Below are 142,677 nucleotides of genomic sequence, written 5' to 3' on the forward strand. Positions count from 1 at the left end.
CAGGGCATCCACAACCTCTCTGGACAGCCTGTTCCAGCACCTCACCACCCTCTTGGTAAAGAACTTCCCCCTGATATCCAACCTAAATCTTTCCTGCTTCAACATAAAACCATTTCCTCTTGTCCTGCTATTATCTACCCTTTCAAAGAGTTGACTTCCCTCCTGTTTGTAGGCTTCCTTTAGGTACTGGAAGGCTGCAATGAGGTCACCCTGCAGCCTTCTTTTCTCCAGGCTGAACAAACCCAGCTCCCTCATCCTGTCTTTGTAGGGGAGGTGTTCCAGACCTCCAATCATCTTTGTGGCTCTCCTCTGGGCACCTTTCAACAGCTCCCTGTCTTCCTTGTATTGGGGGCTCCAGACCTGGACACAGTACTCCAGATGGGGCTTCACAAGAGCAGAGTAGAGAAGAACAATCACCTCCCTGTCTCTACTGGCCACCCCTCTTTGGGTTGGAAAGAGAGCCTATCTATTTTGCACTTAAGTTACAAACCCAAGTTGGAAACAAATACAACTTCAGAAAGTGCTGCATGATATCTGCTTGTCCTTGAGCAGTACTTTCCACAGCTTTGCTTCAATAAACTTCCTTGGCATTCTTTTAGGATATCATTTATTTACCTCAGCTGTGTCTTTGAAGATGAACACATCATTTTGTCACCTATCTTGATGTTTTTACTGTTTTCTGTGTTCAAATCACAAAATGATGGAGTGTTCCCACGCGCACACACAAAAAAACAACTGATATTTGTAAGATAATAGTAATTAAAAGGACATGGCAAGCAAAAGTAGGTTAACATACTGAGATATGTTTATTTTCTATCAGTTATAAAACAGTCTTGTGAATTTTCCTTAATTGATTTTGGTTATGTCAGGGCCTTTAGTTAATTCTCCATCACTTCCAAGAGCCCTGAGGTAACTCACTTCCCAGGGAGAAAATTCTGCCTGACTTTGAAAACGCGCTATTGCTGAGCGCAGAGACTCACTGAGCAGACTGGTAGTTCTTTTCAGCAGCAGGAGAGATCCAGGAGGTGATTAGCTTTGTTCTCATTTACAAAGCACCAGTGAGAATTTCTAAAGGGTTTCACAGGCCCTGGGGATAAGGCCAAGAACAAAACAGGACAGTGAAAAGCAAATAGAAAACTTCATCAATAAACTACTTAGAGATGCCACATCAGTGGCAAATTAGAAAGAAAAGAAGGCACCCTAATACTTTCACATAGCAAATGGGGCTTATATATTGTTTTTATTCCTACTTGACTTTTTTTAAACAACTGCAATGCTATCAAACTAGATACACAGTGGGAACGAAGGTAATAGAAACTCAGCATAAGGGTGACAGTCTGATAAGATTTGAAAGGGAGACACGCACAGCTCTGTATCACTTCCACAATACCAACCTCTGCTAAGGGTTACCATCTTCAGGAACTCAGTCCTGAGAGGGACTGGGAAGAGATCTGTAGAACAGAGAAAAGGCTGCCAGGAGTTGTGTGACCACTTACCAGAGATGCAGATCTGCTGCTGCCTCAACACCCCCTGCCAGCCCGTGTTCAACAACAGGCAGTGGGCACTCCAGTGGTTTTTGTTTTTTTTTTTTTGCAGTCTATTTGCTGCAAAAGAACACTGGCAATTAGTTTATGTTAAAAATCTCGCTTCAAACAGAAAACACTTTGCATTTTAGAAAAGCCTACACAAGCTCAGTTTTCTAGGGTGGAGAAAAAAAAAAGAAAAAAGAAAAGAAAAGGACTAGACAAACTCCTTTGCCTCAATTTATGAGCTTTTTCTTAAGTTAAAAAAAAAAAAAAGCGAAAAATTGCTTTGACAAAGCTGTGTTTTCAAGTATAAACCAGTTTCAAGCCATCCCACATCGAGCTTGCTCAACAGCATCTGAAAGACACTACAGGGAAGAGAGAGGGAGGAAATTTCACAGCAGCTTAATGCTGTCTCAGGCGGGGCTGCAGCAATCCAGCGTCAAAATCCTGCTCTCCCTCACCAGTTTGCAAGTGACTCAAAGTGCTCTGGAGTTGTACCCCAGTGACAGGAGCAAACTGGGAAGCAACAGGAGGAGGTATATCAACTGCCTTACCCTTTGGAGAGCAAATGGGTGATGAGTAACCATTTTACATCCATAGAACATTCAGATTTGTAGAGGATTTATGACGTTTTGAGTTACTGTTTCAAGCATGGAGGTCCCCTGGGAGTCGTATTTATGACGCTGGGTGTTCTCTTTCCTCTACCAACAGACAGCGCTGACTAGCAGGCTTTACTGTAAACCCACCTGTTTGCTAACAGTGTTTTGGCTTCTTGTCTGCCTCACAGAGTCTTCATCAAAACAGCTATGCGTTCAGAAGACACTCGCTCGGTGAGAGGGAAGCATCAGCTGCAGTTCCTCCTGAGTCTTTGTAAATAATTCTAAGAGTTCTTGCTCATCAAATTGCTCCAGAGAACCAAATGTATCACTGCCCCTCCTGCAGAAGGACTTGCTTTTTGATAGGACAGCCTGATCTTGTAGTCGGTAACCCTGTCCATAGCAAGGGTGTTGGAGCTCAATGATCTTTAAAGTCCCTTCCAAATCTAAGCCATTCTATGGTACCATAACAGCAATCTTTGTAAAGCTTCCTGGACAGATGTACTGGTAACTCCTTCCTCCATGTGCACACATCTCCAGCACCCTGCAGAGCCGTATAATTTGGAACTGGTGCATACACAGCTCCAAACCCAGTGGCTTCTGATGGGATTCTGTAGCACAGGAGCAACTACATATCATAGAGTCCTTAGAGTTGGAAGGGACCCTTAAAGGTCATTGAGACCGACTCCCCTGCAATGAACACAGACACCTACAGCTCCATCAGGAGCTCAGAGCCCCGTTCAGCCTGACCTTGAGTGCCTCTAGGGACGGGGCATCCACTTCCCTGGGCAACCTGTGTCAGTGCCTCACCACCCTTAGTGTAAAAAATTTTTTCCTTATATCCAGTCTAAATCTCCTTCGGTTTAGTTTGAAATCATTTCCCTTTGCCTTGTCACCACAGACCTTACTAAAGCGTCTGTCCTCATTCTTACAGTCTCCCCTTAGATACTGAAAGGCTGCTCTCAGGTGTCACTGCAGCCTTCTCATCTCCATGCTGAACAGCCCCAGCTCTCAGCCTGTCCTTATAGGAGAGCTGTTCCATCCCTTGGAGCATTTTTGTGGCCCTCCTCTGCACACACTCCAACAGCCCCACGTCTCTGCTGTACTGAGGACTCCACATCTGGACGCAGTGCTCCAGGTGAGGCGTCACAGCACAGAGCAGAGGGGCAGGATCACCTCCCTCGCCCTGCTGGCCACATTGCTCTGGATGCAGCCCAGGATACAGCTGGTTCTCAGGGCTGTAAGGGCAGCAAGATTTCCTTGCTTTTAGCAAGGACTGTCACATCCGGATGCACAGGGGAGAGGCCAGATGCAACCCCTGCTGCTGGGGAGGTTATGAGGGGGGATCCCCACCAGCTCCGACTCTCCCTCGCCGGGATGAGCACACCCAGCACACAGCACACAGCACACCCAGCGCACCCAGCGCACCCAGCGCACCCGCTGCCCCGTCCCTCACGCCCCGGGGGGACACGACCCCCACCTCCCTCCGCGGCGGCTCTCGGGGCGCTCGGCGACGCCCGCAGCCTCCCTCCCTCATCGACCTCACCTCCGCCGGGCTGCGGGCGGAGGGAGGCGGGCGGGCTGCGGCAAAGGGAGCGGCGGCGCTCGGTGCCGCCCCGCCTCGGCCCGCCCTCCCCGCGCGGCACGCCGGGCCGACATGGCCGCTTCCTGCGCCGCCGGGCGCTGCCCCTCATTCGGCTGACGGCCGCCCGCTCCGGGGCCGCCCCGCCGCCCGGCATGGAGGAGAGCTCCAGCTGCGAGAGCCTCGGCGCCGGGCGGGCGGTGGCAGCGCGGCCGCCCAGCGGCGATTCCCTGTCCAGGTAACGGCCGCCGCCGCGCCATCGCCCCCCGCGGGCAGCTCCCGCTCCCCGGCGCTGGGCCTGAGGGGCTCCCGCTGCACGGAGCCGTCGCGGGGCGGGGGGAGAGCATCCGTGCCGCCGTTCTCCCGCCGTGCTGCTCCGCTGCTGCTGCGCGGGGCTCGGTGCGGCTGAGCCCTGTGCCGTATTACTAACAGGAGCGAACGTCGCTGGGGTTTGTTGAATCCGTGTCGTCTCGTCCATCCACTGGCTGCTTTAGGAGAGCCTGATTTTTTAGTCTTAATGACATTTTAATGCTGCGTGGGTGATTTCCGAGAGGAAATTACCGCTGCGAGGCTTCCTGCGTCTCCCAGGTAATGAGAGAGGTGTGGATGCTGTGACTCAGAAGCACATCTTGCTGAGGCTGTGAGGGTGGGGCACAGGAGGTGGTTCGATGCCCGGCGGCTGGAGGGGTCCTGCCCCGTTCTGGCTGCCCTCTGTGCCCAGGTCGAAGGGCCCTAAGGATCTCTCAGTCCTGCTGGCATGGCTCGGAGGCCAGGTCATACTGGGAACGTGCAATGATAGAGACTGCACATCCTCCATAGGCTGGCCATCCCCTTGATTGTAGTCTCTGGAGGCTGCCTGTGGGTCCTTCCAAAGTATTCCTGCTCCAGGCTGACCAAACCCAGCTCCCCCAGCCCTTCCTTATGGGGATGGTGGTCCAGCCCCTGCCCTCTCCATAGTGTCTCCTGAGCTCCCTCCAATGCCTTTAGCTCTAATGAGTGCTGAGTTGAGGAGGCAATCCTTTCCCTGCATGTCCTGGTGTTTCCCCATTCCTTCAGGCCAGGGTGACATTGACTTCTGCTCTGCTGTGCCACCCAGCAAGACCCCCAGGCAGGCAGTGCCCACGCTGCAGCCGGGGTGCTTCCTTCTCATGTCCTTTGTGACCCCTTGTCTTCATTTCACTGTGCTTCATCAAACTCTTCTGTATCTGTTTCCGTAGTGTAGTTTACCTGCTAGATGCCTAGAGGCCTCTTTTCCCTTTTTCCTCACTTCCCCAGTATACTTCTCTTTCTTACTCTGCATCAGCTTGGGCAGCTTGGACCCATCTGAAGGTCAATCACTGTATGAGAGACTGGGACCTGTGGTCATGGAAACACAGCTTATCTTGAAGATCCTTACTCAGCAGCATGCCCCATACAGATGGAATCACTGGGAGATGGAGATGGTAAATCTGTCTCTGCTGAGCATGCACAAGACTGTCCTCCAAGTCCTGAAAAGGCCTTAACTTGAACAGTTTTCTTGGGGTATTAAGAAGCTTATCCAATAACCTTCAGAATTTCAAGTCTCTGCTCCAGCGTCTCAAACTTACAGAAGAAGTCTGGTCAATTTTTTTTGTGTGTTCCAAACAAATTACCTTTTTCTCTGTCTGATTATTGGAAATTGATGCACCTTTTTCCTATGCAGTTATTAATTTAAAAAATAAAAAGTTCATATTGAATTTGGTACTTTAGTTGAAATGGTTATGGTGAGGGTGAAATTATAAGACAGCAAAATGAGGCTCTTGCAAAGAGAAATGCCTGGTGACCTTCGGAATGTTTTTTACCAGCTTTCCCTGCAAGTCTGATGGTGCCCACACAGAAATAATCAATTTTCCTGTGGATGGGGCTGTAGATCCCTTGCTCAATTACTAAGCTGAGATTTTAGATCTGCAGTGCAGTCTGATTCTGTGTGCCAGAACATTGCTTCTGAAGCAAATACACTGAAACATATTTGTATGGACATATTTATTTTCATCCCTTTCTTACTGTGGTCTGTAAGATAGGACAGCTTTGATCCGTTAACTTATGACTGCAGCTGTGTGAAGTATTTGTGCTTAGTGGGTTCTTTTGATTGTTTTTAAAAGTTTACTTTGGGAGGATATGAGGAGTGCAGAGAACTGAGAGGGTGCTGTCATCAGCTTTTGGAATCTGTTTTATTAAAAAGGAACAACAACAACAAATGAGTAGAATGGCACTCATTCCAGGCTCACAGTGAAGCGTTAGTGAGTTGTGTTTGAATTGCTGTGGGCAAAATTTGTAGTACTTGGAAAGGTGCTGGTGTTACATATATCTAGCAGCACGTTCTTTGGATTCTTTCAGCACCTGCTGAGAAGTTAAGCAAGTTTCATATTTCTAGAGATAAATTTAAGTTCTGACCCCTCAGTAAAGCACACCTGGTAGAGTTTACCATTAGAAAGGTTGCTCATATGAATAAGCGCCTTAAAAAACATGTATTAGGATGTTTGTCATTTGGCTGTGCAGATGGGATGTAGCAATGGTGACATTTGGCAGTGAAAGTTGCTTTGATATTTCAGTAGACCTGAGTAATGCACAGTACTCATGCTCCTGGAGTAAGAGATGGGAATAACCGTACAATGTTACTTGTTTTCTGTTCTACCTGTAAAAATATTCCATAAAGTTTGAGGCTCACAGTACAGCTGTTTGTAGAAAATCCTCAGTTCTGGGTGGAAATACTGAGTTGGTTTTGTGGGAGCAGATCAAAGCAAAGAGCAGAAGTGCCCTTCTCGTTGTGCTGATACAGCCATGCTGCTTCTCCAGTCTGACTTGGCTCAGCTGGCGCTAGCTTTGGGTGGCAGAGCACTGGCTTCTGGTTTCCAAAGGACAATATTTAGGATGGGCTTTCCCCTTGGATCCTGTTCTGTGGAAGGACAGGTGATCATGAGCCAACCACTCATAAAAAGGTGCCGTGGCATTCAACTAGCAGCTTGCGAGGAGCTTGTGTATGTAGAGTCAGACCAGGAGCAACCACAGGGCAGAAAGGAGAAAGGTAACGCGCTGCTTCAAAGGGTGTCTTTGAGCTGCACTGTGGTTATGTCAGAAAGGCACAGAAGTACAAGCTTTCTTCAGCAGTATGGACTTCTTCTATCTGTAAAAATGGTCTGGGGCTTCTGGGGGAGTGATAAATACCTTTCCTCTGTGCTAAGTAATACTTTGGAAAGACTCTCTGTGAAATTAATGTTTTTTAGAGGTTTGGGTTTTTTTGGGTTTTTTTTTGTTTTTTACTTGAAGCTGCATATAGACCTTTGGAATTCCAAGTAACAGCCAGCAAAATTCTGCCATAATCATTCTTTCTGGGAAAGGAAAGTCAGATGTAGCCATGCGTGACTTTAGCAAAGTGCCTGGCTTGTAGAAAAGGTGGTGTTGAACTGTAAGTGTCTAATTTACATTTCATTAAAGGTGAGATAAGGCATTTTGTTTGTGTTCTGATTACGTGTCTTAGTCTCCAAATGAACAAATCTCTGTGTGCTTCTATAAAATGGTCTCTGAAAAAAATATTAAAGCTCAGTCTGAACAACAGACAAGTAGAACTGCTGGGAGTCTTTCTGTTAGGTTCACTGAAGGTAAATTTGTACTGCCTGTGCAGAAGCATGGAGGTGGTTGTACAGGAAGGAAATTGCTGCAGGAGATGTCGGTGATTTTTCAACCTCGGTATAAAATGACAGACAGAGATAAGGCAGTGGGCAGATGTTTCCTGCCAGCGTGACTGCAGCAGTGTTTGATGTTACCACTTTCTGGTTGCTTGTTACCACCTTTCTGCTGGCAGTTATCATCTGCAAAGGTCTGTGGGCGCAGTGAATCCTGTGCACTGCACTTCTGCTGAAGCATATGAAAACAATCATGCTCCTTGTCCTTAGTGTTTGCAGGGATAACTCGGAAAACATAAGCTCTGTGTAAATCAGTGCAGCAAGGTCTGTTGAAGCAATAGCTCCATGAGGTATGAACTCCTCCGTTCATCTCAAATAAGGTCCTGTCAATACCTGCTCTGATTTAAGGCTATGTTGAAGGAATTCTTTCCCCACAGATGAGAGTGATGCTGGAAGGAGTTGGATCTGTAAGCTGTTGGCTGAGGAGGGCTCGCTAGCACCACATTGCTACCAGATGTGTGTGATTTGCTGATGGAGTTGTTTTGTGATGAGTCATTGAAGTTAGAGTTTGAAAAGGAAGGGTTTTGCCAGTTCTGGCATTTAGTAAAATGCGAGTAGCTGTCTTTTTCTTCCTAGACTTTGAGAGCACTTCTTGCTTTTGATTTCTTCTATGTGTGCAACAGGATTTCTCAAGAGTTGTTGCCATTGAAGACAAGTATGTTGCTTGCTGAGTGTTGATAATGAACTGATCTTTTGTATCTGAGAAAATTAACGCTATGCCTAGAAGCAATTAGCAGCTCCAGGCAGGCTCATTACTATTAATTTTAATATGTGAGTGATAATTTATGACACTTACTTGCAACTAAGGTCCATTCTGAGATAGGTTTTTTTTTTTCAAGTACTGTATATTGTGAAGATAAGAAATAGTTTTGCCTACGTGACTTGCAGAATGAGGAGAGTCTGTTGTTAGAGTCAGAGGATTCGGGCAGAAAATTGATAAAATAAAGCTGTGGAGTCTTTTTGGGTGAATGTTATTTTCAATGCACTTGTGAGGAGAAACTCTAACCTTTGAAGAATATGGGAATTGCTTTTAGTAGCAGTCTTTGGCATCCATGTTTCAGTTCCTGCTTCTCTTGGCTTATGAGCCCTTCAGCCATACGAGTTTTCCTTTTGGGCACACACAGATTCCTTTGTCCAGATTCTAAACATTCAATAAAAGTGCACGTTCTTTTTTTTTTTTTAAGGTATGTTTTCTATTTGAGAATACAAAATACAGTTGGCATTCACCTGTTTCTTGTATTCTAATTAACGATAAATTACTGCTTGGAAGCCTTATGAGAATTTGGGGTGCCACAGCTCTAGCTGCTGTATGAATACAGAAAGAAGTGATTTTTGCATTGGAGAGCCAGGGCTGCTCTATTTTTACCAACGCTGGCGGGTCGTTTTACTGAGCTCTTGGACGTGCAGTAGAGTGCTGTGGCTCCTTGCTGAGAGATGGAGCAAAGAGCGAGAAAGTCTAACTAAGAATGAGATGAAAAACTGCTGTGGAGGGATGAGGCCAGATCTGACAGCTGATGAGGAATAGAGCGAGACTGAGAACACAGCCCTCTGGGGTCCTATCAGGCACTGTCTTTTCTGAAGAGAGATGGTGCTATTATGTTGACTAATAGTCTGTTTGCTAGACAGTTTTGAGTCTTACACGTAGTCCCTTAACTACAGGCTATTTACAGCAGGAACGCAATTACAGAGCCTGAATTTTAAGACTTGGGATGACCCAATGATGTCAGTGACACAATTCATATGTATTATCTGATTCTCCTCCTGCTCTGACTTCGTTTATAGGTTAATACTGACCTTCAATCGTTTAGTTATCTAGTTCTTATATTTTAATGGTTGCTTTTCTTCCCTTCTTTCATTGTTCTTGTCCGAAGGTAAGAACTACATTTAGAAAGCTCATACCGCCTCTTCAGTAGCTCATCAGAATCAGTAGCCAGCAGGTTCTTTTTTGTTAACCTGATGTTTTGTTTTCCTGACGGCCTGCTTTAATGTTAATGTTTTTTTCAGTGTTGAAGGTACTGGGTGGTGTAAAAGAGACCTGATCCATACCCCAAAGAGCTTAAGTTACCTGAAAACTTAGTTGGGGGGTGGGGGAGAGCAGCAGCCAGTATACATTAGAAATGCATCAGAAGCTTTCCAGAGGTCGCCATGATCAGGTGTTATATACAAGGTGTAGTTGTATAAGGGGACATGAAAAAATGCAATGCTGTAGTTTGTCCATGGGAAACCCATTCGACCATAAAGAAGAGGGTGATGGGAAGGTAATGAAGTGCTTTGCTTGTAGAGGTGTTAGGGATAATAAACCAGCAAAGGGAAGGTACAAAAAGGATATTGTCACAGTAATTATCCCTAGTCTTCATTTTTAACTGAAAAACATCTGGGTGTTTTATAGCCCCAGTAAGTAGGAGCTAATTGAAGAAAAATTCTGTGAAAGACAACAACAGAAAATCAGTGGAACTTTTCAAGTATTTGTTTTTCCTTTTCCTACCATCTGTAGTTTCCTTTGCCAGACAATGTTCTCACTCAGTAATTTTCCAGCGATTTCAAGGTAGCTCTTTTCCTTGCCTCTGTTGCCTTTCTGCTCCATGAATTCTTTTCCATTGCTTTCTAAGCCCTGATGTATTTAATAAAGAAAAACTGTTAGTAGTTTTCTAGTCCATAACCCCTTCAAAATGATATTCAAGTCATCTTGCTAGCAATGCACAAATGCTCCCACTTGACAGACCTAGCCTTTCTGTAGGCTTCTGGCTGTGGCTCCAGATCCACTAACGTTACATCAGCCAATGGTTCAGATTTGATCTGGATCAGGTGTGGGTATGATCATGTTTCTGCTGTCAGAGAGCACGAACTTAGGGTGTTTTTTTCTTCTTTATTCTGGGAAGATGGGCAACATCTGGTTAGAATAAAACAACAGTTTTATTTGGATTAATTTATTGTGATGTAAAGAGCCTATGTCCTGGTACAAAGTGTTACACTTGAAATCTTGTTCATTGGTGAAAGGGCAACACGTCTTTACATAGCCAAAATTTATTGTTAGTGTAAATGAAATCTTGAAAGTCTAATCATTATCAGTCTGGATGCAATTGTTACAGAAAAAAAAAAAAAAAAAAAAAAAAAAGATCAGTTAAAACTGTCATAGACTCAGAGTTTTAGCTTCAGCCCCTCTTCCTGGTGCTGGGCTTACCCCTTTCCAGCACCTCTGGGTCTCAGGCTGATGGCGTTACTCTGGCTCTGGTGGATCTTAGGCAGTTGTCAGCATCTGGAGTCCTTTGTCAGGAAGAATGAGTTTCATGTTGATGGTTTCTTCTTTCCAAAAATTTAACTGGTGGAATGAATGAATGAATGAATGAATGAATATACAACTTATGTTTCTTGATGTATCTTACGTGTCTTACATGATGTGTTTTTATGGAAGTTGTTTTTGTTTGTGTTTTTGTTTGTTAGTTTCCCTGGCACAAAAGACACTAATATGTGCATCACATAATATTTGAACTCCTAAACCACAGCCTCATTCGTACCTCTTGCTTACCTGAGAATAAGAAATTCTTGTTATATTAAAAAGTCCTATTGATTTTGATTGATACCACTCCTTTTCAAAGAGAAAGATTGCAGAGATGGATATGACCAAACTCATCTGTTATTTCAGCAAAGTCTGCATGTGGATGAGCTGAAGCCAAGGAGTAAGTTAGTTATGTATATAACTATAGGAGCTGTCCCACAGATGCTGGAGATAGTGGGAAGTGACTGAAACCTGTGCTACCAGAGATGTGCTGCCCAAAGATGACTGTCAAAATCAGCGATTGGGATACCTTTAACAAATCAAAGCTGATCAGCATCCCTGGTAAAGAAATATGTGGAATCCTCTGCTTCCATTTTACTCAAGTTGGCTTTTGGAGTAGGCTTCTCTTGAAAATTCAAGCTATGTTCTTTATTTTAGTAATGGACATTCCACTTCACTGAAAATGTTCTGTTGTGTATTCCACCTTCTGCTTTCATTTTTCTTGAAGAAAAATACAGACCTCCTGGATAAACTTTGTCTCATCTTGCTTCAGACCTCTCTGATGTGCATCTGTGCCAGTCTCTGGATTTCTTTTTGTAGATAATGGGAATGAAGTGATTCATCTCAGTTTCTCCCCAGCAACTGCAAGGAGAGCCTACAGCAATTCAAATGTGAACACCTACACAGAGCTCCCTCCCCATCTTGCGTAAGGGTCAAAAAGTGCACTGAATTTGCCTTGTTCTCCACTCCAAAGAAGGAAGGAGCTATTAACTCATGTTCTTCCTCTTTTCCATGTTAGCTAAATCTGTTGACAACTGAAAAGAGAGCAAAGATTTATAGCCTGTTTTTTTCATGTAGCCACATTTCCTCATGTATCAGTATACATCTGTCTACTTTGTTCGCTATTAGTTTCTGTAACCTTTGGACAATTTTAACTGCATTTGTCAGAGGGGTAGAAGTAATAACTTATGTCACATTTTACATTTAAGCAAAGGTGGAGATGGCAAGGGTGTCCGCGTCAGTTTTTCCATTAATGAAAATGCTTTTTCTTTTTCAACATAAGCAAATACCTTGATGAGAAAGATGTCATGAACGTATGGAAACTTCTCTTGAATCAGACTTCCATCGAGTTGGAGAAATATAGAAATATACAACCTTTTGTCTCCCTTTTTTTTTTTTTTTTTTTTTGCATTTCCCTCTTTTCCTGTGCTTTCTCTGGTGCCTGCAGAAAGCTTTGTTCTATTGAAAACAAAGCATATACTAACTTCTCTGCCCTGTGACGCTCATCTTCTGGAAACTAGAATGGAATCTAGTTTGGATTCCTTTATCTCTCCTAATAGGTATAGAAAACCACCCTACTCTTGGCAGGGTCAGTGCACTTCACAAATAACTCAGCTGAGTAAAAATAGATGCCCACTGTTACAGAGCTGAATCATTTTCTAAGCTTCCTTGACTTGATTTCAGCTGAGTAGTTGGGTACACAAATACCCATAGCACGTACCAGAAGGAGCTGAACCTGTCCAGCCTTGATTGTTCCTACTCATCGAGATTTTTGCATGCACTGACTTCTGTAAGTCTTAGGAAGAAGTGGCTGTGGCCAGTGGCTGATCACAAAAGAAAAAAACACATTTCAGATGCACTGGAGCTGATGTACAGAAAAAAATCAGATTAGCATGTAAACTTTTCATGTCTCATATCATTGTAAGATGTATGATCTTTGTTTTCAATGTGTACCTATGTATGGCTAGCCAGGGGGGTGAGCATGCAAAGCACTTTGGCTAATCTGGACTGTAGCAGGAGTTGATAGCTGCTGAGCCCTTAGGAAACCAGGCTTTTTATTTAAAGAATAAATGGGATTGATTCTCAGAAAACTTGGACCCAGGTGTTGGTGTGGAATGTGGGGACTTAGAAGGATCGTAATCTGCAGTGATGCTGGGCTCTCTGAAAATTGTTACAGAATACAGGTGCTCAGCATTTATGAAAACCTCCTGTGTTGTCTTAGTTTGAATTTCTGGAAATAAACCCGCCAAGTTACTGAATACTTGGTAGTATTTTAGCTTTGTGACTACACCAGGGACCAACTTCATGCAGAGGCTGTGTTGCTGACAGAATATTGTTGTTCCAAATCCTTTTTTTGAGCTGACTCTGGCCAAGCATGCTGTTACAAAGTGTCTTTGAAAGTATATCAAGGTGTTATGCCGCCTCATTTTTGCTAGGTGATGCGTGACTCTTCAGATTGCCTGTATTTATATATTCTTTCCTCCTTTTGATTATTTGCTGGGAACAATTCCTGTCATTGATGAGTAAATTGCTGGTATTTTTAATTCCTGTGGGTGTTTGGTTTATTAGGGTGAGAGGGTTGCGTGGCATGTGTTTGAAAGAAAATCAGAATATTTAACAATACATTTTGCTTTCTTACTAAGGTGTTTTTTAAACAGGGAGATAAAAAAGAATCCAAAGAAGAAACAAGACAGCATGTTAACTGTGGGAAGTATACATGTATTGTTTAAACCATAATTAGTTTGTAGATAGAAATGAAGGCACTGCCAGAATACAAGTAGTAAAATAAATCTGTCTTTTTATCTGTATTTCCTTCCTGTCCTAAGGTAGTAATAATACCTTCTCATACAGATATTATTTCTATTTCTTGATCAAGTTAGTATGTTTCTTAAAAACAAAAAAATTATCTAAAACAACAGCGTTTTAAAAAAGCTAAACAAAATATTTGAAGACATATGCTGTTTTCTGTTCTTCTGTTTCTCTTTGCTCTCGGACTCTTATTGTTGTTATTGCAGCTTAGCATGGGACTGTCCGAATTTGTGTCAAGAACTTGGTCATTTTCTACGTGCATGTTTTACTCTGATTTAATATACTTTAAAGGAAGGAGGTGGAAGCTTATATAGTAAATACCATAAATAGCAGGAGTGGTTTTGAATTATGTTTAGGATTTCCATATTGACATTTGTCTGTATTCACATATAGGAGATACAAACACTGTCCAGAGCTCTTCTCTGCACAAAAATATCCTGAGCCCTGGAATTGACTTATTCCACCGATAGTCCTGTAGCACTAGGAAATCACAGAATCATAGAATGGTTTGGGAGGGAAGGGACCTTTAGGATCATCCAGTTCCAACTCCCTGCAATAGGCAGGAATACCTCCCACTAGACCAGGTTGCTCACAGTTCCATCCAGCTTGGCCTTCAATACTTCCAGAGAGGGGGCATCCACAACCTCACTAGGCAGCCTCTTCCAGTGTCTTACCACCCTCACAGTAAATAATTTCTTCTTGATATCTAGTCTAAATCTACCCCCTTCCAGTTTAAAGCCATTTCCCCTCATCCTGTCACTACCTGCCCTTATAAAAAGCCCCTCCCCACCTTTCCTGTAGGCCCCATTCAGGTTCTGGAATGATGCTATAAGGTCCCTCTGGAGGCTTCTCCAGCCTGAACAACCCCAGTTCTTTCAGCCTGTTCCCATAGGAGCAGTGCTCCAGCCCTCTTATCATCTTCATGGCCTCCTTCTGGACCTGCTCCAACAGTTCTATGTCCTTCTTGTGTTGGGGGCTCCAAAGCTGCATGCGGTACTCCAGATGGGCTCTTATAACAGCAGAGTAGAGGGGCAGAGTCACCTCCCTCGACCTTATGGATTTGGATTCCTGAGTTGCCTTTTTGCTAGTGAAGGTCATACTGCATCAGGAGGGCTGTGGTTGTCACACTTTTGACCAGTGCTTGAGCTGGTCAGAAGGAGAGCTGTGAGTTGGGACAAAGGCTGATTCATCATGACCTGAGAGACTGCTGGCTGGATGTCCTGGAGGTGTGAATCCTAGAAGCCTGGAATATCTTGAGTTCGAAGGGACCACTGGGATCACGGAATAATAATGATAGAATGGCCTGCATTGAAAAGGACCACAAAGATTGTCCAGTTTCAACCCCCTGCTATGTGCAGGGTCACCAACCAGCAGACCAGGCTGCCCAGAGCCACATCCAGCCTGGCCTTGAGTGCCTCCAGGGTTGGGGCATCCACAGCCTCCTTGGGCAACCTGTTGCAGTGTCACCACTCTCTGTGTGAAAAACTTCCTCCTAATATCTAACCTAAGAATAGAATAATAGAATAGTCAAATATCCTGTGTTAGAAGGGACCCACGAGCTCCATGCCGTTCCCTCGGGCCCTGTCTCTGTCACACAGAGCAGAGCTCAGTGCTGCCCTCCGCTCCCTGTGAGGAGCTGCAGCCGCCATCAGGCCTCCCCTCAGCCTGCTCTGCTCTGGGCTGAGCACACCATGGACCTCAGCCACTCCTTATCCACCTTGTTGTTTAGGCCCTTCACCATCTTTGTAGGTCTCCTTTGGATGCTCCCTAATAGCTTTATGTTCTTCTGATAATGTGGTGCCCAGATGCATTGCTAATCTCCCTGAAGACCTTCTGTCTGTCACTGTGTGGTGTTTCTTCAAGCCTGAATTACTGGAGCTTCTCTACCTCAACCGTGTTTTCATGACCCAGAAATACTGTTTTCTCAGAGGAGTTCTTGGTGTTCAGTTCTACCCTTCAGAGCATCTTAGATTTTAAAACAAAGGCTCCAGTTCCTTCTGAACGGCCCCAAAAGTAGAGCAGTAGCCTGCTGTGTAGGAAAGTGCGGGGTCTGGAGCACAGATCTTATGAGGAGCGGCTGAAGGAGCTGGGATTGTTCAGTCTGGAGAAGAGGAGGCTCAGGTGAGACCTTACTGCTCTCTATAACTACCTGAAGAGAGCTTGTAGTGAGCTGAGGGTTGGCCTCTTCTCTCGTGTAACCAGTGATAGGACCAGAGAGAATGGCTTCAAGCTGTGCCAGGGGAGATTTAGGCTGGACATTAGGAAATATTACTTTTCTGAAAGAGTGGTCAGGCATTGGAATGGGCTGCCCAGGGAAGTGGTGGAGTCACCGACCCTTGAGGTGTTCAAGGAACGTTTGGATTTTGTGTTGAGGGACATGTTTTAGAGAGAACTATTGGTGATGGGTGGATGGATGGATTGGATGATCTTGAAGATCTTTTCCAACCTCGGTGTTTCTGTGATCCTGTAAAGCAAAGAAACAAATGGGTGGGAGCACTGTTCTTGCAAGCAGTGCTTTGTTGACAGTGAGCAGGTTTGCATTTTCAATGCCTCTTCGCCCTATAGTCATAACTTATTTTAAATGCAAAGGGTCTGTCCTGGAGAGTAGAAATGCAGAAGTTTGTAAGCACAGACCCAGATGTGCACAAGCATCTGCAGAAAGTGCATCACATCTCTCTACCTCAAGGAATAGTGCAGAGACATAGCTGCTGGACTAGCTTCCCATCTTGTCTCACCTGGAGGAGATGGGCCATCTGCCTTGCCCACCCATCACTGCTGTCACTGTTAATGCCACAAGTGAAGTGGTAACTAATTTTGGGCTCTGAAACTGGTGAAACTGAGGTACGATGTCAGTTCCAGCAAAAGTTTAATAACTATTTGAAAAAAAAAAAAAATCCCTTCTGTTTTCTTTCATGTAGCTGAGAACTACTCCATACTGGCCTTCTTAGAAACCCAACGCTCCTTTTGCTCCTGTTGTGCATACAGATAATTCTGTAGTTATCTTCCACATGCTGATCAGGATATATCGGTTCAGGCCTTTGATTGCTGCTGTTCTTCCTGTTTTTACCTTCTGGGGTGTTTGACTCATGAAAGCATGGTACTGTGAGCTGCTTGCTGTTACTAATTATGTGCTGCATGTTGGTTTGTCTTTGGGTGTTGGCTTTCTATTCCTGGAATCTTGCAAATATTTTAGACAATCAGCCTATTGTTTAGCAAGTGCTCTACACACACTGCAGGCCCTTTGTGAATTTCTGTTAAAAAAAAATAATAAAAGAATGACTAATGGAGCATGAACAGTGCTTGTGACACTGTAAATCCATTGTGTAACTTCTGAGAGCAGAATTTGCATTCCTAGAAAAGCTTGTTCACGGTCAAAACATAGGACATTCTCTTTATGGCTCATGGGAAAACATGTACCATATACTCAGCTAAGGATGCTGCTTTAAGGATCAACTTTTTTTTTTTTAAAAAAAAAAAGTCACTTTCTTTCCTTGGAACATGAAGTCAGACTGAGACCTGGGTTTGCTTGGCAACAGAAGTGAATCTTTTCCATTCAGGCAAGTGGCGTGGGGGGCTATTTTAGGTCTGTCACACACATGGGCGATGATTTGTCTATTGGAATGGCTTCTTTTTGTTAAGCTCTGACAGCCAACCCTTTTGAATGGCAAGTGTACATTGTTATATTATGTAACTGTCTGCCTCTCCGGAATGCCAGAGGAAGCCTGGCAGTTGGTTCTCTTCTTTCCTGCGAGAACGTATTTGCTTGTGGCTTTCATCTCTCTCTGAGATAGCTACAGGTCAAGCAGGGTTGAGGTGGGATATTTAAATGTTTAGAAAGATTGTGAGTTTCATGTAGTTCTTAAGTGTAACAACTGTGTGTCCAGGATGCCTGAAAAACGGGTTCTGTGTATTCTGGGAGGGTAGGAGTGTGTCTTGTATATGCTGTAGGTAGTTTTTTTTGTCAGTAAGGTACAGTGAGCCTCTCTCTGTGAAAAATTAAGACTGAGTCCCTGCTTTCTGGAGATGCTGCTCCTTTCTCCAATTGTATTGTGAGCTTGTGCAGTGCTGAGCACAGCAGGATTCTTGTCCTGGGACCGACAGAGCAAAAAGACTCTAAAACTTAATTTACAGCTGCAGAGTTTGTTGTGGCTCTGGCAGAGCAGATGCCAGCACAGAATGCCTGGCTCCTGCTGAGAGGCTCTGGGTCAGTCAGACACCAGCTGTGCTGCCCTTCCCTGGACAAGAGGGAGCAAGGGACACCTGAGTACCTGAGGATCTGTGTACCAGAAAGGACTGTAGGGCTGCTTTGCTTCCCTACAGCCACAGAGAACTGCTGGAAATGGGAGCCCTGATGTGGGTGACAGCTGGATTTCCCAGGCCAGATCAGACAGTACCAGCTAGGACAAAGTGATATTCATGGGAAACAAACATCGCTTTGTCTCCTGTTGCTCTGATATGACCCAAAAGGTTTTTCAGTATTTCTCTGAAAGAAGCACGAGTGTTGGAAGTATTGAAGAGAGAAAATTGGCAGCTTGACTTTGGGAAGTGCGCAGAGAGCGCTCAATAACTCTGCGTAATTATGCTTTATAAAAAGTGTGTCCAAGTACTACAGGTGCTCCTACTTATGGTCTTGCTGTAAATCTGAACCTTTTGGATCCTGTTCTCTTGGCATCCAAAGCTTCCAAATGAAATTGTATTTGCCAGTAGTCAACATTAATTTGCAGTTTCCACTTTGATTAATTTTTAGGAATGTACATAATGAGAAAGTTTTACAAAAACAGGAAGAGAGGAAATGGAAATTTGCACTCTGCAGTGCTTTTCTCATTTATGACCTTTACAGCTCAAACTGTATTGCACAGTGGTGCGTTTTATCACCTGTTTTCCATGTCATTTCAGTGATTATTGAAACAAAATATATGGTTTGATAGAGAAGAAATTGTATGAGCAGCTGATGCCAATTAGCATCTGAGTAATTGGCACACCTTTGCAAGCAAAGAAGCAGCTACTTACAGTGGCAGGGAAGGAATATTCATAAAGAAGGTGGTGGAGAGCTGACTCTATCGTCTGTGACTGCATTTCAGTTGTGTTACTTATAGGAGTGAGTCAGGTTAGTATTTTCAGACACGTGTAAATAATAAATAAAATCAAACAAAAAAAGCCCCCCAAAAGTCCCAAAGCCTATGCGTACAGTATTAAATGAGAATGCCATGTTTTCCAGAGATGAATTTTCCTTCTGTCTCATCAGGTTTTCCGAGAGTTCTGAATGTTGAACTCATACACAGGTTCTCAGTCATAGATTTAGGATAAGAATTTAAGGAACTTGTATTAACTGTGTAAAAAATGAACTGTGGGTAGATTTTTGGAGAGTTGCTACTCAGTCCCTTTTTGCACAGGATTGTTTCTTGTCTTTAGGAAGGTGTATTTATATGGAATTTTGACGTTCTTGCTGAACAAAGAGAGGCAAGCTTCCTAAAATGCTTTCTTGGAAATAGCGGTTCTCAGCAGGTACAGGGAAGGAAGGTTCATCTGAATCATGGTCATACTGTGACCTTTGCTTAGTGTTTTGCCAGAAGTTTTGTGCAGTTCTTGTTTGTAAGTGAAACTGGCTTTCCTGCTTTCCTTCTCAGGTCACACGACCTGGGAGAAGATGCTGTCCTTAAGCTTGGCTTCAGATTTTCACTCTTCGGTTCTGACTGTTCCCTTACATCTCCATGCTTGCCTCCTACCTAACCTGAATTCTCTGGGGCTGCTCTTAGACCCTCATGTGGTCAAATACGTGTTTTTTCTTCTGTGAAAAGTTGTTGCTTATCTGCTCTAGAAAGCAGTAACTGCATATTCACACTTACATAACGGCAAAGAGAACAAGTTTTTGTTTCTTTTCCTTTACTGTTTTATACACCATATTACTTGAATTAAAAGGGTCGGAGGGCAGAAATTGCCTCAGATGGCTCTGGCTGTTTGATGATACTTTTTGAAGTGACCTCAGGCTTTACCACTGCTTTCTCCTGCAATATTTCCCTACACCTTCATAGTGTAACAGGATAAGTTTGCGTGTCTCAGACACTTCTCCTTGTAGTTTCTTTACATCTTTGTTGATGGTTTAAGCAAGGCATGCTGGCATTCCTTCAGTTCTGCTTTGGAGGCTGCAATACCTTTCCATTGCCTGAACAAGAATCACCAGAGGGCATCTGTCTGAATTATGCTTGAAAACCACCTGGCATGTTGTGGGTTGGTCCTAATAATAACAATGAAGGCTTTATCAAGAATTGAGTCATTATGCTTGTTTTCCATTTTAATTCTCATATTAGTTGCATATATGTATTCCATATAGCCAAGGGGTTAATGCTGTGTGCAGACACTGTGTGAGACAATTGTGCTGACAGATCTCGTTTAGACTCATTTATCATTCAGAATCTGGCCGTAAAAGTACATTTAAACAATAATTACTAAGTTGAAAGACATTTATCAGTGCTAATTGCATCCTAACCCTGTTTTCTGCTTCTGCTTGAGGAGTAAAGAAGGAAAAATGAGAATAGCAGCAACAGTGGCAGGATACTTTTCTGTGGAGTTTTTCTGTTGTAAGAGTCTGTTGTGACAATTAGCACAGACATCAGGATGGGTGCTGTGGAGCTGCCTGTGCAGCATGGGAAGAGAACTGCTCTTGGAGATCCCTTTTGTTCACTGGTCAGCTCTGAAGCACCTGTGCTGTCTCTTTCCTGGAGGGAGAATTTAAAGTATTTTGTGAATTTGAATAAATGCTGTTTCCTAGAACCTTAGTGAGGTTCAGAGATGATAATCATTTAGAATGAATCATAGAATGAGTCATAGAAATGCTTGGGTTGGAAGGGACCTCAAAGATCATCCAGTTCGGGACCATGCCAGCCAGTTCTGACCCCTGCCATGGGCTGGTTGCCACCCACCAGCTCTGGCTTCCCAGTCCCCATCCAGCCTGGCCTCGAGCACCTTAGGGATGGGGCACTCATACATCTCTGGATAGCCTGTGCCAGGGCCTCACCACCCTCTCAGTGAAATATTTCCCCGACATCTAACCTAAATCTCCCCACTGTTTGTTTAAAACCGTTCCCCCTTATCCTCATTATCTACTGAGTTGCATTAAACCAGACTTTAAGCTGGCAGTCATGGACACAGCTCCAGTGATTTCTAACCCTTGCTGAAATCAGGCCACACGTACCTGCATTCTCAAATGTTTGTAACCAAACTCAGCAGCAGCATCTGACCATCATTCTTGTGCTGTCACACAGGTTTGCCCTGTACTGCCTTACTTCTGAAAGTCAGCTGTTTGGGGTATTTCTCAGAGGGGTCCTCAGCACCATAGTCTAGCATCAGTACTACCCCATCCTGCTGCCAAAAGGAGATAGCTCTAACTTTGCAATGGAGGAAGCTGGGTTAATATGGAGAAACTGCAGTGGCAGCAAGATTTGCACTGGGTGCAGAAGAGCAGGTGGCAAATATGGAGGGAGCTCTGGTCCTTGTGTAGCAGCCCCAGCACCCTCTCCTTCCCTCACCCCATAGACACATAAAGCTGCATGGCTTGAAGGTCTTTCTTTTTGCTTTGACAGTAGGGAGAGCTCTTTGTTTATTAAACCACTGAAACGAAAAAACTTCTCCTGTGCCTGCAGGGACATCAGGTTAATCACTTGGCTGAGCAGTGGAACTGGAGCTGTGCAAGCTGCCTACGTGTGGCAGGACGGGGTGGTGAGGCAGTGGCAGAAGTTCAGTACCCTACACGTTCCTCTATCACAGCTCCCTGTGAGTGACCAGTGAGCACAGAGGTAGCCAGTCTAACAAGTGGAACCTGTGCATACTGAGTGCTATTGCTCACTTGTGTACAGGCAGCACCTCCAAAAGCTGTCCCCGGTGTCACAGGAACTGATGTTGCTGTTGGTGGCTGCCACAGGAACACAGGGATTGTGGTGCTGGGAACCTCTGAAGATTCCCTTCTAAAATGCAAACGCTTTGCTTCATTGAAACTCACTCAAAGCCAGGCATGATCAACAAACACAAAACACTTAGACAGTTGTCTGTTGTTTGTTGTTTTTTTTTCCCCTGCATAAAGCAGTTGGCTCCTCAGCCTACTGCAGTAAAATAAACTAACAATTTCATAACAAATTTTGGTCTATTATGGTTAGATAATCACTGCTTGTTTATTTGGTAAAGGCTGGGGATGCAGGAGGGCAGGCAAGTTGTGCAAGCAGAACAGATGATGGATTTTGACTCTTTTTGTTAGTGCTTCCCATGTCTGGGAGCAGTGATGAGCAGGTTAGGTGAGCAGGCTGCAGGGATACAGTTTATCCTGGCTTGGGGGCAGAGGGAGAGACTAGCACTACTCATAAAAGGCCTTTACAGCTCCATTTTCTGTGATGAAAGGACATGAAATTCTTGATGCAAATGCTTCAATTACTGTTCTTGTGCTCAATGATTTAGTGCTGGTCAGTAAATACGCTGCTCTGCACAGTGCAAACAAATGCCTTCTCCGTGCAGGCACTTGAGTTTAGATTAGCTGTCAGTACATCCCTTGCTTTGCTGTTTACATTTGTGCTAAATGAATTCTCAATACTGAGCTGTGTCCCTGATCTTAAATGCATTTAAATACACCAAGAGACTTCTGCTGAAGCTTTAGTTGCTTCAGCAGGAGCTGACTTTGTGGGACTGAGGCAGAGCTGCTGGCTCCCAGCTGAAAATTGTTAGTGCCATCCCCATATGGGCTGCTGCACAGTAAGGTGGTGCTGCACTGTGGAATGATTAGATGGGGGAGATTTTAACACAACTTTAAACCTCAGTCAGTTATACAGTTTCAAAGATCAGGGTGAACGCATGGAAGGTAAAGACTGAACGTACAGGGAGCAGACTGAAATGAGTTTTGAGGGAATGCATCCAGGGCTCTGAGCTGGTTTAAGTAAAGCAATGTAACGATGTGGTTTAGGGCTAAGCCTCATTCAGCATGCCTGCAGGCTGCTGCACGCAGAAGTGTTTTCAACTCTCCTCATCATCTCCAGATACAGATTCCCTTCTTCTCCAGCGCACTGCCTCTGTTTTATGTGGCCATGTAATGAATCCAGTCAGCCCTGTGATCCAGCAGAAGACTTTCTTTGTGTTTAGCAATCGTTTGCTGCCCCTGCAGATCAACAAACCAAACCGCACATCCTGATGTTCACAATGGGAATGCATGGCAACAGAGTGCAGCCCCAGTCAAGAAGAGGAGGAAGAGAGTAGGAGCATGACCAGCACTTGGCAGCAGTGTAGTTCTACCAGTTTGATTGTGTTGTGGAACCATTTGCACATCCTGTGTATCTGAGTGGCTTTGCTGAGTTGGTTCTTGTTACTTCAGCATGGGGTTATTTTCTGTCTGTGCCTCTGAAAAGTAACATCGTGGTAAACTCGAAGAGTTAAGTGTGCTGGAAGCAGAACGGTTAGCTGGTGAACTGTGTACAATAAAGGCATTCAGTGGAATCGTGCTATTCAGTTGGCACAATGGTATCATTTATTTAAATGGTTTTTACTGTTCCCAAAACTTCAGTTTCAAAGTTTCTGCATCATAGAATTAAAAAAAGTTGCCAGTGCTCTTCAATCCTTGGACAGAGAGGAGTCAATCCCAGCAAGAGCCCAACTTTACCATAGTACCTCATGTTTTTAACACTGCCTGCCTAACGCTTTGCCAAACCTCAAAGAATAGAAATAAAACTGGAACATTCTGGCCTATCAGTGGCTGTTTAGCAGCAGTTAAGTAGCAAAACAATTTTCAGACAATTAACAGATCTCCAGGCTCTTTGGAAGCTCAGATAAAGCTGTTTGAAGGTTGTCAAATAACTAATTAATACAACTAATAGCATAATGCTCCGGTGGGTTTTCTGCCTTGGTCAGGTAGCTGCTCTTTAAGGGTGTTGTATCACCCAGGTGAAACCTTTCTGGAGTCACTGAGAGTGTGGGAATGAGCTGCTCCAGGTAGCGTTTGCTGTTGTGCCATGGCAGAACATTGCACCACAGAGGTCTTTCTTTGCAGTCCCATGGGGCTTTAAAAGCATTATTATCAAATGCTAATTTCAAGCAATTACGATTCTAGAAAAGCTTGCAGCACGAAAATGTCATAAAATAAGCTTATTTTAATTGCTTACAGCTGTCCTAGAAAAACCGGGTCAAAAAAATGATAGCTGTTTTGCTTTGTTGTAAGCAAATCACACTTTGTATCACCAGAGAGGTATGCTGGGAGGCTCTTCTTCGTTCTCCTGGGGCTGTGCTTACACCTGAAAGCGGAAAGTTCTGTGTGGTGGAAAGAGGTTTTTATTCTGAATTCATTCCACCATTGTAAAGCTGCGGTTGGAGTTGTGCTGGCGTGCATTCAGGATCCTGTCTGTTTTCATCAAGTTGCAGCGCGCTAATTTCTCCCATCTGAAAGCCTGAAATGGAGGCCCTTCATTTCGTTGATTTAGGATTTGGTCAGGTTTGCGTTCGTGACAATGTTGGCTCGGTCTGAGCTGTGATCTGGTAATGAATTGTGTGTGCTTTTGTGATCCGCAGTAAAGGAAGGCAGAAGAGGTTTTCTGAAACCACTGCTGAGGACTAAATAACTGAGAATGGAAAGGGTGGAAACCAGGGAAACTTGCCTGATACAGCTGCAAGTGAGCGGCCTTATTTGTAGGCTTTTGAGCACCATTTTGAGCACCATTGTTGTGTTTCTCTTTTCAGTGCTTCCACTTCTCAGTCGGACCATTCTGCTCATACAAAATCTGCTTCTCTTGTATCATCAGACTCGGTCTCCACCTCAGCAGACAACTTTTCTCCAGACTTAAGGGTATGTATGCCTTGTCTGAACAAAAGAAAAATTCTGTATCTATCCACCTATCTGTATGTGTTGTGGTCTCCATCAGTGACCATTGCTTGCTCTTCTGAGTTTGGATAGAGTAAAATGATTCTAGCTTTCAGGTTAATGCCAAATTTTATGTAGCTAAAGCATGAAAGGTCTCAAAGTCAAACAAGTGAAATAGAAATTGAACTTTAATCTCTACCATATTATTTCCTTCTTTATAGAGTTGTTTAATCTTCAAAAAGCTGACTCTGCAACCCACATTTGGAGATGAATTTTCAAAGGAACTCCTTTTTCTTTTAAGTGCTTTAAGTAAGCGAAGATCCTCAACCAGCCAATTGTATAATCATATTTTTTCCTCTGGTGTGTATTTGAGATGTTCTCTTTTGAAAACTCCTTGTTTGTAAACAGGGAATCCTTGGAAGTATCTTCTTTCAGGGAAAGATTGTTATCTTCAAGCTGCTAAACTAGTCTTCTGTTACAATAAGTGGCTCTCACATAAAAGTCCCAGACAAGGCTCTTTTAAGTCTGTTATTGATTTGTTAATGTCAAATCCAAAGTTTGAGTTTAGCTTAGAAGAGTTTTGAGAACTAAACTATCTGTACGTTCTCCTTATGAAACCAAGGAGTTTGCTGATATCCTTCACCTTTGCAAAAAAGTCTCTGACTGTAAAAGCAGTGGTGTTGGTATGTTCTGGTAATGACTTCTAGCATTTCTCAGCTGTGGTTGAGCAGCTCTGTGGAATCTGAATGCCATAAAATTGCATGAAAACTCTTAACACAAAACTAATTCCTTTCTCTGACATTCATTTTGTCCTGTGAGTAGTTACAATAACAGAAGGTTCACCTGTTCAAAAGTGGCAAGGGCTTTGTTTCCTTTTTAAAGGAGTTTTACTAGCCAGTATGAAGCAGACATTTGTAAAAGAATCAGTAGATTATGTGTAAATGTTAGTTCACAGTTTTTACCTCTGGGTATGAGGGGTAATCCTCAGAAATTGTTGGGGTAAAGTGCTCTGTAGCAGCTCTGAAGCTTTTCCTCTGTGAACCTGAGGTGGTTTTCTCCAACACACAGCAGAGGCTTTAGGCTGAGATGAAGCAATTAATTGGTATAAATAGATACGATTGCGAGCACTGCCACAGCTGTGACTGTATATATAATGTTATACATAAATTTTACATTGCCTTACTTTCTTCCCTCTTTTTATTTTAAGTTAATTTTACATAACGGATTTGTTTTACAGTTCTGATGCCCAGATCAACTGCTGTTTTGCAGGTTCTTTTACACTGGGGGATTACCTTTACAGAGAACCAAGCAGTATTTTTTTCTAGATTCAAGGCTGTCTTTGCTTTGTGGTGGTTTACGTGGCTCAACATGTCCTCCCTGTAACTCCAGATGTGTCGTCTTGTCTCCTTTCCTTTTGTCACCTTGGCTGCATGGAATCCCTATTAGAGAGGGATTCCTGTCAAATTATGCTTGCAGAAGAATGTTCATTTAGCAGCACGACACATTTTTCAGTCAGAAGATGCATATGTATTGTTTGCTGGAGGTCATTAGAAACCCCTCCTTCCTTGCTGTGCCACAATTCTCATAATTTGCAGGATGGTTTCTTCACAGTTTGCCCTTTAAAAAAAAACATTATTAAGCAACCTAGATTTCTGCTGAGGTTGGAAGAAGTACTGTTCCCCTTTCATTTTAGAGTAGTGTTTAAGGAGAGGTGGTGAAAGCAGAGAACCGTTTTTCTAGAATAAAGATGCTTGAAGCCAAATGTGAGCACACGCTTCTGCTGGCAGAATGCTTCCTCCTGTTAACCTGCATCAGCACTGCTGTGCAGCACCAGCATTTCCTCCTGTGCTCCCCCTACAGCTTGCTGCTGCTGAGGTGCTGTGAGTGGCTGCGATGCAGTCGGATGGAAGCACAAAGCTGGATCTTGCATTTACACTCGGTGGCTGCTTGTTGATGCTATGCAGGCCTGCAGAGCATTGATTCCCATGGTCCTGCTTGTAGGGAAGTACAGTGAGAAAAGTGGCATTTCCATTAGTACAAACTGCCTTTCTCCCTCCTACAGGAATTCAAGCAATAACTGTTTGTCTCCTTGTGGTTCGCAGCTGGCGAAGAAGTTTGGATATGTCCCTTCCAGTGGGCAGGCTCTTATTTTGGTATTGTCACAATGGGTGCAGTCCTGTAGCATAAGATCAGTGTCAGTGCTTGTGTGTTTGTGCTGGGCTCATTCCTGGGGCCTGGTGTCTGCTCCTCAGTGAGATGAGCTGGGAATGGGAGATTTATTTTGTGGTGATCAGCTAAAACTAGTTTCTTTCAGCTCTCATGGAGAACAAACACACTCTCTCTGGGTTCATCACTCTTTGTCCAATTTCTTCTGAATTAACATCTCTGTCCTCTGAGAGTTTCACAGTTTTTTGTTTTTTTTTTTAAAGCCAGTGCAGTGAGAAGTTATTCAAGGACCTGATTGCTCTTACACTTTTCTTTCACCCTTTTGATACTGCAGAATGATGCTGTACCATTAACGGATACAGCAACATATTTTGTGCTAGCTCTGTGGTATACGAAACAAGTGCCTGGGCTACACGATGTTCTCACAGGAAGGACTTGCATCAGTTAGCTTTAAGAGGCTGAAAATAAGCATTTCAAGATTTTGAAGTGGATCTGCCAATTGTGGGATTATGCGCTTGATGTGTATTTAAATTTTCCCCTCTAGAATGAATTGCAGCGATCCGTCATCACTCCTACCTCAACTCAGTCCCTGCCTCTGCGTGTGCATCAACTCAAATTTAGGAATTAAATTTCTGTGGTGATGGAAAAACACTTTGTGATAGCTACAATTAGCACTCTCTTCTTCTGTGGGGAATTTTTAGAAGAAAAGTAGGCGTTCATCAGGGGGAGGGAATGAGGGGAAGGACCCATATCATTTCTTGCAGTCTGTGCCTGCAGATTTCTTTTGGAGTGCAATTAACACTCAGTGTGTGTGCGTGCATGTGTGTAATGAGGTAAATGAGACAACCACTGGGGATTCCTACTAAATGCATGTGCAGTATTTTTCCTAAATGTTTCTCCAAAGTATTTCATAATGACTTTTATGAAGTCTTATTGTTCTTTTTTTTTTTTTTTTTTTGAATGTATATTGAGCATTTCAGTAACTGGAGCTAAGATTAAATTGTTTTTCCATTACAATTTCTGCAATTTTCATAAACTATCTCTAAATAAATGTTGGCTGCTTCAGTTGGCTGTACAAAAAGTAAAAACTAAAAGAATGCCACCCTCCACCCACCAAGTGTCCCTAAACACTGTTAGGTTCTACTCCCCTACTGCCCCATCCCTTTCTGATCTCAGGTCTGAAGCTGTTTAGAATTGATTCAGGGAATGCAGTTTTTCAGGGAATTTTTAGCAAATACACCACTGTATGTTTTATATAAGTTATTGATCAGGCAAGAACACAATTGAGTAGTAGTAATTGGAAGTGAAAATGAGCTGGAAATTCATAGATACTCTGTAAATTGGAATGAGATTTTAAAAACACCTTGGAGCCAACATAACCAAAGGTATGTAACTGTGTCTTACAGATCTGCAAACGTGGTGATTATTAAAGTACAATGAATTTCTTGCTCATAAGTCTTATAGATGTTGTTTTCTCCTATGCCTATGGGCAGATCAGCCTGTGCAGTTTATTATGCTTCTCTTAAGCTTTGTTGCTAACACTCTAGCTTTTATCATTTGGGACTTTCATTTTGAGTTGGCTGTTGATTTATAGGATAATGCCTGAAGTTTACCATATTCATACCGTATTCAAAGCTTTGGAATAAACCTCATAAAAGGGTTGGATCCCTTCCATCCCAGATGGAAAGAAATGCATGAGGCCAATGGAGTCTGCTGTCGCACTTCCTTATGAATGATACCTTTGCCTGAAGGTTAAAGGTTGATTGTGCTTAGTTTTGGGTTGTATACAGTAACAACCTGATCCAGAATTTAAAAATCCATAATCTTGGCTTTTTGTTGCTTCTTGTCTGTTCTGTGGACAGAGGAAGATCTGTTAGCAAGCCTCCAGCATGGCAAACAGAAATGTCACCTGCTTAGTTGCACAGCCTTCAGAAAAAGTAGTTCTAATCTTTGTTCTTGCCGTTACTGTTTGGTACCACTAAGCTTTTCTTCTCTTTGAGGGTGACCTTGAGATTCACAATTCCTGATATTCCTCTGCGATCCAGTGAAACGTTGTGTAAGCATGTCCCCTTCTCTGTGATTGTTTGCTCCATCGACAGTAATAATTTTCTCCTTTAGTGTAAGAGGAATCAGTGGTTTTGCAATGGACTTATAGATACGATACAAGAACATTATCGTGGCGTGCCCAAGACTTAAATGTTAGGAAAGGAAAGGAACACACAATTGCTTGCATAACGTTCATTTGTCATCCATTGCGTGCTTTGTTGAAGACATAGGCAAGCTTTTGTGGTTTGTTTTCTAAGATACATAACTGAGCCATGACTGAAGATATATGAAGTAGTTTCTTCCAAGATAGTAAATGGATGCCCTTGCTGTCTTCAATAGGTTTCCAGAGTTAAATTCTTCTGAGCTAGTCAACCACAATTCCTTTGTAGTCAATGGAAAGAAAGACATTGTTTACAATGAGATTTATCTTGGCTTTAAGAAAATGTCCTCGCTAGGTGAGAACATCATGTAGCTAAGCTATAGAAGCTCTTGCTGTAGGATGTTGCAAAGAGAGTTTAGCTTTGCTTCTTTAGGTGTAGTTTTGTCTCATTTGAAAACTGTCTGTGTCTCCTCCAGTTATGAAGACAGTTCAGGATAACTTGCCCAGATGTAAACCTTTAAAATTCAAGTAAATCCTGTCTCTCAGGCTGTGTTGGGCAAGATTAACTAAAATGCCAGTTACTGACTTTGCCACCTTTGTGTTACTTTATTCCAGCTTTAGTGCAAAGTGTCTTAGTCTGGCTTTATGTAGAGCATGCATGTTAGTAGAAAAACATATTGAAGAAAGATGTGATCTTTTTTCCCCCATCCTTTGCTGTAAATCACTAAAACTAGCCTCAGTGAGCTTTTCCATTGCTATCTCCCTGCCAATGCAGGAAGTGTCAGGCTTTGGTTATGTGTAACACATGTTCAATAAGAGCTGGGTTTAGAGAGAGGCATAACTTCTTAAGCTTTAAGCATTCATGTTAGCTGTGTTTTTACTTTTGCTTTTAAGGAACTTTTTGTTTAGTGAATGATGCTAGCTTTGAAGCACTAAATCATGGAAAAGCCTCTACCTAAGCACCTTCAGGGTTGTCCAAGACCCTGCCACTCTGTCCCATCCCTCGCTGAGCAGATGTTTGGGGATAAGCTCTTCTGTTTCAGACTGGCCCTCGGCTCTATGCGTGGGACTGTCCCTATGAAAACTAGCTTATAGGAAATGCAAAGATGTCTCTTGTGATGTGAGCTGTTCTTCCCAGTGCGCTGGACTGTGAGTATATTAAATTACAGACCATGTTGCCTAAGCCACCAGATGGCGAAGATAATTGACTTGTGGTCACAAAAGAGTTGGCTAGGTGCAAACAGCAGTGAAATTAAATAAACAGTATATCTTTTTACTGTCAGTCTGCAAAGACCTGACCATGTGTGTTTCTCACTGTCACCACTTTGGACTCTGTTATAATCTCACTCAGAGCACACCTTGCACTGCTGTGGATGTCCAAGAGTGGAAGCATCACTGGTAGAAAGAAACCTTTCTGTGTGTATGAATGTAGTGTTCCTGCAGCCCCTTTGCATGCATGGCTGAGCTCAGAGCCAAATCCAAAAATGGTTGAAACTTCACACTGTCGAAGGGATCAAGGAGAGGGACTTAAAATATCCAAGAAGTAGGAAAATCTTATGGAGAACAACTTTGTGTTGAAACTCTGATTTTTGGCTATGCTAATTGCGTGTGTGCGTCTGTGGGAAATGAGTTTCCTTTCTTTGCTGGAGCATTAAGCTGTGGATGAACAAAGGCACAAAGGTTCTGGAGCATGAATAACGCTCTTGTCTGTAACCATGGTCATTCCAGGACAGCCCAGTGAGTGGCTGGAATTTAGCCCCTGCCATTAACTTGTTTTTCCAGGACTCCAGTTTCTAGGACTGTAAATACTACATATTTTATGAGAATTACAATTATTTTTCATTTTAAACTGGTAAGTCTTGTCCCTCCCCACCTCTCTGTAGTAAGGCCTTTTCTGCACCTCCCCCTTTCAAGGAAGCAGAAACAGAATAGCCAAGCTTTGGGTTGCAAAATATTGATTTCATGCAAATGAGATGGGGAAGAAAAGCCAGATGCAGTCAGTTTTCTGTCTCCTTTACACAGAAATAATACTCCCTAAGTGCTCTTCTAGTTAAAAGAGAGCAAAGACAGCAATCACTGCTAATTTTTATTTTATAGAGGTACCTGAATATTTGAATATGAAGTAATGTGCACTGAAGGAAATCTCTGGAAGCATTTATTATTGCCTTCTATTAGGAATTGAAAATAAGAAGAAAAAACAAATGGCCTTCAGATGTTACTCAGTAACATTTTCAGCTCTTCCTAACCAACGGCCATATTTCTCCTAGCTACAAAGTGCGAGAGTTCTCCTTTTGCTGATTAAAACTGGGTAAGAGTTATTCACGTTCTTATAGTTTTGTGTACTGAAGCAGGAATCTGACAGGAATGAACAAGCATGGTATTTAAAAGGAGCAGTCGGATACGAGACTTCATGAGGCACTTGCCAAGATTTGATTTTTCTGTGTATGTTTTCGTACTGAACAAAGCGTCATCCTTCTCCTTGGTGTGCTTGTTTATTGACTGTAAATATATAATTATTTATACCTCGATTCGTTATCTGACATAACAATCGTTTCCTAATTGAAATTCTTGGTAACAGAGATGCTTTTGTCTGTAGCTTATTTTGGTTGGCAGAATGTATAACTCCTGGTTGTCAGAGCCTTTTTCTGTTATTTCTTCGGACCGATGCTATGAATTTCACTGAATTAGTTTAAGGCTTTCCTTGAAAAAATGTAATCTGTTTTCCCTTATCAGCTGTTTGCTAAACGAAATAGAGTAAAAACCTAAAAAGGAGGGAGTAAGCCTAATGTGCTTTCCAAAGATATTGAGCAGCCAGTGGAGAACGGAACTGTTGTCTTTCAAGAACCCTTGGCAGTGAGGAAGATTCTGCATTAAAAAATGTTGGACTTGTCTGAATAGATAATATCAGCAACCTTCTGTGCCAGGGACTGTTGCTGTGTTGAGTCAATGATGACTTTCTGCTGGAGCCCAATAAGAGAATTGTCTCGAGGCACCAAGCCATACAAACTTGAAGAGACAAGCCAGCCGTGGTGGAACGAGTGGCCCTCAACAATGTTTTCCTTTGAGCTTCTAAGCTTTGCCTTAGAAGGCAAGGGCCTACGAGACTCGCCAACCCAAAGAGACGACTTCATCACTAGAAGCTTGAGTCTGAGTGGAGAGGTTCATCGTGGAGAAAACAAAGCAGAAAGCCCCAGGAAAATTCTGCAGATTGGCACTTCCTCCTCCAGGGGAGTTCCTCTCTTACCCTGCTGATTGTATTATTATTATTATTTTAAATACACTAGCCTTCATTGTCTGTTTAAAGATCTTTTTAAGGCAGTGGGAAGTAAGCAAGTGGATTTCTCGAGCCTTTTTATGCTTTCTGAAAACATACACGGTAGGTCTGGATCATAATTTGCAATTTGTACTTTTGGATTAGGAACACAGATGAAAATTCAGTTGTAGCATGTGTTATATGTGATTATTGTCTTCTGGAGTAATGTCTTAGTCTGTTGACAGAACATTTTATTGATAACTTAAACTCCTCTTGTGTTGTTTTTTTAAACAAGCTAGGAAGCCTTCTTTACTCATTTGTTCTCTTAGCAGCTGAGTAAGTTTGATGTGGTCTTTAACAGTATGCTTGATTCTCTGTGTTCTATTCTGGAATGCTCTGTGAGCCCGTGGTCTTCCCTTTTTTCCCTTTTTCAACTTCTTCTGTCCCAAAAGGATAAGACACAAAGCATTTCCCTACAGTTAATGTCTTGCTGGTCTGAATGTCTAATTTTCCAGTGCATCTGGTCATAATCCTCAGAAAAGTCCCTGTGCCTCAGTCATCAGAGATACTGTTGTTCTTTCTGCAATGGTATTCTTACTGATTCAAAAATCATCAACAGAGTCCATTTACTTGCTCAATTTATGTTCTATTACATTTCCAGTAGGATGTGTAGTACGTAAATCTTTTCAAAGTGCACTTAAAATAGCCTTAAATGGCAACTGAAAATCTCTCCAAAGTACAATATTTGCAGTCTAGAGGAGGATTTATCATGTAAGCAGTGCTACTGTTTTACTGCTCTCCTAATTGAGCATTAGGAAAACAGAAGACAGAAGCATTTTGGCAGCAAAATGCTAGAAAAAAAAAAAAGTGCCCTCAAAAATTTGCCCCTTCTACATTGTACAAAATGTTTCACTTAGAGTGGAAATCAATGCACCAATGAAAAATTATCCAAGATAAGCATATGAGTCTTGATTTTGTGCATATTTGTGTAAGTTCTGCAGCTTTTGTTAACATCAGCTAGACAGAATTAGGACTCCATGTACTTTCTGAGGTGACTGGAAGGAGTTATTTGTATCTATTTTATTTCAGAGGTTTTCACACTATTGTTAGAGTAATTATATACCCTGATGCGTGTACTATGGTGGCACTGTCCCTTGTTGATTGACATACATGGCAACAACCATGGAAGAAGAAAGGGACGGGGGATGGCAGTTTAGGGGGAGTGGTAGATGAGCATGGTCTGAGACAACCAGAAGACACTTGAAAGGAAAAGGTTTCTATGATTTACTACTTTGTACTGCTTTGATTTACGAAGAAGATTAAAAAAAAAAAAAAAAAAAAAAAAAAAGTATGCAAAAAGAATCCTATGGCTGTGCAGAAAGACTGACTTCCCTTCTGTGGTTCTCTGAGACATGAGAAAGGAGCCAGCCCTAACCCAAAAGCTGTTTCTGGTAACTCAGCTAATAAGTTGTGTTCTATGAGCTTTGGAGTCATGCCTGTTTTACTGACATTCATGCAGTTTTGGATCTGAGTAGGCTCACCTCTTGCTGCCTCTCTGCTCACAGTAAATTTGGACTTCTCTCAAGAAGGTAGTTTGACTGCTCCGTCATACTGGGGTATCCAGGTTGGGCACTTCTACACTTGACACAGTGAGACGCCAGAGTTGGGTTTTCCCTACCAGGTGCAGATGTCTGTGTTAGATTTATTTACCATCATGCTCTGCCATTACTGGAAAGAAGGGCAGTCACCTTGAAGATAACCTCCTAGGTCGTCTTTTTTTCTACTGGCTGTACAGAGTGCTGTAGTGACTGAGACACAGATCTGTGGGTGTAGATGAAATAGATATTTCTGCAGATTGCCGGCCATTTTACCTGCAGAATTGCAAGACCACTGATTCAGAAGGGCATTTACTCATGTGGCAGCCCTAAAAAGAAAAGCGTTTAAAAAACCAACAACAAACTAAAAGGAGGGCTTAGATTTGATGACTATTCTCAGGTAGTCCATTAAAATTTGAAGTATCAGACAAGTATATTCACGTAGGAAATAAAACTTTTCACTTGGCTATTACATTTGTAATTTACGATGCTCACCAATAATTTGAAAATGATTTCTTTTTTAAATCTACTACTTCTATGTGTGTATTCTTTTGCTCAAACATAAATTCCCGTCCCATCTGGTTATATCCTGCCTGTTGCTGCTGACCAGTGCGCAGTCACAACACGAACGTGCCAAACCTGTGAGTTCAAGGGCTGCAGATGCAAAGGCATCTCTTTATGAGTGTGTGTGTAATGTTTGTCTCTATGTACAGGTTATATATGTTTATGTCAAGGGATCAGTTAAGAGAGCCATTTCCTGTTATAGGAAACAGCACAGAATTGTATGTTGTTGGAACAGAAGCAGCTCTGAGCTTGGCTTTTGAATAGGCAGAGCAGACGTGGTTAGGGGAAGGCAGTAATGCAGGAGCAAGGTGGTCACAGTGTCAGCGTGTCTCACACCAGCACTGTGGCTTTGTGCACCACAAATCTGTTCAAAATGTGCAAAATCATTTGGAGTGTGTAGGAGGTTGCCAAGGAGAAATTAACTCAGGGAGAAAAAAAAAAATCACAAAAGACTACATTTTAATTTTGTCTAGAACAGATTATTTCTGTTAATTCTGGTTGTTTCAGAATAGAAGAATCTATGTAGAATTGGGCCAAAACAGCCATTTGGTGACACGAACCTGTAGTCTCCTCTAACAATGCATAAAGCCCAAAACCTCCTTTTGTGTCTGTGTTTGGGTTTCAGGACTCAAGTCCCCAGGAGAAAGTAGAAAGGAATAAATAAATAATGTTTGGGAGAGGCCTCAGCTGCTCTCTTAGCATCTCTTTGTGTCCTGAGACTCGTGGTGTGCTACATGGAAGCTGCAGATGTTAGTGTCCAGGGCTAAAGCTGCTGAATCATAGGATGATTTGGGTTGGAAGGGATCTTGCCTTGCCCAGCCCCGTGCCACAGGCAGGGATGCCTTCTATGAGGTCAGGCTGCTCGAGGCCCTGTCGAGGCCTAGCTGCACTCCCCCACCCTGTCATTAGGCCTTTCTGATTGCTTGTGTAGTCACACCCCAAGCCAGTCCTGTCAAAACAGCCTAAGTTACAGAAAAATATGCATTGAAGAAAGCATTAGTCTAACCCAGACATCTCGACTGAGCTAGATATGAGAGCAGTTACATGAGCCACAGTGCTGGCAGGTTTGCTGGTAGGAGGTGATCCTGGCTCAGCATCAGCCAGAGCAGGATGTCTGTTGTGATCCTGGCTGTGCAGCTCAGCTGGTAGGGAGAAGCCTGCAGGAAGTGCAAGAGGAAAACGTGTCAGTTGTTTTGTTCACAGGCAAGAGAAAACTCTCAATACGGAGTTAGGAACACCCTCTCAAGTATCATGTCTTGGAACAGTGTCCAGCAGTGCTCAGACCTGTGAGACCCTGTGGTTGGATTTCTGGTACAAGATTACCTCGATACCTCCTGGGCTGCTGATTAGCTGCATGCGTGAGTTGTGCAGGAGCATGAATCAGGAAAGGGATTTTTTTGGAGCAGCGTGCTGGCTGCTGTGTTTGGAGGCAGTGCAATCACACGGCTGGGGAGACTTGGCAGAACTGAATCGCAGTACAAAGACATGAGTGATGAGGCAAGGAGCTCATTAGTATGATCTCAAGCTCTTCCCCTGACCCCGTCCATGTCAACAAAAGAGGGGATCACTTTGTTGATGAGATCTGGAGATTGTATTCGCAATTGAGGTTTTTCTTGCTTTGGGCACTGTAAGTGGGAGGGTGTAAAGGAGTTCTGCACCTTCAGCTGTGGGCAAGTGGGATGAGCTAACACAAGATGGATCCTGGAGTTCGAGAAACAGTTGTTAAATGTAGCAGGTGTGGGTTTATTCTGCCAAGTCACTGCTTGAATGGAGAACACAGGTAGGTGGTGACATGAAGTCCTCACACCCTCCCTGAGCTGCGGCAGGAATTGCTTAGGTGCTGAGGTGCGTGCTCGCTATTCTGGAGAGCTGCTGATGGATAGAGTATGCTACTCAGTAGAAGACAAAAATAAAGGTTGTTCTGGTGTGTAATTAAGTTTTTCTTTCTGCCAGAGACAGTTACCGAGCATAACATTTTTGTGGGGAAAAGATACTGAGGAAACTTTTATTTGTTTCTTACAGAATCATAGGGATTGGAAGGGACTTGTGGAGATCATGTAGTCCTGCTAACGCAGCTTCCCTACAGAACCCTGTGACAGACAGACTCAACATGTGGATTCATGACAAAGTGTGCCTATTCTTAAGTAGCACTGATTCTGCTCGGCTCTGCCTGTAATCTCCATTGTAGATCTCAAAGCAATCTTTGTTTTTGTTACCCTTAATGCTTTAAAAATCTGAGTCTCAAAGAAGTGATGCATTTCAATTACAGATATGTCTAAGTGCCTCAGTTGCATTGGTAGCCATCTTGCTTCCCTGGTATCGGATCCTTTGCTCTACTGCAGCTAGGCTGCTGCAGCTGTGTCTCAGGTCTCCTGTCTGCTTCATTGCCTCACTGTGGTCCTTAGTTCTGTTTTGCAAGAATGTGCAGGGGGTTAATTAAAATTTATATTTTCTTTAAGATCCAAAACTCTTATTTTTAGTCTTGAAAATAGGCTTAAGTACATAAAAAGACTTTTCTGACAGTTTGATGAACCATTATTAGGGGTAGGAAATCAAGATGTGGAGGCTTTCACGTCATCTCCTTAATCATATAAAGGGCAGAAGGTTCTTGTAAAAAGCTGGTGTCCTCCTATAGCTGCACACGACCACTTCATTGTCCCCTCCCAGTCTTTCCCCTAGCTGTTTCCAAAACTTCTCTTTCCTTATCCATCCACTTTTCTTCCCTCCTGTAACATGCTGACCTTTAGCACTGCCCCAGATGTCTCCTTCTGTGCCCGCTACATGCATTGTCAGCTGCACACAGATTGCATATCCCCAAATCAATTTTAAGGAGACATTGATGGAGGTGGATTTCAGCAAAATGCCTACTGTTCATTTCTGGGTTTCTGCCAGGATGGGTTTCAAGTGTTCACATTCCATCTAGAAGGCTCATTCAAGGTCTAAAGCCAGGCAGATGCTGTAAGGACCAGCACATCAGAGAAGCATTTGGGCTGGGCTTTCTGACCCTGTTTGTCACAGCCTTTGGGAAGGGTAATGTTATTCATAGGTGATATGTAAGCACTGACTGCAGTCATCAGGAAGACTGCTTGTACTGGGTTACCCAAGTCACATGGCTGAAGTGAGCTAGAGGATGGTTAAAATAATAGTTTAGTCCTTAATTGTACCAAAAAAAAAAAAAAAGGGGGGGGGGGGGGAGGGGAGGTGGGATCAATGGCTTCTGCCTTCTGTTTTTATTTCCTTTAAGTGCTATGCTTGCAGGAGGTCATCTGTTCATCTGTCCACTGCCGTGTGTTGAACTGAACTCAGATTTGGATTGTTAACCCCTGCTTCTGACCCTGGGGACTCCACATTTCAAAGAGTATGAGTGAGCAGCTGGATTTTATTACACTTAGAAGAGCCAGTTTTAAAACCAAAAATGGCTTTCAACTTTCACAGAATGGTGTGGACAGGGAGATCTTAGTCTTGCCTCCTGCTTTCCTCTTCATCCGTCTGTCTCCCACTTTCAGTGCAGTGTTTAAAGCCCACCTGAGCACTGCCCACCTAATGACCACAGCAGCTCTTTGTCCTGCTGAATGCTTTCTGTATACCTTACCTCATATTTATTTTGGCTTAAGATACAACCCAGTTGTCCAAACGTTTACTGCTGGATGTGCTCCCGCCGACATCTGCAGGAGAGCAGTGAGTCCAGCTGCTGGCCCCAGCGATCCAAGAGCAGCTGCTGCCCGTTTGGATACAGACCTTCCAGAAGAAGTTGTGTATCCTGTCCTGAACACAGAGTGTATTTTTCACGTATGTCCTTCCAAGATAAAAGGCAGCAAAAGCGACCACCACTTAAGGACTAATTAGCTAGAAGCCTCCATCTCATTTGGCATAATCCAGATGTTACCCGGCTAATTTCAAGGTTGTTATTCAAGTGCAAAAATTGACACAGAGGAGTTGAGACTGGGTCTACATCACAGGCTTTTGCTGAGGAGGCCGTCAATCAGGGTTTTGATGGGTGTGTGATCTCCGGCCAGCACAGCTGTGCTGACAAGAAGTCCCTAGCATAGATTTCTGCTAGTTATACTGGTGAAGCCTTGCTTTTAGTGGTATTGCTGATGTGGGGGAGATGCTCTCTTGCAAGTTCCTCACTGTCAGTGCTGACCTCCCTTCGTTGACCCCATTCACATCAGTCCCAGCTGCACTGGCTGCTTCCCAGGTAAGAGCTGCCCCAGGTTGGCACGCTCCTTTATTTCCCCATTTGTGAGGTTCCTATTAGGAAGTTAGGACCATACTTGCTTTTTCTTTTTTATTATTGTAAGTTTTAGTCATTTGAATGCATTTTTTGAAATATACATCTTGTTCTCAAGAAGGCTTTGATCTTAGCAATCTTTTCATCTATACATCAATGTGTTGTGTGAAAATGCTGGAACGTGCTTTTATTGTGGCATGGGATTTCTTTAGTTTTTGTTTTCATTTCTCTGTGTAGTTGAGAGAATTTTTCATCCCTGAGGATCTCCCTTTGGCTTGATCCTACATAAATGTTGACCACACATGTGTCAGGCTGTAAGGGCCACGTTAGGCCATATCTTTCAATTTTCTTTGCAGGGATTTCCTGATACTAAATTAAGCCAATTCTTTTTCCTTCCTCACATTAAGATAAAGAAAGCATTTTGGCTAAGTCTGCACATTTTTGTGAGCAGACATAAGCACTCTCTGCCTGTCTCCACTAGGAAGGATGCAGCAGAAAAACCCAGAGTCTTGTGGTTGCTGCAGCATGAGGCAGGGTCTGGACTGACTTACCTGTTCTTCTCTGTGCTATTGGACTGAGCAATCAGGTGCTGCTGATTGTGGTCATTTAGCCAGTTCAGGGTATGGGAATTATGATACAGATCCATCTGCATTTGGCCATGTAGACTTAGCCTTAATCTTAGTTGCTTACACCTGCTCTTCCTGTCTGCTTCCTGCTATAAGAAGGAAGTTTAGGCATCACGTTAAAATCATAGAATCCTAGAATCCTTAGAGTTGGGAGGGACATTTTAAAGTCATCTAGTCCAACTCCCGTGCAAGAACAAGGATATCCACATCTAGATTAGGTGGCCCGGGGCCTGATCTAGCCTTGTCTTGAAAGCCTCAAGGAGTGGGGCATCCATCACCTTTCTGGGCAACATTTTCCAGTACCTCACCTCCCTGTAAAAGACTTTTTCCTTATATGTAACATAAATCTGCCCTCTTGAAGTTTGAAACCATTTCCCCTTGTTCTGTCACAACAGACCTTGCTAAAGAGTCTGCTCCCTGTAGCTTCCCTTTAGATGCTGAAGGGCCACTCTCAGGTCATCTTGGAACCTTCTCTTCTCCAGGCTGAACAGCCCCAGCTCTCAGCCTGTCCTCATAGGAGAGGTGTTCCATCCCTTGGAGCATTTTTGTGGTTCTCCTCTGGATGTGCTCCAACAGCTCCACGTCTCTGCTGTACTGAGGACTCCACATTGGATGCAGTACTCCAGGTGATGCTGCACCAGTGCAGAGTAGAGGGGCAGGATCACCTCCCTTTCCCTGCTGGCTATGTTTGCTTTTGATGAAGCCCAGGGTAGGGTTGGCTTTCTGAACTGCGAGGGCACTGTGCTGGCTCATGTCCAGCTTGCCGTCTACCAGTACCCCCAAGTCTTTTTTGGTAGGGTTGTGCTCAATCCTTTCTTCATCTAGCTTATATTGGTAGTAGATGTTGCTTTCACCCAGGTGCAAGACTTTGCACTTGGAGTTATTGGATTTGTATGCTTCTATAGTTGTAGACGTGCTTTCTGAAAATATCCACCTCCCTGCGCTGTGCTGTTCCAGTGAAAGCCCTTGTGTACATACTGTTATATGCTTGCAAAATAAGTTTCATCCCAAGGGAAGGTGGAGGAGGAGCTGTTCAGCAAACAGCAGAAAAAAACTAACCTATACCTCCTATATATAAAATGTGACATTTTAAGGAGATTGTTACCATTGAGCCAAATGTGCATCTCTGCCATTGTTGGACCCTCATTGAGGATATTGGTGTGGTAAGACATCTTTCATCACTTTCCTTAGTGTAAGCAAGCAATTGCTCTAGTTCATAGTTGATAGCATTGTGGTAGTAGTTGATCATTCTGACCTACCCCTTTGGTTATGTGTAACTGCAGAGAGTTTGGCTTGAAATTATATATAAGTTGAGGAGAAGTTTGGAGTGTGCAAAGGAGCCACCTGGTGAGTGTGCTGCTGGGGCACAGCCTGCTCAAGCTGCTTCTCCATCAGGGGCATCCTCACCTCAACGCTTCTGCATGGCATGCTCAGAGGTTGCAGGACATGTGCTTTGTGTTGACCTTTCAGAGGCTGAGACAGTACCTCAGGATCTTTGAATATTTATTGTTCTTTATGTTGTTGACTTGTTGGAGATAGGGGTAGACTTTTCACTTTCTGAAAATATAATCAATTTATTTTTCTACTGTTTTATGTAGGTCCTACGAGAGACTAATAAATTGGCAGAAATGGAAGAGCCACCTTTGCTGCCAGGAGAAACCATTAAAGACATGGGTAAGCAAAGAGTACATTTCTTACTGTTTGCTTGACCAAATAGAATATCCATAGAGCAAAATACTTTGGTGGTCAATGACCAACAATAGCAAATTGCTGATGTTTTGAGACCATGCATGTTGTTTCAGCAAGATTGTATTTTGAAGGGTTCCTGGGGATCAGCATTAACAGTGTTTTATCTGGTGGCAAATAACCCAGCAGTCACGTGAGTCTGTAAGGCCAGGTGGACGTCAGAGTGCAGAATAAGACTGAGCGTATAAGACTTTCCCTTGGTAGCAGCTCTAGTACAACCTCTTTCATACCTGGTATCCACATTTGCACAAACAATGGAGGAATTTAATGCCTTGAAGGACCCTGTTTATCAGTTATATACTTGTGGAAATCATAGAAACATGTGAGGATTAAGGACAAACAACTGGACATTATATAGATACATGTGTACATGTGCAATGTAAGTAGAATTGACTAAGGCTGCGGGCTGACTTCATTGCAACCTTTCAGTACCTAAAGGGAGCCTACAAACAGGAGGGGAATCAACTCTTTGAAAGGGTAGATAACAGCAGGACAGGGAAAATGGTTTTGAGTTGAAGGAGGGAAGATTTAGGTTGGATGTCGGGGGAAGTTCTTTACCAAGAGAGTGGTGAGGTGCTGGAACAGGCTGCCCAGAGAGGTTGTGGATGCGCTGTCCCTGGAGGTGTTCAAGGCCAGACTGGATGGGGCCCTGGGCAGCCTGGTCTAGTACTAAATGTGGAAGTTGGTGGCCCTGCATGATCCTTGAGGTCTCTTCCAACCCTGGCCATTCTATGATTCTGTAATTCTGTGATTCCTTAGGAAACCAAGCTAATGTAAATGTGAGAGGTGGTGTGGCTTTTAAGTTGGCAAGACTAGTGTTTGAGATTATGCCGAAGATTCCTTGCCTGGAAAACATTTTTCTAGCACCTTTTCCCTTTACTGGGAATTCCTGTTCTTTTTCAGATGTGTGTGAACACTGTACAGGCATTTCACTTTATAGAAATGAATGGTAAGGTTGCTAGCATATATATTTTAAATCAAAAATTATCTGTTCCTTATTTTGCTCCGGACTTGTCATTCCTCTTCCATTTTCCCTGGAACTTTCTAGCTGAGGCTCTGAAGGCAACCAAAGCTGGGTCTGGCTGCTTGCCCACTGTTGATTTTTAAAAATTCCTCTCAGTGTCTGAATCTAGAGAGTCAACAATGACTTTGTAGAAGCAGAGAGACGAGATGAGTGCCGTAGAGTTAGGCAGTGTCCCTCCCTCCTTCCAGACTGAAAGCTATGGGATAAGGGTGGATGAAATTTGGGTCCCTGTGACACTTCAGCAGCCTCCCACTGGTTTGCATGGTGGCTGTCACCTGACTGGGAGGTGAGCTTTCTTACTGCCTTCTTGCAGCTCTTGCAAAATGGATCCCTTAGGGTTTGTAGGCCTAAGGTTATTAAGATGGGCTGGGGGTTGTTTTCTTTTCTAAATTTCATGGATCTGGCAGCTGTAGTCTCCTTCTGAAAGGATGTCTGTGTTTGAGGAATATTGCTACCAGTTGGTAATAGCATCGCCGCAGCACAGCCAGCCCACTGTTCAGTGACAGAAGGTGTGACAGGTCACTGATGGGTGTTGGGGGGGGGGGGGAACAACTTGAATGTTGGCGTTTTTAATTGATATAAAACAGAAGGGCAGTTAGAGGAGGTGTTTGCTGTGGAAAACCAGCAGCACCTCTTTCCTTTTGCCGGCACAAGCGAGAAACGTTTGAGGCCTTTTACGAAGGGGACTGGTTTGAGTCACCGTCACTCAGGTTCAGAAATAATTGAATTGTTGCAGAGTAATTTGATCGCTGGGTTAAGGTTTAACATCACTGGCAATTGGGTGCTATATGGATTTTTGGCTGCTGGAAGTCACTGCAGCTCTGCTGGCTTCAGTCAGGGCCATTAGCAGGGACTGCATGTTGGGTCTGACTCTGTGTGTAAGGGTGTGAAGGAGGACCTAAGCATCCTAAAAGCCATCTGCAGGAGAACTGTCTTCTCTTGGTCTCGATGGCACAAAACAGCTTGCTGGCAATAATTTTCTTTGTGCAGATATTTGTCAGTTTCATTTCATTTATGCAGGAATTGTCTCTTCTCACACACGGTGTTCTCTGGTACTGTTACTAGTGATGAGACAGGAAGAGTAAATAGTTGGCATCGAATACTGACTTTTCAATTGTGTTCTGTGCAAATGTGAGATTCCAGGTGACTGTACTTGCCTTTACTTTGATTTATGCCCAAACTTTTATCTTCTTGACAGAACTGAAACTTGCATGTTAGTTCTAGGCTAGCACACCCGATTAAACTTGTTTTCATTTCATGGTCTGGAGAGAACATCCTGAGTATGTTTGTTATAATAATAATTTTACTTTCATAAATTAACCATGAAATTCACTTTTTCTTTCTTTCTTTCTTTTTTTTTTTTTTTTTAAAGCTAAAGATGTTACTTACATCTGCCCCTTCACTGGAGCCATCAGAGGAACCCTTACTGTTACCAATTATAGACTGTACTTTAAAAGCATGGAACGGGTAAGCCTTTGTAACCATCTGCTTCTGTGGGCTGTTCAGTCTTGAGGACTTAGGCGTATTTTGGTTTGTGGTTTTTAGTGTACTTGTGTGTGAATGATAGTTATATGTTTGGGAATATAGGCATAAGGGAACAGGAGCTGGGATTTTCCCCCCTCCCCTTTTTAAACTCACAAATTTCAACTGTCTACAGGACCCTCCTTTTGTCCTAGATGCATCTTTAGGTGTTATCAACAGAGTGGAGAAAATAGGAGGTGCTTCTAGTCGTGGTGAGAATTCCTATGGGCTGGAGATTGTATGCAAGGTAAACTTTTATGTTTTACAGTGGGAGAAAGGGAAAATATATTTTAAAAGATTTTCTCTATAATATTGTAAGAAGTTCTGGAAAACCTGTCAGTGTTATTTCATGCACTTCAAAAATGTCTGATTTTGAATGTCACTTCCAGGACTCTGTAGCTCCACTCATTAGAGATGAGATCCCAACCTTTTTTAAGGCTTTATGCTAGGTAATCTCTTTTCTCTTCATAGTGGAAACCTAAGTCTGTATCACAGTAGTGCAGTCCTCAAGTCTTTCACATTGTTTACCAGAACATCCCAAGAAGACTCTACTCATTGTGCTGTATGGGATGCCTTCAATGCAATTGCACTTCAAGAGCAAAAAAGGGGTTCATGATTCTCTCAAGGTCATTACCTTGTGTCCATCTGCTGCTGTGCTTTATGGTGACGAACTGGAGAGTAACCTTCAGTTCCCCTTGAGGCTATTCTTGCATTTCTTTCAAGGTAGTAAATTTTTGAAGTGTGCCTCTCAGGAGCTATTGGAGTAATTGAAAATGCAAACTGTAGTGGAAATGATTAGTTCACCTCTTAGTGTTTACTTATTGTAGACCCCAAAGCGGATAAAGGCAACATCCCCTGTCCTAAAATCCATACCTTCTCTGTTCACCAAGGCACAACCCCTTTGCTTTTCTCAGTGGCAACTTGGAGAGAGCTAGATTCTGAACCTCGAAGGTCTTAGGATGCTGCTTTCTGTTTGAGAGCAGATGGATGCATGAAAATGAGTCCCAAGCAGTTCTGGTCACTGCTGTGACTTTGAGGCACCAGGAAGCTAAGCAGACTCTCAAGCTGTGGGCATGCTGAGTCACAAACAGTTGATATAGTCTGTACCAAGTCACCCAGCTTCTTCCTCAGCCTACTGTAGTCATAATCCTCCCTGGCTACCATGGGGGTGCCTGTGCTATCAGGCCAATTTGTTCCTGTTTTGCTCTGGATTCTTTGTCCTCAGCCATGTTACCCATATGCAAACTTGCTTACACAGGGAGGTTTAGAAAGAACTGTATTATTTCCCTGGATGGGAAATTCAGACACAGACTAAAAGATAGATTCCTTGGTACTACATAACATACATATATATTGCAGCCCTCTTGGCCCAGGGGACGCACAGCAGTTTAGTACACATAGAGCTTATGCATAATGAAATTTTGTGTGAGACCTGTCACTTCATCTCAGTCTTGTTAGACGGCCATTTTCCTTCTTCTCTGACTTACTGTACCATCTTCATGTACTTGACCTTGATAGTTCACTTCCCGCTGGTGGCTCTTAAATTGTTTACTACAAATGTTTGAGTTTGTAGGCTTGACTGAAAAATCATGGCACTATAGAGATGCTTTATTTAGTTCCTGAATTTTATTTTGTAGATGAGTATGGAAAAGATGTCCTGGGTTACCCCTCTTTGTGGAAACTGCTGCCATGCAAAGTGGAGGAGTTCTCAGTTTCACTCAGCCTTCCGAGTGCTCTGAGTTGCAGGTTTTAAAGGGAGCTGGCATTTGTTACTTTACAGTGAACTAGCTGGGCTTCAGCTCCCTACGTGCAGTAGCTCTATGGAGATGCTTTGTGAGGTAGTCCCTTCCAGTACTGTTCTAGCACACCTCAGCTTGGGAGCACAGCAGGAGCTGTCTCACAAAGTCCTGCCAATCTGAGATAGTTGTCCCTAGGTCTCTTCCCTAGACTTTTAGCAGGTAGGGAGCTTCATTTGGAGGCAAGGTACTACCCATGCACTCCCTTTACTCCTTTGTGCTTGTGACAGGTTTTGTTGAAGGCTACAGCGGGCCATCAAGCCAAACCCAGAGCTGCTATACGGCATTGATCAATGTGCAGTACTAAATCAGTACTGTAAAGAACATCATGATGTGACTTTGTTTTGAATGCTGACTTTTGGAGTTCTGTTGGATGTTAAAATGGTTTAAAACTTACAGTTTGATTTCCTTTTTTTTTTGTTAGGACATTAGAAACTTAAGATTTGCTCATAAGCCTGAAGGGAGAACTAGACGATCCATATTTGAGAACCTCATGAAATATGCTTTCCCAGTTTCAAATAATCTTGTAAGTATGTTTGGTTTTATTTTGTTTTCTTCCCATGTTGTTACCAAAAGGTGCAGAGTGGCAGTGAACTGTTTTGTTGAGTTTCACCTACCAGGTGGAATAGTCACATGATGTGTTTCATGTTGAACAAGATGAAATGCTGGTTTTAAACCTGTCTGAAGATTAACTCAGTCAGAATTGTATAGAAAACAGGAAAAGTCTACTACCATTGGGCTGGGTTACTTTGTTAATGAAGAATAACTTTCTGATCATCCTCATAGTGGATATAAAATATTCCAAACACAGTGACATTCATAGAGGTTTACAGCTAATGGTGACTGCACTGCTTCCAAACCTGGAATGCAGTTCATCTGTTCAGTCATTTTGTGACTCAGCAATTGTTGCTTCAGATGCTGATTAAGTCATATAATCACCGGATGATTTAGATGGGAAGGGACCACCTCTTGATCCATCTGGTTCAACCTTCCTGTTCAAGCAGGGAAACCCATGTTGCCTAGGATCATGATCATGGAAGGATCTAGTTTTTAATATGTAAGATTGTTCTTGCACAAGTAGTCTTTTCTTTCTCTCTTATAACAGAGTTCTTTTGTCCATGAAATACTAGGTGATAGACAAGAAAGACTGGGGTGCTATGGTGGATACGCTGTTGAAGAAATGACCTCCTACAGCTAGCGTGTTGATCTTTTTAACAAAACCTTAAAAGAAAAGTAATACAGTGGGGAAAAAAAAAAAGGATCCATCAAGAATTCTTATTTTAGATATTAAGCATCCTGGAAATGGACACTGAATGGGCTCTTAATGGCACATTTTCTTTTTTTCAGCCACTTTTCGCATTCGAATACAAAGAAGTTTTTCCAGAAAATGGATGGAAGGTGTATGACCCTATTTGGGAGTATAGAAGACAAGTGAGTACTGTGTCATACCCTTCCTCATCCTCTCTGTTCTTCAGAAGTGAAGCTCTGTGCAGCAATATAACGACAGGTTGTATGAACAGAGAATAATCCTGCTGACAGATGTCTCGCAGACCGGAATAGGACACTGTTCTCCATAGTGCAGTGATTGATGATGGCAATTTTAGGGATAGTAGCATCCACTGATGAGAGATTATTCAGGCAGCAGAAAGATGGTAGAAAAAAAACTATTGCTTTGTCATCAACTTGTGCTGGTGGTAAGGAACTGACGTTGGTATTTTGCACTTGTGGGCATCTCATTGTTGAGTTTCATGCCTCTATTCTTGTTTCTATTAGTTTTAATTATTTTCAGCTTTCTCTAAGATATCTCAAACAAGAACTTGGGAGGAAACAAATCTAAGTGTAGAATGCCTTCATTTTTCTGGGGAGTCAGAGTAGAAAGCAGTCTGGACAACAGACAGTTTTAATGTGTCCAGAATAGACTGGTCAAAGGGTTTTAATGAGCACAAAGTGACAGGCTGTCAACTAGAAATACCAGGCTAAAAAGCTGAGTGCTTCTCCCTTGGAAAAAAAAAATGGGGGATTTTTTTAATTTTGTATTTTTAACAACAAAATAGCTCTTTTCCTGCAAGTGTTTCAATTGAGGAAACAACACGGTTTGGTGATGGTTCTGTTCTGGGTACAGTAAACTTTTGCTTCATCCAGATCTGTCAGGATAAAGTCAATTTTCCTGTGTAAAATGAGGCTGTTTACAAACATATAATTTAAAGCTTTATTTGGATCTTTCCCATAACACAGAATAAGACAAGACCTATGTCCCAGTGTTGTTGTTCATCTGATTCCTGACATCTGAAATCTAAAGAGGGAATCCATTTTACTAGCTTTAGTCTTCTAAAATCTGGGCATGCTTACTAAATTGCTTATCTAGGCCTATCATTAACAGATGGGGAGAGAGAGCTTTACTGTTGAAGGTGATTTGTTCCCTTCTAAAATAGCTACCTCAGATAGATCACTGTCTTCTAGGCTGCTATTTGAAAGTGAGATGTATCATACCCCCACTGTCTTCACTGCAAAATATATGTTTTGCAGTGAGATACTACAATATAAAACTCCAAAAGAAACAAATTCTCATGTGATCAGGTTGACTTTGACTTGTTAGACCAGATATTTGCAATCAAAGTAATCTCAGTCGAAAAGCACAGCATTCATTCAGCGAAGCTGCAGATAAAAAAGATGAGGTACAAAGGACATTTGTACAAAATCTGGATAGAAGGAAAGAATTTCAAGGTAAATTAATCCAGTTTCTCAATCCTGGTGAGCTGTTTTTAGAATGTCAGCTTTCTGTTCATATTACCTTTTATACTGTGACTCTCAGTACCTTAGATTTGCCATGGGCTTGATTAAACAGTGGAAAGATACAGAGATTTACATGTAGGTGATTTTCAGCTTTTTTTGGCCTTTCTGCAGGGCAGATGAGACTCAGGGTCTTGGGGTCTTGAGGTAGCAATATAGTATGTTAGTATGTCGTGACATTGCTGCAACATAAGCTGCTTTTGTAACGACTTGTTTTTTTGCATCATTTTTAGTGGGCGAGAAAAGCTTAGCCTGACTGCTTTTCTGTCAGGAAACCAAACTGATATCCAGATGCTAACACCATCAATAATTTGCTTACATTGATAACTGCGAAAATGAATCCAAATGAGTTTTGTTTGCAGCTATAGCCTATCTGAGCTTTACACATGCTGGACCACCATCATTCCCATTCCAGCTCACACAATCTGTCTGTCCCAACAGCTTATCTCCAAAAGTGACCAACGCCAGCTGCTGAAGAGGCAAACCATGCTGCAGTAGGCGTTTGTGTTGTAATCTGGCCAGGAGGAGACTTTCATCCCTTTCGTTATAATTGATTTAAGTCCTGTAACATGAAGTTTTATGTCCCCTCCAAAACTTTAAGATATTTCAGTCTGTTTATTTAATTTTGGCATTTATAACTATGGATGCTCAATTTATCTGTGTGAATGTCTTAGCCTTCTTTTCTTTGTCCAGCCAGGTTCTGTTAAAGCAATAACTGCTACAACGGTAAATCAGGATTATGTCCTGAACTGGCAGCAGGGATTCGTTAACAGTGAAACAAAACTGGCATCATCTAATCAGATAATGGGATTACCTGTCTCTGAGTGTATGAATTATGATCAGAAATAGAAAAGCAGGACATGTGCACTTTCTGCAGGACCTTTTGGAATTGGTTTAAAAACTAATACAGAAGAGCTGGCCTAGGGCAAAAGCGATCCAGCAAAACAGTCAGGCATTAACTTGGGGCATGTTGGGCAAAGCCACTCATTTCCCTGTGGGAGCAGGAACACAAAGAGAGGGGAGCAGAGCAAAAGCAGAAGCCAACCACAAGGCATCCAGAAAAAAACTTTTTGATGAGGCTCCGTGGTAAGATCTATGTCTGCAGTGGTAGACATGGCAAGATCTGTGTGTGGTATAAAGTTTTTTTCAGAAAAGTGTGTTGATATGATAGAGATTGTAGCAATTAGGGGCTTACTGAATGTCTTTCCTTACTTTGCTGCTAGTGTTCTTGGGAAAGATGGAAATATGTAACTTATTAAAAATCTGTGATTGTGTAAAACTATGGGGAGTAATAAACAACCTGTGGAGAACAAAAGGAACTTAGAGAGGTTTGGGATTTAGTCAGTAAATGGAATCACATGTGGCAAATGAAATTTAAAACTGAAATTGCTCCCTGATTTTTATTACACGCGGGCTGGCAGAGTATAAAACAGAATTGCAAAGTGAATAAGGCTCAGTTGAAACCAAAAGGCCTTGAGATGCCTTTGGAGTAACTTAAAGCTTTCATTTTCCTTAACAAGGTGGAGAGGATTTGGAAAATATTACAAGCGGTTGTGAAGCTGGAAATGTGTGATGTTTCCCTACAGAAGTCTTGCTTGTCTAATTCTATGCTCTGGTCTTAAGTACCACAGAGCCACAGTACAGGGCTGTGGTTGCTGCTTTCTGAAAAAGCATATAGCAATGAATAACTTTGAAGAGAAGCTGAAAGTACCAAGCATTAGTTCAAGCCAGAGTAGGAAAGGTAAAGCATAAGAACGGAGACCTGCAGGGAAACGTTGAGTACATGTAGGAGAGGATAATGAGAATTGAACTGTTAAATGTCCATGGTTTAACTGCAGTCCTGCTTATGTGAGGTATATCTCTGCTGCAAAAAGAATTGTCACTTCCCTTGTTCTAAGGGATGACAGTGTGGGCTGAGCACACAGCTGAAGGGACCAGCTTGACTCTGGCAGCTGTAGCCTGTGTTGGTGCAGGTATGGGCGTGAGCTGAAATGTTCAGCTTCTTGATGTCTCCTGGCCCAAATCCATTTTGGGAGAGAAAAGGCTGGTAGGTAACTCAGGATCCTTCTTGCTGTGGCTGCTGCAGCTGCATGGGCTAAGCTCAGAATCAGTCTGCTAGGTCCAGTAGAGAGAGATGTCCTGCAAGGACCTGATGTTTTTTCCAATCGATGAAAGATCATCTTGTGTTTAAATTTAAAATGTTTGTTTGCTTTGCAAGGTGCTGATTTCAGTGCTGTGCTGGTTTGTCTTAGCAGTTGTGACTTGCAGATGAAGTGAACCCCGTCTTCTCAACATGTAGGTCAAGTGATAACTGAGCGTGGGTGATGAAAGTAAGGTGTGAATGATTAGCCAGAGGGAAATTGAGTTTTCTTTGTGCATGGAAATGACACAGTGACTGTGTCTATATGGTTGGATGATGTGGCCATAAGGAGTGTTCCTGAGCACTGCCTTCATTGCAAGTTCCAGGCGAGGCTTCAGTCCTTTTGAGTGAGTGTTTTTGAGCATCTTTCGCCATGCATGAAGATGCTCTGCCAGTAGACTGAAAATATAAACTTACTGGCTAGCACTTGAATTTAACTAGCTACCAGGCTGAGCATTAATTCTTACTCCAAAGAAGCCATCAGTGGAGACTTTCTTGGCCAGGCAGGTGTATGTGAGAGAAGAAGGATCAGCCTGTCTGCACCTTCCTTGGTTGAGTCGCTGTTGCTTTCTTCCACCAGTAATGCCAACACCAACACACAGGATGATTGAGTTGTTGGCCTTCGAACAATGGCTGCCCACTAAACTCATGTTTTTTCCTTTAGGATTTTACACCTTTTCATGGTGCTGTTATATCTCTTGAGACCATGAGTTACCAGTGATCCCCAGCTCAACAGTCTTCTTCCTGTATCTATAATTTTACATTTCTTATCTTTCTGTGGATTTTCTGACAGCACTTCCTCATAACTTTGCCAGTCTGAGCTACAGATGTGTATTGGCCCCTGGGAGAGATGACTTTGAGCCACAATGGCTCAAAGTTGAGAGAGGTTTGCAAGGCCAACCTGCCTTTTCATTATTGGGCACAGTTCAGAGGCTGCTGCAAGCCAAGGATCACCAGTAGACTTACAACTTACCAGTAAACAGTGAAATGCATCTTATATGAGGAAATGCCAGTGTGCTTTATATTGTGTTTTTTTTTTTTTATTATTGATTCCAGCTGGAGAAATTGCAAATCTGAAGCAACATGAATAATTGCACCACATTGTAGCAAAAGTCCTGGGAAGATGCAAGTTCAGCTCTCTTCTAGACTACTTTGCTTATTTCTGCTCGCTTCAAGTTCTTAGGGGAAATCACAGTCTGAATCCAAAGCCCTCTTTGGGTGGTGCTCTGACTCAGGACGTTCCCTGTGATTCAAAGGAAATGAAAACCTCAGTGACATGCACCCTCATTTCTTTCTCTGGGGGTTGTCATGGATTTTCTTGGCCTGGGTTACTGCAGATGTAAGATTTCATTTGGCAGAAAAAGTGGCTGCAAGACCTTGAGCTTTGGAGGTGGCAGTTCTTTACTAAGCAGTGTGCACTGAAGCCAGTCTTCCTGGTGCTGTGAAGATGCTTTACATTGCTTAATCTTTTCAGTGAGCTTCAGTAGAAGATACAGAATATATTGCAGCACAGTCACATACTCATTAGGATAGGACTGAGAACAGTTTTAGAATGGGACCAGGAGATCCCATCCTTCATATGTACAGGAGGTGGGCCTCTGAGCATGCTGTACCCATCAGTAAGCTTGAGCTGTGTGCATACACTGTTTGTAGTTTCTGCAACTTTGGTTTCAGACAGCACCAAAACCATCTTCCTCTGAGTTTTTTGTATACTCATGATCCTGATGGTTTTGCTAATTCCTTGTAAGAGCATTTCCTTCCCAGGGTGTGCCCCAGGACCAGGGACGGTTCACAAGCTGGGTGTGACCAATATTAGGCACAAGGTCTGTCTCCTCAGATTTCTAAGGGTGACCTGTTCTGACAGTGTGACTCACTGCTCTGATGGGGAACTGGATGGAGTCTGTGTGGGTCAGCCGTAATGACTGCAGCTCATCTGACTTGTCTTACATTTGTCATTTATTTCCTGTGGGAGCCAAAGCAGGAGAAAACAGTCACCCACCACCTTCCCTGAAGTGAAATACTGTTTATAAGAACAAAAGCATGTATTGTTTTAAAAGCTGATCTCCCTCTGAAAGTGACTGCCTAGCAGCCTGCCCATATGCAGAGAGGACCTGCAGTAGATTTGTATTCTCACAGCCTTCTCCAGTGATGCTCAGTGTCAGCACTCACACTGCTGCAGCATATGGCTGTTTAAATCTTTCCTTGCAGGCATTACAGTAGCAGCCATGCCATTTTGATCTGTTGCCTCTGCACATTGGCCAAACTAAGTCTACAGGTTTTCAGGACCTGCACTCTTGTGCTTCAGCTGTGAGCTATTGGTTACTGTTCTGGAAGGTGCTGAGTTGCTTCCTACCCAGGGCATGCTGCATTCAGCGGTGTGCTTGTGTGTACTCCTCCATCCTGTCTGGTAGCTCTGCTTTCCATCCTCAGTTGCCACCCAGCCTATTTGAGCTAAGTGCTGCCAGAGGAGTGGGGGCTGACAGTCACTGGTGGTGCCCTGCTTCTTGCTCACCTGTGAGCACCATCATGGAAGCAGAAGAGATGTTAAAGAAGCTCTTGGAGGACCACCTCATCTCTTGCTTCATCTGCAGCCTCTACAGTTCATTAATCCTGGACAAACCAGCCTTCAGTCCTCTAATTTTCTTTTGTCTTCAGTGACCTGAGCAAAACATCTGCCTATCCGGAAAGAGGCATGAAATGCAAGTGACCAAGATAATGCAATCCTGGGGTCCAGCTCTAAATGCCCTTCGTTAACCAAAGTTACCTTGGATTTCAGGTCTTGGGATTTAACTGTGGTGAAGCCTCAGAGCAACTTATTTGCTAACCTGCCGTTGTTTCCTCTTAAGGGAATTCCCAACGAAAGCTGGAGGCTGAGCAAGATTAATGAGCGTTATGAGCTGTGTGATACATACCCTGCCATTCTAGCTGTGCCTGTAAACATTCCTGATGAAGAATTAAAGAGAGTGGCATCTTTCAGATCAAGAGGACGAATACCAGTGAGTGTGACAAAAGAAGCCACTTTGATGTGGTTTTGTTACATACCTTTGGGCCATAAATAATGCTAAGAGTGGATTCCAGGGAGCAAATAAATGGTCAATGGATAATAAAAGTGACAGCAACATGTCTGAGGAGTTAGAAAACAGCATTATCTGCTGAAACTACTGTTGTGAAAGAGATGTAGACTAAACGAAAAGGAGAAGATAAGATAGCTTAGCACAACCCAGACTGAATCTCAGTTCAAATCCTGGGACAAGCAGTAGCCCTATTTGGTTGTTTACTGTTGTCTGGCCTACTCTGACACTCAAGACAGAGGAATACTTAACAATACTCTTAGTGAAAATGTTTATTATATCAAATTAAGACAAAAGACAGCAATATGGTGGCTAATGCAGCAGCAACTGAAAATGTATTTTTGCCTCTCATGCTTACAGAAAATTAAATCTGTTCCAAGAGTTCTTAACTTTTACATGCTGTAGCATAAGGTAAGACATAACCCAGTGACTGCAGACTGTGAAGGTGTTTTTGTGACTCACACAATGGTGAGAAAACAGTCAGACTTAATCCTATTCAATCACCTCTTGTTTGTTTCAACTTTGGCAGTGTAACCAGAATGAATAAGTGCCGAATGAATAAATACAGTGCATTTGGTTCATTCAATCATGACTTAATAAAATCCAGCCTTTTGGAACCAGGTAGTGTATGGGAAGTTCCCAGAACAAGCCATTATAGGTAAAACATTCATTTAATGAATCCTTATTGTCCCTCATTTCTTTTTCATTTGTTTCTGAAGGTATTGTCGTGGATTCACCCAGAAAGTCAAGCAACAATTACTCGCTGTAGCCAGCCAATGGTGGGAGTAAGTGGCAAACGAAGCAAGGAAGATGAAAAGTACCTTCAAGCCATCATGGATTCTAATGCTCAATCCCATAAAATCTTCATATTCGATGCAAGGCCTAGTGTGAATGCTGTAGCCAATAAGGTCAGCTTTTTTGTTTGCTTTGATAAGAGTTGTGAATCCAGTCATCTAGAACACACATCCCACCAATATTTCAAATTATTCCTGAGAATCACAAAGGGATTTCCACTGGGAATACATACAGAGTGATCTGATTAACTAGTCAGACCTCTGCACCTGTGCTAGTACCAGTCGATATCATAGAATCATAATCATAGAATCACAGAATGGCCTGGGTTGAAAAGGATCACAGTGATCATCCAGTTTCAGCCCCCCTGCTATGTGCAGGGTCGCCAACCAGCAGACCAGGCTGCCCAGAGCCACATCCAGCCTGGCCTTGAATGCCTCCAGGGATGGGGCATCCACAGCCTCCTTGGGCAACCTGTTCCAGTGTGTCACCACCCTCTGTGTGAAAAACTGCCTCCTAATATTTAACCTAAAACTGTCTCAGTTTGACCATTCTGCCTCCTCTGAGAGTATTAGAACTCCTGTCCCTGTTAAACTTGATGGGATCAGGGAATGCTTGTCTCTTCTGAAAATAAGGCATCATGATCTTTAATTTCAGAACATTACCTAGTGTGCTCTAATGTCCAGGAATATCACTGTGTTATTCTTGCTGTTGTGTCTCATGCCATCACACTAAGTCATGTTTTTATGGTAGAACTACTTTGCTGCACTAAAACTGATTTTTTTTAATCTGTCTTTTCCACTACTTAAGAAAGGCAATTAGTGTGTGGGATATACTCCTCTATAATAGTATGGTAAATTTGTAAATGACAGAATAGCGAATCTAATGAGCTAGCAGCTTGAATGGGGATAAATGATAATTACTGAGAAAAAGAAAGCTTGTAATGTGATATTATTCAGTGAAAATTACAGCATTCATTACTGTTGCAGGAAAGAGACACAAAATGTGTCCATGTATATATTTGTTCTCAATTGTAAGATAAATCCAGTGCTTTAGATGGCATAGACACTGTGCTATTTTGTCAGCTCATATTTGCTCATAGATACTATTGGAATAAAATATCAAATATGCTTTCACTTAGTGATTTTTATGCTTTTTTTTCCTTTTTTTTTTTCTTCAGGCTAAAGGAGGAGGCTATGAGAGTGAGGATGCCTATCAGAATGCAGAATTAGTGTTCCTGGACATTCACAACATTCATGTCATGAGAGAGTCACTGAGAAAGCTGAAAGAAATTGTGTATCCCAATATTGAAGAGACTCACTGGCTGTCTAATTTAGAATCAACTCATTGGCTAGAGCATATCAAGGTATGCATGTCTGCATCCACTGGATGTAGCTGAGTTTGTACCACTCTGTCCATTGGGAAATGCCACTTGAGCTAATTCCAGTGACAGATCCTCAAATAATAAGAAATTTAATTATTTAAGATTAAAATTTAATAATTTCCAATTTAAAAGCAACAAAAATACAGTGTCTGGGGATGAGGAATTTAAAAGAGATGGCAAACAGTACCAGAGAGGGGGTGACAAAACACTGAAAGATGGTGTTTTGAAAGCAAACTGTATTTCTGGATAACATGTAACCATGAAAGCACTCCTGAGAACACAGGAGTCTGTTTCCAACCTCTCAGCTTTGGGATCCTTGCCATCCAGGTGTTGCTGCCTGGCCCAGACCAGCAGGTGTTGGGTGTTGATGCCTTCTCAGCCTTTCAGGAATTGGAGCAGAATCAAAATGAATGGGGCAAAATGCTTCAGCTTGTACATATTCATCTTCAAACTAAGCTTTCTGTCCTAAAAAATGTACAGATTACATTGTCTGTCAGTTAATAAAGAAAGAACTTGTTCTGCTTCTCAAGCAATTGGAAAGCAGTAGCCATTTTGAGATACAAAATGCTCCTGGGCTGAAATCCTAACCTGTCCAAGGATGGCTGAGCTTAATGCAGGGGCTTTTTTACAGTGGTGCCTGCATTATGGTTTAGATGTGAACACATTTTTTGTAACGATGACACCAATTTGCTGCCCTAGTTATAAAGAAGTTGGAACTGATTTACCATTCTCCTTGAGGCACATAGAGCCCTTGGTTTGTCCTATGCTGTCAGTAGCCGTTTGTCATGCATACTTTCTGTTCCAAAGACATTTTTGGAACTTTTTTTTTTTTCTTGTCCCAGCTCATTCTTGCTGGAGCCCTGCGGATTGCCGACAAGGTGGAGTCAGGGAAGACATCTGTGGTTGTGCACTGCAGTGACGGCTGGGACCGGACAGCCCAGCTCACCTCTCTCTCTCTGCTGATGTTAGATGGCTACTACCGAACTATCAGGGGCTTTGAAGTGCTAGTGGAGAAGGAGTGGCTGAGCTTTGGACACAGATTTCAACTGGTGAGTTAAGAGCCCTTGGAAAGTGCATAACACAGAAAGCTTTTGTATACCTTGAAGAGATTTTCAAAGGAGTTTAGCCTTTTCTGTGAGAAGTCTCCTAGCTGAACTGGCAGAAGAAAAGTGAATGCTACTGCTCCTGTTTTCTGTCTATAATGGCTATCATGTCTTAACCTCCTTGGAGACAGCCTTGCTTAGATAGGAGGAGCAGGTAGTATTAACCTTCTCAGCTCCCATGCTCAGCTTCCACTAGCAGTGTGCTCTGCGTTCAGTATAAGCTGGGAATTGGCAAAGAGTGGGGTATTTTGTTTGTGTTTTCAGTTCAGTCCATTTTTTAAGGCTGCCTGGACATTGTCAACAAATACCTTAGTACTGAAGAGGTTGGGGAATTTTGCAGTGGCCTTGAGCTCACATTTTCTTTGGGCACATTTTGCTTTTGGGGGAGCTCTTAATGTTTAGGCAAAAGACCAGCAGTTTGAGATCGTGGATGTGTGCGGAGGGGGCAGCTTTGCAAACCAGTGACTTGGCTGTTTGTTATGATTTGTACTGGGAGAAAGCTTCAGTAGTGTCCATTTGGTCTTTGTTCCTCTGGTGTTTTGACTGTAGCTGTTCTCTTGTAGTTGTTTAGTTTGACAAGGGCTAGAACAAGGTTTGTTTACAGCAGATGCAATGATGGTAATTTGTGTAGTCAAATGCTGTTCCCCACCTCTGAAGGAGGTGGGATAATTGAGGCACTGTGTAATTAAGGTTCTGCTTCAGCGAAACCATTACCTGTTGTTTGCACCATGAGGATTTTTACTTCCCTGTCTGTACAAAGGATTTCCTCTGCTGAGAGGACAACACTGTTACAAGAACAGGTAACTCCTTTACCTCCATGCTCTTGTTCAATCTTTGTACTGAGCTTAGAGCTCAGAGGTAATGTATACCACTAATGTACTGTATAGTAGCAAGGAATCATGCCTCGCATTCCTATCCAGGGCCACACAGCGTGGTCGGGGTTGGAGGCCTATTCCTGGGATACTTTCTTAATTGCATCTCTTGAGGTGGCAGGAGATGGGCTGAGTTAGTGTTTGTACAGCACTTGGAAGCCATGAGGTGTTGTGTGATGGTTATCACCACATGCTGTGTCTGTAGGTAGTGTTTAGATCCAACAAAATCTACTACTGAAGTAGCCAGGATGACAGCTGCAACTGAAGCAAAAAGCATTCTAATTTTTTTTTCCTCTGAACTTTAGCTATTAGCTGAAATCAGTGCCAGCGTAGCATCTGGAGCCTCTACTCAAACAACTCGTTTTAATTTAACATGAAAATATCATCATAAAAAATTTTCACTTCAAAGACTAAGGGAGTAGCTGTCCTTTACTGCTTTACCCACTAATACGGACGGAGTAAAATCAACATTCATTTGAACCTGTTTAGATCTGTTGGTGCAGTCTTGTGTGACTGAGATGAGCCCCCAGCAGCTTCCCCATGAAACTGTGCTTCTCATGTTCTTTGTCCTGCTCTGTTCCAGAGAGTTGGCCATGGAGATAAGAATCATGCAGATGCAGATCGCTCTCCTGTCTTCCTCCAATTCATCGATTGTGTCTGGCAAATGACAAGACAGGTAAATTGCTGAGCAGCACGTCTGCAAAGCCACTGTACCACAATGTGGCACGGGGTCCAGCCCCAGGACCTACACAAGTTTTCCTTCTTGGGCTTCTACTCTCGTTTTGTTGGACTCTGACAAGTGTCTTGGCTATCTCACTTTAGCAGGGAGCCTGAATGCACAGCTGTGCAGGAAGGCCGTGATGTAGTCTTGTGTCAGATGAGCTAGCCAGTGGGCACTGCTTGCATGGATGCTGCTATGGTAAATGTGAGCTTGTGAGAAGCATGTCACCCTAAAAAAGAAAGACAGTGTCTTCATATTTAGTGGGGTAGAGACAGACACCTCAGCCACCCTTACTTAGCCCACTATGTCTTCAGAAACATGAGTAACCTGAGCTACTAATTTAAGTTTCTGGCATTGTGGATGCAAATATTTGTTCACACTGATCCCATAAACAAACCTGCAGGGAATTTGCTCTAAAGTGACTTCTTCTGAAAACTGGTACATTGCTCCTCATTGATACTTGAGTTTGGAGCTAGGAACTGCTCCTTACTTTAGAAAGGATCCCCAATGGCTAGTGGAGGTTTTCCCCACACTGTGTGGGACCTGGGATTTCTTAATGTCTGCTGTGATCTCTGTACTGTATTTTAAAGTCAATGTTAGCAGTGATCGGGCAGTTCACTGAAAAAGATAGGCTCATCATGAACTATGAAATGGGGAAAAAGATGCCCAATATATGAAGCTGTACTGTATCCAAGCAGAGAAAGGGGGAGAATTTACCACCCCTAAAACCACTTCTGTTCTGCTGTCCTCGGCATCCTGATGGTGAGGTGAAAACAGCAGCCAGTGCAGTTGGAGAAAAGTGTTTTCCAAGGGAGGAAGGCCTCTTGCTGTCCTCTCCATCTTTGCAGTTTGCTGCACGTACTCCTTTTGCCCCTTTGTGGAGCTCCAGTTCTCCCTGTCATTGATCTATCTGTATTTGTACATCAGCAGCAACCACAGCCCCTGTGCTGTACACCTCCATTCATCCCACTGATCTGTGTTGCATGGTGCCCCTCTGCTGTGCCCTCTGCAAAGCGCTCTCTTGGGCACACACAGTATTCCCATTTGGCTCCAGGGGATTTCCATTCCTTTATGTTTTATTTCAGATATGCTCCACCCTTTTGTTTGCAGTGTGGTTGAATGGTCTGTCACTCGGGGCAGGCAACAGCAGAGCAAGCTTCAACTTGAAGCAGCACTGAATGTGTGTAAACACAGCGGTCAGACCTTTCATGCCTCTGGCTTTTGCTCAGAATACCTCTCTGCACGTGTAAAGCAGCTTTCCAAGAGAGAAACTCTTGCTCCTGGGAGGAGCAGTTATGACCCCAAATATCCAGCCAGCCGCAGAACAGAGGCAAATGCTGTCTTAGAATTGAGAGGCAAGCAAGCTCCTTACCACTGTGGGAGAAAGTTTATTTGTGACTGCTGTTGTAAAATCCCAACCCATTTTCTGGTTCTGCCTGAAGTTTCCTACAGCGTTTGAGTTCAACGAGTACTTCCTGATAACCATCCTGGACCACCTGTACAGCTGTTTATTTGGGACGTTCCTGTGCAGCAGTGAGCAGCAGAGAGTAAAGGAGGTAAGAGCATCTCTCCGAGGTGAAGACATGATACTGTGATTGCTTTAGCTGGCCAGATGGTGCTGGAGAAATTGCAGCTGGTTGTAGGTACTGCCAAGCCTCCATCTTAACAGCTGGGACACTCGGGGTCTTTTCCACTTTGTGTCAGCTGCTCTCTGTGGGGATGTTACATTTCAGAGCACTACCCTTTTGCACACACTCCCTCTTTTCAGTGAATCCTTCAGCTACTTTCTGGTGGCTCAGCAGCTCCTGCTGTCTCCAAAGTAGTTGGAAATGCAATTTTTCTTTGGTTTACCTTTGGTTTAACATAAACTTATCTCTAGAAGCTGGTACCTTTTTCCCCTCCCTTTTTCTTTAGGTTTAAACTAATGAGCATGTTGTCATTCTGCATACATGGGTTACAAAAAGTGTACGTTGTTGCTGTGCTTGCATTTTTTCTAGGAGAGGACAGAGCTTCTAGTTAGAGAAAGGACATGGCTCTAGGCCCTTCCATCGACCAGCTCTGCCCTTACACTCTGATATAGGTTTGTTTGAGATTGGTTCCAATTGGGTTGTGTACCTTCACACCCATTCAGCACTACCCTGCTCACCACCAAACTGACAGTGAAGGGTGTTATCACTGAAACATTGCAGCCTAACATCCCAGAGGACAGTGCTGTGTTCGACAGCAGACTGGTTAAAAAATAAAATATGAAGCAATTGCTGTGATACAGAGTGATAGTGTTATACTGAAATCAGTCCCTGTTTTTTGAGTCCACAGTGGCTGAATTTCCAGAAAAGAAAACCTCCATGCTCTTTCCATTTCGCTGGGACTATTCATGAGCCTAATTACTTCACTACATCAGGACTTCAGTCACATGGATTTTTCTTTTTTCTTCCTCCACCCCCAACCCATTACTTGCTCCAGCAAGTCCTCCGGGACCACTTTAAAGAGGTGAAATGTAACCAAAGCACTGAGAGTTCACATGCCAGTTCTGAGCTGTGTCCCCTTGTGCCGATGGCGACTTTGGGGCCGTGCTGAGAGCACAGGGAGTTCCGTGCCAGGGTGTGTGTGTGTGCCTGCCTGCCTGCATCCATGTGCTTCGATTCCAATAACCACATCAAAAGAAGAATTCTTTTTAAGCTACAAGAAGGCAACCAGATCTGTATTAATGACAGGCATATGTAATGCTGTTTAAGTACTCATAAATGCTAGTATGGGAAATAAAGCCTCCTCCAACCCTTCCCTTACAGAGCCTTCCAAAAAAGACCGTGTCACTTTGGTCTTACATTAACAGCCAGCTGGAGGACTTCACTAACCCCTTGTATGTGAGCTACTCCAACCACGTCCTGTACCCTGTGGCCAGCATGCGGCACCTGGAGCTGTGGGTCGGCTACTACATCCGCTGGAACCCCAGGATGAAGCCACAGGTACAGCTTGTTGCAATCCCTGCCACGGATCCTTTTCTTTCCCTCTGTGCTAATACTAATACTGTCATTGTGGAGCTCAGGGCCTTTAAAGCACAGGAAATAATGCTCAGACTTAAGCTGCCACTGCTTAAATCTAAAAACAAAAGCCAGAGTTAACACACAAGCAAATGAAAAGAGAGGCAAGTGCAGATGGTGGTTAGCTGGAGATCGCCACCTTGTGAAACTTGCAGGAGCTGAAGCTGCTCCACTGTTTGTAAAATTTCATGAGTAGCAGGAAAACCATCATCTGAAGAGTTTCTTCTTCAGAAAAGAACCTGAGAACCTAAGACATCTTTGGGTGTAGGGCTTTAGATCTGAGCTCAGGGGCTGCAAGTAGATTTCTGCCATTAGTAACCTGCTGCTTACTTCGGTTGCCTAAGGCCCAGGGGTGCAACCCTTGTTTATGGCCTTGAAATTTTACAGCAGGGGAACTGGCTTGTCCAAGGCAGACACCTGAGACAAGCAGCCTGAATGTGGCCCTAAATGCTTCAATCACTTTTATGTAGGAAGGGATAGAAATTCTCAGACAGTCTAACTGTAGTTAGCACTGTTTTGCAGATCTGGAGCATTAGACACAGGAACCCAATAAATGCTTCTCAGTACTGTTGAACTGACTGTGTGAAAATGTTTAGAAAAACATATACTTTTCCTCAGAGTTCTGAAACTATGACCAGACTGAGGTGCCAAGGTTGGCATCTCCCAGAAACAGCAGAGATTAGAGCTCTGTCACCTATCAAGATATACATCAGGTTTTGTTTAGCCACTGTTACCCTACATGTGTTGGGTAAAGTAGGAGTGCAGGATCAGTGGCACCATGATGCGGATGAGGCTTGCACGCTTGCCTTGTAGCCCTCAGCTCCAGCTTTTCTTGCAGGAGCCTGTCCACAACCGCTACAAGGAGCTTCTTGCCAAGCGGGCTGAGCTGCAGAAGAAAGTGGAGGAGCTGCAGAGAGAAATCACCAACCGTTCCACCTCATCCTCAGAGAGAGCTGGCTCTCCCGCGCAGTGCGTCACTCCTGTACAGACAGTGGTGTGAGCTGGACTTGTTTGCAGAGTACCTTCCCAGGACCATCAGGACCGCTTTCCTGGAACTCTCTGGATTTCCTTTGCAGTGTCTGGGGGATGCCAACCTATTATTTATTTATTTCTCTCCAGGGTAATTTATTAGTACTGTATCACTAACAGAAGCTTAAGCAAAAAGAAACATAGCCCCCTATGCAATTAACCTTCTCAGTGGCTAGATTATAACACAAGCCAATTGCACTTGCCACTTAAGAGAAACCTAGAGCTCTTTCCTTGTTCACTTACATGTTGGAAATCACCTTGCTTTACAAAAGGGACTGTGCACTAGAGCAAAGTACTATATAGGAAAAACATTGCCTTGGGAGTTTGAAAAGGCCCCCATTTGCTAAAAGAACTGTAGAATCTCACCGTGTGAAGTCATGCAACTGAGGTATTAACAGATACAGCATGAGAATGTTTGCCAGCAAACCAAGGGAGGTAGCGCTAGAATCCAAAACGTATCACTGTTCTCACTTTCACTGGATTTTGGGAAGCCATGTAAAATGATGCCTTACATAAGAAGGGCATCTTCTACCACTACACCACATGGTGGTAGAAGAGCAACTTACATGACTTAACTTTATAGGACAATGTTTACTTCCATCTCAGCAACTTTAGATTTTTGCTTATGGTTTACAGTGAGTGTGCCAGGATGTAAATTAAGCATCTTTATTTCTGAGGGAGGGAGCAGAGCACAGCTCTCTCTGGGCTTCCTGCAGCTCTTCTGTTCTCCGGTGCCTCTTCCACATCAGGAGGAAGGTAGTGGAATGCCAAGGGATGCATGTGAGCTGCTGGGATCAGTCATTTCATTTTGCTTGGGTAAGAATTTCTTGTGATTTTAATGCTTCTGTGCAGGACCGTAGCAGTATTTTTAAGGTATTTCAGCTTTCTGCTAAGTAATGGAAGCAGCTGTACCAACCAAAGAAGCCTTTCTGCCTGCATTACAACTGATACTTTAATACTCCAATAGACTAAAAAGCATAGTGATTTCTGAACTCTAGCTTTAAGTCTTTTTCCCTCATAGCATACTTCAAGAATTCATACTTCAAGAATTAGGGTCATCTGACTAAACATAAATTCAATTTTAATACAAACTTTTATTGTAGATTTTATTGTAGAAGTAGATAAACATTCATTGAAACCATAACTGCTGCACTGCTTGTCAAACACATAAGCAAGAGGCTGTAGGTGGCAGGGCTTCCAGTGAAGTTGTGTATCTGCAAGGAGCTTTGCTCCAAGCTGCTTCTTATCTCTGCACTGAGATCATGGCTTGGTTTGAGTTCCAGCATTGTTTTTGTACAATAGGAGCCATACTGTGGGCAGCTGCTTAATATACATATCATGCTTTTTTTCTCAGCCTTTCTCCCAAGACAGATAAATATTTCTTTGAGAGGATATGAGAGTGGACTAATTTACCCATAATTCTTTCAGAATCCTCCCATTCATTCGGAGGGAGGAATTATTTCCAGCTGCAGTCTATTTGTATGATTAACAGGCTGTAGATCATTGCTACACTTGTTACAGGGTAGCCTGATAGTTCATATCTCACTACTGCAAAGAATCCACTCAAAATAGCTTCTGAAAGACTTAAATTTGCTTTAAGGTTGAAGGGCAGAGTTACTGTTAAGTACAATCATTGTATAAGATGTGTCATAGTATTATTCTATATTAGCAAACTGACCACGTGTGTATATTTTGTTTTTTTGAATTAAGGCTGGTTGGTTTAACACTAATAAAAAATGGTAAATGGATAAAGTTTTTCCTGTGCTCATGTTTTCTACTATGTGCTTATCAAAGCCAAAGCAGTTGTACACACGTAATAAAACAGCACTGAATTTTTGATTTGACATGCTAATCTTATTCATTTCTACTTGTGCAGATTGACTTGCAAGATGCTGTTGTTTGATCTCTGAAATTCAGAATGATAGTAAAGCAGATTACCTTTGGACAACTGTATCTGTACAGGATGACAAATAGTATTTAGCTGCACAGTATTACAAAAATACTTTTACAGTGAAAAATAACCAATTTCTGCAATTTACAGTGCTTTAGTACAGTCATTTCTGTGAGAAAGGAACATTCACATTTTTCTATGTAACACAAGCTAAATCCAACTTCACTGAGATGATTTGGAATCAGCAATTCAAGGCATGCTCTGCAACACTCACTTCTAGGAGAAATAATTCCACCTTGGGCACCTCACATGGAAGTCAATCAACCTAAGCCCTCTTCTGCATTTTCCAGTTCTTCTAGGACAGCCTGACATAATTCTGACATGAACCTTCCTTTGAGCACGCTAATCTCCGTCCATTGTTTACATGGAAAATCAGTGATGACAGTTTCAGCCCCTGGTTGTCAGGACCTTTGAGGGTGAGTTAATGTCCAAGTGGTGCTCCAGCTACACAAAGCACATCTCCCCAGTTTAATGGAGGCAGATTATTCTAGGTGTGGTAGGCAGTTCCCAGCTTCTCATAGCTAAAACCTCCTGTGTCTCGAATCATAGAACAGCCTGTGTTGAAAAGGACCACGAAGATCATCCAGTTTCAACCCCCCTGCTATATGCAGGGTTGCCAACCACCAGACCAGGCTGCCCAGAGCCACATCCAGCCTGGCCTTGAATGCCTCCAGGGAGGGCAACCTGTTCTGGTGCATCACCACCCTCTGAGTGAAAATCTGAGTGAAAAACTTCCTCCTAATATTTAACCTAAACCTCCCCTGTTTTAGTTTAAAACCATTCCCCCTTGTCCTATCACTATCCACCCTTGTCAGCAGCCGTTCCTCCTCTTGTTTATATGCTCCCTTCAAGCAATGAAAGGCCACAAGGAGGTCTCCCAGAGCCTTCTTAGATGGGGCCTCACAAGAGTTGAGTAGAGGGGGACAATCACCTCCCTCTCCCTGCTGGCCACCCCTTTTTTAATGCAGCCCAAAACACAGTTGGCTTTCCAGGCTGCAAGTGCCCACTGCTGGCTCATGTCCAGCTTTTCCCAAGTCCTTCTCTGCAAGGCTGCTCTCAAGGAGATCTTCCCCCAGTTTGTATCAATACCTGGCATTGCTCCAACCCAAATTGGCCTTATTGAACCTCATTAGGTTTTCGTGGGCCCACTTCTCCAGCCTGTCCAGGTCCCCTGGATGGCTTCCCTTCCCTCCAGTGTATTGACTGCACTGCTCAGCTTGGTGTCATACGCAAACTTGCTGAGGATGCACTCGATGCCATCATCTAATGTCATTGGTGAAGATGTTAAAGAACCAAGACCGACCCCTGAAGGACACTGCTTGTGACCAGCCTCCACCCTGACACAGAGCCATTGATCACAACCCTTCGGCTGCATCCAGCCAGCCAATCCCTAATCCATCAAACAGTCCATCCTTCAAATCTGCACCTCTCCAATTTAGATAGAAGGATGTGCTGAGGGACCATGTCAAAGGCCTTGCAGAAGTCCAGGTAGATGACATCCATCGAAGCCGTCACTCCATCATAGAAGGCCACCAGATCGGTCAGGCAGGATCTGCCCTTGGTGAAGCCATGCTGGCTGTCTCAAATCACCCCTTTATCTTGTATGTGCCTTAACATAGCTTCTAGGAGGATCTGCTCCATGATCTTCCCAGGCACAGAGGTGAAGCTCACTGGCCTGTAGTTCCCGAGGTCTTTTTTTTCCCCTTTTTTAAAAATGGGAGTAACATTTCCCTTTTTTCAGTCACTGGGAACTTCATCAGACAGCCATGATTTTTCAAATATGATGGAGACAGCTCGGGGCAACCACATCAGCCATCTCTTTCAGAACCCTAGGATGGATATCATCCATGGACTTATACACGTTCAGTTTCACGAGGAGGACTCAGACGTGTTCCACCATTACAGTGGGACAGAAACCACTCCCCAGACCCTCACCGAGAGGCTCATGGTCCTGGGACACATGGGAAGCCTGACCACCCATGAAGACTAAAGCAAAGCACTCACTGAGTACCTCAGCTTTTTCTATGTCTGAGGAAGCCAGCTCCCCCTTACCTTTCATCAGAGGGGGAACACTCTCCTTGGCCTGTCTCTTCCTGCCTGTGTACCTGTAGGATCCCTTCTTCTTATCTTTCACATCCCTTGTGTACTGGAACTGCTGAATCACAGCCTGAACCTCTGATTGATCACCTGAGGTGAGCAATGAGTCAGCCACAGGAGCTTAGGTGAAGGCAATTCAGCTGTGCTGGTGGAAGGGATGAAGCCTGGCTCCACCTCTCCTAGACCCATTTAAGAGCTGACTACCAGTGGGGAAGGATCTCTTCTGGACATTCCCCTCCTCTGGAGTTTCATAGCAAGCCTAGGATATGGGTAAGCATTCTATCTATTCTCTTTTAGTATAATAACTGTGTAGCCAAACTCTCTGGTATATTTCATAATTATAACACCTGCACATTCATTAATTATATACTTGACAAGCCAGCCAGGAGAAATATACTGAAATTCATATCATGTCCTTTCTATAGAATTTCTATAAATGGGTCAGGAGGGAGAACATCCCCTTAAATAAAATGATTCCTGGACAGATCCCAGGGTTTCTAGGTTCTCCTCATTACCAATTAGCAACTATAGTTGAGAAATGGAGTCCCCTGCATACTATGGGGAACATTTCCCCATTCTGCATGATGGAATACTGTCAAGGATTAGACAAAGACATCCTGACTACAAAAGAAAGGCAGTTAGCTGCCTCCACAGTGGCATGACCACTGTTAAATGCCTTAAATCAAGCTGAGATAAGAGCTGACACATTAGAAAGTGAAAATCAGAATCACAGAACTGTAGGGGTTGGAAGGGACCCCCAGAGATCATCGAGTCCAACCCCCTGCCAAAGCAGGATCCCTACACCAGGTTGCACAGGTAGGCGTCCAGGCAGGTCTTGAATATCTCCAGAGAAGGAGACTCCACAACCTCCCTGGGCAGCCTGTTCCAGTGCTCCGTCACTCTCACTATAAAGAAGTTCTTGCGCACATTGGTGCGGAACTTCTCATGCTCCAGTTTTCAGCCATTTCCCCTTGTCCTGCCTCCACACACTGCTGAAAAGAGTCTGGCCTCGCCACTCTGCCCTCCACACCTCAGATATTTATAGACCTGGATCAGGTCCCCTCTCAGTCTTCTTTTCTCAAGACTAAACAGCCCCAGCTCACTCAGCCTTTCATCACAGGGGAGATGCTCCCAGGCGGTCAGACCCTTTTTCTACATTTTGTGGGCCGCCTTCTTTCCTTTGAGTTTGCGCATGAGCTCCTTGCTCATCCACACAGGTCTCCTGCCACCCTTTCCTGATTTCTTGCCCACAGGGACGCACCGATCCTGGGCTTGGAAGAAGAGCTGTTTAAATGCCAACCAGCTCTCACAGGCCCCCTTACCTTCTAACACCCTAGCCCACGGGGTAGCTCCAAGTAGGTCTCGGAAGAGATCAAAGTTGGCTCTCCTAAAGTCCAGGGTAGCAATCCTACTTTTTGCTTTAGTTCTTCCACTCAGGATCCTGAACTCCACCATCTCATGGTCACTACAACCCAAGCTACCCCCAACCTTTACTTCCCTGACAAGCCCTTCTCTATTAGTGAGAATAAGGTCCAGCAACACCCCTCCCCTCGTCGGTTCCTCAACCACCTGCATCAGCAAGTTGTCCTCAACACATTGCAGGAACCGTCTGGACCGTGCGTGCCTGGCCACATTGCTTATCCAGCAAATATCTGGATAACTGAAGTCCCCCATAAGCACAGCACCTGGGATCGTGATGCTGCTTCCAGTTGCTTATGGAAGGCCTCATCAACTTCCTCCTCCTGATCAGGAGGTCTGTAGTACACTCCCACAACAGCGTCGGCCATACCAGCCCACCCCTTGATTCTCACCCACAAGCTCTCCACTGCTACACCACTCTCCCCGGCTGGAGTTCAATACATTCTAGCTGCTCTCTCACATAAAGAGCAACTCCACCACCCCGCCTCGCCAGCCGATCTTTCCTAAAAAGCACATAGCTCTCCATGACAACATTCCAGTCATGCGAGCTGTCCCACCACATCTCCGTGATTGCAATGAGATCGTAGCTGTGTGACCACATGCAGATCTTCAACTCTTCCTGTCTATTCCCCATACTGCACGCATTAGCGTACAGACACTTAAGGGAAGCAGCATTCCCCTGCCACTCTCCATCCCTTCAAACTCCACCCTCATCACCCATCAAGTTATCTTTTGAACCTCGAACTACCTGCACAACCTCAGCAGCCCTCTTTTTATCCCCTTCCCCCTTCCTACCTAGTTTAAAGACCTTTTGATGAGCCCCACCAGCTCCTGGGCTAGGATCCTTTTACCCCTTGCAGACGGCTGCAGATGGAGCTCACCTGTCATGCCAGGAGCCAAGTAAATTGCCCCATGGTCAAAAAAACCAAAATTCTTGTGCCTGCACCAACCTCTAAGCCATTTATTTATGAGAAAGGTTTTTTTGATCCTCTCAGTGTCCTTCCCCGCCACTGAAAGGCTAGAAGACCACCTGCACTCCCACACCATCAAGTACCCTCCCCAGATCCTTGAAGTCATTTTTGATAGCCCTCAGGCTTCTCTTGGCAGCATCATCACTGCCAACCTGAACTACCAATAAGGTGTAGTAGTCAGATGGACGAATAAGCCCAGGAAGCCCTATAGAGATATCCTTGACTCGGGCCCTAGGGAGGCAGCACACTTCCCTCCAGGTGGGATCAGGTTGACATATCGGGCCCTCAGTTCCTTTTAGAAGGGAATCACCTATGACTACGACCCTCCTTTCTTTTCTGGAAGAGGCTGTCTTCAAGTGTGGAGCCGACCACCTCTCCTTAGGAAAGCTCGGAGGCTGTTCCTTCACCTCATTCTCAGCCTCCTCACCCTCCAGTTTCAGGGTTTCAAATTACTATTACTTAGAGGCACCCGAGGAACCGAGGTAGGTTGGGATGGGCACCGCCTGCGTCGCCGAGGTGGGACCTGCTGCCATTCCTCCCCTCCTCTCAAGTCAGCCCTCTCAGTTTGACCACATCAAGGGAGAGGGTCCACTACAGGCTGGGGGTTGCAATCTCCGCTTGTTTCTCGCAGAGAGTCACGCCACCAGTCTATCTCCCCCTCACACTCTCTAATGGTTCTTAACCTCTCTACCTCCTCCCTGAGCTCCACCACCAGGCTGAGCAGCTCATCCACCTGTGCACACCTCATGGCATCCCTCCCATCCTCCCCAGGCAGCAGCAGGCTCTGGCACTCCCTGCAGCCAGAGACTTGAACCGCCACAGTTCTGGGCAGTCCCTCCATCTGGGGCACCACAGCCACCTTGGATCAAGCACACCATCTGGTAGAGTCCATGTTTGAACTTGCGGTCTCCGGGTCAACCAGTAGGAGAGCGGTCACCTGAGCAAGGACAAAAACACTGACATGTCCTGCCACAGGACCCACCTCCCACACCTACTGCTGCAGTCATGGGCAGCATGGGCTGCGCTCACACTCTGCCTTCCCTCCCTGTTAGCAGGGGGCAGTAGCACCCTTTTCTCGTTAGGCACAGTAGGTGGGCAGGAGACAGCTGAAGGACAATCAGAGATTCCAAAATTACCCTAAGAAATCAAGGGTAAGAGTTATAGAAAGAGTACCAGTGACAACGTGGAACCTAGAGAATTTCACTGTTCTCAATAGAAGAAAGAAGCCACCTGAAACAAAAGACTTAACTTTGGCTTAGTTCATGGCGTGACAAGGGATGTTAGTCCCCCTAGGGCTTCCAGAAGGGACAACGGGCCCTATGTAGAGTTGACAATATTCTAGTCCCAGAAAAACATCCAGAGAGTTATGGCACTTGTTTCTGCTCCAGTATCAACATCAATTATCTACGGAGATCCGACCAAATTTGATGGAGACAGAGTGATGATTGGTGGTTTTGGGGGACAGACTATTCCTGTCACACAACCATGGTTGAAACTGGGAGTTGGGCATCTCCCACCCAAGGAGTATAAGGTGTCTATTGCCCCAGTCCAGGAATACATCTTGGGCATAGATATTCTGGGTCTGGCTCTCCAGACAACTGTGGGAGAGTTCAGACTTCAACAGAGATGGATCAGTATCCGGGCAGTGCAGGCAATATTAAGAGGCCATGCGAAACATGGGCCTATTTGCCTGCCAAAACCACACCAGATTACTAACATAAGGCAGTATAGACTCCCAGGTGGGCAAGATGAAATATCGAGAACAGTGCAGAAATTAGAAAAAGTGAGCATTAAGTCCCTACAACATCAAAGCAGCTGCAAGAGTTTCTAGGTATATTAGGTTACTGGTGTTCCTTTATACCTCACCTAGTGCAGCTGTTAAGGCCACTGTACAGATTCACAAAAAAGGGGCAGCTATGGGACTGGGGGAAAACAGAACAGGATGCTTTCCAACAGGCAAAACTGGCAGTTAAACAAGCCCAGGCATTGGGTATATTTGATCCTACCCTCCCAGCCAAGTTGGATGTTCACATTACTCAAGACAGGTTTGGTTGGGGCCTGTGGCAATGCCAGAGTTCTGTTCAGACCCTATTGGTTTCTGGTCTCAGGTCTGGCATGGAGCAGAAGAGCCCTGAAGTCCCTTTCAATCACCCAAGAACTTCTTTTGCCTACCTCTTCATTTCCTATGTGGAAAACTAGTAATGGATAATAATCAGAGAGCTTGACCAGGTGAGTGATGTTCCTAGCAACATCTGTCACCCAGGCACCAGGCAGGCAACACACCTCCCTGTGGGATGGATCTGAGCAGCATATTGGGCCCCTGGTTCCCCTCAGAAGGGAGTCAGTCACCTGTGATGGCAGCCCTCTTTTTTTTTTTTCCTGACTGATGCTGTAGCAATACAAGGAGCAGACTGACCAGCCTTAGGCAACCCCTCCTGCATGGATGGACCCTCACTGACATCCACATCCCCCAGTCTGTCCAGCTTCAGAGCCTCATACCTGTTATATAAGGGCACCTGGGAGAGTGGGACAGGCTGAGGGGCAGTCCGCTTGTTGCCCCGAACAGGGACTTGTTCCCATCTTTCACTGTCTCTGAGGTCACCCCCTCCCACCTGACTGTGAGATGGCAGATAATTCCCATTGCCTGAAGAGCATCTCCCCACACCCTTCCTGTAGGGACGGCAGAGCGCAACTCCACCAATCAATCCCCCTCTCACCATCCTGGATGCTCCTCAGCCTTTCTACTTCCTCCCTTAGTTCCACCACCAGGCTGAGCAGATCACCCACCTGCTCACACCACACACAGCTGGTATCCCTGCTGCCCTCCTGTAGCAGTGAGAGGGCAAGGCATTCTCTGCAGCCTGAGGCCTGAACTGCAGCGTGGGCTTACATACTTCCAGTCTGAGTCTCCACATCCCTTTTAGCATCAGGATCATTAAGCAAATAGAATCAAAGTTGGAAAAGACCTCTAAGATCACCTAGTGCAGCCGTCAGCTTGTTCCCACCATGCCCACTCACCACATCCCTCAGTGCCAATCTCCATGGCTCCTGAACACCTCCAGGGACATTGACTCCACCACCTCCCTGGGCAGCCTGTGCCAGTGCCTCACCACTCTTGCCGAGAAGAAATCTTTCCCAATACCCAACCTGAATCTCCCCCGGCACAATATGAGGCCATCACCTCTTGTCCTATTCCACCTGATAAAAGAGGCAAACCCCCACCTCACCACAGCCTCCTGCTGTCAAGGCAGTTGTAGAGTGATAAGGTCTCCCCTGAGCCTCCTACAGAGGAGATCATCTCAGTGAAATTGGAGACCTCACCAGTGGATGCACTGCACAGGACCTCCCAAGTGCCAGCAAAGGCTCTCCAAATCTCACTGCAACTGGGGCTCTCCAGCAACTGTGGATCTGGATGATGGTAAAGTATCAGGGCAATTGGTGATGTATCTTTCTCAATAACTATCACTATCCTCATGTAGTAATGCTTAGGTACCTTGCTCTATATTATTCTTGCTGCATCATTTCACTTATCTCATTGCTTTAAATTTAAGTAAACACACTTCCCCAACTTTCTGTCTGTGACTTTTGTGCTGATTCCTTCCACTGGCAACACACACTCTCAGCCTTCTCCTTCTCCAGGCTGAGAAGCCCCAGGTCTCTCAGCCTTTTCTCATCTTTGTTGCCCTCTGGTGGACTCTCTAGGAGATTCCTTTTTTAAACTGAGGAACCCAGAATTGTACACAGCACTCCAGATGTAACTTCACCAAGGCAGAGTAGAGGGGGAGGAACAAATCCCACAACCTGCTGGCCACACTCTAAATGCATCCATATGCCTTTCTGAATATCCTAGCAACATCTTCGTACTCTTATTGAGTTGCCCGCCCCTTCTTCCAAAGTTGGTAAACTTTTTGTTTCCCCTCTTGAAGTCTCAGCAAATCCCCCTGTTCAGCCAGCTCAGTCTCCTCCCCCACAGCTGGGCACAAGAGCAGCCTGCTGCTGCACCTTTAAAATTCCCCTTTTGAGCAAGGTCCAGCCTTCCTGGACCCCTTTGACCTTCAGAACTGACTCTCAAGGAACTCTCCCAACCAGTGTTCTAAACAGAACTCTATTACTCCATGGTTGCTAAGCTCAAGACAGCTTCCAGCCACGACTCTCTCCAGCCCTTCCTGCTTTGTGAACAGCAGTTCTAACTGAGCGTTCCCCTGGTAGGCTCTTATCAGCTGTGTCAGGCAGTTATCATTTTCCACACAGTCCAGGAACCTCCCAGACTTTTCTCTCTGATGTATTTTATTTCCAGGAGATGTTGGGTAAGTTGAAGTCCCCCACAAGAACAAGGGCTAGCGACAGTTAGACTTCTGCCAGTCACCTGCAGAATGCTTCATCTGCCTCTTCATCCTGGTTGGGTGGTTTATAACAGACTCCCACCAGGATGTCAGCTTCGTCAGCCTTCCCCTGATCCTCACCCATAAGGACTTTATAAGTACCCACACTGAGTTCTATAAAATCAAAACACTCTCCAACATTGAGAGCCATCCCACTGCTGCTCCTTCCTTGCCTATTCCACCTGCAGAGGTTATAGCCATCCGTTGCAGCACTCCACTCATGACAATGATCCCACCATATTTCATGACGGTGACTACGTCAAAGAATCATAGAATCATTAAGGTTGGAAAAGATCTCTAAGATCATCTTGTTCAACTAGCCAACTACCACCAATACTGCCCACTAAATCATGTCCCTCAGTGCCACATCTGCACTTTTCCTGAACACACCTAGGTGCAGTGACTCCACCTCCACCCCAGCAGCCCGTTCCTGTGCCTGACCACTCTTTCAGAGAATCAATTTTTCATTTTTCCTAATACCCAAGCTGAACCTCCCCTGGAACAACTTGAGCTATTTAACTTGTCCTGTCACTGTTATCTGGGAGAAGAGGCTGAACCCCACCTCACCACAGCCTTATTTCAGGGAGTTACAGAATCACAGAATCACCAAGGTTGGAAAAGACCTTGAAGATCATCCAGTCCAACCATTCAACTACCACCAATATTTCCCCACTAAACCATGTCCCTCAGTACAACATCTAAATGGCTGTCGAGTACCTCCAGGGACGATGACTCCAATTCACTGGGCAGCCCATTCCAGCACCTGACCACTTTTTCAGAGAAGAAATTTTTCCTGACATCCAACATGAATCTCGACCCCCCCCCCCAACACAACCTGAGGCCGTTCCCTCCAGTCCTACCACTACTTATGCAAAAGAGGCCAACCCCACCTTGCCACAACCTCCTTTCAGGAAGTTGCAGAGAGCAATAAGGTCTCCCCTGAACCTTCTCTTCCCAGGAGGAAAAAATCCCAGTTCCTTCAGCCACTCCCCATAAGCCTTGTGCTCCAGATTCTTCGCAGCTTCACTGCCCTTCTCTGGACACCCTCCAAGGCCTCAATGTCTTTCTTGTAGTGAGGGACCCAAATCTAAACACAGCACTGAGATGCAGCCTCATCAGAGCTGAGTACAGAGGGATGCTCACCTCCCTGCTCCTGCTGGCTGCACTGTTTCTGATACAAGCAAAGATGCCACTGGCCTTCTTGGCCAGCTGGACACACTGCTGGCTTGTGTTCAGCTGAGTGTTGACCGACACCTTCATTTCTCCACACAGCTTTCCAGCCACACCACCCCAGGCCCATAGCACTGCATAGGTTTGTTGTGATCAAAATACAGGACCCAGCCCTGTCTTGCTGAACTTCATCACACTGTCCTCAGGCCAGTGATCCAGCAAGTCATAGTTCTCCCACCAGACAACAGCCCCAAGCTCCTCCTTCCTGCTGCCCATGCTCTCTGTACTGGTGTGGACACAACCCAGCTGGGCCAGTCTTACACCTAACTCTGACATGCTGCCCCCTAACTCATCTCTAAGGGGAAGGGAGATGAGACCAAAAAGTTCCTTTCAACTTAGTTGAAAGTCCCCTCAATGAGCCCTGCCAGCTCCTGGGCTGGAATACTTTCTCCCTTTTGAGACATCTGTCACCAGTAAGCCTTGTGCTGTATAAACTGCCCCCACAATCAAAGAAAAAAAAATCCACTGATGGTACAAACCTCTTAGACACATGATAAGAACACAAAAGCTCACCTGATCAACATCTTTCCTTGTTTCTGAAGGGATCAAGGAAGACACCGAGCTCCCACTCCTTCAGCAAGTTGTCCTAATACCCTTGATATCTCTTGAAAGCCCTCAGACCTCTCTGCACCATCACTGCTGACTTGAACAACTAAAAGCTGGTCCTTGGATTATTACCTCACAAGAGCAGGGAGGTTCCAAGTGGCCCCATGGGGAGGGTCCAGTCAGTACATTGGGCCCTCTGTTCCCCTCAGAAGGGAGTTGCCTATGACAGTTACCCTTCTTTTGTTCCCACAATTCATTCAACAGGCAAGCTGGCTTTATTATTTTTCAACTGTATAAACAGATAATCTGGGTCTTCTATGCATTAATAGGAAATTCTTTACATTATTAACATAATAAATAACATTTACTCAGCTGTGTGAGCACACTACTACCAAAATAGATCTCTCATTAAAGCACGTATTTCAAGTTAAAAGCAAGATGCCAGGACCAAATGAATGACTTGGCATTTGCAATTTAAAACATGTTTCATCTCCCTCCCTTACCACCCAAAGCCACGGACAAGACCATATCCTATAGCCTTTTCATTAAATATGAGCTCTGAAGAAATATTTCACCCTTCAGAATCAAAGCAATCCCATCATTAAAGCAAAATAATCTGTAAAGTCACTTCTGCATACTCAAGCATCCATTGCCATTCATGCTGACAAATGGAATGTGCAGGACTAGGAACACTTTTTGAGGAGAACTACAGAAAAACACTTCTGAAGGAGTTTACCTGTTCTCCCTTTTACAATCACAGTTTGAATAATTGCAGCTGGGCACACAACAGAACAGACAGAAGCCCTCAAGACTTAAGGACCTGCTGTTGCTTTCAAGAGGACACATCTGAAGAAGGCTCCCAAAGCACAGGAGTTCTGCAACACTGTGATATCACAGTGGCATTTCACACAAGCCAACCCACATAAACAGTGTTGTTTGGCGTGCAGACCAAGAAAAGGGAGGGACTGTTGGAATCCTAACACAAAGGGAAGTAGTAGAAACCCACGTTTAGACCCAGTGGCCAGATAACTTGAAACGTGGAATGAGTTTTAAACCAGACCATACAATCACCCACAGATGGAAGAATTAAGGACCTCCATTTGAAAACCATGCTTAGCATACAGTAGTCTCTCACATGGCAAGAATGGCAGCTGTTTTATATCCAGAATGTGACTGGGATGGTTTCAAAAACATCTGCACAGCAGTCAGTAGTCCCAGCTGATATCATCCTTCTGTAGTGAGGTTTGTATAGTCTGCATGTCTCTCAGCAACTGAAGGTTTTTACGGCTCTTCTCTCCAGGTTTCACTTTGATGGGACCAGCATCCTTTCCTTTGGTGGTTACTGTTGTTGTTACTTTAACCTCACTCACAGGAAACTTGCTGTCTTTTTTGTGTTTAGCAGAAGCCTTTTTGGACTTGCATTCTCTTTTAAGTCTCTCTAGCTGAAAGGAAAGCCCAAATGAGAACATTAATCACTGACATTGTTTTGGTTTAAGTTCTGCAATTCTTCCAGGTAACTGAGAAATCCCACCACTCAGCTTGGTCAGCTACACAAACAGATGCTTCTGCACTGCCCTGAATAAGAAGCACCTTAATTTCCTTACATGGCATTGCTATATTCAAAACTTCAGAGCAGAGTTCAGCTTACTGAACACAATCTGAACTATAAGGTTCACTCCTTAAAAATCGAGAAGTTGCTTATGGTTTTAGGGGGAATGCTTCCACCATGAACATAAAAGAGAAAGTGTTTATTTGTCATTGTTATAATCCAGTGATTAAAAAACAGACAAAAGATTTTCCATATATGTACTCCTGATCTTAGCAACTCGTCACTGCCAGAGATGGAGCTTCAGGGAGAATACCAAGACACCACTGAGACAAAGAGCTGGTATTCACACACAGCTCTACAAACCACAGCCATACTCAGCAACAGAGTTAGCACAAGGTTGTATGGCAACTGGACAGTCCAAGGTGCAGACACATTCACACCATCAAAACGCAGAACGAGTGGTATCCTCAGCTCCCCCACATTACATAGAGGTCATCTCCCCAGCCAATTTATGAGTCCACATTGAGGAGTGTCAGTGAAAGCCCATGGGAATCAGCTGAGGTTATCAGAAGTTTAGAATTTTCTTCAATGCCAAGAAATAGCATTGCATGAAGCCATGTGCAGCTGGTTGTCACCATGATCCTCATGCAAAACAGTTGTAGTTCACCACAGATGTTATGTATGCTGGGAATGAGAGCAGGACTGATCCAAACATGCAGCTACCTGATGTGCCAGGAGGCACGACCAGAAATACCTCCCAGACTGAACACTGAGGTCCAGCACCTCTCCCATTCCATTCCCACTCTATACACTCAACTTGCAGACTGCTCACCCAGCTTACAGTGTGTTTACAGACTTAGCAGCTGTGAAACTTGCTATTGTACTGTAGGTGACCTTTTCCTGTTTTGCAGATGAGAGGAGTATAAAACATAATGCAAGATCAGATGCAAAACTCTGCCCAGGACAGAATGGAGAGAGGGCACATGGGTAACATGGTAAGGCAGAAAGCATCCTTCTGCAGGAATACTGGAACAGAAAGATAGAGGCATGCAGACTGACTTTGGGACATGAAGCTAAAGCTAGGCACTATGCTGTAATAGTTATTTCTGCTTCACACTACGGCTGCTACATTAGAATATACAATACAGTAAAAAAAATAAATATAACAAGTTCACAGAAGCATGATCACAGGCAAGTAACTCACCTGCAGCCAATGCCTTCGGACTTTGCTGATCTGGTCTGCCTTTGCCTCCATCTTTCCCACTAGTGCCTCCAGTTCCCTCTCCAGATCTTCCCTTACTGCAATGGTTGGAGCTTCCTGGACAAGCTTAGACAGCTGCTGGTGATCACTAACACAGAATATAGACAGATCAAAGCTTGCATTAGACTTAGTGCTGGTATACACAGCCACAGTAGCAGCAGCCCAACAAGTTCAGCATGCCATAGTGAACCAGTAAGAACACTTTTGTTAGTGGGTAGCATCATTAAGTTTGCACATCCTAGCAGCAGGCTGCTGCAACGTGAAGTTGTCAATAACCAACAGTTTCAAACTTCTACATACACAATTAAAATTAATGACCCCTTAAGGAATAGAACTCAGCACTTGTTCAGTCACTACTTTATACATTTGTTTCTACGTTTCTACTGCTGCTGGGCTGTCAGACAATTCATAGTCTGTTAGCCAGATGAGCAAGAGAGCTAGTAAAGCTGTCTTTCCATGGAATGTTTGTCCAATGCATTGGGGGCTATTGTTACACTTCTCCCCAACCCCTCCAAAACATGATACTGCTGCACATAAACACACAAACGGAGTTTCAAGTGACTACCAGAATCAATCTGTAACTGCAAAGAGAAAGGAAAACTTTTTCAGCTATAAGAACAAATAGATTGTATGCCATAGACTTCCAAACACAAATGCTTTCCCCAGCAAAACTTTCCAACTTCAAAGCAAAAATAGAGCATATGCATTTGCAGTCTGCAGTGTTGAATATATCAAACTTACAAACTCATCTGCCCAAACTCGTCCTGTAAAGTCAGCAGAACTTCTGAGAGCTCTTCCTGTGATGAAGAATAGTCCTTTGGCAGAGCTGGCTTTCTGCTTCTGCTGGCAGGACGACCAGCACTGATGGATTTTGCTAGTGGAGTATCATTCACCACACGATTGTTGCACAAAGCTTTTGTGTGATGTTTCATGAGGTGTAGGACGTGTTGTACATTGGCACCAACTGAATGGCTGGGACTCGTAGACTAGAAGGAAAATACCTCTTTTAAGTGACACTGTCAACCACCTACTTATCTTAGTGAAAAACATGAGAATTTATTTGCTGCCAATGTATTTTTTACATTTGAGTGGATATGCATAACAGGAATAGCCTGACCAGCAAGCAGCACAGAAGACCCATGTTAGGAAATACCAGTTCAGCAAGCTTTTTGAAGATAAACTGGAATAAAAGAGCCAAAAAAAAACAAGATCTGACCACTGGGTGTCAGGAGTGCACCATGCCAAAGCCATTTAAAGAGCTGCAGCTACTGAGCATTAAGCTTTGGAATTCAGCAGCTCACCTTCCCAGCTACAAAGGGTACATCACCCAGACACAGTCTGTAATGGGGCTGCGTAGTGAGATGGCTTGTAAGAGAGCATTTCTGAAAGGAAAGAAGAGAGAAATGTTTATCAAAGATGACACTACAGCAAACCCACAGTTCCTCAGCTTTCTGGTAAAAGAGGCAGCCTACTTTCTGACTGCATGCACACATTTATTTCACTTCTCAGTAACCACCCTTCTATTTCCCGTTACCTTCTCTGGCTGCTTAGTTTTTTTCCTGGGTTTTCTTGCTTTTGGAGAAAGCAGTGGTGATGCTGCTTGAATCAACAGTCTGTTGGTTTCCAGGCCTGTCTGAAGCTGCAATTAAGGGAATGAGGAAAATGATTAAAATTATATTAACAGATTATCAGAAAGGAAGTGCTCAGTTTGGCAACACAGCAGCTTTTAAAATACAAGCTCTTTGAAAGCAAGGGCTGCAAGCGTGTAGAATGCTTCTGCAGCCTAATCTAAACATCAGACAAGAACACTTCCTTCAATAACACTTCTCCTCACTAATCCCAGTAAGTTAAAGAATGAATTGTACCGAATAACTCCCATGCAAGCAGGTGTCAAAACAACAGCTGTGTTTTATACTTAAAAAAAATATTAAGGAATTCAAGTGACCAGCCCTCCTCCATTGATTTTGTGGCATATACTTCTTATGGCTTTAGAAATCATCTCCCAAGCAATTTTAACTAGAAGCAGTCACAAAACACTTACAATTAACTTGAGCTTACCACTTACTGGAAAGGTTATAGACAGAGCCTGCTATGTTACTGAAATATTTTCAGCATACAGCTGATGAGTATGTAATGACCACAGAAGAAGGCCAGTGTCCTCCTTTACAGATTCACAATCTCTTTTTGCCTCCTCATGCAGTGTTTCTAGTTATAAAGGGAGCACGCTTCTTGACCTTCATCTATTTAATGCAGAGATCTTCATACACCCCTGGCTACAAATTAGTCTGAAATTCTTTTCCAACTAGCTTCTCTTATTGAAAAAAATAGAACATAACTTAAGTGCATGGATGCTGTTAAAAAAAGGTTTCCAGAGCACTCAGATGAACATCAGATGAGGATGGCATGAAGTTACATCTGCATTCTGTATGAAGCAGACATTATCAGCAAACTTAGTTGAGAAGTTGATGAATTAGGAAGAACTAATTACAGTGCATAGCAGTACAAAAGAATTTTCCTGCTGTTACCTCAGCTGCTTTTTCCTGAACGAGCTTCCTTGCGTGTTCCTCCTCCTGAAGTTTCAGTTCCAGCTCTTTCATTTTTTTCTAGTCAAAGTTGAATGAAAACAAAAGCATTACTAGCAAAGCAAATTCTTTCTTCATGAAGTGTACAATACTGAGAGGTTCAGCAGAAGTTTATCAGCTCAACTTGCAGTGTTAAGACTTCAGAAGTAAAATCACTGAAGCAATATCACCTATACAGGCATAAATACAACAGTTATGCTTTAGATTGAAATCTTTTTTCTATTTTTACATCCAGAACTGGTATATGAATTTAAGTTGCAGCCTACAGGAAGAGTGATACATGAGGTTGAACTCTTATGATTTTTTTTTTTTAAACCATGTAGTCACCTTCTTAATAAAGATCAGAATGGAAAGGCAACTTAACATCATCCACCCGTGACAATATGTCAGTTTTTGTTTCCCACAAGGACAGATCCCTGTTTACTGCATGTGACAGTTTTAATATACAAATGCTGAAGCAAATCTTTTGTTTGAACTGAAGACTGACAGGAAACCAAACCAATGCTTTCACACAGACCAAGCATCCACTTGGTCAGTTGTCTAGCTGGAGGGTACAGCTCCAGTCGTGCAGCAAGAATGTATCTTGGTACATCTTCAGTGACAGAGCACTGTGGAAATTCTGTGATATTCCCAAAGTATTTTTTTTTCTGTCCTGCAATCAAATAGTATTCTGAAATCCCCCCTTCCAAGCTCAGCTCTCACAACAGTTACATCCCACAGGCAATGTAGAATCCTGGTCTATGATCAAGAAGCAAGCCAGTGACCTGAATAGTGGAAACACAGACCTTCCCTGACCACCCTTCCCACAGCATAAGGTAACAGGACTGCAAGCTGGCACCAAACTGATCAAAATGCTCTGCTCAGTCACTGCTAACCATTACAAAAAATCTCCATGTAAAAAATAGAAATTATTTTAACATGTTTTTGTCCATTTTTTAAGTTAAGTGAAATTTCATGTGACCATCACATACACACGACCACTGAAGTAAGTCTCAAAGGACTTGAAATGGAAAGGTATGAGATCTCAGTGATACAGGATGCCTTCACTTCCTAGCAGTTGGCTGCTAAGACAAACACCCAACCAGGTCTACCAGACAGAAAACATCTCTGGTGTGAAGGCAGCTTCTATCTCTGTGCTTCACTGCCCTGCAAATCAGCATTTGCTTGGCAGCTGAGCAGCCAGCATGTGCATGGCTCCAGCAGGGCAGCTGCTGCTTCTCACCACCTGGCAATTAGGGGAAGTAAAAGCAGGAGGAATAGGTAGCATGTAGCCACAACAGGATGCTCATTTTTTCTGCTGTTTTTTCACAGAACAGCATTCTGGTTTTGTCTCATGGTTAGCATTAAGGCAAGACGACTAGCAACAACAATTCTTCAAAGCATATGACATGCACATAGATTCAAATTCTAGCTGACATGCAAAAAACTAGAGCCCTTGCCATGCTTGTAGCCTCCATCATCAGACATAGGCATGCTCAGCTGTCCAGGCACTGCAGGACTACTGTTCTTACACCACACGCTTTTGAATTGAGCAATCTGATAAGGAGACCATCGCATGAATGTGAATCTCAGTATCTCCTTTTTACAACCAATAACAACAACTTCATGTAGCTTGACAGCAATAGTAGGTAACAGCTCTACAAATCTTGGTGATTATAAAGCACACACACAACTTCTGCTCTGTCAGTCTGAAATTAGAGGCAGAGAAATCATTGCTCACTCGGAGTGGTCACCTCCTCACTTTCACCCTTTTCAGCACACCATGGATGGAAATCGTCCCTATTTCTCACTTCAAACAAAGTTTGCAGATGTTTTTGTGGTCTTGCCACAACTAAAGCAGAGATTACTATGGAAACAACAGCTGCAACTGTTATGAGTGTGCAGTCACCCTTTCAAAACAGTAAGATAACACTTGCACAGCAAGGTTAAAGCGGAAACATGGTTGACAAGCAGAAGCAGTCCAAGCTGCTCATCTGGGAGCAATCCATGACAGCAAAAGGATCACAAGGAAAATGACCTTCAGAGCTAAACCCAGATTTCCCTGTTCCAAGAACTGATTACTGTGTGAATTCAGTATCTTTGATCCAAGAGAAATAACTAAATTTAATGCTGAAATTCTGTTCAGCAGCCAGTCGTGAGATAACAAATAACCCAGCCCCACCAAACTTCAGCTGCTCCCAGTCTAACACTTGGTAAATGCTCATTAAAAGCAATTCCTGTTGCTGAACCTCTTATTTCAACCCTGACTCTGGAGGAACCTACACAGGAATACTACATTTGGGCAAGAATGCCTGGAAGACACTCATAGTTTGACCCAGGTAAAGAAGAGTTCTTTTTATTCTATAAAAGGAGCTAACAATGGGGTGTCAGGATCTTTATCAACTTCTTACAGCTGGCTTGGGACAGAGACTGTCAAGAAGAGCTGTGTTATCTAAAGGTCCTGTAGCAGATCATCTAGCTGAAGATTCTATCTTACACACTCCTGAAAAAGCACTCTATCAGCACCTGGTGAGGGCTGCATGCAGGTGGCAAGTTTACAATTTTGCTGGAGTCCAGAACTATCCCCAGCACCACACTCCAACAACATCCTGTCCTGAAGCAGTCCTGAAGGAGAGAGAAAGTCAGTGGGTGGAAGCCTCTCCCTCATTAAAGCCTTCTGTAGTTCACATACTTCAGAGTCTTGTGGTGTCTCCCCAGCAGCAGAAAGGATGTAGATTGGATTTCAGAAGCCAACAGCACAGATAGTACACAGAAAAAGATATGATCGAATATGGCCATACTGAACTTTTAAAAGCTGTTGGTTCAAAATTTATCCTGAAAAAGCAGAATAAATGCATTGACAACCAGCCAAGGCTGGAGGGCAGGCAATTCCAGACTGCAGAATTCTGCCCACAAAATAATTGCATTTCTTAAGACAAAGGCCAAGTGGCAAAAAAACCCAAAAAAAACCAACCAATAACCCCAAACCAACCAAAACAAACAGAAAGCCAACCACACTACACCCTCAAGTCATATCAGCTAACATCCAGTAGGGTGCAAGGTACCTCAGGGAAGTCAAGAGTTCACAAACATCCACAATCCTACATGCCAACCAAACACAGAAGACAAATACCAACAGACATGGTTAAGTCTAAACAAAACTCCAACTGCTGTAGGGTGCAGTGTCCTGTCCTACAGCCTGACCATGTAGACTTCCATCTTTAAAAAAAGTCTTTACTTGTTCTTTTTCCTTATATGACATTATATTACTCAGCTCTGTTATTGTTATGTAGCTACAAAGCACTGCATACAATAGGCAAGATTTATCTGCTACAGCACACACAACAGACCTCTGCTATGGACTGCATTGTGGTAAGCCTGGCATATTCTTTCTCCAACATATCCAACTTCTCCAGTTTCAACTGAACATGTGATTGATCAAGCCGTTCTCTCTCCAATGAATCCTTGAAGGGAAAAGCAAAAAGGACAGTGATTATAAGCACAGCAAAACAAGCACATACATAGCAACTTTATGTCTGAAACATAAGGAAGAACCACAGAACTACTTCACCTGTCCTATTTTAAGTGGAGCTACAACTAAGGAGCAAATAAGCATTGTTGGCACAATGGGAACTCTGCCCATGCTGGGAACCTCAAACCCAGCCAGAATGAGATAAAAATTCTGCAGCCTCGCCTCCCCTTCCTTCCAAACCAAATAGGACAAAAATATTTTATTACTCAATAATTAGAGGCAATTTTCTTTATTTCTTCAGTAAATGTTTAATAGTCTGAAATAGGGGAGCCACAGAAGCTAGTGAACAGAGAGCCCTAGATGATCCACACACCTACAAAAGAAAGTTTAAGCTCATTTCTGATATAGGGCCAATCCCCACAATAACTGGTGATAGGAAAAACAATCCACCATCATTTCAACTTAATATTTCAGATCCAGTTTCTTTTAATTAGTACTTCCCTGATAAAATCCCAATAGATTTGAAGACGAAAGGGAAGGTTTGTCCATTGACAGCCAGTTATTATACTCAAAGGCATATGGATGAGCTAAGGCAAGTGAGAATTACGAGAATTACTTGCTGGTATGTGACTCACTAATACCACAGCCTTTGGTGTTGCCATATTCACACATGCACAAAGGTAAACAATACCAGGGTCCTAATAATACTGAAAATCATATAAAGGCCAGCTCAGACATCCACGCTTGAAGGCATGAACTCAAAGAAATAATGACACAGTTCATACAATGATGCTTTTTCCCCCTTTAATCCTGAGAACACACCTGTTTCTCCAAGAGCTGCGTCTTCTCCCTTTCTGCATGCTGGATCATTTTTCTCATGTAGTCCAGCTGTTTCTCTAACAAGCTGTACCGAGACTCAGCAGCTGCCAGCTGAGAAGCCAGTTCTGAAGGTAACAGAAGGCCAAAAAGTAAAATTAAAGTGCTGCTCGTTGGGGTTGGTTTTTTTTGACGTTTTTAGGACACTTCAAAAACAAGCAAGGAAAGCCTCATCTAAAACTCAGATGAAGCTGAATCAACTCATACACTCAAACCCCCAGAACAAAGTTTGCTTTTAAAACAATTGCTTCAAAACCCCATGCTTCACTACAAAGTAAAGAGTCTGAACAAAGTCAGCTGAAACAATTTCATGCAGCCCAGATGAAGCCCAGATTTCATCCACATCAGCGTTCAGTGTTACCTACAGCAACCAACCTTGATTTTTCTTTGACACTTCAGTTCTGTCACGCTCTCTGTGCTGCATTTGCTCACTCAGTACTTTCTTGTAGTCTGCTGTTTCTCTGCTGAGGTGTTTGACATTCTCCTCTGCCTGAAGCCGTTCCAACTCCAGCCGGCGAATTTTTTCCTGAAGATTCCTCAGAGCAGAAAATATTGCTGTAATTGAGTATCTTTTGTTAGTTGCTTTTACGATTCAAGTTGATGTTACCTTGCAAAGTGTGCTACATAAGAAAGCCAGTCCTCCTCCCCACCAACCAGGACTCCCTCCATGAATTATGCTCCCATTGCTCAGCAGAAGCCAGGTAAATATTCTGCAGATTAAGTGCAAACATTGCAACTTCTGACTTTTGTCAACTGGAAATTTAAAGTGACAGCTGAACAATTAAAGCAGTGGCAACTTCTCCATATGTTTATTATGCCTCCACAAGTACATGCAGAAAACATTCCTATTAATGATCATAGAGGAGAACAAAGGTCAGATAAGAGATGTTTATGCCTCCAAGCAGCAGCTAAGCTGTATTACCTCTGCTATACCTGTTATATCCCTCACGCCCACAACACAGATACCCTCTCTGTGCTAACTAATTTCCCCATTTTCTTTTCCCCTCTCTACACCAACAGTTGCTTAAAGCCCTTCTACACTCATCACAGAAAAAGCAGCTGTAACATAACTCTCATCACCTTGCCATCAGAACACCTGCTGGTAACATGAAGCATGATGTCTGTTAGCTGTATTGTTTCATTCTGCAAAGGGAACCATAAACATAAGCCCCTTTCTCTACACAGTCCTATTGACTTATAACATGAGAACACCAGCACAGACAGCTGATAGAGCAGACTTACCTGTGATTCATGTTAGCCTGCTCCTTTGTGCTTAAATTTACTCTAGAGAAAGAAGTCATGAATACAGGAAACACTGAAACTGCATTTTTGGTTGGGCATCACATTAAAAGAAAGGAAAATAGGATGTGTTTTCCAAAGTGAAAAATGCATCAAAGCTTGAAATGTAGAGTAGAACAGAGCAACAAGCCTGCTTGCTATAAGGCAATTTAAATAATTCAGAAGGGAATGACAGCAGCAGTGAAGGGGAAAGTTGTAGATGACCTAATCCAATTTGTAGGACCAGAATCACCCACTATACTCTCTTCTCTTGATATTACCATTACCAGGCCTCAGGTGAAACTGGCAAGGGCAACAGCTAAATCAAAACCTTCAAATATTTACAATAACAAGAAGCAAAACAGATCAGTGAAGCAATTTGAGCAATGAATGGATAAAGGTGGAATCCTACAGGATGCCAAGTATCACTCAGAACAAAGAAATATCCAAGGAACAGTTACTTTGTACCAGCTTTCCTGATTAGAGTATTAAAACAACCCCACCTACACTGAAACAAACACACCACACAAGAGCCCCAATCAAAAACAAGCAGAACTTACTCTGCACAGTTTCCAGGTTTTAGATATGACTTTTTTAGAACAGGGAGGTAAGAGCAGTAAGGAACCTTAAGAACAACCAGATCTATTCTCCCATTTGAAATTAACTCCCAAATCTTTATCCTTTCTAAAATAAATACTCTCAAAAACGTTAGGTCTTGTAAAGTCTACACAGACAAAAAGAGTAAGATATTTGAGAAACTACCTGTTTGATTTTATTATTTCCTATATGCATTCCTACTTATATATATATAGATTTAATAAACCATATCCCTTTTTATAAGTTGTCCTCCTACCTGCACTTCTTTCAGAGTTGTGGACTACTTGCTTGAGAAAAGTTGGAAGTAAAAACTTAAACACCAAGAACTCATCAACACAAAACACCATGTACAAAAACACACCTGCATCACTTACAAGTAACCTCCTTGCTGCACATCCAGTTTTTGTGACATACAAGTCCCTCAGTTGAGCCAGAAGCCCTCTCAAACTGCCTGCACTGTGCGTGTCAGAGCATATATTACATTTCATCCAATAGATCATTATCATTAACATCCAGGTCTCTAAGCTCCAACATGAATTACAACATTGAAACAAGTACTTGAGCACAGGCAGCTCACACAGAATCATAAAATAGCTCGGGTTGGAAGGCACCTCAAGGAACATCAAGATCCAAACCCCTTCCACAGGCAGGGCCACCAACCTGCATATCTAACAATAGACCAGGCTTCCCAGAGCCCCATCCAACCTGGCCTTGAACACTTCCAAAGATGGGGCATCCATGACCTCTGGACAGCCTGTTCCAGCACCTCACCACTTCCATAGTAAAGAACTTCCCCCTGATATCCAACCTAACCTTCACTCCTTGAGCCTAAAACCATTCCCTCCCCATCCTATCATTATCTATCCAAGTAAAAAGTTGATTCCCTACATTACAGAAGCAGTCCTGCCTCCTGGCTACCCCAGCTCCTTCCTGTACTCACTTAAGGAAGCATTGGAGAATCCCTCACCATCTTCACCAAACCAAGAGAAAACTAACAAAGAATGGTTTTACTCTTCTCAGGTCAAGCAAAATAAATCTCTTTGGTTTCTGTTCACTTCCAAATTAAGTAGGAAAGAAGGGAGAAAAAGAAGCATAAATAGGAGCAAAAAACTCCCTCTTTGGCACTGCAGAGCTCTCAGTTCAGCACTTTGCCACAAAGCACTCCTTTCTGCCTGTCGTAAAGGCATGACTGATAAACATGCACACCACTCCCTCTGTACATGACAAACCTTCACATCTCATCAACACCAAACCTCTTCCTTTGCTCTACGCTGTACTGGGAACTGAAGACTTTTTCTACCCACAGGGAACATCCTTCTCCAGCTGCAAGACAACCTCCTTCACTAGGCTCTCTTCAGAAAGAGAAGCATAAAGATCTGCAACAGGCAACCTGCACATCACTGGGAAGTGACGAAACAACAAAGAGAGCACATCCTTTGTGTACATACAGCATTTCATACACACTGCCTGGACCCACTGCAAGGTGTTTTGGAAACAGGTAAGAAAACAACTTCATCAAGTTATTACTGCTCAAGGCCAGGCTGGATGTGGCTCTGGGCAGCCTGGTCCGGTGGCTGGCGACCCTGCACATAGCAGGGGGGGTGAAACTCGATGATCATTGTGGTCCTTTTCAAGCCGGGCCGTTCTGGGACTCTATGATTCTTACCTCTGCTGTTGCTCTCAGGATAAGGAACCACAGGTTTCTGCGGGGAGCGCAGCAGATCGGCATTGATGAAGGGCTTGTGCTTCGGGTAGTCCAGGTAGGAGGCTGCAGAGAGTCTGTCTGTGGCCGATGCAGACTTCGGAGCTTTGCACAGCTCACCCTGCGAATAAAGCAGAGGCGTTGCGGCACACGGCTGTCTGTTTCTCTGGACAAAGAAGGCAGAGCGAGACGACGAAGCGCGGAGAGCCCCGTCGCAGCGCACGGCAACGGCTCCCAGGCTGCATTCCTCCCCCGGCAGCCTCGGGCTGCGTTAATTCCACACTGCAGCCTCCTTTCCGCCGCACATAAAGCGCCCCGGAGATAAAGCTCTTCCAGCTAGCTTTTATTTTCTGCTTTTGCTCTGCAGCGTCGCTTACGGCGGAGCCCCGACCCGGAATCAGCCGGGTGCGCGTTACAGGCGCGGGCATCAGCGCAGGAAACGGGGAAACGCGCTGAGCGAGGGGACGGAAACGTACAACGGCCGCTCGGAAGCGAGAGGTGCCCGTGCGCGGCCCCCAGCCTCAGACCCCGCGGTGCCCCGGCGGTCTCACCGTGCGCTGCTGCCCCCGCGCCGCCGCCGCCGCCATGTCTACCGGAGCCGCGCGCGCTCAGGCGCGGCCTTTTCACGCACGGCCCTTCCAGACCGCGGCGATGGTGCCGCCCGCTCTTGTCACGTGACGCTTGAATGGCGGGGCGGCTCGCCAATGAAAAAGGAAGAGCGGAGGTGAGCACCGCCCCCGAATGCTCGCCGCGTAACGTCACGCATTCAGGTTTGAGTGACGTGCCGGCCATCCAATAAAAAAGAAAAACAATGCTTCTCAGCCAATCGAAGGACAAGAGTCAGTCGAAGGGGCGCGGCCTCTCGTCACCAATCGCGTGAGCCGAGAGAACGAAACCGGGCGGAGCGAGCGGCCGCGGGATTTGTGTGCGGCACGAGAAGCTCTCTGCGCACGCGCGGCGGGCAGGTAGCGGAAGAGGATGGTCTTTGTCAAAGTGAGCCCCTGAACGTCGGCCAATCGGAAAGCAAGAATCCCCCGGGCGGGACCAACCAGCGCCGCGAGCCGCGGGCCACCCAATCGGCGGGCAGCGCAGGACGGCGCGTCCGCGTCCGGATTGGCGGCTCCGAGCGGCGCGGGGGCGGCGATTGGGCGGCGAGTTTTGAAGGCCGGTTTGGCGCGAGGCGGTGATTGGCTGCCGCGGGAGCCCAGAGCCCGGGGCGGAGGGAAGGGCGGGGGGCGCGCGGTGACGCCGACACCGACACAAGGGGGAGGCGGCGCGGCGGCGGCGGCGGCGCGCGGGGCCTAGGGCGGCGCGGGGCGGCGGGAGCGCTCCCGGGCACGGCGGCGGGAGGGGAAGGGGGGGCGCGGGCGGCACCTCGGTTCCGGGCCTCGCCCCGCACCTCCCTCGTCCCCTCCCTCGGGCCCGCCCGCGACCGCCCCGCCGGCAGCGGCGCGGATGGCGGCGGCGGCAGCCCCGGCTCTGTACGCCTGCACCAAGTGCAACCAGCGGTACCCGTTCGAGGAGCTCTCGCAGGGCCAGCAGCTGTGCAAGGTGCCGGGGGGCGGCGGGCGGCGGGCGGGCGGGCGAATCCGCGTCGGGAGGCGCCGCCGCACGAGGGGCGCCGCGGGCGGGACGTGACCGCTGTTCTCCCCCAGGAGTGCCGCATCGCCCATCCCATCGTCAAGTGCACCTACTGCCGCTCGGAGTTCCAGCAGGAGAGGTAGGGCGGCGCCCGGGCCCTCTGGGGCTGGAGGGTGGGCGCTGAGACCGACTGCCCGCACGCCCGAACGCGGAGGCGGCACTGCACCGGGGTCGTGCCGGTGCGGAGTCCCACTGACGTTGGTCTTGTCTTTAGCAAAACGAACACCATCTGCAAGAAGTGCGCCCAGAACGTGAAGCAGTTCGGAACGGTGAGTGGCACCGAGTGGCGCTGCCGGCACCGAGAGCGCGGGGAGGTGGGGGGGAGGGGGAAGGGTTGGGAGAGGCGGTAAGGAATTGGTTTCGGAAAGGCGTGGAGGGAGGTGGGTCTGACCCTCCGATCTGCCGTGCTGAGGTCGCATCTGTAGCGCCGCGTCCGCTTCTGGGCTCCCCAGTTCAGGAAGCTGCTGGACGGAGTCCAGTGGGGGGCCGCGAAGATGATGGTGGGCCTGGAGCGTCTGTGTGAAGAAAGGCTGAGAGACCTGGGGTTGTTCTGCCTGGAGAAGAGAAGGCTGAGAGGGGATTTTGTCACTGTTCATAAGTGTCTGAAGTGTGGCGGTCAAATGGATGGGGCCGGGCTCCTTTCAGTGACGTGCAGCGACAGTTGAAGGGGTAGTGGGCACAAACTGGTACACAGGAAGCTCCATGCAAGCACAAGGAACAACTGCTCTTCTGTGAACGTGACAGAGCACTGGAACAGGCTGCCCAGAGAGGCTGCAGAGCCCCTTTTCTGGAGATATTAAAAACACGCCTGGATGCTTCCCTGTGCGACCTTCTGTAGGGAACCTGCTTTAGCAGGGGGGTTGGACTCAAAGGTCTCCCTTCCAACCTCTGTGATTTTATGATTCGAAGGTGAGAAAGGTTACTGGTAGATTTCCTTCCTGGCTTCCAGTTTGTTTTGTTCGCTTTTAAGTCCCATGTGGTTAAGTGCAGTTTAACAGTCATTCATAACTGTAGTATAGTTAGAAAAAACAATGTTAATTCACTTCATGCGTGTAAAGAAAGTCTTTGCCTGTTCTCACAAACACAACACTGACAGCAGAAGGGCCGTTAGCTGCCTGTGTTCTTTATGAGTGCTAGATGTGGCAATCTAGTCACACTGCGTTGTGTAAGTCTGAAAATTGTTGTGTGTTAATCATATTAAGCTACTAAGTAGGACAGATTTTGAGTGTTAGCTGTATTCGTGTTACTTTGCGTTTCCTTGTTTTGAATTTCAGCTTCAGTTCTGTAAGAGAAGTTATTTTTTAGTAGGTGAATGCACACACTGCATCTGTGTGCCCTGCAGACACGAGTTCATGGAAGGTATCAGGGTAATCTCGTTTGTGTAACAAAAGCTCCTAACTTCATCTACTTTAGATGAATTTCAGCTTATTGGAGAAATGTAACAGCTGTTGGCACGTAGGCAGGCATTTAGTGAATGTAAATGTAAACCAAACAAAGACATTTTTTGAAAAGCTTGAAATGTAACATGGTTAAGTACAGTGCAGATCCAACGTTTGTACCTGGGTTTTTGCAATTCCAGGGTGGTTTTTGGCCTTCGAAGGAGTATTTTTGTAGAAAAAGAAGTAAGTACTGGGAGAGAGATGGCTGGAAAAAAGGTTTAAGATGCATCATATGAAGCCACTGTAGTTTAGAAGCATCCTCATCCTGTGATTTGAATTAACTGTGCTAATGCTTCACAGTTTCTATAATGAACTAACCTCCATTCAATTTGTCTGTTTTTCAGCCCAAGCCTTGTCAGTATTGTAATATTATTGCAGCATTTATTGGCACAAAATGTCAGCGCTGCACCAACTCAGAAAAGAAGTATGGCCCACCTCAAACATGTGAGCAGTGCAAACAGCAGTGTGCTTTTGATCGAAAAGAGGAGGGAAGAAGGAAGGTAAGCTTTGTTCCAGAGCTGTCATGGCTTAGGTTGACAACAGATGTTCCTATTTCATAAGAGACATCTTAATTATGTGCGATGGGTTGAGAGAGGTTACATGTTGTCTAAGCTGAGAATGATTTGTTTCCTAGAAAATGTATTAACCATATTAACCCTTCTGTGATGTAGAGTTTGTCCCATATTTTCTAAGACTGCCTTTTGGCATAATTCCCTATTACAAAAAAGAAGTGGAATAAGATTCACTTTACTGAAGGATAGCATGCATATCTTGTATATACTGTAGTGCTGTTTCATACTGAAGGGATGTTTGGATTTTTCCTAAACATAACATGAATTAAAACTTTTTTGTTTTTGCAAGTATTAAAATATATATTTCTAATGCAAGTATAACTGGGAGAAAAAACCCTTATGAATTATTTCCCAAAAGGTTGATGGAAAGTTGCTGTGTTGGCTCTGCACCCTGTCCTACAAGCGAGTGCTACAGAAGACAAAAGAACAGAGGAAGAGTCTAGGATCTTCACATTCAAACTCCTCATCTTCATCTCTTACTGAGAAAGACCAGCACCATTCAAAACACCACCACCATCACCACCACCACCACCACCGTCACAGCAGTGGCCACCATAAGTAAGTATTTCAAGAAATAGAATGGTTGGAGGTACTTTTTCCAATTGTGTGCTGTTAGGACTGAGGTGAAATGGAAGGAAATAAGAAAGGCCGTTTAACATATGTCATCAAAAGTAGGAGCAGAATGTTTTTCTCCAATTGTCTGTAGAAATCTTTGTATTCCAACAATTTGGATGAAGAGAGGAGAGGGAGATGTAGAAATTCCCAGTGACCATCAAACTGCTTGATGTTAAAATTGATAACAGAGAAAAAGATGCCCACAGGATGGCCACAGAAAAAGAAGTTACTTAGGGATAAACATGGATTTCTAAGCAGTAATTACAGTCTGCCAACTGCTATTTTGCATGCATTTACCATAGGCTAAAAGGTGTGTGTTAGCAGATTAATATTAGAGTAACTGCTTCGCTCAAAATCCCCACCCTAACTTACTTAACTGTGCCTTGTTTGTGTGCACATAGTTGTGAAATGGAGAAGGAGAAGAAAAGGTATGAAATCACTATCAGTCTAGGACCGGTGTGCATCTCTTTGCTAGTGATAATCAAATCCTGCAGCATTTCGTTATGCAGGCATAGGAAAATAGCACTCAGTTCAGTTACTGACACAGAGAACATCTCATGTAGTTCTTCTCATCTCCTGCAACATTTTTCTGCACGCCATCTCTGGCTGTGGTAGAAGCAGCATACAACTTTTAATGTAGATACCCAGCTTATCAAATCACAGATCCCAAGATCGATTTGTTTCTTATGCTGTGGTAATAGTGGCCATGATTTTTATTTTCATTGGTAGGCTTTGGGCACGCTTTAGAACTGCTTGATTTATTTTTGTGTTGGATAACAGCTAGTATGGCTGCAGTGGTGATGAGTCCATCACAAGAACAAACTTTCATTCTAAGCTTTGCTTTTCCTTTTTGACTGAAACTTGTTTGGTTAACCATGGCTTAAAGAGAGAGGCAAAATAAACTGGTATTGAGAAATGTTAATATGCTCAATTAAAAAGAAAAATCTAGATTTCTTTAGAAACTTGAAGAAAATTCTTCTTTTCCTTCAGAGAATTACTGTACTGTTCTCTCTAATCTGTGAAAAGTCAAGTTGCAGCAAGCTAAACCTAATGTAATGCATGAGGTATAGTAAGAGTTTTATAAAGTTAGCTCTTTATTGTAGTATGGAGCTTCTAATGTTCTCAAGAGTTAACAAAATGAGCATATCTCTATACAGGTCGTAATGTTGCTTGTTTGGCACCTTTTTTCTGTAGGCTGCCCTGGGTCCATTGCTTCTGGTCCAATAAATAAGACTTTTCCTATCCGTTTCAGTTATTGTTGAGGTGAGAGAATAATACAAGGTAGAAATGAAAAATCATTGAACTATTTGATTCAATGTGGTCTTCTCAGTTTTACTGTTCCTCTGTCAGTGGCATTCAGTGAAGTTATTTTTGAAATGACTGAAGACAGATGTTTAGACTTGAAAGACAGATGTTTTCAGGGATCTAAAACTGAAGGCTGCTCATGTGCTATCACATAAGCACCATCTTAGGCTATGCTCACTTTAGAGTATGGGAATTTTGAGACAGACTGCTGTTTTAGACCAGCTTGCTGAGCACAAGATTAGCCATAGGATGTACATAGAGATTGGGAAATACAAGGAAAAAAGGTTTAATCATCAGTCATGAAGTCTTGCATGTCGTAGTAATGTAAATATTTAGACAAAAAAAAAATTTAGCGTCTTGACATTACAAAGAGGGGTCATGAATGGGACAGGTAATGCTGTCCAGCTGAATATTTAAAATAGATAATTTTTTGTTAAAAAAAAAAAAAAAAAGATGGGGGTGATTTTAGTTAAGCACAGATATGATTCATATAAACTTAGAAATAATGATACTTTTGGTCAGTTACCAAGTATGTTTCGTTTATTTCAGAATCAGCAGTCTGAGTCCAGAACAAGATCAGGGACTATGGAAACAGAGGTAAATGTGATAATATTTGTTAATTTCTTATTAATTTATCTTGGTATTTTTACTTAAAGGACTTTTTTTTCTTGCTTTTCTGGCTAGTCTCTAGCATTACAGCAAGGAGCATGGGATAGTGATATTACATGTACCAAATGGTGAATTAGAGGGTTATGTAGCACGAGGCTTTAGGTTTACATTTTGTTTGATTTCAGCCATAAATCCTCTGCAGCTATTCAGAATGAAACTCCAAAGAAAAAACCCAAACTGGAATCCAAGCCATCAAATGGAGATAGGTAAAGTTACATTTTTGTAAAGCTGAGGCGTTTCAAGCAAATAGAGCACTGATTTGTTGCCAGCTGCTTCCTTTTTTTTTTTCTTTTCTTTTTTTTTTGTCTGAAGAGTGAGAGAGGTGCAGCTTGTCCAGCCACACAGATTACTGGGTGGCATCTGAGTGCTGTCTGTCAACTATATTACTCTGTCAGAAAACTGGCACTGCCTTCCTACTTTTAAGCTGCTTGGGACGACGTTAAATAAAGGTGAAATAATGAGGCATTGGTTACCAATGAACTGGTATTCCCTGACCTTTTTTGAGTTGAACCTGCTGCTTAATGCTGAGCTAGTGTCCAGAGAAGCCTTTTGGGCCTTAAGGTGTGAGACCGAGTCTTTATTCTGTTTCTGACCAAACAGTTGGGATAAATGTAAAAGGGGCTGCTTCAATCAAAAGGTATTTCTCCCCCTCAGAGCTAATACTGAATTATATTTCTGCAGGTATATGTAATGTGTGCCATTAGTAAGGTAATTTGCCAGTTACATCCAATTCTGTCAGGTACATACTTTTTTTGCATCAGTTCTTAAGGATGTTTGTAGAATTATTAATTGTCCAATTTGAACTTTGAAAAAATGTATTGCTTCTTTTTTGATGTCATAATTAACTTTTTCCTGTTTTTAGTAGCTCTATAAATCAGTCAGCAGACAGTGGGGGAACTGACAACTTTGTCCTCATAAGCCAGCTGAAAGAAGAAGTAATGTCACTTAAACGCCTTCTACAGCAAAGAGATCAGACTATCCTAGAGAAAGATAAAAAGGTAAAAATTGCATCTGCTTAATGAGAACTGCATCACTCTCTTGTCTGTTTTGTAGACTCCTATGGTGTGAGAAAATAAAAATCAGTTGCAGGTTTTTTTGTATAGAAACTAATCAGATCTTACCTTTCCAAGGACAAGTCTGGGACTTCTGTCTCATGAATTCCTCTTTGACTTAGAGCCAAATTATATTCATCTTACCTAAACTGCCAGACAGCGGTTTGTATGTTTTACATGTTTGAAATTGAATCATAGCAGAGGTCCCAAATTATCTGTGTAGGCTGATGGGCACACGAGATAAGAGGAGGAATACGAGTAGTAAGTATTTCACGTTTAGCATAACTTTAGTTTTAAATTAAAGCTACTATGGCCATAATTCATGAGATGGTATACAAATTTACATGTACAATTTATGTAAAGTAAGTGTTTGGATTTTAAAATATTGGTAGTATGTGTGTTGTGCAGGTTATCAAGTCATGGCCTGTGGTCAATGATGTGGATAAGCTTGATGATGCTTGATGATAAGCTTGGATTAGGCAGTCAGGAAAAGTTAAGTGAAATATAGTTAGGCTCAAATGACTGCAGTCAAAACTCATTAAAGAGATTCAACTTTCAAAAACAAACAAAAAAATGTACTGTGATTATCCTTCATTAGAGCTTATTTCTTTGCCATCTGATTAATTGGAATCATAAATGGCCTGGGTTGAAACGGAGCACAAAGATCACCCAGTTTCAACCCCCTGCTATGTGCAGGGTGGCCAACCAGCAGACCAGGCTGCCCAGAGCCACATCCAGCCTGGCCTTGAATGCCTGCAGGGATGGGGCATCCACAGCCTCCTTGGGCAACCTGTTCCAGTGTGTCACCACCCTCTGTGTGAAAAACTGCCTCCTGTTATCTAACATAAGCCTCCCCTGTCTGAGTTTAAAACCATTCCCCCTTGTCCTATCACTATTCACCCTCGTAAACAGCCGTTGCCCCTCCTGTTTATGTGCTCCCTTCAAGTACTGGAAGGCCACAATGAGGTCTCCCCAGAGCCTTCTCTTGTCCAAGCTAAACAAGCCCAGTTCCCTCAGCCTTTCTTCATAACTAGATGCTGTTAAGACACTAACAGTGGTTCTAGATTATGTTGAGGAGGTTACGGAATTGTATTAAAAATAATTTACATTTGTAATATTTTCAATTAAAAGTTGATTATAGGTATGCATGGTGGTTTATCAAAAGTTTAATGGTTAAGACCAGCTCACTGATCCTAGAAGAAAATCATTTCCAGTTTTAAACCATCTGCAGTACCTGCATTTTTACACTTAAATCTATTGTGTGAGGGATATTGAAACTCTTTATTTTGTATTGCTCTTACAACATGCCTCATGTTACTGGTGTTGGAAATACTTGCAATTGCAAACCTTTAAGTGCTTAATGTGAAAGAGCTGGGTAGCTTGTCATGGAGGGCGTAGGTAGTTTCTTCAGAGGACAAGCATAAGCCCTTACCTCTCTCTTATAAAACCTTTAGAAGGTGATGAGTCAGGAGGAAATGCATTACCTATTTTTAAATTTCATCTGCTGGGTAAAGCTATCAAAAACTTTGGGTAAGTAAATGTCATCAAACTTCTGAATAGTGACTTGTTTTATGCTGTTTCCATAGGGAGAGCATCTAATAGTGTTAATATCCCCATTGCTAAAACTGACATAACTGTGAGACGTACCTGGAGATTACAGTAGTAAATAATACTGTAGTTCCTGAGATTCCAAAAGCTTCCATAAAGATTTCACAGGCTGAGTAGAAGACATACTGCAGCAGTCCAAGGAATCTTCATGGAATTTATATTTTCAGTTGACAGAACTGAAAGCAGACTTCCAGTATCAGGAATCAAACTTGAGGACAAAGATGAACAGCATGGAGAAAGCTCACAAAGAAACTGTGGAACAGTTGCAGGTAAGTGGCTGCTTATTGGTGCAAGAGAAGGGCTCGAAAAGGAATTTTTTTCTGTTCTCTTGTATTTCATCAGTTGTGAGTGAGCTGCTGGTCTGATTTAACATTTGAGACAACACAATCAGCTGTTAAATATATCGGGTTAAACTACATGCCTACTTTTAAGCAGGAAAAAGTCCTCAAAGAGTTGTCTTATTAACTGCAGAATGAAGAGCTGTTCAGTGCATTGACTCCCATCCTGACTTCTGCTGTTCAGGAAATGGTCTAGCATTAAATGTGGAGGTTGGTGGCCCTGCATGTGGCAGGGGAGTTGGAGATTCGTGATCTTTGAGGTCCCTTCCAACCCTGGCCATTCTGTGATTCTGTGAAACGTGGTTGCCTTTCCTTGGAAGGTGGAATATACATATTGAGGCTCTGAAAACAATCATTATCTTTGAGCTTTCTCAACGCACACGTTTGGAAAATCTGTCTCCTAAATGCAGTGAGGAATTGGCACGTTACCATACGATCTGAGACTTCCCACTCACTGATAACACTTTTTTTGTCTGTATTGCAGGCCAAAAACAGAGAGCTGCTCAAGCAGGTGGCAGCACTGTCAAAGGGTAAAAAGTTTGATAAAAGCGGCAGTATATTGACGTCTCCTTGAGGAGGTGGTGATTCATGGATCTGCTCAATGGAAGTTGAGTAATTCTGCGCAGCCCTTAAAATCCCGTGTAGTGGAAGAACTATTTTTGCACACCAGATGAGTTGGCATGTTTCCTACATGTTTTTATAATTAATGTGCAGCTTTTTTTAGTTACCGTTCGGATAGAACACTTCAACTGGCTTGAAGAATGTTTTTTATTTTTTTTATATTGGAAACTTTTTGCCAGCAATAGTATTAAAAAATTGTGTAGAGAACGTAGCAGTGTTCTCTCTAAAAGGACAAAACGCAATAACAAACTAGGTGTACTTTTTACAAAGCAGCAACGGATGTTTTTAAGCTATCATGATGTCAGCCAAATGTTTATGAGTCTCCAGTTACATTGAATGCTGGTTTCTGGCAACTGTTCTTTTACTTTGTATCAAAAAATAAATTTAGGGCGGAAATCACGGTGCTCAAGTGAAACTAAAAAACAGGCTTCTATGTATTTGTAAATACAACTGTAACGGTTATATTCTTAGTTATAACAGTTAATTAGTGTTTTACCTTCTTGTGATAGGGATTTACAGAAAGATTATCTATTGTACAGTAACAGAGGCAGTGTGGTTTTTGTAAGATTTACTGTAGATTTTTCTTGCAAGTGCCTTTCTCCAACTGTTTATTTATAGGAATGTTGGTATTTTGTACATAAGGTTTTTATGTTTTAAGATCATGTTTAATAAATGTTTTATGTAAATATAAATGTCTGTACAGAGGAGTCGGAATCAAAGATCAAAGTGCAGTGCTTGGAGCAGCAGTGAAATTAGCTCATAGACAGGCAGTGAGTCTTGGCTTTAGATAACCTTTGTAGCTTGTCTGTGAGGTGTAGAGTTTTGGTAGTGCTGCTCATGCCAAACACTTCCCAAACAAAAAAAAAAAAAAGAAATGCTTTTTTGCCACACTGAAGTTTAGTGGTTTGTTTATATATTTTTTGATTTGACACAGTGCTGATTTTAAGTCCCTGTGTTACAACCTTAATTAGTGGGACATGCTCAAATTTAAAGTAAATATACGTATGCACATTCACCATTGTCTGATTTAATTAGTTATTTAGTTGTCACTTTTGATTACTCTTAATGAATTGCAAGGTTCTCATCCCCTGGTAAAGATGCACAGTGTGAAAAGAGTAGCCAAAACAAATGGTCTTGAAGTTAAGGGTGTGGATATGGTGTCGGAAGGAGGGTTTGGAGTAGATTTTGATTCTAAATGACATCAGTTTAGGTTTAGCTTTGCTCCTAATGGACATCAGGAATATTCAGGAATTTCTATTCAACGTAGCCTGTTATGCCCTGCTGTCTCTGGTCAGGAAGGTGAGCTACAGCTCAGCATAAAGTGCAGTAGGCTTAGGTGAGTGAAGGTTTAGTTCAGCTCTGGGTACAGATTGGTAACAGGGTAACTGCTTGTATTCCAGTAGGCTTCATTGTGTACAGTAAGCCACAGCCTCCAAATAAATGTACCAAAATGTAACCTTACTTGGCTGTCCACCTGTGTGCCGAGCTGTGAATACCTCTCAGTCATTCAAACAAGTTCCAGCAGTGACAGACTACTGAATAATTTGAAAAATCGTGCTAGCTTGTTTCATATGGTGTATGTGTGTTTTTATACATTTATACATTAATATCAACTTTGTATGTTTAGAAATGCTCCTTCATTAAAATTGTTAAACTAGGGTAGAGAATTCTGCTATCCTTTTGGGATACTTTTCTTTTTTCCTTTGTAAGATACAAATTGATGACTTTCACTAATTCAGAGTAATATTTTGATACTGTTGGGTTTTTTTCCTCCACTTAAATGGTGACCCATATTCAATGAAATTGGTTCTGAAACACAACCACATAGCAGTTCTAAAAAAGCTCCAAACTGCCCACTGAATCCCAGTTCTGAACATCCTGTCCTGGAGCTGTGGGTTATTGACAGAATAAACTGATGTTGTTTAAATGTGGATCTGCAAAGAGATTGTTGTAACATATTATGGTTTTCAGTCTGTTCCCAGATGTTGATTAGCATTGACAGTAATGGCTGGTTTGGTTCAAGCTGTTGATATCTTTCAAGCCTGCAAATATTGCAGCCCCTTCTTAGATGCTACATCTGAATACGTGTTCTGCAGTGAAGCTATTCAGCTGTCCTCATGTATAGACCATTAAGACACTGTACTGGCACACATCTGACTGCTGACATTTTGTACCTTTTCTAAATCCAATGTTTCACAATAAAATCTTGTCAAAACATGAATTTGTCCTTTTAAAATTACTCTTAAATCTATATTTCTCATCTCTTAAATTCAGTTTAAAAAAAGGATTTAACTGATATCTTGTGGAATTTAACATTTTTTTAAAATGGGTTTTCTATCTTAAAATGAGGAGGTAAGATGAGCACTTGTATTCAGTAGTGCCTGAATTTCTGACTTTGTTAACTATAAGGTTGTTCTTTCTCTGCATGCTTACAAGGTGATTCTGAGACTGGAAGTGAAGCTGAGAGTTTCTGCATCCATTTCAAGGAGTGAGGTACCCATTAAGGATGCTGCACTCTGTGTTGGTAAGTCCTGGACTTTTGATTTTGTGTGCTGCAATTCATGGAGCTTGCTTTTGTTTTTCTCTCAGGTATAGAAGCATAGAATCCATTGAGTTGGAAGGGACCTCTGAGGGCCATGTAGTCCAGCTGCCCAGCAATGAACAGGGACACCACAACTACATCAGGTTGCCCAGGGCCTGATCCAGCCTCGCCTTGAAAGCCTCCAGGGATGGAGCATCAACCACATCACTGGGCAGCCTGTTGCAGTGCCTCACCACCCTCACTGTAAAGACTTTTTCTTTATATCTAACCTAAATCTACCCTCCCTCAGCTTGAAACCATTTCCCCTTGTTCTGTCACCACACGTGTGGTGATGTGCAATTCCTGTTACTTTCCTCATAGAGAAGGTAAAATTATTTCTGTTGTCTCACACAGAAGTAGTAGGGGAAACCAGGCAAGGGGTTCATTGGGGTAGGAAGCAGAGAGGTTTGATGTGTTCCTGCAAAAAGAAGCAGAGAGCGATAAGGGCAGATGGTAAGAGATGTCTCTGAGGTGTTACCCATGTAAGTGCTGTACTGAATGAGGGATAGTTTTCTTCAAGCCACGTGTTATCTATGCGTGCTAAAATGCCAGTTCCTTAAGGTAAAATGTGGTTTTGTTTTTTTGTTCTTCTTTTCATGGTAGGAGAATAAAATTCAAAAATTAAGCAGAAGAAATAAGCTTGAAATAGAAAGATGTATGATGTAGAACACGTAGGAAGTTAACTGTTGCTGTTCAGGCCTAGAAAAAATGGGTGAGATGGTAACAAAGTACTGTCAGAAACATGGAGATGTGGCAGTGAGGGATGTGGCTCAGTGGACACCCTGGGGTTGGGTTGGCAGTTAGACTGGACGACCTGAGAGGTCTTTTCCAACCATAATGATTCTGTGATTCTGTGATTGCTATAACCGTGTCATGGCAGAAGATTCAAAGTATAGCTTGAACTCATTTTGTCTAATCTTACACATTAGACAGAAACAGTCCTCAAACACAACGAGTAAATGAATCAGTGACGTTTTTCCTCGCCTTAACCCAAACAGAAAAAACAAGCATAGATTTGCAGCTTTTCCTGTTAAAAAAAACATAATTCATTATAGTATGTTGGCACTGTTCCACCTGACCTTCTTTCTCCTGGGAATTTCTCTTTGGTGTCTCTCCTTTTGCTGAGTAAAAGCAGTTATGCATTGTGACTGAGTGGATGCTGATATATTAAACAAGCCAAGTGGAAGCAGGCTTTTGTTTTTTAAGAGTGTAGATTTTCCTACTGCTAAGACTTTCTGACTTTAGGAGTGCTTAGATAAGTTCCTTTAATTTTAGTTTGCAATTAGAAGAGAAACCTTCCAACTTCTCAAAGATGCTAATGGCTGAAGATAAACCTGCATCATCTTTGCATGTTTAAAGGTCGGTAGTAGAGGCATAAGCAGAAGATGACTTTTATGGTGCTGGGTTTTGATTGCAGAATGCTTGTGGACAAACAAAAGTAAATGGAACTAATAGGTCCGAACAGCTTTGGGCCTTGTGATCTTCTTATGGGTTGGTTCACAGAAATTTGGTGCATTCTTACTGTGGCTTTTACAGGTATTAGAATTTGCAGCCTAAGCTGATGCTTAGCTCCAGATGTGACTCCTTTTTCAGTAGCTCACATAGCAATTTATTATGAACTGAATACTGAAAATTCGTTTACTTGAATTAACAAATAAATGCTTTACTTTATTTTAACAAAAGAAAACCAGAACATTCACAATTTGTCCTTCATCATTTACATCAATTAATGTCTTTTCCCCTTCGTCTTATGGAAATTTTGGGGGTGAGTTGTATTTATAAATTGAGAAACTTTTAAAACTTTTTTTAGACTACTCCTTATTGCTGCACGCTTGCAGAATTGTGTGCTAATTTCCCTCTATATTTGTATGTATGCTCAAAATTTTGTTGCAACATAACTGATAAAATTATTTCCAGGAATCTTTTTGTCCAGCCATGGTCTGCTCTTGAAAGTTTTATATGCCTATATTGATTGGAGCTTCAAATAATTTACTATCATAGAATCAGAGTTTGGGTTGGAAAGAACCTTTACAATCACGTAGTTCCAACCCCCTGCTATAGGCAAGGACACCTCCCTCTAGACCAGGTTGTCACAGCCCCATCCAACCTGACCTTGAATGCTTCCAGGTATGCTGTATTAGAGCATAAAAACAAACAAACAAAAACTTTCCAAAAGAGGAATACTTATAAGGCTGTGTTTGCTAGAATAACATCAACCATTGTAGAATGCCTAGTCTGTCAATCTGGCTGACATTTCACTGAAGCAATTTAGGAACTCTCATGCAGCATACAGTGCTGTAGTTGCATAATATCTTACTGAATGCAGCTGGTAACAGTAATTTTAGCCATTCCTTCAGGATCTGCAAGAAGTTGCTTGCTGGTGACTTGCCTGACTCAGGGTGTATTATTCATTAAAGTTACCTTGGTGCAAGTTATCTTTGTATCTTACAATAACATCCACAAAATATTGTGAGTACTGGATTCTTCCTGGAAAAGCATGAGGTTGTTTTGGTTTAAAAAGAAGGAAAAGTTGCCTTGGAAGATAAAGTTGAAACTTTTTTTTTCTCATATTCCTCTGTTCAAGATCCTTCAGTCTTTCTTTCTGTAATAACTGTGCCAGTTTCTTAAGGTGTGGCTTAAAGTCCTTTTCCTTTTGTTTTGCATTAAAGGTAATTATAGTTAAGATTTTTGTTCATAACGAGGAGTGAACCACTTTCCTTCCTTCTGAAATACTACTGAATTTAGAGCTGAATAGAAATGACTGCCTACATAAGAGTAACCACTAGATGCTGCTTAAACCACAGTTTCTCAGAAGTATATGGCTGTAAATGCTTTTTGCATGCAATCTGGCAGTTAAAATGGATAGCTCTTCCTGTCCAAATGCAAACTGATGCCATTTGAACTACTGAAGTGGTTGTACTTTGGACTATGTTTTAGAAAATATGAAGTATATTAAGAATACTTAATTTCATTAGGATTAAGATAGATGAAATTGGAACTATATCGTGATTTTTCTGACTGTTTTACCTAAAGAAAAAAGCACCCCTATTTTATAGGTGAGGAGGCTGTTCCATGGACTAATGCCTCTTGACTGCTGTCCCACAAAAGACAGTGTTAGAATACTGCAGGACATCCAAATACTGTGGAGACTGAATATCCTTTTCCTTTGAGGAAAGAACTGCTCTGGAAAGTTAAAGTCAATGTAGATGCTTAATATATCCATAGTGTTGGCTGACTTAGCGTCTGAGTCTTAAGGTAATTCATGTAAATGATTTATTTGTACTGCAGTAAGCATACAAAGGTGAGAAAGATATACTTTTGACTTGGAAAGATGAGATTTTAAATATATGTTTTCCTCTGTCTTTGACTCTGACACGCTTCTGATGCATATTTTTCCCAAGTCTGATTCTTTCAGTAAATGCACTTGAAATCTTGTAACTTCCTAGTGAAAAGTGAGAGGTCACTTCATCATTTAAAAACTCCAAGCTATCTTGGATTCATAAAGATATAACTAGAGAAGGGAAAAAGGGTTTTAATTTGTCCACTCCATGGGCATTCTTTTCATTGTATTTATTCATTCTATAAGCAGTAAGGCCACTTAAGAAGGAAGATCCATCCAGTAGTCATCATTCAAAATTCAACAAAGGGAGGCTATGCTTGTCCCACCGTCTTGACCCAAGCTTCTGCAGTGCAATGAACAACCTGGTGAATGAGAGAGAACAATGGAGATGTCTGCCTGGACTTCAGTAAGGCCTTTGACTGTCTCCCAAGAGGTCCAAACAAATAGTAAGCTGTTGTTTGGACTGGCTTGACGGGCAGTGAGAAGGACTGAAAACTGACTGAATGTTGGAGATCTGAGAGATCACCTGCACAAAATGTTGTTGGAGGCTGTTGGAGGTATCTAACTGTGCCTCAGGGATTAGTGCTGGCTCTGATTCTATTTAACATCTTTGCTAATGATCTAGATGATGTGGAATAGTGTACCCTCAGCAAGTTTACTGATGACAGAGAACTGGGAAGAGTGGCTGAGAAGAGGGCTGTGCTGTCAGTAGGCTGGAGAGGTGGGTTGGAAAGAGTCTCATGAAGTTCAACAAGATATGCAGTCGTGCAACTGGATAGGCTGAACCCCTGGCAACAGTGGCACCATATGCTGGGGGTTATCCAGCTGGAAAGCAGCTCTGCAGAGAAAAACCTGGAGATTCTGGACACCAAGCTGAGCATGAACCAGCAGTGACAGCACTGGCAGGGGTTGCCCAGATAGGCTGTGGAGTTTCCTTCTTGGAGGTTTTCCAAAGCAGCCTGACATGGCCCTGGGCACCTGTCTGGCTGTCCCTGCTGGAGGAGGGGTTGGAGCAGTTGACCTCCAGAGGTCCTTTTCAACCATTCTATGATTCTTTGATCTTGAAATCCAAACAGGTTTGGGTTTTTTTTTTTTCATATTTTTCTTCATCTAAACTCTTAAAATACACGCCTTTGTTGAGGGAAGAACAGATAAGTCATGTTTTCGTGTTCTCGTTTTTCATTGTCTGCAGTTTAATAGAATTATTAAAAAAAAAATCACCTGTTAAGGAGTGTTGTGTAGTGAAATATCTTAATTATAAGTCAGTGTTTTGTGATCACTGAGATAGTTTGCTGAGCTTGTAAAATAAATAGTTTTGCACAAAGAAGCATTTCTGTAAGTTATTTTGGGAAACCAATTTCAAGTAAACAGAGCAGGGAACAGTAACTTCCCATCTATTTGTTTCCTGTTAGTCTGTTGCCAGCATGATATACTTCATTTAGAGCATGTTAAGTTCTTTACTATGAGAGTGGTGAGGTGCTGGAACAGGCTGCCCAGAGAGGCTGTGGATGCCCCATCCCTGGAGGTGATCAAGGCCAGATTGGATGGGGCCCTGGGCAGCCTGGCCTAGTATTAAATGTGGAGGTTGGTGACCTTGCATGTGGCAGGGTTGGAGATTCATGGTCCTTGAGGTCTCTTCCAACCCTGGCCATTCTGTGATTCAAGTTAATTTTTTTTTCTTTAAATCAGAAAAAGCCTGTTTGAAAATAATGAAGTACCAAAGAATACTTACTTTGCTGCCCAAGTCTTTCCTTGCCCCTTTCCATTAATTTTTATTGTTAATAGCAGCACAAGTTTGGTATGTAGACTACATAGCATTAAGAATATGTATCATTTTGTGGTGTTTTCCCTCTTTCTTTAGTCACGTTTCTTATCTTTTATTAAACATGCATGTTTTAATGTAGAGCTGATTGTGAAATGTTGATACATGACGGCATATACTTTTTGAACACCGTGGTTTAAGAGCATTTAGTGTGTTTTCCCTGGTCTTTTAAAAGGTTTTTTGTTTTTTTTTTCCCGTTTATTAAGAACATTTTTTGATCAGGCCTTGTATGTTAATGTAATGTAATGTTAATGTAATGTAGTTTGCTTATTCATCAAAATGATGGGTCAAACCATCTGAAATGCAGTATTTTGGAGCTAATGAATTTTACATATTCATTTTATTCTGTACATTTAGCCTGTGTGTTTTATACATAAAAACAAACTCAAAAATGCAGAGCATTTCCTCACTTCTTTCTTTGTAGCAGGAGAGCAGAGTCCTGGAGTTCAATGATGAATGTACTTTTCCCAATAGTTAGTTGCTTTGGTAGGAAAAAGATGCATTTTTTTCCCAAGAAGTGTCTCTGCAATAGCATAGAGAATATTGTTCCTGTGTGAAAATACAGACAAGTAGAAGCCACGGCAAAAAATAAAATAAATTAAAAATAATAATAATAATAAAATCTTAATCCATTTATAATAATGTCTTACTTGCCATTAAGTTGAGTAAACGAATTGATAGTGGGAAAAATATTAATCCAGATCATTTTGAAAGCAGTAAATAGAAATTTTATGGTGATTCAGAGTGTGTTCATAAAGTTGATTCTGCTGTCATGATTTCTATCAGGCTGATAACCATCTGATCTCTTAAAAACAAACAAAAAAATGATCATGTTCTACAAAACTGCATGACAGCACGTTTTCTGTACTTGAACTATAGTTGGGAACATAAATATTGATATATTATTTACTGGATTATCATCAGAGCTTATAAAAACAGTAATTTGTGTGGTCCAGAAACAACATTTGAGTAGAAGGTGAAACATTTTCCTTAATCAATGGGGGATGTCCCTGTCGGTGGCAGGGGGATGGAGCTCTGGATGGTCTTTAAGGTCTCTTCCAACCCAAACCATTCTATGATTCTATCTTCAATCTTCTTGACTCTCCTACTGCTCTAAAAGATGTGTGGTTTTGGGTGCTGGAGCTAATGAAAGGATCGGTCTGGGTCTCTGTGGAAGTGACTTCAGCTCTCCAATTCCTCATCTCACCCACTGGGCTGACTAAGGTCTGTGAATCAGAACGGTGCAGCCCATGGCAGTTCTCCAGGAGGCTGGCAGATGTGCAGACCAAGCAGCCACAGGTTAGTGTGTGATTGAGCACAAGTGAGGGAGAGTGGTGAGCAGGGACACAGGTGTAGTGAAGGGGCAGCAGAGACTTTGGTGTCTCTGTGTTTATTTAGTGGGGAGAAGATGCTCTACAGTAGTGGTTCCCAATGTAAATTCTGGAGGCTGATTGGAGGGCAAAGAGGCAACACAGGTGGTAGACCCATGATGGAGAGAGCAGACTGTTCTAGCTGCGACCTCATTAGCTAGCCTGACACCAATGGAGACTTTTTAATGTCCCACTTGTACCTCAGTGGGCTGAACAATTTTAGCACGTTCTTGAGGCCCTTCGTGCTGCCACATGAGGAAGGCAGTCAGTCCAGGTTTCTCATAGAGCTAACTGATACTTCTAGTGAGCAATTTAGGATAAAAAAGAAAAAATAGTCCTTTGGATGAACCTATTTTGCATTAGTGTGTATGTGTCCCAATTTCTTAACGCACAAAGTGTTAACTCCCAGAGTAACTTTTCCAATAGGCCTCAGTTTGACTTATTAAAGTAGAGCTCCAGGTTTAAATTCTGGCCAGAATATGGCAGTGTATAATTCCTCCTGTATTCCTGCAGGAAATCCTCCTTTCTTGTCACTTTTCCAGTCTTTCAAGATGCGATTGCACTCATTGATGCAATTTCCAGGCTTAAAGGCAGAATTCTGTGCCCTGATGACCCTGCATTAAGGCTGTTGAACAGATCTTAGCAGAAAAGGAAAGGAGAAAGGAAAGGAAAAAGATAAACAACTGAGTAGCTCTGATTTATGGATATATTGAGAATGTCTGGTTGCCTGTCTTTTTTCTCACCCAAAGCAAAGCTGTTGGAATCAGTACCACGGGTCTTAGTCCTGCATTCTATTCCTTGTAGGGTTCTTTTCTTTTGTAGTCAGGATGGCTCTTTCCACTCAGCTCACCTCAGATCAGTCTTTGGCTTGAAACTTACATGGGTGGAATAGGGAGTAGGGAGTAGTTTGGTTTTGAAGTTGTTTTCCTGCAAACCTCTCCTTTCCATTCATGAACTGGTCATCCAGTGCAAAATCTCCATGTTATTCCTTGTAGACAGGGAGGGACTGGGACCTGGTTGTTACCCTGTCATCTCCAACAAGCATCGCACTGATGACAGTTTCAGCACTTCCAAAGCAATCTCTGATAAGCCTCCTGCAGGACACCTCCCCAATTAAGATGCAAATGGACGAGTGCTGTAAGGGCTGATCTCTCAGTGCACAGGAGATTGCTTAGATAAAAAGTACACATGTAAAGCCTACCTAAAAACATCAATACACCTCAAATTAATATTTTGATGTCAGCAGTAGTGTTTAATAAGCCCAACCCAATCTCAGAGCTGAAGCATAGCAAAAACTTGATAAGGTAACCCCAAATTGAGCAAAGAGGACAGGCCAGCCATGCTGGGGAATGTAGTTAAGACTTCTCATTTCCTCTATGTCCCAAGCATACTCTCTCATTGTTAACTCATAGAATAGAATCAGAATTGTTGGAGTTGGAGGGGACAATTAAGAGCCATCCAGTTCAACTTCCCTGCAGCGAACAGGGACACCTGCAGCTCCATCAGGTGCTCAGAGCTCCATTCAGCCTGACTTTGAATGTCTCCAGGGACAAGGCATCCACCACCTCTTGCTTATGTTTTCAGTCAAGCTGTTATTGGATATGATTTGCTGAAAAGTTTTCCTTTGGTGCATTCCTCTTATCTCTGCAAATTCTTCATGATAGTATTCTTAACTTCTTTTCAATTGAAAACAAAGAAGTGAGCAACCTTTTGTTGCTGATCTGCAGCTGCTGCGTCTGATGCTGTGGTTCTAAATACCATTCTAAATACCATAAATTCAGGATCACTGTATCAGCTGGTCATGAGCTTGTGTACTTTAAAGCATTTCTGCTTTCTGCTCTGGGATACTAAACATCATATGTGTTTTGCAGTAGTAGCATATTTCCAGCCATCTGTAATTGCCTCCTACTTGCATATGCTTAGTCACTGCATACAAACATACACCTTCTGCTGAACTTTATAATTATGCTCCCCTCTAGTAAAGCTCATTATGCTTTTAGCCGTATGGTATTCTACAAAGCCTCTTTTGACAATATTAGAGCCCAGTAATCCAGATTTACCACCAAGGAGGCGAGTGGAGATAATTTAACCAGCACATTATTTTAAGTACTTATTTTCTCATGTGATCTGGTGACATTCTGATAGAAGTTTTGTTGTTGTTGTCAATTTTGCCAAGCAGTGAAAAAAATAGATGGGAAAAGAAAAGAAGCTGACAGGGTAGAGCTAAAACAACATCACAGGAATACTTTAAAACAGTGCAACTTAATTACTTTTTTTACTTCTTGTCTATGAATCTGTTCTTGTTGTTTTTTTGTTGTTTTGTTTGTTTGTTTGTTTTTAAGTGGTTTTTTTAGGAGGAAGATTTGCCCACCTCTGAAAATATGAGGCTCATAACTACCCAGATTTCTTCCAGTAGTAGTTTTTTGAGTTCATCAGCAAGTCTACTGTCCAAGGAAATCTGCCTCCTCCCAACCCAGGGTGGTGGTGCATCACCGTCCCTGGAGGTGTTCAAGAACTGTGGAGGTGTGGCATTGAGGGACGTGGTGAATGGACATGGTAGAGGTGGTTGACTTGTGGACAGGTGATCTTAGAGGTCCTTTCAACTTTAATGATTCTATGATATCCAATATTTGATTATTTAGCCAAAGCATAGGTTAATATACTTTGGGAAATCTGTCTTTCAAGCAGATGGCTTCCTGGGATCTGGACCAGCACTTAGAAGTTGGCAGTTTCATCCCAAAGCAGGGATAAATCTAACAATAATTAGTTGTATTTGGGGAAAGAGAACATGTGTTTTAAACTTGACTAATTTATAACCAAAGATATCCTGAAAGAGGAACTGGGTACTGATAGCTCTGATATATACTATATATACTGATATACTCTATCATCACAGCATTTTGAAAATCCAAGAGCAGGGAGGAATGCCAGGCTGCAGACCATCTAAAGGATTTAAGGATCTTTTCTCCCTCAGAGTTTGATAACATTTAAAAAATATATATAAAAAATGTAATTTGAAAAAGATTAAAAAAAAAAACCAAAACAACCAACACACAACATACTTCTTCCCCCTAAATTACTTCTTTATCATTTTCATATTTCACTGTGTAGAAAGAACAGGATTAGGCAACCTACTAGTGGAAGTCTGTGGCTTCCTGACCAGGAAGACCAAGCAGATGAGGCTTTCTGCTTGAAGCAGATAGGAAGAACCCCATCTCCATGAGCACTGGTCCTCATGGGGGACTTCAACCACCCCAATATCTGTTGAAGGGACAACACAGCAGGGCAAAAGCTGTGTTGCAAAAAAAAAAAAAAAATCCAGGAGATTTAAGGTGTGTGTTAATGATCACTTCCTTCTCCAAGTAATAAAGGAGACAATGAGGAGAGGTGCTACACTGCATCTTGTTCTCATTAGCAAAGAGGGGATGGTGGGGAATGTGAAGGTCAAAGGCATCCTTGGCTTGCAGTGGACATGACGTGGTGGAGTTCAAGATCCTTAGGGCAGCAAGAGGAGTGGATAGCAAGCTTACAACCCTGAAGTTCAGGAGAGGAAATTTGACCTTTTCAAGGATCTACTTGGTACAGTCCCATGGGATGAGGTTCCACAGGGAGGAGGCACCCAACAAAGCCAATTAATTTTTAGGGATCGCCTCTTCTAAGCTCAATAACAATGAAGCTCAACAAATAGCGAGTCAGGCAAAAATGACAGGAGGCCTGCATGTATGAACAAGGAGCTCCTGGCCAAACTCAAACACAAAAAGGGAGCCTACAAAGGTTGGAAACAAGTACAGATAACCTGGGAGGAAAACTGAGATATTGTCAGAGCCTCTAGGGATGGCGAAAGGAAAATTAGAGCTAACGTGGAATTTAATCTGGCCAGGGATGTTAAGGGAATGAAGGAGGACTTCTACAAGAGTATCAGTGAGAAAAGAAAGACTAAAGAAACTATGGACACTGCTGAATTAAACAGGAAACCTGCTTACCCAGGACAGTGAAAAGGCCAAGGTACTGAATGCCTTCTCTGACTTAGTCTTCACCATATGACTGGCCTTCAGGAATCCTATGGCCCAGAGACTGGTGGCCCCAGAAAATCTGGAGAATGGAAGAGGTACCCTTGGTGAAAGATGATCCAGTCAGAGAATATCTAAGCAAACGGGCATTGACAAGTCCATGGGCCCTGATGGATTTGCCCACATGCTGAGGGAGCTGGCAGTTGTGGTTGCAAGGCCATTTTCTATAATCTTTGCTCCACTGTGGGCAACTGGGAGAAGTGCACAAAGACCAAAAGAAAGCTAATGTCACTCCTGTCTTCAAAATTGGTGAGAAGGAGAAACCAGAGGACAGCAGTTGGTCAGCCTCTTCTGAATCCCTGGAAAGGTGATTGAATACTAATTCTGGACATTTTCAGATGCATGAAGTAGAAGAAAATCTTCAGTAGAAGTCAGAGTAAATCATGCTTAAGCAACCAGATTAGATTCTATAACTATGTGATCAGCCTGATGCATAAGAACCAACAGTGGATATTGCTGGACTTCCTGAACTTCAGTAAGGCCTTTGACACTGTCTCTCGTAGAGAAACTGTTGAAGTATGTGTGGATGAGCAGTGAGGTGGATCAATAACTGGCAGAACAGTTGGATGCTGAGGGTAGTGGTCACTGGTGAAAAATCGAATTGGCAGCCAATAATGAGCACAGTACTTCAGGAATCAGTACTGGGTTCAGTCCTGTTTAACATTCTGATTAACAGTCTGGACGATAGTGCAGTTTACACCCCCAGTAAATTCGTGGGTGGCACAAAACCGCAGGGAGTGGCTGACTCATGAGAAGGCCACGCTGACCTCCAGAGGGTCTTCAACAAGCTGGAGAGGTGAGCTGGCAAGAATCTCATGAAGTTCAACAAGAAATGTGCAGAGTCCTGTACTGGAGAGGAATAACCCCAGGCACAAGGACATGTGGAGGAACACAGCTGGAAAGCAGCTCTGTGGAAGAGGACCTGGGGGTCCTGGTGGGCACCAAGTTGAACATTAGCTAGCGATGTGTCCTTGCTAATAAAAAGGCTTATGGTGTCCTAGGTTACATTAAGCAAAGTATTTCTAGCAGTTTTAGAGGTGATCCTTCCACTCTACCCAACATTAATGAGGCCACACATGGAGTGCTGTATCCAGTCCTGGGCCTCCAGTACAGCAGGGACATGGACATATTGGAAAGAGTCCAAAGTAGGGCAGTCAAGGTGAACAAGGGACAAGAGTACTTGTCAGGAGAGTCTGAGACAGTTGGGTATTAGAGTTGAGCTTTGAGGAGGCTCAGGGGAGAGAATGCCTCCATAGGGAGTCCTGTGAGCATGCACAGCTGGGCATGAGGGCAAGGTATGCTCAGCCTCTCCATCAGCACTGCTAAAATAGATCTGCTTGTTCTTTTGATGAAACCATGCTCACAAGCTCTCCCACTTTACACCAAGCATATGGGGATAATAGCTCTGCACAACAAAAATGTGTTAAGTAAAAAAAGATGGTAAAAAACAAAAGTAACAGGCAATACAGAAGTACCTAAATGGAAGTACCTAAATGGATGGTACAGAAGTATCTAAAAGCTAGAGATGGTTGTAGTTAAGATCCAGATTTTATGTTGATATTTATGTAAAGTGTTGTAATTATGTTGTGACTTGATCAAAGTGCAAGCTTTTCAGAAAGAAAAAGAATAAAACACATTGCCTTTGCTTTGAAACCATAGAAATAATTCTTAAGATGACGAAGAATAAGCACTCTTTATAATGCAAGAATATAATTAGCTGGCTAAAATAATGAGCTCTTTTTTGAAATTATCAAGGGATAAAGCAATTCTAAGGAAATAAGAGCATTAAGAGAGAAATAAAGGCCATGCAAGACAACACCAGAGAGAATTTCTAGTTATCCTTCTCTAGGTTTGTATTCATGAGACACACCACTATTAATCTTGTCTGTGGACACACAGTTTTATTTTCACTTTTACACAGTAAGACCTAAAATACACATGTATAAGGAACAGAGGAAAAGAAGTACATTAAGTACAGTTACATTAATAAAAAAATACCCAGACTTCATTGGTATATGGACTGAGAAACATAGGAAAGAAAACAAATAGATCTCAGTAAATACTTGACATGGTTCTCCATTCATTTTAATGGGAAAAGCATTCACCAGTGCAGAAGGAAAACCTTCAACTTTGACATTTGACACCTGCAATGCATTTGGAGAAAAAAGGATTTTCAAAGCTCGGATTAAATCAGATGAGTACACCAATAGCAATGAGATTAACAGCTACTGATAAAGGTAGGAAATAAGAGGGAATTTTGACATTTTTGCTACCTTAAAATCTAGCTGAGCTACCTGCTGGCTGCTAAATATTAGAGACATATTGAATCTCTGTTGTATTAAATCTAAAGCATTGGAAGAAAGAACTAGAGATGCTCAGACTTTTGGTTTGCTTCTATTTGTTGTGCAGAGAAAGAGGAGGATATGGGAGGTGGTGTTTCCAAGAAGCTCCTGAGCGCAGGGTTGTAGTTGTAGATTGAAGGGTGCTATGGAGGTGGTATCATGGCTGGCGGAGGGATCAGATGGTACAAAGGGACTGAAGTAGAAAGAAGAGATGGTGAAGAAGCAATCTTGTGTTTTCCAGAATGTCAGCAAATTCATGGCAGTGAGAGTCTGAGAGAGTTATTGATGGTTCTCTGTTCTCTCTTTTTTTTGTGCACTCAAATTTTTCAGTGTATACTATACTGCCTCACTCCTCCTATCCTGACTCTCATCCTATCTCAGCTTGACATGAATGTTTGGGAAATTGGGTCCATAGTTCTATTTCCCAATTCAGTTTTCCTTAAAAGATTAGTTGGCTTGTCTTTGTCTACTTACAGCACAGAATTGTTAGGCTTTGCTACAGGAATGGCTAACATTATACTATGGAGTCTATTATGTAGAGCTAAGATTTACATGTGTGGAATATCCTTCTTGGTTTTATTGTCTACGTATTTATAGATGTTGGTATTTGTCACTTTCTGGTGGTGATGTAAGTGAGAGTGTTTGGAGATCTTATTTGTGTCACAGTAGAGAAAGGTATACCAACTTGCATTTCAAGTGAGCTTACCTGGTGTTTAAGCTTCATTTACCTATTGCTCAATGGAAATGATGTAATCTTGGATCTCCAGGTTCCAAAGTACTAGCATTATTTATGTTAATGCAGGTATATATTGCAAGGAATCATAGGGTCATAATGGTTGGAAAAAACCTCTAGGATCATCTAGTCCAACCATCAGCCCAACACCACCATGCCCACTGAACTTCCAGGGACAGTGGCCCTACCACTTCCCTGGGCAGCCTGTTCCAGTGCATTATCACTTTTTCTGAGAATAATTTTTCCTAATATCCAACCTGAAACTGCAATGGCACAGCTTAATAATAGCCATGTTTTTGTATCTTACACTGGTACACTGTAAGAAGATGTAGAAGGCTGACAATAAGGTCAGAAGACAATGGAGGCATCAGCTGTTTCATAACTTTTCTTCCTCTTATCATTTGCTTATATCCTTTGTATCGTTTCTTACCATTCTTTGCAAATAGTTATTTGACACTGCCTTGCACCAAAAAGTGTTGATTTATCTTGGGTATTAATACTTTGAGCCCATGCTATTGGTTTACATTACCTGTATCTACTGCAACACCACTAACAGCTCATAGTTCCCATCACTTTCAGTGACTGCTCTTGGGATATTTGTGCTCCAGATAAGACAAGGATTTGGTGTTTCCATGGCTTCTGGACTCTTGAAGCTCTCATGTATAACCTGGGAAGAAAGTAGCCATCAGCCCACCAAACTGTGCATTAAATTTCTGGCCCAGAATCTTATTTTAAGAATCACAACAACCCTAATTGATCTCAGCCCAGATTTTCTTGCTCCCAATATTCTCTTTATTCTTCTAGTCACTACGGTAAGCACAGTAGACTGAATTCAGCCCACTGAGAGGAGCCATTGTAAGACTTCGGCATTATTTATGTTCCACACGAGTCTTCAAGATCTGCCCTTTTCTACAGAGGCGAATTTTGCCTCACTGCCAAACTATCAGTTTCTTGTACAGCCTTGTGACAACATTTATAATATCTATCACATTTACCTTTTCAGACAGTATAGTAGTTTGATCTCCATGTTCTTCTGGGTTGCTGTCCCCTCTGCTCAATTCGCTGCATACTGCTGAATAAATTGGACATTTCAGTGCCTCGGACATTCTGTACCACTGACAACAACATGGTTGGCGTTGAAGAGAGTGACCTGTTAAGCTCTGTCCAGATGTTGCTGTCTTGCCTGGCAAGCATTTCTGCCTTGGCCTCAGTTTTGGCAAAGGCAAGGTTCATGCTTCTTCATCCTTGCTTTTCATTTTCAGTGGATTCTCTGAAAGTGCCTAATACATGTACAATACAGAGATCAATTTTTCCCTCATATCTCATAATTGGTATTAATCACATTAATGTGTATGGAAGATTACAGCAGTTTCTATTGCAGGACTTTGAGTCATCCATGCTTTTTCCAGTACTTAGTTTATTGTTCTTTTTTTTCTGGTTTCCTGTTTTCCTTGAACTTGAAATCTGATCTTAAATCTTCCAAAATCTTTTCATCTCCAAGATAATAGATTTTGCAATTAGTCATTGCATTGCCAGCGTAATGCACTTACTGGAACTGTTTGGAAATTGTTTTGCTATTTCTGTGTTTTCCTTATGAGTATCTGAAAGGGTACCATGCTGATCTCATTTATACCTGTTTAAAGACTATGCTGAAGGCAGAAGATACACCCCTCTGTTAAGTTCATGTGTTTAGGATAAGAATCGGGGCCCACCTCATTTTTACTTTAGCCTTCATTTTTTGGAGTGGGAGAATTCACTTTCCTCTACAGTAAGTCTTGCATTCCAAAACAGAAAGCACATTTGAACAAAAGTGAATAGCTCTTGCTATTAAGCTTTTTCAGAGTGATAGTTTGTCTCAAATTCATTTCTTTATGACAGCAAATCTCTGTCAGGGGAGCCATAATAGCAGGAACTTTGTTACTGTACAACAGCTCAATGAGATGCTGATATTTACTTAGCACTTTGGTTTCATGCTAGTAAATAGTTGCCTTCCACTACAAACCTGCATTCTGAGCTTTGTGTGAAAGAGAATGTTTCTTTCCTTGGAAAAATGCATTGAAAATGAAAACACAGTTAATTGCTTTCTTTTTAGAAGATGCAGAAAAAAAATTCAATCTGTTATCTTGACTTCTCAAGGTTTGTGGAGCTGCAGTCCTTACAGTGGTTTGAGATGTCTAAGCCTATCTTTTATTTGGAACATACTTCAAAAACTGTTCTGATAATAGCATTTCAGGCTAGGTTGGTAGTTTAAAGAATCAGTCTCAAGCAATGGACAAAAGACCACAATTAAAAAATACACATGTATGGAAATAGAGCAAAATGCCTGTCCACAGATTTCCATGGATGAGGTAGAGACGATGCTCAGTGTGTTGGGTGGAAGGGATGAGCTGTGGAGCTTGAGACAGGCTTGCCCTGCTCGCTGCCAGGATGACAGCAAATATACATCAGACCATACTTATTGCAGGTTAAATCAGAAGCTTTACTTGTGGTTAATTATTCTTAGGTACTTACTACTCAGTTCTCTAAAACTTTTCCAGTGTTCTGCTTCAACCATGTCTCACATTTCTTTGCAAAGTCCCCTCCTTTTTGCCACTGGCATTAGCTTTCACATGTCATATGCTATCGTCTTCCAAATATCACCTTTGTCTTGGTCTGCACTCTTCCAATCCAAATGGCCTCTGCCTATTTTCCAAGGATGTCCTTCCACGCTTATAGGCTGATAATGACAAGGCTGTAGCTAAGCCATGACTGGTAAAGTAATTTTATTTTTTATTTAAATTCACACCTCATTATGTCACTATGACCATGTATTATCTGGAACAGAGGTAGTCATCATGTAATTTCAAGGTTGCTTTTCCTTTTCTCAGCCCTGCACTTCCTTGTCTGTCTGTCTGCACTTATTAGGGTACCAGATCTCACTGTGTAACACACAGGTCCCAGTCCAGCAAAGTACTTGACCGTATGACTAACTTAAAGCATCTATTAAGGCATATGCTTATGCACTTTGATGAGTGCTCTGCCAAGTAATTTCTGTGTCTTGCTGGGAAAAATAAAACGATAATATGCCAAGAGTTTGAAATGACTATGAGACGGTCATTAATGAATACACTGACATGGAATATTTACTTTTCCAAATTTACTTTCACTGTGCCTTCTCTTTAGTGCATGGAATTTCAGAGCAGGGATTGAGCTCTTTAGCTGATGAATAGCTCTGCAGCTTAGCTGTGTTAGCTAGTAATCACGTGAAAGATCTCTTTATTATTGCAAAGGGATGGATTGGAGAGAAGGAGAATCAAATATGGAGTAATAACACAGTGAGCGAGATGAATATTCCTCTTTAATGGACATCAGTACAGAGAGTGGAATTCTGCCAGTGCCAAACCAGTAACTGAGGAGAATCCAAGAAGTGCTATTTAGAGGATTGCAGTCCAAGATGGATTAAGGTACAGATTTTGTTCGAGCAAGGATTATTGCTTAAGATGCCAAAATTCCAACAAGAAGAGAGCCTGTGAGACTGCAGAGAAAAAGGACAAAGTAATAATCTTATCTCCCATCTGTCTTCCCATCCATAAAGGAGCAGCTACATTTCATTTCTCTCTGTCTGGGCTGCCCCTGGGGCTGGGCTTTTGGGAGCATCGTGCTCTCTGAGATCCATTGCTCCAGAGAAGCTGTGTCCTGATTTCAGCCCCAGCCCTAGTGCATTCCCTTTTGTGTGAGGAGCCCTGGTGGAACTCCCTCCCCTGCTCCTGTGAATCAGCCTCCAAACAAAGCTATGACAATGAATGGGTCTCTTAATTTCTTTTAGTCAGGACTAGTTGCAGCTTGCTACCATGGTGGGACAGAGGAGAACCAAGAATTATTGTAGCACAGTGAAGAATCTTCTGCCACAGTGCCTGGACTGTTCCTGAGTCAGTGCAGTTTAGGCCACTTTTCTGGCACCCTGCAGAGACACAGTTATTTCTGTCCATTATTGACCTCCAATCCAACAACAAATGCTCTAAGGAACAGCATATGCAAAATTATCATCCTAAGATTTTTTAACTTATCCCCAGTGCGTAGGCAAGGAATTGATAGAAGGAAGTAGTGCAGTAGCATTGAGAATACTCAGCTCCACTGGGATAACAGGTTGAAAAGGGATTATCCAGAGCACACAGACTAAGGCAAGTGAATGCAAACCTTAAATGCAGGAGAAAAAAATAAGAGAAAAATGTGTCTTCATGATACAGTTAGCCTCCGTAGTGCCCCGTCCTTGGAGGTGCTCAAGGCCAGGTTGGATGAAGCCTGGACAGCCCAGTCTGGTGAGGACAACCAGCCCGTGGGTTGGGGCTGGATGAGTTTTGAGGTCCCTTCCAACTCAAACCTTTCTATTATTCTATAGAGTCACAGGTAGCGCTGGGGTAATAGGGGTGGTGGTGCTTGGTTACCAGTTCTTAAAAGCCAATGTATTTCTTGGTATTAAGAATGCCTGCAGACCCTAAATTGAATCTGTAGGTAAAAAGCAAACTACTGGATTTCTATAATATGTTAGTTAGAATTCATCACTTTCCCCTCGACTTCTTTAAAAATGCATTTTTTATATAAAATAAGAATGAGCTTGTTCCTCTGTTCTTAAGCAGTTGTATTCAGCAAAAATTTTTTCTAGAACTCAGAACAAGAGCAATGTCTTTTCTGGGGCCCTTTTTGTATTTGCCTACATAGTTTTCACTCACTACAACCTCCTTTCTCAGTTTGTCTTCTTGCATCTGTAGGTCACAATTTTATTTGGGAGATGCTCAGCACTAGCAGTACATCACCAAATTTTCTTTACACCTTATTTGGATGTGTTGGCAGACATCTGGAGACTGTCAGTGCCAGGAAAGCACAGCAGTGTGCTAAAGAGGCCTACATTCAGGAGTACTGGCGAGGCCTACATCAGAGGACAGCAGCTCCTGGAAGCTTCCTTTATGCTTCCTGTATGCTTCCTCTGGCCAGAAGTGCTCCAGTTTTTTTTTAGAAATACTCTCTTTGATCTAATCCTTTCCAGATGTCTCCTTTACACCACAGTTTGTGCAGCTGCACGAATGACCAGAATCATAGAATCATTAATGTTGGAAAAGATCGCAAAGATCATTTAGCCCAACCATCAACCCATCACCACCATGCCCACTAACCATGTCCCTCAGTCCCATGTCCCTCAGTGTCAGTTCTGTGTATTTCCAGGAGGCTGCAGGACCAGTGTCACACAACAAATGTGAGACTTCCACAGTTTACTTCACCTCAAGCTCTTCTGGGACTAGACTTCATGATTTTGCAACTGGGATCTGAGATGTGAACCCAGGTATCTAATGTAGGTTTCTCAGCAGTTGTCTCAATAAATGAGTTAGATGGATGGTAATCTGTGTGGATGAGTGCTGGCAGGGCCAATTCTGTGTCTCTTGTGGTGATTCCTAATGGTGGAGCCATTATAATGAGAAACATATCTTATAAAGAGTCAGCTTTCTTCCAAAGAAAAGGTATCTTAGGAGGAAAGAGTATCTGTGCTTACAAACATAGCTGTGGTCCAGGAAGAATAGGGTCTGGAGAGAAAAAAAGCTCACTGAAGTTAGTAGAAGTCTTCACTTTTCTTAGCACAATTACTAATTCCCTGGGGAAAAGTTTACTGACAGTGAGCACTGGTGAAGATATACATCTAAGTGATGTCTTTGCAGGCATATCTATACCACCCAACCTATGGTTGGATCAGCCCTGTGTTCTAAAGTCCCAGCAACTTGTATACAGCTTCCACTTTATCATTTACAGGATCAAGGAAAATATTTTCACTCCCATATTAAAAAAAAAAAAAAAAATGAATGTACTAAGGAGAAAGATGAAGCCTTGGAGTTATGCCTTTACAGAAAACCAAACTTGGCTGCTGATAACTATAAATCTACTTGAATGAGAGAACAGTGAAGGAACTCTATTTCCCTTTCATAACAGAATGCTTGGGCACAAAACCCCATAATTTCCAAACGAGTCATTAGAAAATGGGCAGAAAATTAGGGCAGGAAAATTAGGCAAGGAACCAACATGAAGTTTGCAGCAGGTGAACCCAGCCAAAAAGTGAGATATAGGTGAGGCATTTCATGTTCGTAGCTCAGTCAGCAACTCCATTCCAGTCAGTTCTTGCACATATTGTGTTCGTGTGGGAGACTGTAAAATATGGTGGGTTTTTATGGAGTTAAAAACCAGAACAACATAGACTCTAAGTCTCTCAGCTCATCATTTAATTTGGTCTTCAAAGACATTTCTCCTTAAAAGCCAATAGTTATTAACTGGTTTAGTCAAAATATGCAGTGCAAGTCTACACAAATTTAAGCAAAAAATAAACAGCATTATTTTTTATCACTTTGAATTGCACACTGAAAGTGAAGAAGTGCAGTAGATTCTTCATCCTTCCGTTATTGCAAATTGGATACGTCCCTAAAATAAATTCCCTGAATACTCCAATGAGGATTTATATGACAGTATATTGCTAAAGCCCTTTGCCATGTGCTAGTCTCCAGCCCAGACTTGGTGACTTTACTTTCACTTTTAAAACCTGTATTCTGCACGGCAGGTTTAGATTTTTCAGTATGCCTTGAATTGTCAAGCAATGAGAGACTGAATCCAAATCTTACTGAAATCATAGAACCATAGAATTGTTTGTGTTAGAAAGGACCTTTAAAGCTCATCTAGTCCAATTCCCTGCAATGAACAGGGACACCTACAGCTAGATCAGGGTGCTCCAGAGTTCCATCACACCTGACCTTGAGTGTCTCCAGGGATGGAGCATCCACCACATCTCTGGGCAACCTGTGTCAGTTCTTCACTACCCTTCTTCTAAAAAAACCCATATCCATCCTAAATTTAGGCAGAATCACCTCCCTCAGCCTGCTGACTACAGCATGAGCAGTTTTCATAAATTCTATGTGCTAAGGAAGAGGTTCTTAAAATATACGTTTCTCAGTCCAGTTTGTCTTTTGTGTCTTCACAAAAAAAAAAAAATGAGTACCAAGTAATATTGCTCAGCCTGGTCTACTAGCTACACAAGTGCCTTGAGAAAGTTGTGGCTTCATGTCTACCTGTGAAAGGGCTCTGGGAAGGAAAGGGCTCTGGGAAGCACTGCACTGTGCCCAGCTGAAAGTGGCTGCTACCAGCATCACTTGCCTGTGGATGACTACTGAAAGCTGAAGTGCACCTGTGTGGTGATTAGACTGATGGCTGTTTTTTGAAGTATTTCATGTGAGCAGTGTTAAAGAATCATAGAATCATTAAGGTTGGAAAAGACCTCTAAGATTACCTAGACCAATCCCAGCCCATGCCCACTAACCATTTCCCTCAGTGCCACATCTCCAGGGTTTTTGAACACCTCTAAGGAAAGTGACTCCAGTACCTCCCTGGGTAGCCAGTTCCAAAAGAAGTCATTTTTAATCTCCATACCAAAACCTAACCACCAAGAGTAGAAAGCTACACCAACAAAACATCTTACTGTTACCAACAAGGGTAGCCAGCTCTCCCCTTCTTCCTTGTTCCTGTCATCTGTGGCACTGTGACCCTGCAAAGGGCCAATTCAACTTGCTGACCCCTTCAAAAAATTCCACGGCATATTGCTGGATTAGTCCTCTACTTGTTTACCAAGATGAATTAGCTCACAGAGAGTTTGTATGAATGTTCACAGATGAGATGGGGTAGTGTGTATTGCGCATAAGATTTAGGAGTGCATCAATCCAATTTCAGAGCAAGGAGAAAGGTCTCATGCTTGAAGCTTCTCTTTTTCTAAGGATATTGATGAGTCTAATATAAGCTCATATCTCTGCCTATAAACTTTCCTGCTTTATCCTTAGACCATCACAGCTCCAATATTACTCTTCAATAATGCATACAGCGATCCCTTTAGTCATTAAAGGAAATCCCCAGGAGACATTCTGTGTTGAATAACCTCTGTGGAGACCTTCACAAAAGCGAGTTATTATGTGGAGTGGACAATAAAGGGAAATGAGGTTTACATTTGCTTATCCAAAAGGCCAGAGAGAGTTCATAGATTATTCTTTGCACAGATAAGCTAGACCTAATGTAAACACTCCTCGCTGGAAAGTATCTGCTGTTTGTTTTCCTAACTTTAACCATGTGGCTAGCACAAGCAGAATAAATGAAATGAAAGACAGGCACTTCAATACTACAAAAACAGTGTCTTTGAAAACTCACGTTATTGGCCCTGCAAAAAGTTAAAATGATCTTTTCTACTCGCCACATGAAACATATCCTGATGTGGCTACAAAGCTTTCCTGTGCAAGAAAATTGATAGGATTTCAAACCCATGCCATCAGATATCCTTCATCACTACATCAGAGGTAGGCAGACTTCTTATTTTATTTAAATCTCTGCTTCTGTACTCTTTACTTGGGCAATTGATGGTTACATATGTCAGGTTTTCAATGTAATTAACGGGACATTTATCCAAGTGAGGGTTAGAGAACTGCAAGGGAAGGCTTTAAAGATTTCCAATTCTACTATAGAAAATTAAAACAAAAACAAAGCAAACAAGCAAAAAAAAAAAAAAACCAACCACAGACTTTGGTGAATGTAAATCAGCTGAGTATGGCTCTTATAAGTCTCTCCCACTACCCATCTGTATCTTCAGGTTAACAAATGTTTGGGGAAAAGTCTAACTTCTCTGCCAGAACTGTTTACAGATTATATCAAATCAATCTGTGATTAATGTTTGCTCTTCACTGTCTTATTTAAATGTGACTAAACAACTTATACCACTGAAATCTCAACTCTCTACAGAATACTGTCTGACTGTGCCTAGGTATTTCAGAGCTAACAAAGCAAGCACAGCTTTACAATTAATTCTTACTGAGAAAACTTTCTACTCATGTGAATAAAGCTTTTCCTTCCTTCCTTCTTTCCTTCCTTCTTTCCTTCCTTCCTTCCTTCCTTCCTTCCTTCCTTCCTTCCTTCCTTCCTTCCTTCCTTCCTTCCTTCTCTTCCTTCTCTTCCTTCTCTTCCTTCCTTTCCTCCTTTCCTCCTTTCCTCCTTTCCTCCTTCCTTTTTCCCTTCCTTTTTCCCTTCCTTCCTTTATTTTTTTCCTCTCTCTTCTACTTAAAAAAAAAATAAATAAATTGCAGTGTGTTGTAGAAGGTTTGGGAAAATGGGACTGAGTGAGGGAAAGGAGGGCTGGCCCCAGAACAAAAACAGAAGACCACTATGGCCATTGAACTTTCAATGCTAGAGCTGCTGGCTTAGGCTAGGTGTTCCAACTGGAAAGTTCTATCAGTTGCTGGATTAAGATGGATGGAGATAATTATTTCTGAGATATTTCACTAGGGGAGGATAATGGTATGGGGCCAGCTAAAAAGAGATCTGTTGCAGTCTGTGAGGGCTGAAGAGTCCTGCTGAGGTGTGGTGGTGTTTGTTACTGATGCTGTGGTTGATGCTGTGAGAAGAGTAGGGTTTCAGGCAGAAAGGGCAGAAAGATCTGTTTGTAGTGGGGTTCCCTAGTCTCCAAAGGGAAAAGGCAGAGCTTGTGCTGGTAAATAAATACTTCTAGCTGTTGTGATTGAGGTCTGGCACAATTTACTGGGTTAGTGAGAGTGTTTGGGACAAAATGGTAAAAAGATACATTTACTATCTGCTCTTACAATATCTACAAGCAAAAAGTAAAGGCTGGCTGGCTTGGAAGCTAAACCTTGAGCTGGCACCAGAAGAAAAGGAGAGGATCTGGGACAGTATGAGGCTCCATGTCCATCTTCGTTGCAGAAACGCACAACATCATAGAACTGAATTGAAGGCTGGTGTCAGACACTGAAACCATTTGTTTAACTGTAGATAGTTGTGTCTAGTTAGGATTAGGTGGCTGGATACAAGGCTTGGGCAGCTTGGCTCCACCATCAATTTATTTTAAATGAATTTTCCCTCTCTCTCTCTCCATTGTTGATCTGCCAAGCCATGGGCATGAAGAAAGATCATCCAGGACAACCCCAAGAGGGAACTGAGATCCCCCGGCTGCTCATGTGAGTGGCTCTGTGGGGGAAGCTCAGGCTGGCTGTTAGGAAAAGGCTCTTCACAGAGGGCAGAGGGCATGGAAAAAGCTACTCACTGGACACGGCCTCAGTCTGCTGGAGTTCAAGGATCTTTTGGACATAGGGCTTGAATTCTGGCTGGTTCTGTCCACACAGGACAGGCTTGGACTCAGCAATCTTTGTGGCTCCCTTAAAATTCCAAATATTCCGTGGTTCTGCTTCCAGGTCCAGGCTGAAGCAATGACTTCTACTCCTTCAGTGCCTTACATTCATCTATCACTGTTGGCTGCTGAGTATTCTCAAGGTCAGGAAGGTCAACTAGGTAGTTCAAAGGACACTGAGAATATGTCTTTATTAGCATATAAAGTACAGCACAATGTCAACACTGGGCAACTTGAGATTCTACCAACACATTCCCCATCTTCCCAATCTGAGCGGCCCCATGCCAGCGTACCAATCCGTGGTCTGGCCTCACTCCTGATCCCTGCCATGCAGTTCCACACATCTAAGTGGAGGAGCTGCTGCTATGAAGCAATGTTGGTGAGATCCGTATTGGCCCTTACTGTCCCTTGTAGAATATATCTGTCATTAATTGATTTTCTTCTCTGTGAGAATAATGCAATATCGTACATTAACACAAATGCCATTGCTGAAATGACACAAAGCTTTGGGGCTAATTATAGGAAAGAACTTGCCCATTTGCCTTGCAATTATAGGAGGGTGTTTGTTTATTCTTTGTTCAATCTGCACCAGTTCTTATTGTGTCAGGCGCTTTTGCGGTGTGTGCTGCTGGAGTGCATTTGTAAAACCAAATGAGCAAAGAGGATACAGATGTTGCTCTGCATTCTCTTCTTAGCCATACAAATCATAAACAATGTTTCTTTATATTAAGATACACTTTTCTGTCCCTTATTGGTTTTAGAGCTGATTCTTTCAGTATGTTTTCTGTTTATAATGGCCTGTTCCTGCTTAAATATCCCCACTACTGTACTTAATGTGAAATAGTATTGCTATCACATTCACTGCGCATATCTTAAATCCATATGTATGTGCTGTAAGGACAAAAAGAGCTAATAATGTGGTGGAGAGCCACAAACATGAATAATGCATCTCTCATTAAAGTCTACACTGAGGAAGTCAACGAGTGCACTTTGGCTCTTGTATAATGAGATAACAGGTTGCAGCCCCAAGAGAAAATGGCCCCTCACCACTGGTACCAGACCTGAGCGTGTTAACAGCCAGTCCAGGAGGTGATGATGGTGGAGGGTGAGTTACATATCATCAAGGTTTATCGCAAAGAATTCTTTTCTGCAGAAACGCATGGTGCAAATGCCACCCAAGAACTCTAATGCAGAGCATTTTGTAGCACAGATCTTTATTTATTTCTTTATTTTCTGACCGAGATCAGAAGAAATCATCCGTATCTCTGGTATTGTTTTCTTTTCGGAGCTCGGAGGCTCAGGGAGGTGGTGCAGTCACCATCCCTGGAGGTGTTTGGGGAACGTGGAGATGTGGCACTGAGGGACGTGGTGTGTGGGCATGGTGGGGGTGGGCTGGGGTTGGACTGGGTGAGATTAGAGGTCTTTTACAATCTTAATGGTTCTATGTTGAAGGTATTCAGATCTTCTGTCAAATTTTGATTTTTTTTGACTTGTGATTGTTCTGCTCACAAGAAGATGCGTTTAAGCCAAGTGCCCTTTCTTCCCCCAGAATCAATAACCAGGTCACAAAGCTTTTAATTCAATACATGGTCACACAGAATGTATTTTTGAAACAAGCTGTGTTAATATCACTACTCTCAGCTTCTAAGGAGACAGCAACAGATAACAAGAAGACAATATGTGCATGTTAAGGGAAGGAGTGCTGTAATTGCCCCGAACTGGAAGAAGTTTATCATGAAACTGCGAACAGCTGTTATGAAGACCCATTCTGAGTGGAAGAATGCACCTCCTGATGTTTCTGCTCATTCTGCTCATTTCTGTGCCACATGGTGTCCATCACGCTGAATGCTTTTCCTATGGGCTGGGTAACCAACAAGACAGAGCGAGCTTTATGTTTGGAACAGTACGATGCCTTGACTCAGCATGCCATATGTAATAAAGAACTGCGGACTGGTGTGGTAAAAATGAATTTAGGATACAGCAGATCTGCTGACAAAAATGTTCTCCAGCAGTGAGCATCATATGAAAAAAATGAAATAGTACTACTGATTGCATTTTTTGTTGCAGTTTTGAAACAAGATATTATCTGGGGCTTTGACATGCTCTTCAGCAAGTCTTGACTGAACTGGATTTTAAAGGTTTTTTTTTTTAGGATTGAATTTCTGTTTGGGTTTTTAGCGAGGCTTTTGGTTTTACATTGATGTTTGACTTGAGCACATTGCTGTAATGCTGGAATCATTTGGAGATTTATTAAACTATGCACAGGGTGCAGAGTCAATCTGTGAGGGATCTTAAAGTTGGAAGTCCTGTCTTGTGTTTGAGAAACTTAAGAGATTGTTCGAGAATGGACTTATCTGAAGTACAGAATGATATAACTCATGGACTGCAATGGATTTATCTGTATCAATCCATCACTCAGTTTCAATATTGAAACCACTGCAACCAAAAAATAAGTATCAGTGAATCTTTCAGAGAGTCTCAATTTCACTTTCCACTTGTAACTTGCATACCTGGGATACAAAGTTTGAGAACACATGCTTTGAAGAAGATGACATCTTAGGAATTTTTTCCATGTTATTATTCAAACATGAGATTATTTTCCCTATGCACCCTCCAGACCAAAGCAACCATTTTGCAGAGCAGCTGCCTCTCCCCAGTCCACTGCAGTCACACTCAGCTCTGCTTTTCTCTTTTTTTTTTTTTGCTGCTGACACGTTTTCTCCCATTATGTCTTTGGAAAGCACAGAGCATCAAAAGGCAGCACTTTCAAACTGAGTCAGAGCTGAGCTTTGCTAAAAGATCAGATCACTTCCCACCATCCTCTTCCATGTGCAGTCCTCAAAACCCAGGCAGCTGGCAGTGGGTCCCTCAGTACAAGAAAAACACTGAGGCACTGGAACGTGTCCAGAGAAGGGCAACAAAATTGGTGAGGGGTCTGGAGCACAAGTCTTATGAGAAGCGTCTAAGGGGGCTGGGATTGTTTAGTCTGGAGAAGAGGAGGCTCAGGGGAGACCTCATTGCACTCTACAACTTCCTGAAGGGAGGCTGTGATGAGGAGGAGTTTGGCCTCTTCTCCCAGGCAACAAACAGGAGCAGGGAAAATGACCACAAGTTGTACCAAAGGAGGTTTAGATTAGACATAAGGAAGAACTTTTTCTCTCAGAGAGTGGTCAGGCACTGGAATGGCCTCCCAGGGAGGTGGTGGAGTCGCCGTCCCTGGCAGTGTTCAAGAGGCGTCTGGATGAGGAGCTACAAGATATGGTTTAGTAGCTTGTGGTAGCAATGGTAATGGGAGGATGGTTGGACTAGATGATCTTTTGGATCCTTTCCAACCTTGTGATTCTATGATTCTATGACGCATAAAAAAGTGCATTAAAAAGAGCATGGCCAGCAGGTCGAGGGAAGTGATCCTCCCCCTCTACTCTGCCCTGGTAAGGCCTCATCTGGAGTACTGTGTCCAGTTCTGGGCTCCCCAGTACAAAAGAGACAGGGATCTCTTACAAAGATTCCATTGAAGGGCCACAAAGATGGTGAAGGGCCTGGAGCATCTCCCCTGTGATGAAAGGCTGAGTGATCTGGGGCTGTTTAGCCTTGAGAAAAGAAGACTGAGAGGGGACCTGATCCAGGTCTATAAATATCTAAGGTGTGGGGGGCAGAGTGGCGAGGCCAGACTGTTTTCAGCAGTGTGCGGAGACAGGACAAGGGGAAATGGCCAGAAGCTGGAGCACAGGAAGTTCCGCACCAATGTGCGCAAGAACTTCTTTATGGTGAGGGTGACGGAGCACTGGAACAGGCTGCCCAGGGAGGTTGTGGAGTCTCCTTCTCTGGAGATATTCAAGACCCGCCTGGACACCTACCTGTGCGACCTGGTGTAGGGAACCTGCTTTGGCAGGGGGGTTGGACTCGCTGATCTCTGGAGGTCCCTTCCCACCCCCACGATTCTGTGTTGATATGAAGGATCCTTTAATCGTATATGCAACTATCTTCATAAAGCAAAGCACATGAGCTGGAGGGGTTCTGGTTGGAACCCTGTGCATCTTGCCATAGCTTGGTCAAGTCCTTCCCATTGGCCTCAGCCCATCCCCCATCTACTTCATCTCAGCTACCAGCCCTTCTCATTTGCTGTTATGCAATCACTTTGTTTTAGCTGTCAACATCGGGATGAGATGAACTGCACTTCAGAAGTGCCTATCATTCTGCATTAACTGAAAAGGAAGCTGCAATGACTTACTCATATGCAAACATCTATCCTGCAGCCATCCGGCGATGGGGGAGATTGCGCCAGCCTCAGTGCTCTGAAAGCAATGGATTAACAAAAGCAGTGCAGGAGCAGGGGACTTGCAAATGCATGCTCTCCTTCATAAAGACCAGGCATCTCTCACACGTTCTGAGCAGGTTATCAAAGGCTGAGCTTTCTTCACATCACTGTTCAGCACAATATCATAGCCACACTTATTTCCCTCCATTATATTTTTTAGCATTGGGAATTAACAACTAAAAGGTATTTAGGGAACCACAGCCTTGTGTATTTAAGATACAAATGTGGGATCCGGGAAAAAAATTTAATGTGTGCCTCTGTGAAGACTTCTTTTCATAGGAGAAAAGCCTAAAGCTCCTTGAGATTTGTTCCTCTTTCATTTTAGGAACTGAAACAAAATCTGCAGTCCTGTTGAGGCTTTGTCATTGACTTCAGCACAGGTCATGGAATCATAGAATCACAGAAACATTTGAGTTGGAATGGACCCTTAAAGGCCAGTGAGCTCTACTCCCCTTCACTGAATTGGGATACCAACAGCTCCATCAGGTGCTCAGAGCCCAAAGCCCCATCCAGCCCGACCTTGAGTGTCTCCATGGACAGGGCATCCACCACCTCTCTGGGCAACCTGCGCCAGTGCCTCACTACATCTACTGTAAAAAAGTTCCTCTTTATATCCAATCTAAATTTCTTCTCTTTTAGTTTGAAACCATTTCCCCTTGTCCTGCCACAACAGACCCTGCTAAAGTGTTCATCCCTTTCTTTCTTGCAGCCTCCTTTTAGATACTTGATACTAAATAGGGTTTAGCTTTCTGTGTATCTAAACAACAGCTGATCATCTGGAAAACAAGGGACCTTCCCTTCCATTCCTGTTCTGTCCCTTCAGATGGCCAGCTGCTCAAAGCAGAGACCATATTTTTACAAACAAATATAAGACCAGAAGGCATCAGATTATTGTTAGTGCTACCCATCTCAAAGAGAACTTGTAACACTTCCATAACAAGTAGGTGAGAACAGGCAGATATTTTGTCTTCATGTTTCCTTTGTGCATCCAGGCTGAAATTGTCAAAAAAAATAGAGAAGCTTAGTCCCATAAAACCTCATTTTGTTTACCAAGCGTAGTGGAAGGCTAAAAGCAGAATGTGCTCCCTGTGTGTGGGCACGTAGGCATGCATGCATGCACACACGCACACTCGCAATCCCAGCGTGAAGCAACCTCCTGGAGCTGTGCTCTGTCCCCAGGGGAAGTACTGACTCTGCTCTTTTCCTCTTGCTGAGAAGAAACATTTCATTTTTGTGCCTGACGCAGTGAAAAGACTGATAGCAGCCTTGCTGAAAAGCCTGCCTTCTGAATAAACACTGACTTGCTTATCCAAAAGGCAGTAAAATCACCTTCGGTTTGATGGCTTCAGCTGCAGTGTTGAGTAATGAGTTGAAAAATAACATTGCACAGACCTGTCAAGGCACTTCTGCGTGATCAGACTCAGCACTACACAAGCTGACAGCAGCCTGTGCTGGAAAGTTACCCTGTGACAAGCTTTTTCAAACCAAGCAGGCTCCTGGCTTGTACAGTGCAAGTCACATTTGTCTCCCAAGGTCCTATCTGAGAATGGTTTCACTTCAACCGCCAAAAGCTTTCCCAAAGCCTTTTCAGCTTTCATCTCCAAGACAATAACAACCACAGCTTGGGCCATATGAGGACTGTGGTTGCATCATAGCAGTGTGCTCAGCTCTGTGCTGGAGACACACGTGGTCTGGGGCGCTTTGTTGCTGCTGGAAGGACCCAGGGACAAACTGATTTTCGAATTGCCCATCTTCTCTGGGGTGGCAAATAGCCTCCTCTGCTGCAAGGAACAGTGAGCCTAGAAGAGGAAAAGCACTTGCTAGATCCACTGCAAACCACATCTTTCCACATACTTAACACTACCCCTAGTGCATTACAATTCATATTTTTAGATGGACCACTTTCTAACCATGTTAGAGAATCACAGATTCATACAATCATAGAATCATTAAGGTTGGAAAAGACCTCTAAGGTCACTTAGCCCAACTGCTAGCCCACCCCCAGCCATGCCCACTGACCATGTCCCTCACTGCCACATCTCCATGGTTCTTGAACACCTCTAGGGACAGTGACTGCACCACCTCCCTGGGCAGCTTGTGCCAATACCTCACCACTCTTGTGGAGAAAATTTTTTTTCTAATATCCAACCTGAACCTCCCCTCGTGCAACTTGAGGCTGTTACCTCTTGTCCTATCAACCTTTCAGGGCCCTGTAAAGAGCAATATCTCCCCTTAGCCTCTCCTTCTCCATACTGAACAATCCCCATTCCCTCAGCATTCCCCATAAGACTTGTGCTTCACACCTTCCCTGCTTCACAGCCCTTTTCTGGACACACTCCAGGACCTCTATGTCTTTCTTGTAGTGAGGGGCCCAAAACTGAACACAGCACTCAAGGTGAGGCCTCACCAGTGCTGAGTACAGAGGGACGATAACCTTCCTAAAATTATGCCAACACAAGGCCCTGCTCTTGGGTCCAGGGTGATGCCAGACAGCACTTAAATACTGCTGTTGTGTGTGCCGAGCCTGCAGAGCCAGTGCACGTCTTGTCCAGGAGGGACCAAAGCTCTCAGGGCTGCTTGTGCACAATGGCAGGAGTCCTGGTTGTGCTATGTTCGAGAGCCTTTCACACAAGGAAATGATTTCAAGTTGTACCAAGGAAGGTTTAGATTGGATGTCAGGAAGAATTTCTTCACAGAGGGGTGGTCAGACATTAGAACAGGCTGCTCAAGGAAGTAGTGGAGTCCCTGTCTTTGGAGGCATTTAGTAGAAGTGTGAACATGACACGAAGGGATGTGTAGGGACTTTGCAGGTCAGGTTGGTGGTTGGACTTGATGATCTTCAAGGTCTTTTCCAACGCAATGATGTGATTCAATGATTCTTTTTGAATCCACAGCACATAGCTGGTTCACATACTGCTACTTTCTGATGGCACTGGCTGGTCTCACAACCTCTCCTGCTGCTCTCCACCACCTCAGCAGCTTTGGATGGCACAGTGTGCTGCATCTTTTTGTATGCAAGGATGGTTACTTGTGGTACTGGGGAGCAGGTAGGGATGAGAAGGAATGCTGTGCTGAATGATGCTTGGCATGACTGCAGAGTGCACACCTGGCACATGGCTGGCTCCAGAGACACCATGTAAATTGTGACCCGAAGAAACGCTCTTGTTTCTGAAAACGTATCCGCTTTTGCAACTGCAGAAGAACAAAAGATGTCCTCTATCTATTACACATGTCCTTAAATTATCAAGGCAACAACATTATCATTATATGCACCCATATTCCACTGTATAGCTGTTTTACAAAAGCCTATTTTTCTTTGTGTGACATCTTCTCTACAGTACAAGAAAGGTAATTCAAAACAGACTCGGGAATAATGAGATACAGTCTCTGCATAGAAGACAAGGCGACTATCATAACTCTTTAAAACCACCAAAAAACTGGTCCCTTTTTCTGTCTCATGAGAACTGAAGCACTGAAGGCCTGGCACTTAATATAGATGAGAGAAGAGAGAAGTGTGAACACAACATAAAATGACCATGGTACTCCAAATTAGGTTGTGTCTCATTGAACTATTTGCCATCTAGCATCACATTAAGGTTCCGGGCATAGATAGTATATATAGAGCCTTATCTGGTTACTGTTATGGATATGTCAAATGAATTGCATGCATTATAGATAGTACTATAGGTATATGCAAGCCATTACTGTAGGTAACTTATTGATCTGTTATCCTTTGTAGAAATAACAGTAACAGCTCATTAAAAGTTAATAAAACATGAAGGCTGATCCAGTTTGCCCTAGGATGAGGATGGTCTCATCACAGATGTTTTAGATAAATCTTCTATATCTGTCAGCATGTTTCAGCACTCGTTCAACAGTTGCTCTGTTAGCTCTCACATAAACCTTTACCATTCACCTACTTGCTTTTGATGGCAGTATAACTTTCACTTAGCTCTCTTCACTGTAGTGACCTGAAAATACCCCTGCTTTCTATATAAGGTCTACAGTATTCCAGAGATATTGTGTAGAGCCAGGCTGCAGGGCTATGTGCAAACAGCACAACAGGGTATGGGGCAGAAACCCCCAACCATCATTGGGATCTGGGCAGGCTGAATCACTGGGCTGAGGCCATTGGGATGAGGTTCAAGGGTCATTTTGGCCACAACACCCCAGTCAATTCTACAGACTTGGGGCAGAGTGACAGGCAGACTGTGTGGAGGAAGCAGACCTGGGCATGTTGGTCAGTGCTCAGCTAACAATGCAGTGTGCTCAGATAACATCCTGTCTTGTGTCATAAATAGTGCTGCCAGCAGGAGCAGGGAGGTGATCATCCCTCTGTATTTGGTTCTGATGAGGCTGCAGCTCAGTGCTGTGTTCAGTTTCGGGTTCCTTGCTACAAGAAAGACATTGAGGTCCTAGAACGTGACCAGAGAAGGGCAGTGAAACTGTAATGGGTCTGGAGCACAAGTCTTATGAGAGCAGCTGAGGGAACTGGAATTGTTCGATGTGAAAAAAAAGGAGTTTCAGGAGAGACCTTATTGTTCTCTACAACTTGAAAGGAGGCTGTGGTGAAGTGGGGGTTGGCCTCTTCTCCCATATAACTAGGGATAGGACAAGATGGAATGGCCTCAAGTTGAGCCAGAGGAGGCTCAGATTGGATGTTAAGAATAATTTCTTCTCCAAAAGTGTGGTGAGATGCTGGAATGGGCTGCCCAGGGAGGTGGTGGAGTCACTGTCCCTGGAGATGTTCAAAAACTGTTTAGATGTTGTACTAAGGGACATGGTTTAGTGGGGAAATATTGATGGCAGGTGGGCAGTTGGACCCTATGTCTTATTTCTTCAAAACCCCAACACCAATGTCAGACAAATCTTGTTATGTACTATTATCACTGATAATAAAATTTAAAAGACACAATTGAAAAGAGAAAGTCCAACTTCCACTGAAGTACTGATAGTCATGGATTTATTACAGATAGGGTGAGAGGTAATGTTCTGAAGTTGCATCAAGGGAGATTCGGGCTGAACATTAGGAAAAATCTATTCTCAGAAAGAGTGGTGATGCACTGGCACAGATAGGGTGCCCAGAGGAGTGGTGCAGTCACTGTCCCTGAAGGTGTTTGGGAACCATGGAGATGTGGCACTGAGGGACGTGGTGAGTGGGCACAGTGAGTGACAGCTGGATTAGGTGTGTTTAATGGTCTTTTCCAACCGTAGTGATTCTATGATTCTGCGAGTCTATGTGCCAGTAAATTTGGAATGGCTCAACCAGGGTTTCTGGTTATCCAACATAAAATTAAAAAATGGCATTTTTAATATCTTTTTACATATACATAACCAGAACCTGCAGAAAAAGAAAGAGCCATCACAGCTGTTGTGGACATCTGTCTGGAAGTCACATGCTTTCTGTAGGTAGCACTTGCTCACGTATCCTTGTTTGTCAAAGTTACCTGGAGCATGCTTTCATGTGTGGTCAGTATGCAACTGATTTACAATTGAGTGCTGCATTTTGTTCTGATTTCAGATGCTTGTTTTTGACAGCATGATCTCATTGCTGTTTAAGTGAAAGACGACCATTACGTTATACTGTCAGGGAGCAGGAAAACTACTGTAGAATATGAAGTGATTGAGAGCCATTCCCCATTGCAAAAACCTTTCTGGCAGGCTCATGGGACACTACCGTCTGCAGGAGGTGTGCTTGAAATGCTGTACCAAGCCAGGAGCCAGCACTGCGGTCTCTAAGGGCAGCAGTGGGCAAAGCAAACAGGCAGTTTGGCAGCGTTCCCCGAGCAGTGCAGGGACAGGTTGTGGAGTTGTTTTTGAACTAGGAGATAGTGAAAGACCTAAAACAGGAAAGCCAAGTTTTGCAAGCCGGTACAGTGTGTCCTAAAAAGCAGTAAATATCATTAAAAAGATTTAATGATTTTCACATATGTATATGCTGCCTTCCTCCTGCCCAGAGTGTAACTATGTGGCTTCCATTTCCCTATATGCAACTAGTTGCTGCTCTGACTGTTGCATACATCTTTCTCATACATCTTTCCTTTCAGTTTCTAAAGTGTGCCTTTTTCCCTCTCCCTCCAAAGAAGTCTCCATAAGAGTTTTCTGTCTTTACTGCAGAGCCCAGAACTAAAAGATGGTCTCAGAGTGGAGAAATGAGCTTTCATAGCCTGCTCCAGCTGGTGACTCTAGCAGAGATATAAACAGTTAGCCTACTAAAGATGTTCCCAAAGACTTGCTCAGCATGATAACACAGGGCTGGGTGCCAAGGGTGAGGTAATACAATAATTACTTTACCAACACAATAGCTGAGCCAAAGGCAGAATGCAAAGCAAATCACTTAAAATTAAAAGTGTTTATTGAACTTCAGAGTGCCCTGATCGAGCTGTGGAGACGTGTCTGGCCACTGCTTCACCGTACCCCAATTTGGATGGCCCCCTTCTCATTAGAGAAGCAGGTTTGCAAAAAGCTCAGGAGTGTGACCTCAATATCAGGAAGGGGAAGGAAAAGCTGGCTCAGCTCCTAACCTGGGTGCTGTTCTGGGGTGCTAACCACTGCAAACTCAGGAAGTATAGGAAAATGGTGCCTGGATTGTGTTTTAAGGCTGATGCTGCTGTGCCTTTACAGGGCTTGTATTTGTTTGCCTTGTCCTTACATTTCTACGTGCATTCTGGGGTGAGTCACCAGTTTGCAGTGAATTTGGCCAGTCCCTACTAGAAACAGGGGGATAGTCCCATGCTCCTACACATAGAGTTTGTACCTGCAGTAGAGGAAGGCTGTCATCCTATGCTGCTATGAAATAAACTGTGCCAACTGATGACAGCAACAGCAGATTTTACCCAAAGCTTGCAGCTAACCTCGTGTTTGGAAAAATAAGGGTAGATGGCATCTGGGTCTTCTTTTGTGATTCTAATCCTTCTCTGGAAGACACTGTCCAACTCAGTATACAGTCTGCATCCTTAAATGTTTAACAACGAAAAGCCAAATCAAAAGAGAAAAGGTAAATTAATTCATGCATCTACACGGGGCTTTTGTTCAAATGTGGGACATTGTTCAGCTGGACATCAATTAATCCATTATCTCTTTAAGACCATCAAATTAGGCATTCCACTGTCTCATTCTTTGACAAACTGAAACCTCTAGATGTGCACCAGATACACAACCCTTTTCTGCTCAGTCCTTGCAGCTCCTTTCCAGGGCTGTTCCTCGCAGGTCAGGTGGAGGGTCTGACTCTGCCTGTAGTCTGGCACTGAACCTCACCTCTGGTGTTGGGCTGTCCTGACCAAATGGAGGGGGAACCCTGCAGTGCTGCTCTGGGAACTGGTGCTCACCTTATTCACAAAGCAGTGCTGCCAGGCCTCCTGCCCTTTGCATCGAACACTAATTGGATTAAAGACAGAAAAAGGCCTGGGAAATGTCCTGCCTTCGTGAGATTTTATTCCATTTATCCAGGCTGGTTTTAAATATAGGGAGGAGCACGGGCTTTCCTCCATCCCCCCGGGAGCTGTGGGTGCTGCGTGACACATTCCTCTGTCATACTGCTCCCCTCCACAGCCCCTTCTTTGCCTCTCATGATGCTATTTCTCAAGCCATCAGCGACTCCCCCTTCTGTGAGCTATTCTGTGAGGTGTTTTCTCTGAGTCCCTTAGAAGCAAAGAGAGAAGCTGGTAACCTCAGGTGGGTGCAGGATGGACACTTACACTATTTCTGCACAAGTGCCAAGTGTTTCCCTGTTTTTCTTTCAGAGGAGGAGGAGGATAGTTATAAGGTTATATCCCTCTGCTGCTCTCCCTGCTTTCCTACCAGAAGCTCATTTTTCAAGGCTCTACAGAACCAGGCTGACTTTGCTTGAGGCATCATTACACAAAATCCTCTCCAGTCACTGTGACATTTCCAGGTTTAATGTTATGGTGTTGCAATGCAAGTTTTAGCACTCAAACCCTCAGCAGTGTGGGAAGGGGAAAACAACTGACTGAATATGTTTCTCTGTTTGCTTTAAAAATGCTTTCACAAATGGAAATAGGGGAGTTATTAAAACTGAAGGGGCTCAGTATAATGACCTGAGTAAGACCTTTGGTCATTGGGAGGAGCTGGCAAAAGCCTGTCTGGGTTTTGGCTTATGTGGCTGAAAGCAACACAGAAATCTAGAAGTGCAATGGAGAAAACAGGATCTGAATGCCACTGTTTGGAACACAGGAAACGGAATACCCAATCAAGCCCATACTGAGGGTTTTAGATGAATGAGTAACAGGGGAAGACCAAGGGACAAGAGGAGTCTCAGGTGGGGAGATGCTGCTTCCTTTTCTGTACTCAGTAACAGAAATGTAAAACCTTCCTGATGCTTTTACCCATCCTATATGTTGGTCATGGGTTCAATATTTGATGGTGCCCGTGGCAGTCTGGTTCCTCACTCCCACTGAGCTTTGTGGGATGCTCAGCTTTCACAAAGTGACCTTGAAGAAGCTCACCCAATGTTTGGAGAGAAAACAACCCTCTTAGGCAGCAGCTTCAATGAATGCATAATGTTCTCTGGCACCAGGCTGGAACACGAGATGAAAGCTGACTCAGAAAGGAGATTACCTCCTACCGCATGACTTCATGGCTTTCAGGAGCAACCAGGTGTTCCTTGAGAGACTCCCCTCCAACCCGACTGAAGACACCCACTGAGGAATAGGGGGTGATGGGGAGATAACAAGGGAACATCACTGGGCAAATTGCCTAATTGCAGGAATTGATCAATATGACACACCGTGGGTAGAAACATCTCTGAAAGATGCTCTTTTCAGAGGAATCACAGATGAGAATTCAGAATAAGATAACAAAGCAGAGATAAGGCTGGGATTCTTTTTTTTTTTCAATGTTGTTTATAATGCAGCAGTCTCCAGTGGTTCTAGGGATCTCATCTGAGCACTGAACATGACTGCCATACTGTTACCCCATAGTTTATAACCTGCAAGGCAGACGTAAGTGAAGAAGTAAGAGATGGAGCGTGGGATTTGCAACTGACTTTAAAGTTCTAGCAGCAGAGCTTCTTCTGTTTCATTGGAACATGAGTCCTTGAATCACATTAGTGTTTTTGAGAATCTCACCCTAAGGGATTTTCAGGGAAATGAGTAAGTTGCAGGAGGGACTGAGTTTAGCACTCCCAGCTCTCCCCTATACCATTCACAGCCTTATCCATCATAGTTTGGCAAGTGTTTCCCGTGCAGTGTCACTCACAGTCTTCTTGAAGGTCACCAAAGAGTCTATGAAAGGATGAAAAACATTAGAAAAAGCATAAGTGTAAGCTTATGAAGTTTTCCTAAGTCTGCAGGCCATCAAGCAGCTCACAGCAAGACAGCTATGCCAAGAAGTGCCTCGTGCTTTCAAAGTAGTTGGAAGTTATGCTGCTGCTATATAGGAATGTTTCAAGGGAGGATTATTCTGGAAAAATCATAGAATGCCTTAGGTTGCAAGGGACCTTAAAGCTCACCCAGTTCCAACCCCTGCCATGAGCTGGTTGTTCCCCACCAGCTCAGGATGCCAAGGGCCCATCCAACCTGTCCTTGAGCACCTCTGGGGATGGGGCACCCACAACCATTCTGGGCAGCAGTGCCAGGGCCTCACCATTTTCTGAGTAAATAATTTCTTCCTAACATCTAACCTAAATTTTCCCTCTTAGTTTAAAGCCATTTCCCCTCGTCCTATAACTATTAGATTGTGTAAAAAATCAACCCTCCTCCTCCTTATAAGCTTTCTTCAAGCACTGGAAGGCCACAATGAGGTCTCCTTGGAGATCTCTCTTCTCCAGGCTGAACAGGCCCAACACAGGATGGCTGTAACTGTAATTAGACCTTACTGGGGAGCTGTGTCACATCACTGCTGCCATCTCATCACTTGAAAAAAAGGAAGTCAGGAAAGCATCTGGGAACCTGTTGTGATAGACCAAGGCAAGCAAGCCAAGTCCTCCATCAGCATGGAAGGCAGACAAGGCAGCAATGAGCGTCTAGATGCTCTCTTAGCATGCTTAATGAATACAATGGTACACTGAATCATAGAATCCTTAAGGCTGGAAAAGACCTCTAAGATAATCTCAACCAACCATCAGCTCACCCCCACCATATCCCACCATGTCCCTCAGTACCACGTCTCCACCTTTCTTGATCACTTGCAGGGACGGTGACTCCACGACCTCCCCAGGTAGCCTGTTTCAATAACTCACCACTCTTTCTGAGAAGAAATCATTCCTAATATCCAACCTGAATCTCCCCTGGCAGAACTTCAGGCCATTACCTCTCATCCTTCACTGTTATGTGGGAGCAAAAGCAGACCCTCACCTTTCAGGCAGATGTAGAGAGTGATAAGGTTTCCTATAAGCCTTCTCCTCACCGGTGCTGAGTTCAGAGGGACCACCACCTCCCTGCTCCTGCTGATTGCACTATTTCTGATACAAGCCAGGATGCCATTGGCCTTCTTGGCCCCTGGGCACACTGCTGGTTTCATGCTCAGCTGGCTGCCAACCAACTCCTCCAGATTCTGTTCCTTAGTGCAGCTTTCCAGCTACTCTGCCCCAAGCCTGTAGCATTACATGTGGTTATTGCAATCAAAGAGCAGGTCCTATACATAGAGATGCCATCAGAAAGGAGAGCCTTGCTCGTTCCTAAGTCCACTGAGGTTCTTCATACCCCACAAGAGGATCTGTGTACACAGGCAATCAGGACAGGGTCAAGTCTCCACCAAGAGGGGAAATTTATTCTTTAAAATAGTTGTGCTCCCAGTGCACTGCAACGTGTCTAACCAGAACCAAAACCATTTTCTCCTGCTGATGCTGATGGTGTGGGTGGAAGTACAGCCTTGCACAGATAGACTCATTGTCCTGTAGCTGTTGAGTAGTTTCACCAGCAGGGCAGGAACAAACAGGCCGTTCTTTGGCATTGACCCATGTCCTGAAATTTGGGTTTCTGTCAGGGGATTTCAGTGAGTGCAGCACAGTTTAAGCATCAGCATGCAGAAAAACTCACAACATCCTTGCCTCAGAATTTCAGTACTTCCTTCTGCGCTGGTTCCTGGTTCCTCCAAGGAGGTTGCACAGAGAGCACAGACAGGGCTGTGGTGTTTGCCATGGGTGGGAGCTCTCTAGACTGTATTTCCGGGCTATCTAAAGGAGAAGACTAGAACCAAAATCCAGTGCTTGCTGCACAATTTGGATGTGATCAGCACAACTCGCTCCGCACCCAGCAATCTGCACAGGAGATTGTGCAGTGGGCTGATTTCTGAGACATGTGCAAGGAAATTAAAGGGGACAGATTAAAGCTTACTGTGAATAAACAGGGTGCAGAGTCTGTGCACATCTAAGTAGTCAGAAACTGCAATAGCAAATCTTCCTTACAGCGCTCTGCTCCTTCCTGTTTGCTGATTGTGTTCATTTGGGGCTGCTTCTCTAAATGAAAGCCATGAAGCATTCATCTGGTGTCGCCTGAAGTTTTTGCATCTCACGTGTAGTCTCAGATCTCTCGGTTCAGCACAGATTTCAGAAATCTGGGCATCGGTTAAAAAAATCTATAGCTTTTAACAACCATGGTGCTCTGCTGGAAGGACTCAGCTCTCTGAGCAAGGAAGATTTGTTGTTGGTATTTGCTGTTGAGTCATCATCAGGGACCAAAGACATCTTCTTTATAATACATCAAGTGAGCCAATGTCTGTGCAGTGCTGATTCTTCAGCATGAGAAAAACGAAATGGAAAATTACCACAAAATCCCATAGACAAGAGCTCACTGAGCTTTGGGCTGTGGAAATTTTAAACATCTCTGGGATGAGGACCAGCAGTGTGAGTTCTCACTCTGGCTACACATCCCTGCATTGAACAGGGAGCTGCTATCTGATGTAATTTGAGGAGTTTACTTTAATGATGTATGTTACATGTCCAACCTGCCTCCTTGGTGTTAGAGCTCCAGAAGTGAAGGCTGCAAGGGAGTTGCTGGGTCAGTGAGCCTGGTTCCTTTCTACATCCAAAACGTCAAACAGTGCCTATCATAGCCTGGGAAGTGTCCAGCTAACAGAGATACTACATCCCTTCCTGCTCCTACTGAATGACTCCTTCCCCTGCTGTGTTGGTTAACCACCTAAATGCACAGCTGGCTTACATCCCTATAATATTATCTCCAGATTAAACAGTTTTTCTCCTTCCCAAGTTTTTGTCCTGATGATCTTGTAGGCAGCAATCCTATTCACTGGGCTATATTTACTGGATCAGCCCTATCCAGCTCTTTTCAGTTCTCAGGAGCACCTCACCAAGCCAGACTGAAAATGTCACCATAGTGTTGCACAGGGGACTGTCTGCTAACGCCTACCTTGTGCACATGGTGAGAAGCAAAGCCTCATAAGCCCTTTGCTCCCATCCCAAAAGCTGTTGGATTGCCTATGGAGCTCCCTTTTGAGGACTTAACATCTCGGTTTCATGACTTCATTTTCAAAAGTGCAAAGATAGAGTATCATTTCAATTTTTCATTTTTCCTATAATTTCCAGTTATTTTGAATCTAGATCCAATGTATATTTTCTGGCCAAGCAGGAATGGAATAGCTGTGCAGTGTGAATACAGTGTTCATTGAAGGTTGTTGAATCACAGAACTGTCAAATCATAGAATTGTTGCAGTTGGAAGGGATCCTTAAAATTCATTTAATCAGATTCCCCTACAGTGAACAGGAACATTCACAGCTGGATCAGGTGCTCAGAGCCCTGTCCAGCCTGACCTTGATTGTCTCCAGGGATGGGGCATCCGCCACATGCAATTAAGAGATCTGTGGAGAAAGCAAGCACAAAATGAGCCTAAATGAAATATGAGATCACTCACACATGGGCAAGGAGGTGCACCTGGGACACTCACTGAGGCTGGCAGATGCAGAACAGGACCTAGGGAGAACCTGTGCTTCTCTGGGGCAGAAGCTAGAGGTGTGCTGGCCATGCCCTAGGGCATCTGACATGGGGTTAGACGCCTATACCTAAGCAAAGGAGATTCCAGCAAGTAGAATGAGAACCTCAAAATCCAGACTGCAAATAAACAATCATGTGGTCAAGGCTTGAACTTCACCCACCCTAAATGTCATAAACAAGTTTAGAACCTTGTCCACTATTGCCTCTGTTGTTTGTCCGGGGCACCACTGCAGCATGCTGGAAGCTCCTTGAGCCAAGAAAACTGGATATTCTCTGATACAAAAGAAATTGTGCAATTGTTGTACAAGAGATGCAAAGTGTTTAAATTTGGCATACTTCAGATGTATTGATGCAATGGCATGCATTTGGCATGTAGTTGCATCTTAAGGATGCGGAACAAACATGTGCCTGTCTGCCGCAGCCGCTGTGTTTACACAGCACTGAATCTCGCAGCACAGTTGGGTTTTCCTCTTTTGCAACACTCTCCTTCTGAGCTGATGGCAGAAGAAGGCTGTGTTTGAACAACATGAGCTGCGATGTTGGAGTCCTGCTCTGCAGGGAGTGAGCCTGGATGCAGTGCATTTCTCTATGGTAGCCTGAGAGCAAAAGTTCTTCTCATAAAAGCAAGGGAGAAGGGCAGTCCTCACCTTGATACGATTTCAGAACAAAATGAGGGCAGGGATATGGATGTGGGATTTTAAAATCATCTTTAAGCTGAGTTTGAATTACTGAAGAAAAATGCCCTGCATAAACTTTTTGGGACCAGCACACGCACTGCTCCTGCACTCAGAGGACCAACCGTGCTCCCATCCATCAGCTGTGCGTGCTGCCTCATGGCATAGGGGATTAGCACTCATCCCCCTCCTCATCCATAGGAGGAGATGTGCAGCCTCAGAGCTTGGGAAATCTGATTTTTTCCTTCCTAGCATAACTCTTGACACACTGTATGACCTTTAGCAGGCTCTACAGCCACTCCAACACTCATGCTTTCACTTCCAAAACAGGGACAACAATAGCTAACTTGTGCATGGGATAGGGTTGTAAATCATAGAATCACAGGGGTTGGAAGGGACCTCTGGAGACCTTTGAGTCCACTTACTGGAGCACAGACTCATGTTCAATATACAACTTGATACACTTGTGAATAGGATTTTAGGACACATTTCTATGAGTGAGAAAGTCCAGTTCTATAGACCTGAATCTGAGCTACTAAAGCTACAGCATTTATGAACCTGTATCTTGCAAAAAAGAGTACAAGCAAAGAGCAGCATATTGGAAGAGCTATTTGATTAAACAGCCCCTATCATAAGCATCAGATATGTTTACACTTGC

At 43.3% G+C, this 142,677-nt stretch overlaps 3 protein-coding genes and 2 long non-coding RNA genes across 18 annotated transcripts; 3 read left to right on the top strand and 2 right to left on the bottom strand.

Moving 5' to 3' along the window:
* Positions 1 to 801: 801 nt before the first annotated feature.
* LOC116244471 (uncharacterized) lies at positions 802 to 3,722 on the bottom strand. 2 transcript variants are annotated; one of them, XR_016463428.1, is made up of 4 exons: positions 3,603 to 3,722; positions 2,273 to 2,515; positions 1,497 to 1,604; positions 802 to 1,087 (listed from the first exon to the last, which is right to left on the bottom strand). It is a non-coding gene; the product is annotated as an uncharacterized LOC116244471 (long non-coding RNA). The 2 variants fall into 2 exon arrangements; XR_016463427.1 differs by having other exon boundaries at positions 2,273 to 3,658.
* Positions 3,723 to 3,740: 18 nt separating this feature from the next.
* Positions 3,741 to 63,770, top strand: MTMR2 (myotubularin related protein 2). Of its 4 annotated transcripts, none has more exons than XM_031616141.2 (15): positions 3,741 to 3,942; positions 24,195 to 24,300; positions 40,495 to 40,570; positions 43,039 to 43,133; positions 43,324 to 43,434; positions 45,408 to 45,509; positions 46,331 to 46,414; positions 52,760 to 52,909; positions 53,704 to 53,892; positions 54,957 to 55,142; positions 56,003 to 56,209; positions 57,719 to 57,811; positions 59,299 to 59,412; positions 60,646 to 60,822; positions 61,736 to 63,770. In XM_031616141.2, the coding sequence occupies exons 1-15, from the start codon at positions 3,860 to 3,862 to the stop codon at positions 61,895 to 61,897; spliced, it is 1,935 nt and encodes a 644-aa protein (XP_031472001.1). In that variant the 5' UTR covers positions 3,741 to 3,859; the 3' UTR covers positions 61,898 to 63,770. The 4 variants fall into 4 exon arrangements, with proteins under 4 accessions (XP_031472001.1, XP_089990130.1, XP_089990131.1 ...); XM_090134004.1 differs by lacking the exon at positions 3,741 to 3,942 and adding an exon at positions 7,974 to 8,060; XM_090134005.1 differs by lacking the exon at positions 3,741 to 3,942 and adding an exon at positions 16,983 to 17,047.
* On the bottom strand, positions 57,706 to 88,511 carry CEP57 (centrosomal protein 57). 6 transcript variants are annotated; one of them, XM_090134007.1, is made up of 12 exons: positions 88,370 to 88,511; positions 87,783 to 87,939; positions 84,617 to 84,796; positions 84,188 to 84,309; positions 83,244 to 83,357; positions 79,858 to 79,935; positions 78,867 to 78,971; positions 78,634 to 78,714; positions 78,074 to 78,318; positions 77,276 to 77,420; positions 74,490 to 75,964; positions 57,706 to 57,792 (listed from the first exon to the last, which is right to left on the bottom strand). In XM_090134007.1, exons 1-11 carry the CDS (start codon positions 88,403 to 88,405, stop codon positions 75,728 to 75,730), a joined length of 1,500 nt encoding a protein of 499 aa, XP_089990133.1. In that variant the 5' UTR covers positions 88,406 to 88,511; the 3' UTR covers positions 57,706 to 57,792; positions 74,490 to 75,727. The 6 variants fall into 6 exon arrangements, with proteins under 6 accessions (XP_089990133.1, XP_089990139.1, XP_089990137.1 ...); XM_090134011.1 differs by lacking the exon at positions 57,706 to 57,792 and adding an exon at positions 57,998 to 58,085; XM_090134012.1 differs by lacking the exon at positions 57,706 to 57,792 and adding an exon at positions 59,493 to 59,567.
* Positions 72,587 to 87,937, top strand: LOC116244456 (uncharacterized). Of its 2 annotated transcripts, none has more exons than XR_004170195.2 (4): positions 72,587 to 72,671; positions 76,983 to 77,066; positions 87,423 to 87,614; positions 87,801 to 87,937. It is a non-coding gene; the product is annotated as an uncharacterized LOC116244456 (long non-coding RNA). The 2 variants fall into 2 exon arrangements; XR_016463429.1 differs by lacking the exon at positions 72,587 to 72,671 and adding an exon at positions 74,709 to 74,786.
* A 656-nt stretch (positions 88,512 to 89,167) lies between the features above and the next one.
* FAM76B (family with sequence similarity 76 member B) lies at positions 89,168 to 100,202 on the top strand. 4 transcript variants are annotated; one of them, XM_031616137.2, is made up of 10 exons: positions 89,168 to 89,369; positions 89,474 to 89,538; positions 89,674 to 89,728; positions 91,243 to 91,398; positions 91,829 to 92,028; positions 93,940 to 93,987; positions 94,185 to 94,265; positions 94,922 to 95,057; positions 96,887 to 96,988; positions 97,542 to 100,202. In XM_031616137.2, the coding sequence occupies exons 1-10, from the start codon at positions 89,274 to 89,276 to the stop codon at positions 97,629 to 97,631; spliced, it is 1,029 nt and encodes a 342-aa protein (XP_031471997.2). In that variant the 5' UTR covers positions 89,168 to 89,273; the 3' UTR covers positions 97,632 to 100,202. The 4 variants fall into 4 exon arrangements, with proteins under 4 accessions (XP_031471997.2, XP_031471998.2, XP_031472000.2 ...); XM_031616138.2 differs by having other exon boundaries at positions 94,925 to 95,057; XM_031616140.2 differs by lacking the exon at positions 94,185 to 94,265 and having other exon boundaries at positions 94,925 to 95,057.
* Positions 100,203 to 142,677: the final 42,475 nt, after the last annotated feature.

This window comes from Phasianus colchicus, chromosome 1 (genome assembly GCF_987193195.1).
Source record: "Phasianus colchicus chromosome 1, bPhaCol1.hap1.1, whole genome shotgun sequence".
NCBI classification, from domain to species: Eukaryota; Metazoa; Chordata; class Aves; order Galliformes; family Phasianidae; genus Phasianus; species Phasianus colchicus.

Excerpts from the sequence above, each read along its gene's own strand:
- MTMR2 (XM_031616141.2), top strand. The coding sequence starts at position 3,860 with ATGGAGGAGAGCTCCAGCTGCGAGAGCCTCGGCGCCGGGCGGGCGGTG. Across the intron at positions 24,301-40,494 it reads ACTTTTCTCCAGACTTAAGG|GTCCTACGAGAGACTAATAA; the intron begins GTATGTATGCCT and ends TGTTTTATGTAG. Across the intron at positions 57,812-59,298 it reads TCTGGCAAATGACAAGACAG|TTTCCTACAGCGTTTGAGTT; the intron begins GTAAATTGCTGA and ends TTCTGCCTGAAG.
- FAM76B (XM_031616137.2), top strand. The coding sequence starts at position 89,274 with ATGGCGGCGGCGGCAGCCCCGGCTCTGTACGCCTGCACCAAGTGCAAC. Across the intron at positions 89,370-89,473 it reads AGGGCCAGCAGCTGTGCAAG|GAGTGCCGCATCGCCCATCC; the intron begins GTGCCGGGGGGC and ends GTTCTCCCCCAG. Across the intron at positions 93,988-94,184 it reads CAGGGACTATGGAAACAGAG|CCATAAATCCTCTGCAGCTA; the intron begins GTAAATGTGATA and ends GTTTGATTTCAG.
- CEP57 (XM_090134007.1), bottom strand. The coding sequence starts at position 88,405 with ATGGCGGCGGCGGCGGCGCGGGGGCAGCAGCGCACG. Across the intron at positions 87,940-88,369 it reads CGCGGGGGCAGCAGCGCACG|GGTGAGCTGTGCAAAGCTCC; the intron begins GTGAGACCGCCG and ends CTTTATTCGCAG. Across the intron at positions 79,936-83,243 it reads CAATGCAGTCCATAGCAGAG|AAAAAAATGAAAGAGCTGGA; the intron begins GTCTGTTGTGTG and ends AACTTTGACTAG.